Source organism: Numenius arquata, chromosome 3 (assembly GCF_964106895.1).
Source record: "Numenius arquata chromosome 3, bNumArq3.hap1.1, whole genome shotgun sequence".
Taxonomy (NCBI): domain Eukaryota; kingdom Metazoa; phylum Chordata; class Aves; order Charadriiformes; family Scolopacidae; genus Numenius; species Numenius arquata.
This window is the reverse complement of record NC_133578.1, coordinates 67,753,978-67,875,873: the sequence shown is the minus strand read 5'-3', so window position 1 is coordinate 67,875,873 and position 121,896 is coordinate 67,753,978. Positions and strand designations below refer to the sequence as shown.

Here is a 121,896-nt window from a genome sequence, read left to right as displayed (position 1 = left end):
TCAGAGATGAAAGCATATCTGATAGCGTGAAAGTCATCTTTTCAGAGGTCACCAAAGCTTGGTCCCTTATCCCAAAGCCTCCATTTTCCCTAGACACTAGTATTGCAAGTGGTGAATTTAGGTTCCAGTGCCATGAGAGGATGTACCAGTTAATACAAAGAACTTTAGAAATTGCCCTTCCTTTCTCTGATGTCACTTTAATCCCTGGAGTGTACAGAGATTAAAAGATATTTGATGAACGTACTAAACATTCATTGCACATTTCTCTTCCAGTATCCAGCTGACCCCAGATCCTGAATGAAAAGAATCTGCATTTGTTTCTAAAAGTGTCTCATTTTGTGAATCAAAATGCCAACACATTTGAAAATGGTCCTACATGAGACGTTTCTATCTCTTGGAGTTTAAATTGCTGGATCAATTTCCCATTAATGCTAAGGGTGTTTAAAGGACAAATTCTCTGCCTACTGCAGTGAAAATTTACCCCGAGGTATGACATTTCACCTGCCACTGAGTGTAAGATTGTTGAATATAATGGACTGGAATCGCTAGATTTGCACATGCTGGTAACAAAAGCAGGTGAGCAGTGGATCCCATTACAGAAAACCTTTCCTCTTTTTTTATTTTTCCATCCTCCTTTTTCAGCCAAACTTGCACGCTCTTTGCAATTTATATTACTGCGTTATTCAGAAGGTCGTGCCTGAATTTGGGCACAGTTTAATCATGCACTATATGAGTGGATAAAGAGAGCGCTGAAGAGCTTCCACTCAAAAGGGCGTGAAGAAATGGGAGCACCGGGGTACATCCAAGGTCTCGTAGCTGAGCAGCAGCCGCAAAGCCTGGTTTCAGCTTCACCGGTTCCTGCGCTGGACCACAGAGCTATAAGCCCCATCACGTGCTCTTCTGGTTCCAACTATGCCGACTGACAGGGCTCTGCCACAGCTTGTCTCTGCTCCTCAGCGTGGCTTTGTCCTGAGTTAGAAGAAAAGGAGGAGGACAGTTGGCCAGCCTCAACCCCCTCCTCCCCAGATGAAATATGGGGGCAACAGGACCGAGCTATCAGCACACTAAAGCGGACAGTATAGCTGCAAATAATTTGAACCCAGGGGCATGGTGAACATGAGCCTGTGCTAAGGCGTGTTTACCCGAGGAAGTGCCAACATAACCTATGAGAACATACCATAAAATTGCACCATACCGTCCCTCCCTTGCGCTATCACGGAAACCAGATGCCAGGATGGAAAAGCACCGGGAGCTGAATAAAAAAGCTTCAAGTGTCAGAGAGTCCTGCTCAGCCCTACCTTCTGCTGCAGGCCATCTCTGCTTCCCGGCATTCCCTGGTCTCTTGCCAATTCCCATCAACAGCTGTGGTTTGTGGTTGTAATGCTCAGCATTTGTCTCCTCTTTCTCCTAGCAGACCTGCATCAGAGCTAGATGTGCAGCATGTAGTAGTTTGGGAATCCCAGGACTCCCAGAACTGGCCTCTGAGTACGAAATCAAATCCCTCTTTACTCCTTTATCTTCCCCAAGGTCTGAGACACCGCAAATGTGGGTTTGTAAGTCTTCTGGGCCCTTCTGATGGAGCTTGTGAGGAAAGGTTATAACAAAGTGCTTTGTCATACATCATTTTGTTTCTTTTAAAGAACAAGTGCCAGTAGTAAATCTAAAGCTGGATTGCCAGCCCAGAAGCAGCCTGCTCTGCTTTTAGCAGGTAAAATGTTCTTCACTCTGCCGTGCTTATTCCCCGTTTCTGTGTCTATGTATTACTGTGGAGACTGCAGTCTGAGCAGGAGCGGCTCCAAGATGTAAGTAAGTGTCTGTTAGGAGTCCCGCTCCTTGTTTCAAGAGGCCCCAGAAGTTCATTAGATGTTTAATAGCTTCCAGTCACTGCCGTGCTGGATGGACCTGAACTGGTGACCGAGAGGGGAAAGGTTCTCTCGCACATTTACAAACCCTGAGGCATCTGTTCCCCAGACACAGATTTGTCTAATTTCCCTAAACCACTGATGACCTGCCCTGAAATGATACTCTTATTCCCTTAGGAAATCTCTTGGGTTGATATCAAGTAGATAGTTATTTTTGGGCTCTTTCCCAGAGAGAGTGCACTGTATTGCTCTGAACCCTACACACCAAATAAATACATCATCGGACTGTAGTAAAGGTCCAAAAAGCTTTATTGAAGGGGAAACAGATTATTAATAATTAAGGGCAGTTCACTGTATTGTTTTTGAGCCAAGTAAAGCTAACAGAGCTTTTTTATAGCAGAGATAAAAGTGTAGAATATCGAGACTGAATTGATTGCAACATTTAATGGCAACATAAAAGTCAATTAATGAATTGCAATGGTTAACTCTGCATTAAAGTGAAGCATGCAGCTCACAAGCAATGTATTAAGCCTTTTTAAAGACTACAAAAAGCAAAGAGACAAAAAAAAACCCAACCGAAAACCCTTATTGACTAGTAAATGCCTATATTATTTTTTCCTGAGAAACTCTTATGACCATATTTTTAATTCATTTATCCTAAAGCTCTGAGTGCATGTATGTGTGTGTGTGCTTTTCCCTTAGAACCTGTCAGAATTAAATAAAGCCTTTACATGAAGTTGATCAGTGATTAATTCTAACAAAATTCTCTCAGGGCTGCCTGCGATTTCTCGTGGCAGGGAGGATGGTAGCGCAGAGAGAACAGGCTTGGACAGATGCCTTTACAAAGGTTCTAAAGGAGGAGAGTTCCAAACTGCTCCGTGTTTGAACTGCCCCAGGTTGTTTATTATCTACCGAATTACAATTTCCTAATTTAAAAGTATATTTTCTAGTTCTCTGCAATAACAGAAGAACATAACCTTGAAAGGAGAAGACGGAATCATTGGGTGGAATAGCTGTACTTCTGGAGGATGAGAAAGGTTTTAAAATGTTTGGCGCTGAACAAATTAAAGGTTTATTGCAGAATAAACCTTCCTTCTCACCAACGGTCATTATATTGTAATTTCGTCCCGTTGCAGCCTTTCCAAAACCATCCATTTCTTCCGAAACCTTTGTCCAAGCCTCAGTCTGACACGAGGTCTTTTCCTGCGCTCTGGTCTCCCACTCTGCCTTATTTCATGGTAGCCATTCAGTCCTCCAGTGGGGACACATGCCCCCGCTTTGCCATCTGGCCACATTTAGGTCCTCCGAGCGCAATCCCCTCTGCGCTAACCCCAAGCTTGTCACGCTCATCTGCAAAACCTTTCACGAGCTCAGGGCCAGAGTCTGTCATCCGAACGGTAGTACGTTATGCCTTAGGACAGAAGTGACCCCATTAAAACCATTTAGAAGCGCGCACACTTAGGACTGTCTCGCTGCCCTTATGTTTCTCTCTGCTCCCGCGTGGTTCCCCAGGCCCTTCCACATCCCTGCTTAAGCTGGTCTTCTTTGAGCAAATCACAGAAATGTTATATTCACTACATCTGCCCCTACCATCCTTTTAAAGTAAAATTCAACAGATAAAAAATTAAGATTAAACCAATAATAGGAACGTAAGAAGAGTATGAAGCAGGTACCATTTGCCTTTTCTTGGAAGAGAAGAAGATATAATTGAAAAATAAAGAGTCCTGTGAACAGTATAATTAATGAATCCTAAATTTTCTCCTGATTTGGGTTCTGGGCGCCTTGCATTTCCCACTGGAGCCTTCTCAGTGCAAAACCTCCAGACTCCTCCCTGTTCCCAGCTCTCCTCTCCCCTGCTGTGCTCCCAGTGCCTCTGCTGCAGTCCCCCCACTTTCTCTCTTTCATCTTCCCAGCTGGGCAAGAGATGCCACGTGCAGGTTGACTGGGCACTGAACACATGCTGGTTAGAGTCCAGCAGCATAAACCAGATTTCCAGGGGAAAGCAGGCTCTGTGTCCTGGGACAGGGAGAATTGCTATCTGCCACAGGCCAAGGGCTCACAGCAAGCTGGAGCCAGCTCTGAACGATCAGCCTCACTGGGGAGCACGTAGTAGAGACGCTGAACTGCTCTGGCTTTTCTACTCAGGTTGGCTGGCTTGGGACTGGCTTGGTGACTGCTGCTGGACATTGTAGTTTGCCATGTGGAGACACCTCGCCGCAGTGGGAGAAAACCAATGTGTACAACTGATACCAGTATTTGTGTTTTCCTCTTGGCTTGGACTTGGACTGCGAGCTGCTTGGAGCAGGAATTGCACCAGTGTTTCTGTGAAGTGCCATACAAATCTTTCCAACTTAGTTTTTTACATATGAAGTTACTGAAGTTTAACAGTATGACTTCAGGCACTTAGAATATCAGGTTGGGAGGTACCACTGACAGGCTACCTTGTCTTCTCCCTTAGCATCATAAAAGAAGTCCAAGGCTAGAAACATGGCCTAAGCTTCCCTGAGGTACAGCCTAGTACCTCACAAGAGAACACTATTTTGCTTCTTTCCACTTTTTAGCTTGTTCACAGCCTGAGACAGGAATCATTTAGAATATGGAGTAGTATTATTATTAAGGAGTATATGACCATGTGTTTAAAAAAAAAAACACTGGTTTGTGATGCATTCCTGTAGAGGCAGCTGGTCACGGTAGGAAGCTGGTTGTTCTAGTCTGATCATTAATATAATATGCACCTGAGCTCTGACCCCAGGAACCCAGATGTCTCAGATGGGATTGTATCCATGTTGGTATAAATAAACACAGAATGTTCCCCAGCTTATGTATGGGCTTTATCAGCCGGACATAAAAAATGCTGTCTTTTCAGCAGTTGGGTGAGCTCAGAATAAGTTTTAATTGCAATGTGTAATGTCAGCTTTGCTCCTTTTTTTTTTGCTAACTGAATATTAAACAGCTGCATCTGGTGCTAGATTTAGTCCTAGGTGCCACATTCATGCTCAGGAAAAAGGAAGAGAAAGACGTCTGGCGAGCAGTGTTTTTGGTTGCTCCGTAGAGGAAATATTTAAGCGCATGCCTAAATGCTCTGGTTTATGGCAGCCTTCATCTGCACCCAGTCTGTCCCTCACCGATTACAGCACGGGGAAAAGGCCCGGCTTTCCATTTCCTCTGCTAGAAAACTCTTCTCCGCAGTTAGAGATGTTTGCTTATGTGAACAGTGAGGACTCTGTTTCTGCCCTTGTAGCTACCCAGGCTTCTTAAAGAAGCCAAAGTCACTCCCAAAGACTTCACTTTGGAAACCAAATACACCTACCATGCGGGTGATGGGTGACTGGGAATTTCTTATCCCGCAGAAAAAGAGTGCTACATACACACTTCATAAGAGGTCACTGGATGGTTTACAAGCAAATGTGTGTGCTGATGGGGAAGGGTTTCTTCAAAGTTCTTGGCAACTGGGTGCACTAAAATTATTGTAATGTCTGCTGCTCTTTGGAGCATATTGATGGAACTGCATGAAGGTAACAGTATAATGGGGTACAGCAGATGACTGAATCATAACAGTGTCATTTTAAAGAGGTAGATATAGTTGGTGAGCCAATAACTAAATCATAGTCTTTTTTCTCTCATTATTCAGTAGCCTCGTACTCAACATCCCTTAGATCACAAACGAAGATGAATTTGGTTTATAGTAGTTCAAGTGAATGTTGCAAAACCACTCCAGGTTTTGATCAGCTAAATTAAATTCTGGTTTTCAGATGAGAACAAACAGCCATGTCCTTTCAAACCAGACTAGTGGCGCAAGGACAGAACAGTGGCACCAGTGACCCTGCAGCCCTGTGGGGTGCTGAGCACCCTCAGCTTGCAGTTGTCCCACCGGAGATTGAGGAACACATCCCATGGGATGCAGCCCCAGGGCTCAGCTCATCCTTTCTTGTCTCCCGCCCGGTGATGTCTAACACTGTTGTTTTGTGAAGTCCGTGTGTGTTCACTGAATTTTGAAACTGGCCCCTGAGATAGACACTCTCCAGAGCCCTTCCCTGAGGTGCTTAAATTGACTTACCTATTTCCCCAGTGAAAGATTGCAATATCCCCTGTGATCCGAAGAGGAAACTAAGTACCGCCATAGCACAGGAAACAGCTGAGACAAAAAGTGAAATGATCTCTTGACAATGTCCCTTGGCAACACCTAGACACAGCCCAAAAATCACTTATGAGCCCAATGCTATTCTGAGGGGGTCTAATAACAAATGAATTAAGCACTTGGGGAAAAAAAAAGGAAAAAAAAAAAGCAATAAACAAAAAAACTCCAATGACTGTATCACTACAAATGATGTGATCAAAGTAAAATACCAGTCTCATGCTCCTGAGGTAGGCAGAATTCTCAATGCAATCGATGAATATTTGTTTCCATCAAGGCAGCACAATTGTGTTTGCTTGAAGAAAAACAAACCCAAAACAAACAAAAAAAAATTGGGTTCTCTTCCAGGGAGTAATGAAACAGTCTAGCTCTCTTAAATATTGCCTGCCCTGTTCTCTGAAACATTGATTCTGTCCATTAACTGGAATACTACTGCGCTGCTGATTGATCTGAAACTTTTTTAGTGGGGTGAGGAGGGGGGAAGAGGCTTGTGAGCAAGTTCCAGTTCAGATCTATGGTTTGTATGGATGTATGGTTTATTTCTTACCATGGTCCTGGTGGTTGGTTCTAGAAACTGGCCTGGCTGAGGGCTAATGGGAGGTGAAGTGGAACGCCTGCTGCTCTACATTGCCCCCTGATTCAGCAGCCTCCCCTGCCTTAGTGAAACCCTTACTTAAACGCACTAGCTGCTACCCGGAGTGAGTAAACCCAGTGACACTGAGGAGCTCCGGTGAAGAAAGGCGCCTTTCATAGGAGCAGAGGTGGAGACCCAGCACCTGCTGAAGTGATGGCAGCTTTTCCACTACACTGAGCAAACCTCTGCCGAAGAATGGGTGGATCTCGGGTTTTTCCTCACCTGAGTGCCATAAATTGGGAAGCGCAGTTTGTGGCCATGACCTCCTGAACTTGGTAATGCTGGATTATCTTGTTTGCTTAGCAGGCAGCTCCCCTGTTTGTTGGCAGCATAGGTTTTACCACTGCAGTTGCTCAAAGTACTTCTCAGTGCTGTGGTGTCCACGCGGTGGTCGCTGAAGAAATTCTTCTGTATTTCACAAACTTTACTAAGCAGCTTAAAGATCTCGGTGTCTAATACCATGTTCTGCTCTGTTCTGTAACAGGTCTACTACTCTAATTTATCTTTCTGTTTTCCAGTAGAGATAAAATATGATTAAAATAGCCACAGTTCCTCTTTCCGCCTTCCCTTATGATTACTGGTCTACAGTCTTCTTTCTAATGCAGGCTTAACACCTGCCATTTTCTCTTTATTCCTCTTTTTGCTTCCCCATCTCATACGGACGAGCTGTACTGTTGAGGAAAGGCAACAAAATGTGAAAACAAAAGAGCTGTATATTGTAAAACCACTATTATCTTCGATCACGCTCCAACACTGAACCTTCCTGCATCATTTGACTTGAAGAAGTGTTCCTTAATGGAGAGGGGGCTGCATCTATCAGCTGCGGCTCCCTGTGCCAAGGGGCCGCACTGGTCGTTTGCGGGGAGCAATTGCACCAACAGATGAGCGAACTCGAAAATAATCTCAGACTTTGTAGTGGCAGAAAAGAGGAGATGACTAATGTAATTAGTCACGTGAAGTGACTGGGGCACAGCACGAGGAGACGGCAGACTTTCCCCAGGTCTCTCAGAGTAAAAGAATGAACTTCTGGTTGCCCCACTCGCCACCTAAATATCAAAATGACCCTTTTTTTGGGGGGGGGGGGGGGGGGAGGGCAAAGGCATTTTGCGATTACGAGCGCCTGTCTCCATGCAAGTATAAAACATTGTAATTGTTTGGCATTACAGTATCTGGAAGCACTTCAGGCATCCTTGTAAGCATCCAACGATTTGACCTTGGCTTTTTGTTTTGTCTGCGCTTCTCAAAATTTATGTAGATCGTTCCTATTTTGTTGCAACTGTTTATATTTCTGAAGAGGTTCATTTATATCAGAGGATTTGTACTATCAAAAATGAAAGCCCTAAAGGGCACTGTAGTGTGAATGTGGCTGCCTCTGCAAACCCTCGCCTCCGAGCCGTGCTCTGGAGAAGGTGGAGAGAACTGGAAGGGGGAGGGCAAAACCTGCCTTTAGCTTTATCTGAACTGAAAGGTGCTGTGAACCACAGCAGTGTAGCAAGGGATCTCCACAAAGCTGCCTCTCTCTTCCGTCCATGAAATTTTGCTGTAAGAAATCTCCTCTCTAAAAATGTAAAAGAAAATAGTAACTCTTTGGATGCGTACTTTCTGTTTTCATCCCTGTAATGGAAAAGTTAGTGTGTGTGTCCGCCCCCCCCCAAGACAAACCAGGCTGTTGTCAGTGGACAGTGCACCCCATTGTCCCCACTGAGTACAAATGGGAGAGGATGAGGATGACTCCCTTTTCTGCTTTTGACTTTCTCCCGGGCTACCATTAAGCTTTAAAGTAGCCCAAGTATTCTAACTGTGTATGGCACCTAAGGGCGGGTTTGCTTCTGCGGTTTTATTTACCTCTCTGGCCATCTATATATAAAATAAGGTCATCTTTTGTCACTGGTATATACGCAGATGTATACAGTATACATACATCCAAAAATACATTTGGAGCTTAATGATCTTTGCTCTATGAAAATGCTCTGACCTGTTTTCTTTCCTTAGTGTCAGCTCTACCTACCTGGCAGCAATACTCCTACTAATAGCACAATCCACAGGCATTTAGCAGCCTAAGAGCAGTTCTGTTCTGTTACCACTCCTTTATTTTATGGCACTAGCTGAAAAATATAATCTCTAATTTTGTTTTCTACATTTATCGCAGTAATAATCTGGTAAAATAATTTCCTATTCAGAAGAAGCAATTAAGAAATTAAAAGTGAAGGCAGAACTAATAGAAAATTGGTGGGTTTTTTAGTCATGCAACATTTCCCAGAGCGTTCCATAATTTTTTATGCTTCAGTTATTATGTGGGATGGGGATGTCTTAGTACGCAGCTGCTGTGAAAGCACCAGTGATGCTCTGGGTCTGGGCATTCTTACTTGTACTTCTGAAAGATGAGAGATCCAAATCACGGGTACCTTACAATTTTGGAGAGCCCTAGAGAGAAATTTTTATTATAAGCCTGCTTATGGTTTCAGTAGGAATTTTTCCTTGTCTCACCCCAAGCAGTTTCTAATGTTATGAACATCAAAGATCGTTCATCCCCGAGGCTGGCTGTGTGGTTTCCTTAGCTCTGCGTAACAGGACCAAGTTCTGTAGGATGGAGAGTGTGAGAGCCCTCAGGTTTGTGTTAAGCCCACACGAGTCCAACATAAACTCAGAGCGTGATTCTGCTTCCCTTGAATTCAGTTCAGTGGGACCTGGATGTCTTCCTGCCTGGCACGCGGACTTCCAAAGGTCTGCAACTCCAGAGAATCTGGAGATGTGGTAGTGACCTGCTGTCATTTCAGGTTCATCAATCTGCAGTTCAAGATTTGTATCTGCTTGTTGCAAAAAATCCTTTCCGTAGCAGAAGTGAGAAGTCAATGGCAAGCACTTGGTTTAGCCAACTCACTTACACAAATCAAGCACAAGCAGAACTGGGACTTCTTTTCTTCTCCCATTCTGCCCAAGATGCTTCTGTGAAGACCTCATTTCGTATCTTCTTTGAGGTCTCCCCTATTTTCACCAATCTACGCAAACCTCTGGGAGCCTCCCAGGCTTGCCTGAGCACCCCCCTTCCCTCCTGAGGTGAGGGCAGCAGACGGGTGGGTACATGATGTTCCAGCCCTGCTCTTGCCTGGATGCCACCCAAGGACCAAAACTCAAGCGCAGTGATTTCCTTTGAGTTGATTGAGCTGGTTTTGCAGCTGAACTATACTCACAACTGGCTTCTTTTTGTATCCCAAGATACTCTTTTATCAAGAATAAAGTTATTAGTGAATTCATGTATCTTGAAGCCTACCACATAACGAGAGAAACTAAGTTTATCAGTTTAAGTTAACACATACACAGGTATGAAAATAAAAAGAAAATAAATATGTTGACATATAAATAAAACTGAGGTCCTTTCCATTTTCGTTCTTTCTCAAAGTGGCTTTGGGGGAACTTGGTATTCACTAATATTTGGCAGGTATTGCGCTAGTGTTTGGCTTCTGAAGAGAAAGCAGTAGAAGTGGTGAGACTTTCAGGTGGTTGCTTTCCCTCTTTCAGATTGAATAATCACCTCTGCCAATGATAACGCTCAGCTGCTTGAGGCTGTGAGTTTTGGCTTGGCTGTATCCCTATGGTCCTGCCCAGCTACTGTCCCGCTCGGTCTGTGAGCCCTCCTGGGGCAGCCTCCCCCCTGTGGAGTGCTGGCCACCCCTTGGCCACAGAAGAACCATTCCACGTGAGGGCCAGGCGAGACTTCATGGCCAAACGTAGAAAATTGTCGCTTTGAGTCCAGGTTACTTTAAGAAAAAAACAAGTGGAACTCTTTGTTTTCCTTTCTCTGTGTGTATATGGGTAATTTTGCTGAAGACACCAGCCCCAGAAGAGGGTATTTGTGCTGTCCCTCTGCTTTGGCCAGTTTCTCCGTTCCAGGAGTTCAGGGTGTGCGATGGGCCAGCGGCACCACACCAGTATCTGGAGTTACGATACAGGCAAGGAGGAGTTGAAACCATCATCAAATAGGATTTGCACGGAGAGGGAGGTACATAATAAACTCCATGAAATGCCCTTAAAATATACTTTTGTGTTTCTTAACACATTCTGCGTGTCTCGTACGTGTTAGGGGAGATGGAGAGCGGCACCGGCCATGAGAGCAGTGGGATGTTCTTCCCACCGGGGCTCTAGCAGTGCAGGGCTCATACGGGGATGTAACTTCCCTCTTTTGTTATTTTGCTTAGATCTTACAACATGATCCACCTGGGAAGAAATTTATGGGTGACTTCAAGCCAGCCAGAAGGAGCCTCATTTTCTTTCCCGTGGCGGCTTTGCCAACAGCAAACATTTAAACCCCCTGAGATGGGCCTTAAAAAAAGATATAGAAATCACACAACTAGCTTAAGAAGCGATCCCTAACGTGATGTTGGTGGCTTTGATAAGTTGCTAGCGGAGGCTGGGGAGGCGGCGGGAAGATGGCCGCTCCTCCCCGGCCGCCCCTTTAAGCAGTCTGACCCTACTCGCCATCTCGCTCGCCCGCCCGCCCGCCTCTGTTTCGCTCCCCCGCCCCTGCCGGAGACACTGGGAGTCGAAGCAGGTGCATGCGCAGTGCGCTGGCAGCCTGGCGCGCTTGCGCAGTCACCTGCTGGCTGCCCCCCCTCCCCTTCCCCGCCGGTACATCCGGGTCACCGCACGCCCGCCCGCACGGCCGGTTCCCCCACCTCCCCCCTCCCCCGGCGCGGGCGGCTCCGGCGCTGTCGCCATCCGCGCCCTCCCCTGCCGGGGTCCGGCCGCGCTGCTGCTGTCCCTGCCTCCGGCCCAGCGGGGGGAGCCGGCCGGCGGCTCCGGCTCCCGCTCCCGTCCGCATCGCCCTCCCCGGGGCGGCTCGGTGAGTGTCAGCGGTGGGAACGGCGGGGGGGGCCGGGCGGGGTCCTCTCAGCCCCGGCGGCGCGACCCCCTCCCTCCCCCGCCCCGTTCCCGCTGGGGCCCGGCCTGCCCCTGAGGGGACGGGGCTCCGGCGCCCCGGCTTCCATCTGTTGCTCTCCCCGGGCCGAACCTCCCCTCAGCCCTCCGCAACTTCTCCGCCCTTCCCGTCCTCCCTCAGCGCCGTCCCCGCTCTGCCCGGAGAGCCCGGCGGGGCGAGGAGGGGGCTGCCCGCCGGGGCTCGCCGCCTCGGGGCGCGGGGAGAAGCGGCGGCCGCTGCCTCCCTCGCCTGGGCGAACCACGCCACTTGCCAGGGACCTGCCCTCTGCGAAACACGCTCCTCTGGGTGCCCCCCGCTTCCCCTCACCGCGGCGGGCTGGAGGCGCAGGATCCGGCTTGCTGCCCCGCTGCAAGTGCAGGCGACTGCCCCGGCCGCCGCGGCTCCGCCGGCTTGTGGGGGGTGGCCCGAGGAGCGCGTCCCCCCGGCGCCGGGCTGCAGCCGGGCTCCCGTGGGGCAGCCCTGAGCCCCCAGCCCCGGCGGGAGGCGGGTGGTGCTTGGGGACGGATGGAGTGACAGTGTTAATGGTTAACCGGGTGGAGGAAATCTCCCGAAGGGACATCTGCGGTCCTTCAGGCTGCAGCTACAACATGCAGCGAGTTAAGCAGAATACGGAGATCGCCGCAAATTTGGCGTAGTTAGGGTGTATCCTGCAGTTTTGTGAGCTGTAGCTGTGATGCTGGGACTGTAATTCCAGGTGGGGTTCAGCAGCTGTAGCAGGAGGGTGTTGTTTCTAACCTATTCATTTAAATAGCTGATAAAAATCAAATTTTAATTGGATTTTAATTCTCTCCTGTGCAATTCAAGAATAGGGACATGTGCAAGTCAGTTCTATTTTGTTGCTTTTTAATCTGGTATCATATCTTACGTGGTAATAAAATACAAGAAGTTTCTTCACAGAAACATTTCAGATATCAAAGAAAAGAGACTGTGTGTTATGAAGCTTCTTGAAGGGTTTTTCTATTTTCCTGTTCCATTGCATCAGCATCCTGGATCCAAATGTCAGTGGCAGTATGACAGCTGTCTTTCTGCTGTGATAGTGGAGTCTTACTAACGTTTAGAATCTGTCATTCTGAATTTCTGATAACGCAGTGTGGAAATACAGGTATTGATTAGCATGTATGTTAATCCTCAAACCAGTAAAACATTTTCTATATTGATCGAAGAACCTGTGTTCTCCCCTATTGCTGTTTCTATTGTTATAAACTACGAAGTCTACTTTGTTCAAAGTTTTTTTTCTTCCTATTTACACAGACAGTTTTCTTTCTCTGTGCTCTGACTGCTCGGACTTTAAATATACTTGTAAATCAACGATCAGTTTGTATAGTAGATTCTGGCAGATAGGGGTATTGGACAGCAGACATTTAGTAATAAACCTGGTGCTACTACTGTCAAGGTTGGAATGTGAATCCGGGTGCAGAAGGCTCCACCTGACAAATGTCTTCATTTAGCAAGGTACGTTGTTAGACTTCGCAAATCATACCTTCAGTTCTGTGTGGCAAGTTCAACAGTAAAAACCTAAACTGTGTGAATAAGGTGCTGCTCTTTGAAATAAGAATGTTTTTTGTTTGGTGTACGGAGGGTATTCCATTGTTGAAACACAAGTAGAGGAGTAGATAGCTTTTTATTCAAGTCCAACTGTCAGCTTTCTTCTTGCACACATTACCTGTCAGAGAGTAGGGGCCGTAGAAAGAGGTGATACCAGAATCTGTTTTAAAATATCCCTGTCGAGAAGTCCCATGGTTGTATGAAAGTAAGGAACGAATTTGTTCCTGTCTGTTACACAACTTCCATTTGTCGTCAGGTGCTCTAGATTTTCTTCATTGCTTGCAGTTCAGCTGGGGCCACCTGAGGTGACAGATTATTGAAGAGATTGTCTTTGAAATTCTCTGCCTCTTCATATGAAACCTTCCCTGTGGCAACCTTGCTGACTGTAGAAACATGATGTTAGCTGGTTCTGTTCTTGCATACATAACTGTCCTGACCCCTTATCTGAGTTTAGAGGGAGTCTTAGTGTCTGGATAAAGAGAAGAAGGAAATTATTTTTTATTGTATCTTAGCAGAATGATTAATTTTGAAATTAATTGAATGCAGTAGCTAAAACGGTTTAGGAACAGTTACGTGGGGATCTTAATTCAAGGTGTCTGTCACCAGAATTCTAATGGTGCTTACTAGACACCTGGAAAGAGACAGAAGGATGGGGAATATTTGTGTTGCTAACTGCTGAATTAGTGAGTAATGCAGCAACAGAAATTGGCCCTGTCATTTGGAAAAGCATATGTGGGGGCTACTTTGGATTTCTGTAGCTGCTTAAGCATGGTAAATGTACATGCGGTTTTTTTCCCTCGCTGTGTATCTAGGAGAATACAGATACACAAACAGCCTGAAGTACTTTCTTCTTTTTTTTCTTTTTGTTACTGCCTGCCAACTGGGGGCATAGATGGAACTAATGCATACCCTGTAGTAGAGACAGGCAAAATTAAGGCTTATGTGCAAGAAGTCAGATTTGTTTTTTAAGCAGTCAAATGTGTGTGTTGTGTTGTTTTGGTTTTAAAGAAATAGTGGTGCTAGTGTAAGTCAAGGTTATCATCTTTGCCTGTTTTTACTAAAAGCTTGCTCTTTTATAACTACACCGAGAGTTTTATTCTTTGACGTAGATGGGCTTAAGTCGAGAAGAATGACTCCTGTCTCCTAAGGTAATGTTAACTACCCTAAAGTATATTATAAATCAATTTTATGAGACTTATTCATCGTAAAAATGTTTGAAAATGTATCTTCAAAGCTGAAATAATTTGAGTGTTGTCAAATTGCATCTCTTGGACTATCAGCTGTCAAGCAAATGTGCTACAGGCGAGGTACGCCGCCCAAGTGAATATGTGCTGAATCCACACAGGGTTTGCATGTTAGTGCTTAGTACCAGGATGCAGAGAGTCATCCTAGCCATCATTTTGGTCCAGCTGAATCCCTCCAAGTGTATTAGTGAGGCTTCAAAGGTGATGAGAGCGAGAGGACTGCAGATATGGAGGGAGCTGTGCTTGGATTGGAAAGAACTAGGTGCTGGGGAACCCGAAGCCGTGGCACTGCTTACTAGCTCTGGCACCTGAAATACATGCATTCATTAGGCAGGGTAAGATTTATTTCAAATAATTTTCCAGCTGTAAATGATGGCCAGTTGTATGCACCTTTTTTGACATCTTTCCTACTCCAGTTCATTTGCATGTATTAAGAGCACTTTTAAACAAATGGATGGTCCTCTTGCATACCTCATAAGTCTTCCTTTAATATTAATCTATGGACGTACAACCTTAAGTGTATTAGTATTTTCTTCCTTGTGATTGTGGAAGATTTAACACCAATGTGGAGAAGTCTTCTTTTCATGTGTATGAAGACAGAGGCTTATTTGATTGGCTTTAATTTCAGGATCTCTTATAAATTCACTGTTTTCCCCCCTTCTGTGATTCAGGAATGTTCGCTCTAGTGCCACAAGTTGGCTGCTGCAGCTGGCAGAGCGTTTCAAACTGTCTAAAATTTGCTGAGAGTAATAGGCTCTGTTATATAGGCACTGTTTGACATTTGCAATTCCAGTGCTTACTGGAGGTATGTGCATTGCAATTATGTAAACAGCAGAGCTTAACAGGAACCAACAACAAACAATGATCGGTTTTAGAATTGACTAGGTAAAGCTGAAAGTATTTTTAGTTACAGTGCTTTCTCCTGTGTTCCCCATCTCCTGTGGTTTTAATTACATTCTCCTTTTTAGAAATGGCATTTTTGTCTTCTCTGTCATGTGAAAGCCTGATGCACAGAAAATACCTTCGCTGTGGAAAGAGCGAAACTAGTTACAGACAGCGTATTGAAAGGTGCAAGTAAAATGGTGCGGTTTTTTGGCCTTTCGCTCATGATAATTTGAATTTCAAGGTAGTTGTAAGACAGTCGTAGATGTGACTTAAAGGCTGACAATGTCCTGGTGTGTGTGAATGTAGCTTACTAACTTTCATCTGTTGTTACAGCCTTTGTCATCTGGTTGTGCTACTGTCTTCAGGTGAAATGTTTAGTAATTTATTTCTGGTTAACTCTAGAAATGTTAAATATTGGCCATGAAATGCATTTGCGAAAGGACTTTTGGTACCAGACTTATTATTTTTGAGTGTTCTTTTATGCTTCTTTTTCAACATCTAGAAAAAGAATGTTTACATTTCTAGTACCTAGAGAAGTATTGGCTAATTTGTGTCTATGAGCAAAGATTGTTGTTTGCCTTATTTGTACAAACCTAAAGTTTTAGTATTTCATTTGGGGAATGATGTACAACTGACCAAACCAAGTATTTTTTTTTCTACTACACAGAATCGTTGTATGACTGTAGGAATAATTGGAGACTAAATATCTCTGAAACAAAGAGATTGTACTTATGTACAATCTTATGTGTATAAAAATAGTTTCCTCAAATAATGTTTGAATGGGAGGGTTTATTTTTATTCTTTTACTCCCGTTCAGTGGAAAAGCTCTATGGTTTGTGGTCTTGTTTACTAAGTGTTTGGCTGATTCTGTGGTTTATATTTACAGCACTTGGGATTCCCAGGTGGTCCCCGTGCAAATAGTGTAATTGGGTCTGGGACAGCTTAGCTTGGGAGATTGAGCGTGTTCAGTTTGGTGTGGCTGCAGCTACAAAAATAGCGTGCCTTGCAAAACAGGCCTTCCGTCTGCCACCCACACCAAAACCTAAAGCTTGATCCTGTAGGCAGTTAATAGACCTGTCTGGAAGGCTGATTCCCATCAGCAAGTGCTTTACCTGAATCGGTGACCACCAGGCAAAAAAAAAAAAAAGTTTTGTGTGGGTAATCACTTTATATGTAAGAAAGCACAGCGGAACACTGTCCTAGATACATTTTTAAAAGCACTTTTTACTTCAGGCTGTGGGGCTTAACCGTTCCCGGTGTCAGGAGGCTGTTCTGTGAGCAAATTCTATTTAACTGGCACAGTTCAAAAGACTCTTAAATTCAGCCATGAGGCAATTCTGGTTCTCCTTCAGTACCAGATGATTAAATTAAATGGAGTGTTAGCATGAGTAACTTTTTCTGGTGTACTATACAAGGTAATAGATGAGTTCCTAGGAACCCTAGTTGTAAATTAGCTGACTGGAAAGCCCTGTTTCTGTGACTAGTGGCTCTAGCTGTTGTATAACTTCAAAAGTTAGATCTAATTGCGTATGTTTCCAGTCAGGTGTGGCACTGGGTGATGGCTGGTTCTCCTTTTTATTATAGCAGTCTCGAGGGTAACATCCTCACATGGGAAGGAAATTCATGTCTTTTTGTCTTGGACAACAAAGGTGTTTGTTTCAGCTTCTGATGTACAAATCAGTTTGACCTTTCTACTGCAAAAAAAGTATGTAGTTTTCTGAATTTTAGCACTGCTAGTCTGGAAGAAAGAGACTGTAAGAATAAGAAATTTATTCATAGCTCTTGTTTTCTTAAAAATAAAACCTTCCTGTTTAGCGTTTCTGAAAGTGAAACTTCTCGGGCAAAGTGCATTCTGGACATGAAAAGGCAATTCATTTCTTTTTGTTATATTTGCACCTTTTATGTGCTGAGACATACGGTTATTTGAAACTGTTCCTTCTTAATGTGGAAGTGAAATATGTGACCACCAGACTCCATGAGGTTTCTTCTCAAAGATAAAATTGCTGACCTTTTATATCAATGAAGATCATACGGACAAGGCAGAGCGTTATGTAAGGGTTGCTTATGGATAGCAGTTAATTGATTTAGAGTCGAGATTTCCTGCTTGTGTGTAAAAGTCTTGTGTGGAGAGATGCGGATTTGTCAACCGAACAGGCAATTGAATTGTAATGATAGTTTTGAATGTTTTTGCTCTGGGTACTTCCTGTAGAAATCACTTGCTGCTTGTTCCCATGTGCAACTGGCTCGTCATGCTCTCCTGAATGCTAAAACAGCACTTTGCGTGCTTTAACTGTTCCTACCTTCACATCTCGGAGTCCAGAGCTGAATTCATTTCTTAGCAGTAGAAACAGAATAACATGACCTAGTTGATATCTCCTAGCTTGATGTTCAGGGGATGATCTTACAAGAGCTTTTAACTAGCCTAACAAAAGCCAGGTTGTTGTCTTATCTTTTCTGAAGTTTCTGGTTTTAGCCACGTTCAAACTTGTTACGAAGAAAGTCTCCATTGTTCTGCAGCTGGGGCTTCTTAATAAAAAATGGGTAGAACCGTGTCCCCTGTAGGGAACTTACTGTAGGTGGGACCAGCAGTAAAGTCTGGTAAATGGCAGTGTAAGAGACTATTGGTTAAGACCTAATACTTTGAGCAAATAATGTTATATAATATTGACGTTAATATTGTGTCAGGTTTTCAAAGGAATTTCAGTCAAACTACTTCAGTAGCTGCCAAAAGTGAGGCTTGGGAACAGATGTTGTAACTGTAGTCTTAAAATTTTTTGACAGCTCTTCAAATAGCTCTGGTGTGTATCGGCTTTGCAGCAGAGTGTTTTCACAGGGCTGATGCCTCTTGCTTTGCTTCTCTCAGTGTCCCTAGTCCAGAACAGGCCTTAGTTTGACCCCATTTCAGTCCTACGAAAACTCATGCTCTAATAAACATGTATCCAGCCAGGCAGCATGGGAGAAAAAACAGGTTTGGATGGAAATGACAGCTGAGGTGAGGAGTGATGGCAGTTAACGAGGAGGAGGAGCAGCTTACTTCGAGCTGAAAGCAGGGAAGAATATTAATTAGAATCTGGGACTGAGTTCAGGACAAATTGCTCAAAAATTAGCAGAGAAGTTGGGTTGGGAGCTCGTTGGCTGCGTGGAGGGTATCGGTCAGGTACCGAGGGAGCGTGTGGGAATGGTGCTGCCTGTTACCCAGCATCCTGGGGACATCAAGGGAAATGGGGACTTACTGGGCAAAGAAAATATGGAAGAGAGAGCTGGTGAGGGAGAAGGCTGGGCAGGAGAATTAAGAGTAGAAGCTGGGATTTTGTAAAGAAGGCAGATAGGGCTGTTGGACAAGGAAGTCGGGATGGTAAAAGTAGACTCAGTAAAACTGTAAGGAAGGGACTACAGTGAAATAAAACGTACTGAGTTTTGTCCATTGCCATTAGTAGCCTTCATGTCTTCAACAGTTTAGCTTAATGTGTATCTCTAAGTGGTAGAAATTGGTGTCCTGAGTAAATGGTTCTGATTCTGGTGATGTGCCACGTAGCTACAAGGATGAATTGTCCAGACTCATCTCCTAGTTAAGAGTTTGTGCTTGGTCGTTTCTGGCGGGCTGTGAGGCGTTGCTCAAAAGTAAAGAAACCGCAGAAAGCAAGCAGCCCTGAATACTTAATTGTATGCCATTGCTTCCATTAGCACCCTTGCTTTATCCCTGGGAAGAAGTGGCAGGTGCTAGTTTAGTGAACAGGTGCTCAAAAGTTTGTCTTTGTTGCTTAATACTTTACCGTGCTCTTGCTAGGTTGCTCCAGAGGTGCAATTAATTTCCTCTTGGATAGTCTGGTACCACTTTCTGTAGAGTTGTTATCAGAATGGTGGAGTGAGATGAGGAAGTGGTTCGCTTCCTATTTTACACATGAGGAGCAAAGTCATGAAGAAGAGAAGTTCAGCTGGTTTTGCATGGTTAGAAATGACTGGAACCCGAGTCTTTTTAGACTAGTTTACATATTGCAGCCACATCCCCATTGAACTTGCTGCTTTTCTCTTGCTGTGATTCCGTTTTAATACTGTGTTCTAACTTCACAGTTGTTTCCTCTGCGGGTTTGCTGTCTCTTTGGACGTGTAGCTGCTATAACCGAGTTGGGGAACATGGCCACGCTTGAGGTCATTCTGTTTATTGCAGCATTTCATTTTTGTCAAAAAGGCAAAGTTATTTCTAGTTTCTTCGTGTATAAATATGTTGCTTGTTCAGAGAAATGAGGAAGGATTAATTCTGGCATTGTGCGACTCCCAAGAACTCATACTCTGGTATTAGTAACTCCCACAAACTTTTGGTATTGATGCAGATGGTGGTGTTCCATGCATTCCTTAGCTGGGCTGCGTTCACACAGCTTCAGGGCCAAATTTAAAGGACCAAACTGCTACGTGTTCTAAAAAGACACCTATTTTTAGTGTTTAAATGTTATGGATAAGTCGAAGTGGTGGTGCAGTTCTATTAACAGAATTGTGGTCAATGAATTCATTCTTCCTTTATGGTGAAGGAAGGAGGAATGAGCCGACTTTTATTTTTCAGTTAGGACTCTCGAGCATCCACATTGCTCTGCTTAACTGTTTCATTTGAAAGATAGTTCTGTCCTACCGTAGCCACTGGAAGGGAGGAACCATAAGTTCTTTCTGTTTTGTAGAGCCTTGTGGCTTCTCAAGTTTCTCTTTAGAAGAGAAACCATTTCAACCACTATAAGAAGTATAAAGCTGCTGTTTCTGCTGTCATTAGAAGGAAGGGTAAAAAGCCTTTGCTACTCTGTTGGGCTTTTTTGAGGGTTTCTTTTTAATCCTTTTGCTAGCTCATCACTCAAAGTTTTTCTTGGGAGCTTCTGTTCAAGAGATACTATGAATGAGGCTTATGCTGGTTAGAAAACTGTACAGTATTTAAAAAAAGAAGTGTTTACTCCTGGGTAAAGAAAAGAACAGCAGCCTCTGCTGATGGAGCTGTGTTTTTTTTGCCTTTTTCTTGCCAGGCCTACTGTGTTGGCTTATGTTCAGTTAATATTTGGCTGATCAGCTCTGCAGCTAGAAGGACTAGGAACACTTTTGCTGTAGATTAAATTTGGTGGAAACTTGATTTCTCTTGAAAGCTTTGCCTTCATTGGTAGCAAATCTCTTTTCAGGTCTTAAGGTAGAGATTTTTCTCCCCTGCTAGGGAGGGGAATGATCACAGGAGTGCTTTTGATCTGCAAAGTCCATTTGTACTCTGGGTTTGTCAGAAGCACAGCTGGCTTCTGATGTGATGTGGGGTATGTGACAAACATTACTGTTCAAGCTTGAGGAACTTTCATGTGGAAGAGGACGCAAACATTTTAAACATTGAGAGCCTCAGGTGCTGTTTTCTTGGCTCATGTAGGCTTTTTGTGTGTTTAGTTATGTGATCTGTCAGCTCTGCCCACCTTTACCTCTGTGGGTGGATTTATGCAGTTAAAGTAACTTCAGTTCGAGTAAGAATTGTAGTGACACTTTGTAAAAGAACATAAAGTGCAACATGCTGAAGCATAGCTACGTGTGGGTGAGTCAGGAGTAGCAGCACTAAAAAAGAAAAGGAAGTACAGTCATGATAAAACTTTGTTTAAAAAGGAAAAAAAAAAAGAAAACAACCAGCAAACCAACAACCATCTGTCTCCAGAAGATGGGAATGCAATACAGTGATATAGTTCATATCTTAAATTACTCTCTGTGTGTATAGATTTCTATATGCATGTGTGTGTATAAAAACACGTGTGCACCCATGTACTTGCATGTGTGTCCATGTACTGTTCAGTGCAGTTGGCTATATCATATCTCAATACAGTACTCATGTCAGGCAGTTTGTATCTCAAGCAAACTTGAGCTGATGTAGAACCCACATGTATTCTTAGGAAACTAATATTTTAATTGCTGGCCAAAATACTTAAGTGATTTTCAAGCCCCTATTTTGGTATGCCAGCAATACAGGCTTCGCTTATGCTCTTGTTCCATCTGTTGAGGGCAGATCCCCTCTGCCAGGGGACGAGCGTGTGTGCACTCACTCATCAGGGCACACTATGTGCTGCTGACAGTTGTCAGGAAATAAAAAATACCCAGTACAATATAGTTCAATTTTCACAACATGTTGGCTTTACAGCACTGCCAAAATGATTCAGTGCTGCTTTATTTTGTGTTGTTGATGTATATGCAATAGCTTCAGAAGAAGAATTAAAAATCTCACTTACTAACTTCAAGTAATTTGTGTTTAGGTCCACAATTATAAAGCTTTAACTTCCTCAGAGAACATGTTGGCTTTGGTCTTAGTGTTTTTGCATGTTAAAAAAAAATTGCAAGCCAAATAATTTCTTTAAAATGAAAAGCACAATTGTTGTGCTTAGAATTGGTCTGTTTCCTGGTTCTGAATCAGAGTGTTAGAAAAAAACAACTAAGTGTATTTACTGTAGTCCTGGTAAAATGCTGTTCTTGGCAAAAGGATTGCATGTTTCATTTTTATCATGTGTTGTAAACGACCACAGATTTGATTGAATAGGTCAAGATATTTCTTAATAACATAATAATAAGAAAAGTAAGAAAATGTTATGTTGGTACTTAAGCGTATCTTTTTCCAAGGACAGCGTGCAGTCTTAATTTGAGCTAGTGTTACAGCTCATCTTTTGGAAGTTCAGAGAAATTAAAAAAAAAAAAGTGAGTGAAGGCCTAGTTAGGTCTGTGAGAATAGTCATCTTAGTATTTTAGAAATACCCTAATTCTTTAAACTATTTGTACTCTTGGGTAGTTTTTCTGTTAGAGCTAAAGCTGGTTTAGTCAAGGTATTTTCCCCTTGCCTTAGGAGCTCCAAGAGTACAGATTTTTATACTTCATCTGCTGCCCTTCACTGCAGGAGGGCACCTCATAAAAGTAATTCTTCTCTTATCAACCAGTTATTGTGTGTAACATCATCTCTTCCTCACCACTGTCAGCTGTGCTCTGCTTCCTAAATTGCTGAGGCCGCTGTTACAGGGGAGGCTGCAACGGAAACGCAAAGGCTGTGTCCTGCCTGCGAGTGCTGTAACAGAAGTCACTGGAAGGTAGGGTCCATGCTTTTGTTTTACTTCTGATCACATAGTTTCACTCTTACTGCTCTGTCCTTTCTAATCCTTTTTTATTTGGCATTTATGTAGAAAGCTCTTCTTGTTCATACTTCAGGAAATATCTAGCATAGGTAACATTCTTTGTGTTTTCTTTTGCTTTGAACAACCATACTTTTCTCTGCTTTATTCTCACCTAAATACTGGTAAAAACAAAATGTTTAGAGTAACTGCTACTAGTAGCATCTAATTCAGTAGTACAATATCTCTGGTTGTTATCCTAGTGTTTCTTTCATTTAACATCATTAATACTTGTAATCATCTCTGCAAAGTTGAGGCTAGAACTGCCTGAAAAGGAAATTGTTTGAATTTTGTCTTTGAACTTTCCTTTTTTTCTTTTTTCCTCCCCCTGACACCTCCTCCTAACGGAGCAGGTTGAGAGATCCTGGAAGCATGCTCCTTAGGGGCTGGTTTTCAGCTCTGAATGCTGGGCCAGTCAGGCCAGAAGTGCAGACAGGTTTCATTTGAACTGTGCTTTGGAATGGAGGATGGCTTGTTGAACAGGACCTGGTGCTTTTTTTTTTTTTTTTTTCCTCCTTTATGTTGTGGTTCTCAGGGTTTCTCAGTACTTGTAATTGGACCAGACTGTGCCTGTAATAGTCTGGTTTTCTGACAGATACTCCTTTTGGGTCCGAGTAAAGTTTACAGTGCAGAAGCAAACTTTGTATTCTTTGTGAGAGCCTTGAGCATTACCCTTATCCTTTTCAAAACCGTGCTTCCAGAAAAAAAGGATAAAAATCCCACTTTTTCAGTGAAACAGATCTTCAAGGTCAATACTTTAAGATTTTTTACCATCATTTGAGCAGAAGTAGTAAATTCAAAAGCTTCTCTTTTGTTTTGTTAACTGGAATGAGTAGTGTCTATCATAGGCTGCAGCTAATGCCTGTTGAAAGATGCAGCTCTCATTTGTCAGTGTCTGTTACTGTCTGAGACTTCGTAATGACACGCGTTTCTTAGTTATATGAGAGTAATTCTGAAAGTCTGACTGGGCTTTTGTAGTTTGTCTTGTTCAAGTTTGAAAAAGGTGATCTTCTTTTCTTAGACAGGTGGGTTCCCCTCTTCCTCTCCCTCCCCTCCAAATTTTTTTATAGGTTAATTATGAGAAGAAAACCTTTTCGGGAAGTTCCGCTGACACAGTAGCCATGTCCTCAGTGCAGAAACTTAATGATTAGTTCCTCCTTTGCTCTAGCACCTGTGCCAAATAGTTAACTCTATGTACCATGCAAAATGGTGCCGATTTAATCTTTAAATATAAATAGTATGGTCATGGTCTTTATAGATGATGCATTTTTATTTGAATAGTTAGCTAGACCTCAAAGAAATTATTTTGAAAAATATTTCTGAAAGCTACAGCCCCGGAACTGTCCCACGCTTGATGAGACTTGCACCTTTTATGATTAACTTAAAGTGTATTAGTTTTATCTAAACCTGTGCTTATATAAAACTGCAGTACATATCAAGATTGAAACAGTATATCAGGGCCTTTAGCCTGTCCAGAGCAGAAGGGGTGGAAGTGTGTTGTCTACTCTATTTGCCTGGTAAAAGGGGATCAGTTCTGTCTGCTTATCATAAGAGAATCACTAGATTTGCATTTGTCTCATTGCCCAGCTTCTGGCTCTCTGGAGGGCACAGATAGTAATACATAATCTAATCTGTAATAGATATAAACATACTATTTATAATTTATCAATATAAAAATATATATTTAAACACTCAATATTAAATACTATGTACTACGTGAGTTGTTCATTTCAGAACCTGATAGATGGAATATGCAGTTACAAGTTGCACTGACAAAAAACTGTACCAGCAGATCTGGGATGTTATTTCATGCACACATACAAGTGTGTAATTTAGGTGATTTGAAGAGGTCTGTCCATTTCAGTGTGGTGAAATGAGCTGTAGTAGTACGTTGCATAAGTAGAAGGAACTATCTAAAACTTGGACTTAAGTTTTGCTTGTCCCAGTCTGTGTACTGGTTGGGCTGTGCAAAACAGACTTAGGAAACAGGTCCAGATTTCAAACAACTTGTGGGGTTATAGTAGTTTTAACCAGGGAATTTACCCACATTAACCCAGTTAGTACAGCACAGGAAATAAGGCAAGAACTGTTTCTTCTGCTGACAGTCATGGTTCAAAATATAATAGGATAAAAGCTTAATTTTATTTAAAGTGTTAGACCAAAGCAAACAAATACAGATCTTAATTTTATACCTTACTTGCTCTTTAGAAAGACGTTGTCTTTAAAGGTAGTTGAACTTCTTGCTTTCTCCCATATGTGAGGGTTTGTTTTTTTTAATACAGTAATTTCAAGGATTTGCTTGGACTTATTCACTCCTCATAAATGTTAAAGCCTTTAATTTATCTCTGAAATCCTTTGACAAAGTTGTCTGGCTGTGAAGAGCTCCAGATTTTGCTTCTAACAGGGAAAAAGGTGTGCCGTTCTCTTCTCTGTCACTGCAGAAAATGAGCCAAAAAATTGAACTGTGGCCTGTGTCAGTGCTGTATGTTCTCTTGAATGCAAGACTTCTCCGTTAAAGATGTGGTGTGTGTTTTGTTTTTTTTTTTTTTTTCCCCTCTTTTAACATGGTTTGTTAGCTTTCTAAAAGGAGACTTAAGGATGTGACTCAACCTTGCACAAGGAAGGAAACATGAAATGTAGGCTGTTCTCCTGTTCTGAACTTAGAGCAAACCTTTGTGGAGCGCTTATATTGTTGTTAAGTAAATGTAGAACCACTGTACTGTGCGCAGAAAACAGAGAAAGCATAGCTATGTGTGAGTGCTCTTGGCTTTATGAAAAAGGCATTGCTGTTAATGACATCTTGCATGTAAGTAAAACAAAAAAGCAACCTCCCTCCTAATTTAAATAACTTAAATCCAAAGGAGTGTAAAGTCCCATTCTTCCCTCCGCCCACCCCTTTCTTAGGATGTGGGAGCAAAGTGCTGTGTTATCCTTGTTGGTAATGAGGTGGGAGTTTGAGGTGGTGGATTCAGGTTTGCTGAAGCTGGTGTGCAAACAAGTGAAGTGGACAGGAGGACCGTAATACCACTAGTTCTCCATTTTTATAGATACTTGAATCATTTTGTCATTTATAGGTCTGAATATCATGATTCCTATCATTTCTTGATGCAAAATGAATTTGTGCTCAGTACAAATTTAGAAGTTGAAGAGGTGAGCATCAATATTAAACTTCTTGTTTTATGGTAGTCTTTTTTTGTCTAAAAGTAGTGTGCTAGCTAAGGAATAGAAGACGAAGCAGCCAAACATTTTTTGTCTTTTATTCTATTTATTATACTGTTACTGCTAAATGGACTTCCTATATTCATATAAAGATATCTTCTTAATCATAATATAATAAGGGTGAGGTATTTTCCCCAAACTGGGGTATAGACAGTGTAATGAAGTACAATTTTATAACAAGTAAAAGCCAAAAAGCAATAATCCTAACAAACCCCAAAACCAACACCCACCCCACAACACACAACTAACTACACAACTTAAAACTAACTGGTGGTCCCTCTGAGCAGGGGAGAGGCTGGCACAACCATAGAAACAGTTCTCCTGGCGTTCATTGCAGCTGAGGAGTGTGGAAAGTCCCAGTGCTTTGGAGGTAGGAAGGAAAGGTTGAGACACGTGTTGGATGGCTGATCCACAACTTCTGCGTTGCATGCTTACTCTTCATCTATTGTGCTGCTTGATGCATCTACAGTTTGAGTCATAGGGTAAGTGAAGAAGGAGAGACCTTCAGGAGAGCAGATGTGGGAGGGGAACAGGTGGCAGAAGATGGACTTTGTTAAAGGTGCAGCCTTGTTGGCTTGGTATCAGATTAATGATCTGTTCAGATGCCACTCTCAGACTACAATCATCCAGGGCACTAAACTTTAGCAAATGTTTAAAGAAAAAACACGAAGCTTTTGAAGAACAACCTTGCTCTAATAAAGGCTGAAGAGTTAAAATGGAACAGACAAAACCCTATCATGCCGTCATTGCCTTTTTCTGCTTGTTTGCAGAGACTGAATCTGCATGGATTTCAGGAAAATGGTTGACCTAGTTTCTTGGCTAGTAAATTAATATACATGCCTGCTTTCTGTAAAATCTGGTCATAGACCAAACTAAAGTTTAAGGTGATTGAAAAATCTTAGAATGTAAAGATAGGATACTAACTTAAACATCCTGGGCCTTGATTTTAAGCAAATTGAGAGGTGGTGTGATAAAGGTATATGAAATAAGTAATACAGCACAGGCTGACAGGGAATGAGTAACTTTCCTTTACGGCACCTGAAGTTGGCACCCAGTTGTCAATCAATAAGTGTAAAATAAATGAGGCACTTTCTTTTTTTCCCCTCGCACAGTACATAATTGGACTGTGTCACTTGCTGTCGCTATTGGTCGAAGGGGCTGAAGATGCGCATTGCTATCAAATGTGCAGACTTAACTACTAGTTTGGGTGGCCTCTGCACTGCCTTTGCAGTGGGATGTTTCCCTAAGTACTTGCTGTTGGACTAAGTGAGCATTTGGTGTGAATCATTTTAGCTCTTCATTCCTTGCCAAAAAACACCCATCTGCATTCAGTAAATCTGAGGGTAATAAGTCAATGTTCAGTGTCAAGACCCTTTAACTTTTAAGGAGAAAGTTCAGGGCTTTTGTTTGTCCTTGTATTTTTAGCAAGTATAAAGGTGAAGAAAAAGACTTCTGTTACAAAGAGGATATTCAGATTTAAGTAACCCTTGAGTTTGTAATGTCTGTAAAAATAGAAACATGTATGTACCTATTCTTGTATCAGTGCTGAAAATCAATGTATTTAAAGTTAGTAGTAGTACTGGCTGTGATATTAATCGTGAGATTTTTTTGACAGCAAAAAATAGACGGTGAGGAAAGCTAGTCTCCTTATCTTGATAAAGGCCACTAGACATGAAATCCTGTACCTTGAGAGCTGTTTCTGAAGAGTCCTAAATGAGGATCTAATGTCCTTCCGGTGGTGGTCTTTGTTATTAAAGACGCTGAATGATTATTCATTCATCACTCTTCTGGGTGCAAGGTGACTTTGTAAAGCTGCTGATGTGGGGCTCTTAATCAACCCCCCCATCACATGCATACTTGTGTCAGTCTACTACTTAGCATCTCTTGCTCTGTAAATCCAAATTTTGTGACTGAGTTAAGCTTCAGTTAGAGTCTTTTCTGCTACTATGTGCAGCAGGAGAAACAGGTTAACCTGCCGAATGGAAAGGAAACAAGTCCTCCCTCCTTTTGTCTGTGTGAAGCTAACAGTGCTAGGAGCAGGGAAGAGCAGGGCAGGAAGAATATTTTGCTGATTAACAGCTACTGTAGTTTTCAAACAGACACTGCACGTAATGTTATTCAGTGTTAGACAGTCTTGTTCAGTATGGAATTGTGCAGTTCTGCATAAAGATAATGCTGTACTTATTGTGTGGTTACTATTCCATGCCCTTCTTCCCTTTATGAGAATACTATAAAAACTGGAGTGTTGATACTGGTCTGCATGAAACTGATTTTTTTTTTTTTCTGTTAGCAGGTGTAGTTCAGATTGGTTTTTAGTGATTCCTATTTGTATTAAAACGTTGTGTAAAATGACTTTTTGTAGCTATTTTGGTGGCTTCACTTTTCCTGAAGTTAAGAGCCTATGTGTAGTTCAGCACGCTATGTGAAAAAACAAGAGTAAAGGTGCCATGAAAGCTGTTAGAACACCACCAACACTTCCTACCATACCCCCTCCCATCTCCATCTCCCCTCTGCTGTGGGTTTAATCCCATTTTCCCACCCTAGTGCAAATTGCAAGGGCCCTGCGCTTGCTGGGTGGGTCTGGAAAGGTGCTTTTCCGTTTTTCCCCCCGCTTTTCGGGCCTGCCAAGCTGGGACGATGGTAAGTTGGTCCCTGCATCCCACCACGGCTCCTGGGGCCCCATCCCGATGGTGCTGACTTGCTCGAGGCTCAGGACTGAGTCGGAGGCCTCAGGGATGCTGTAGTCAGAGGTGAGCAGCTCTGCTGGCAGTGAGAGCGAGCCAATGTTGTAGCAGGAGATGGCTTTGCTGGTGCCACCAGGGTACGCAGGCATGGGGACCCTGCTGGGACCATCCTGGCTGACCAAGGAGCGATCCGCTAGCATCTCCTTGGGCAGTAGAAGGTCACCTGCTAGGTCTCCAATGGCTTGGATGTGTGGGTCAGCACAGTGGCTGAGGACATCACTGCTGCCTGTGGTGGTGGTTGTGTCGGAGAGGCTGAGCTGAGCAAACCGCCTCTCCATATCCTGGTACCCGGGAAAGCACGGTGGCAGCACTGGTGGGGCTGGGACCACTGCTCTCCCCTGAAGGTTGAAAGATGTGAAGTGTTGTGGTTGGTCCTGGGAGGTCCCAGGAGCTGTCCCTGCTGGGGGGTTCCTGCAGCCCTGGGATCTCCTTGGGGCAGCGCCCAGCAGAGACGCAGCACCGTGGTTGAGTGTGGTGGTGGCCGCCGGTGGAGGCAAGTTGGTGGTCATCCTCTGGATATGGAAGAAGTTGGGGTCGAAGCGGCAGCCACATGGAGCCATCTGCAGACCTGCGTGGGTGAGTGGGAGTCATGCTGGGCCAGGGTGACCCTCCAGAGGAAACTGCCGAGGTGGCCCTGATCACCGACATCCCCCAGCTCTATGCCAGACACTTCCTGTGGGATGAGCCACTGTACCAGCAGATGGGTAGGAGACTCACTCACAGGAGGTGAAACGGGACAGATGGCCCCAGGTATTTGGGACATTCTCTGTAAATTGTGTTTGCTGGGCACACATCACCCAGGGGCAGGACACAGACGTTAGCACAGGATTGCTGAACCCTTGTGCCAAAAATGCTGGGGGTGCTGAAGGTGCCATACCTTTTGGGGGTGCCTGGGGTGCCACCCCTGCCTGGGGTGCCCAGGGTGTGGGGAAGGGTTGCTCCTGCCTGGACAGTTGGCACAGGTTCGCTGAGCCTGAGAGAGAGATAGGAACGATCGCTGGTGGTTGCCTCTGCTCTTGTCCCCAAGAGTGTCCCCAGGCTGCAGGGGTTGGGGTTATCCCTTACCTTGAGGGTAGAAGGTTTGGGGACGGACAAAAGGCTGAAGCAGCCGGGGCATAGGTGGGACTCGGGGGCTGCACAACGGGAGCCGTGGTGCTGGCTGCTCCATGGTCCGTTACGTCTGGTGACTGCTAAGGACTAGGGTTGCTGGCTGTGGCCTTTTGTTTGGGGGTCTCCTAGGAGAGGCTCCCTGTGTTCCACCCCGCCCCCAACAGCCTCCCCAGTGCCTCATGGGAAGGGAAAGGGTTAAAGGGGCTAGGGTGTCCCCTGCCCCTACAGACAGCTATTGGGTGTTGTGGTTGCAAATGGCCTTCGTCAGTTCGGTATCACTGGTGTTTATGAGACTTGGTGGAATGAGTCCCACAGCCAGAATACCGGGATGGAGGGCTGCGGGCTTTTCAGGAGGGATAGGCAGGGCAGGAGAAGTGGAGGTGTCGCACTGCATGTAAAGGAGTGGTCTGGTTGCACAGCCCTTACAGTTAGTGATGATGTGGTTGGGAGCCTCTGGGTGAGGATTAGGGGGATGGAAAGCAAAGGAGATGTTTTAAAGGGTGTCTATTACTGATCGCCCAGCCAGGATGCTAACACTGAGGAGTTACTCTGTAGGCAGTTGGAAGAAATCTCTGGATCGGTAGCTCTTGTCCTTATGGGAGATCTCAACTTCCCAGACATCAGCTGAGAATACCATACTGCTGTGACAAGCAGGTCAGGGAAATACTTGAAGTTTGTGGATGATAATTTCTTGTCACAAGTACTCAGCCAATGAGGAAAGATGCCCTCCTAGACTTCCTGTTTGTGAACGGAGGAGGACTCCATGGTCCCCCACAACAGCATTCCCTCTGGAGAGGGATATGGAGAGATATGGATTTGATGGGTGGATTATTTGGTGGATAAGGAATCGTCTGCATGATTGCATCCTGAGAATAGTGGTCAGTGGCTCAATGTCTGGATGGAGATCAGTGACAACTGTTGTCTCTCAGGGGTCTGTATTGGGACCAGTACTGTTTAATTGACATAGACAGTGGGATTGAGTGCACCCTCAGCAAGTTTGTGGATGACATCAAGCTGAGTGGTGTGGTTGACATGCTTGAGAAGTGGGCCCGGGTGAATCTCATGAGGCTCAACAAGGCCAAGTGCAGGGTCCTGCACCTGGGTTGGGGCAATTCTTGGTATCAATACAGGCTGGGGGATGAAAGTATTGAGAGCAACCCTGCCTAGAAGGACTTGGGGATACTGGTGGATGAAAAGCTGGACATGAGCTAGCTTTTGTGTGCTTGCAGCCCAGAAAGCCAACCGTATCCTGGGCTGCATCACAAGAAGTGTGGCCAGCAGGGTGAGGGAGGTGATTCTGTGCCTCTACTTCGCTCTCGTGAGACCACCACTGCTTCCAGCTCTGGAGCCCTCAGCACAGGAAAGACTTGGACCCGTTGGAATGGATCTAGAGGGAGGCCACAAAAATGATCAGAGGGCTGGGGATCCTCTCCTGTGAAGACGGGCTGAGAGAGTTGGGGTTATTCAGCCTGGAGAAGAGATGGCTCTGGGGAGACCTTATGCAGCCTCCCAGTACTTAAAGGGACCTTATAAGGAAAATGGGGACAGACTTTTTAGCAGGGCCTGTTGCGATAGAATGAGGAGCAATGGTTTTAAACTATTAAAAAAAAAAAAAAAGGTAGATTCAGACTAGATATAAGAAAGAAATATTTTACACTGATGGTGGTGAAACCCTGGCCCAGGTTGCCCAGAAAGCAGTAGATGCCCCATCCTTGGAAACATTCAAGGTCAGGTTGGACAGGGCTCTGAGCAACCTGGTCTAGTGGGGGAGGTGTCCCTGCTCATTGCAGGGGAGTTGGACTAGGTGACCTTTGAAGATCCCTTCCAAACCATTCGATGGTTGTGTGTTTCTCAGCAGTAAGTGATGGGTTGGGAAAACCGGTTTTCAGATGTTTCTCTGATCTGGTGACTTGCATTGACTTTGTGTTAAGCATTTATGGTCTGAATTGCATGTTTCCATCTTGCTCTGTTAAGGATGAGTAGGTCGTCAGAATCGGAACAATAGCTTACAGCAGTGAGGTACAGGTTAATTTTTGGACTTGTGAGTGTTTTAATCTCTTATGCAGCTTCTAGCTTCCTTTAGTGTTAGTAAAGAAGGAGCAGTTTCACAAACACAGTTGAACCTGCTCAAACAGCAAAATTGAAACAAACTCTTAACTTTTTTCCTAGATGAGAACTCTGAGTTTGTCCTCATCTGAAGGTCATCAAAAGGCAGTCAATAACATGCTGTTGAGGAAAGCTAGATTTTTAACTCGCCCTCAGATACTAATTATGCTTGCTATTTTTTTATGACAGTATGCTGCTAGTGAAAGTAGCCTGGGAAACTGTAGGCAGAGGTAGTGCTGACAGTGGAATATCCTAAAGATTCAAAATTTTACTGATTTGCATTTCATGCTAAATATAAGCCCTACCAAGAAGTTTAACAGCACATTCTTTCAGGTTCAGATTTGTTTCAAACTAATGTTGCACTTCTGATCCTTTCAGAAATCTGTTCCAAATGTGACTTTTTTCTGCATTGTGGTCATTATTTAAGACCTTGTTTTATTAACCTGTTGTCTCAAACCAAACTTGAGATAAGTACTAACCTCCCCAAGGATTTCTGACAAACTGTTTTGTTTAAAAAATAATTGGGAGGCTTATCTTTGTAGTGGCTTCATATTCACAAAGAAACCCAAACCAAAACTCTAAACTTTATCTTAGTATAAAAACTGACATAAATTGTGTATGTAAGTGAAACAGTAATTTGGCAAAAGAAGTATTTGTTAATGACTTTTTTTTTTTACAACTTACAAGAATTTTGGTTGCTGAGCAGCAGCTTTTTGTGCATGTGTGTAAAGATGAGCAGGAAAGGATTGCTATTCCAACTGTACGGCGGATTATTGTGCTAGCTACTGTTAAAATAACTGGCATCGTGCTACAAATCGTATCTGGGGAAATGAAAAAAATTATACATATTCCAGCAAATTCTTTTTGCTGTTACCTGTGTTGTAGACTCAAAGCTTTTTTTTTTATATATATATCAGTATTCATTAAGCATCATTTGATTAGATCTAACTTTAGATGGCTACATTTAAAATTATCTCATGAGAGTGGACAGTATTTTTCTTCCCATGATATAGCTGGAAGCTATGTTAAGTAGGAGGACTAGGCTCAGCTGTATGAAAGATATGGCGGAAGGTTTTTAAAAAAAAATAAAAAATTAAAAAGAAGCAAACCAAAACTCACTGATAATCAATCTCTGGTCTGTAAATTCAGAAGATAAGGTGGTCTTACTGCATGAACATAGCGTTCCTGGTGGCAGAACTGAGTTTTCTGGGGAACTTCTGAGTACTTAGCAATCTTGGTGCTGTTACAGTCTTTAAAGGATAAGGCAAATGGGAGATAAATCTTTGTTTATTCCTAAGAGTTGGGAGCGTTTGTGTTGAATAAGCACATGAAGTCAAATTGGAATCTGTGTGAGTACATGACAGTACTGTGTTGACTGACTGTCAGGTGTTTGAAGTTGAGGACTCTGTATTCTTGGGATTGGAGTTACTCTGGAGCGTGGTTATTTGCAAGAATGGTAAAACCTTTAGAATAAGAGAAGGTTGATGAAAGTCGCAGTTCTGACTTGAATATGCCAACAAGAAAGTTGCGATTATTTTTAATCGTTAGATGGAGAAAAGGTGTAAGCATATACAGATATTAAATCCTGCAAGTGCTTGGCAACGAGAACTCCTCTGTCAGAACACAGACGTTGATGGAAGTTTTAGTCCAGTAAAAAGTAAAAGTAAAGAAGTATAAAGACAGGCTGATACCTAAGCCATAACTACAGCTGCTTTATTGGAACCAGTTACAATTCTCATTTATAGTGTGGCTCTGTGTTTCTGGCACAACAGCCTTTCCCTCCCCCCCAGTTTTTATAATGTGTTTTTTTTTTATTTCCTTCTTTCTTGAAGCTAACCTTTTTGTGTTCTACAGCAATAAAAGATGTGTCTTCCTGTCTCCCCCAGGGAGATAATGGGGACAGGTGATAAAGTGGTTAATATTACCTCCTACCACTACCCCTGTCTAGTAGCTCCTTCTAAGCTTAAATAAATTTGTAGCAGTTCTTGTCAACGTTTATAGTTCATTATGTTCACTTTCAGTTTCATGTTTTTAAGTGTGTATCTCAAGGCTTTTCTTCTGAGGGTATGAGACTTGTGAAGAAGCAGCAATAATTCTTACTAATCCAACTTCGATAAACTGCTGTCACTGACAAGTTACTCATGCGGGACCTGAAAGTGTTATGTCTGTTCCTGTCTCATGGAATTCCAGCATCCTTCCTGCTTTTAGATGGTTTCTAAGGAAAAAAAGCTGGTAATTCATGCCAAGTGATCTATCTTTTGTGGCGAGGGGAAACAGGCATTTTCAGGTCTGATAATGGAACAGATCTTCAAGCTAGGAACCACTTACTGTCTTGCAAATACCTTTTAAAAGATGTTCTCCCATCAAAGTTGTGAGGGCAAATGCTTTAAATAAAAGTTTGGAGATAAATATAATCCTGTGATATTTGTCAAAAGCAATCTGCGCTGTCTTTATGAATTCAGAAGTCACGGGATTGATTGCCTTGATGCCTGCATTTGAATTCTGTGCATTTGTGCCAGTTTAATATTAATTTTGTATTTACTTTAAGATATAATGGGACACCCTCCTTGCCTACAAGGAGGTATTTCATTCACCCTTTTTCTTTGCAGCTGCTTGTTCGTGTGTGTGTGTGTGTGTGTATATATATATATATATATATATACACACAAAAAACAAAATTGCTGTTACAGTTCGTATGCTGTCTCGTCAACGAAAGCATCCAGGAATGGCATTCCTTGATTTTTATCTCCTTTCTGCCATGGAAAGGAAGAAACTGCCAAGAACTCTTTGCCAATAAAGAATACTTTTCTGCATTTCTTTGAGGGTAGCTATACAGAAACAGTGTAAATTAAAGAATGCTTTAAAACCAGAAGTGCGTTATGCTAAACTGATAGTGCAGACACTAGGTCTTGCTTAACTTCCCCTTTTAGGCTGAAAGCCTGCCTGCACTTAACCTTAATGCCATACAGCTATATAAATGAATGTTTTGAATAGTTCTGAGTTAAGAGATTTATAAAAACAAAGGTGGTAGCTGCAGGTACCTCTTCATTCTCCCTAGCACCTCAGGTAAGTTCAAAGTTGACTTCATATTTGAATAATTTGCCCATGAAGCTTTGGACAAGGACTTGCTTCCATGTGGAGAGACTTATCCCAGGATTCTATTATTTTGGCCTTGTCACTTTTCCTTGAATAATTGTAGGATGGTTTTTCATGTCTTTCCTAACTAAACCGAGCATCTGGAACTGCTTACTCTCTGCCTTCAGAAATGGAAAAAAATCCCAAACCTATGCATGTGGACAGGTTTTGGTTTCTTTAACTTAAAGTGTCTATTTTAGTCTGAGTATCTATTTTGTAAATAGGGAAAAGTAGACTCGGTTAGAATTTTAGAAAGCGGAAATGAAGTCTTAAAGGTCAGTCACTTCAGAAGTGCTCATTTTTCCTTAAAATACCCCATTCTGCATTTTTAAAGAGTAAACAGGCCAGAAGTAAGTTTTTTATTCTTCAACACAGGACTACAGGCTGAGGAAAAGACTGAAAGCTACAAATTTGCTTTCTGGGATTGGTGTTTATAGTAGTGACTTTGAACTGTGTCGCAACCCTTCTGAGTGCTTTAGTGGTTTGACTATTTCTGATAACAATGCTGGCACATCAGAGAAGCCTGCTGAGGGTAAATGTGCAACTTGATAGCAGGTGAGAGTTGCTGTTGACATATTCAGAATTATGAACAGTGACACAATATAACATTAAAATCACTCTTAATTCTAAAGCATTCAAAACATTTTATTAAAAAAAAATCTGGGGAGCTCTGGTGATAAAATGCAGTGATAAGTTCCAATTAAAGCACTAAACTATTAAGATGTTCTCTTGTAGAACTGTCAGCTCATGAAGGGTACTGATGTGGCTGAGCGAAATTTAGATTAATTTCGTGTGAAGAGAAATGGAGTTGTTCAGGGTTCTTTACTTCACTGTGTTTTTTTCCTTGGCAATATCTAAAATGATGTGAAATGCACGTGCCATATTTAGGCATTTTATTTACTTACACAACAACTATAACATACAACTGAACTTTGCACATAAAATTAATAGCATGAAGTATTAATTTATTTTAAACCAGAAATTTTAGAGCTTGTGTGTGTGAGACAGCAGCTTTGTGGGATTCCAGGGTAATCTAGAGTATGGTGACTATGCTGAAAACCTTTTCATCAATAGAAGCGTTCAGAAGAGTTGAATAGGTCAGGCAGATTCATCAGGGGACTGGTGTCTCTCTCTTTTTTTTTTTTGGGGTGTGTGTGTGTCCCTATCTGGACTTCAGTACACTTCTCCTTTTCACCTGTGTGCGTTTTGAACTTCTATGTCATTCTGTGTAAAGATGACTTAATTCTACTTGAGTTTGGGTGCTGAGGAATGATCCCGTTTGCCATTCACTCGCTCTTACCAGTGACACAGATCTGGAAGAAAGTGAAGTTGTAGTATTCTGCCTTTGGCCTTAGGAGCGTGGGCTTATGACAAAGTAGAAATAGCTGCAGTTGGAAGGAGGCTGAGAACCACTGCCTTTAGGTAGTAGCTTTTATTGCTAGTAGAAAGGTTATAACTCTGTTTTCTGAAATAAATCTGTTTCAGTGTCTTGGCACTACCCCGACGTACTTTTTTGGAACAGTGATCTTAACAGAAGTGAGGGCTGAAGCAGCTCTTTCCTATTATGGGCAGAGTGCTCAATGGCAGAAACTAAATGTCTGTAAAATACTGTTTCATAATTCCTTATGATAATCAAAATTTGATAGTGTATGTACAGAGGTTTATGGTAATGAAGAAATGCTTCTTTGTAGTTCAATTTCTTACTGTACATTGCTTTTGTAGTGCTGTGTATGTGCAAAGGCAGTGAATGAGGCTTGAGAAATTGCCTTACAAATACAAGGTTTCTCAAAACTAGTATGAATTAGTTCTTGTCAGTGTCATCTGTGTTTGGTGCACGTGTGATATCATCTAGGGAAACTCCTGTATGCCTAAAGTTAGGAGTTTTGAAGCCACTTCTTCTGGGAATGAACATTTTATTTGCAGGTTTCAAAGCTGGCAAAGAAAGCACAGCTGCTGATGGCCTCTGCTATTCATTAGGAATGTGACATAGAACCCAGAGTTAGAGAGAGACCACCTTTCTGAACTAGCCTTGTTTCCCTACCTAGGGTCTTGAGAAACGTGTTCTTCCATGTTTTAATGAATTGCTCAGTAGCTGTTACTGTACGTGCTCTCAGTTGTGTCACAAGCTTGGTGTTTGTGATCTCACAGAGTACTCCGGCTGACCAACAAACCAAGAAGCTGGTTGTACTTTTCCAGGGGTGTTTTATTCCTCAGACTCTTGGTATATGACAGGATAGAATTTATGGATCCCGTTAATGGCTTGAGTCTAGCTCTACATCGTCATCAAGACCGCAAATTTATCTTTATATCTAAGGCGTCACACGAGAGCAGTCTTTTTCTATAAATTTTATTTAAGTACACCTAGTAGAATGAAAATTGTACTCTTACACTCATTTTTCATCTTAGAAGGTAGTCCTAATGTAAGTTCCCTGTTATTTTTAATGTGTACATAACAAGAGTATGTCTTACAAGGCTCCTCTGTAATAATCCAACATTAACCACTGTTGCAGTTAGTTGACCTGGATGAAATTTGTTCTTTTTCTCTTCAAGCGTGTTGTGTTTAACGTGCATCTTTTCCTTTTTAATTATGTTTATTTGTAATCTTTGTGAAAGGATGACTTGATCAGCAATTTGGGACACCTGTATAATATTTTTTTCATTCAAAATAGTCCTAATAAAGGACTTTATGGGTAGAATTACAATCCAGATATTGCAGTGAAGTTACTGTTTGTAATGTCCAGGATTAGACCAAACTATCCCAAATGATTAGTTAATGTAAGGCCTATCTGTAAGGCCTAAGAAGCTTAAGTTTTCAGCAGCAAAACAATAACATCCATTATTTTTCAGGTTGAGGCGGCATGAGTTTAACGTGGATATCTTTGCTAGATAGGAATAATGTATCTGGTTTTTGCAGTCTGCACTGCTTCAGCAACTTCTGTTTGTAATGTGAAGTAGCGCAGGTGTTTCAGAGCCGTTCCGCGTGTGTGCTTCCCCCAGTGTATCCTCACCCACTGCCTGGAGGGTCTCTAAATAGCCTCAACGATGCTTGTCTCCTTCAAGACTGGTCCAATGCTACACTCATCAACTCTCGCTGAAGCAGAATTCAAAGACTACACACCTGGCTAAAGTCCTGCCACGCTTAGTGGTGTATGTTTTGTCTCATTACAGATAAACTGAGGTACAGCAATGTTAATTGTCTGGAAGCAAATAGGAAGCCTGTAATTAAAAACAGGGATCAAATGTGTGTTTCTTCAGTTAATACAACATCAGACTGAGTTTCTGTGGTTGCGTAACTCCTAATAAAACATGGTTATAAGATAGGAGCAAGGTTAGTAATTCCCTGTGAAACTCCTTTAGTTTCTCTGCAATGATACAGTGACTGAAAGTGTATCCAAGTGAAAACCTGCCATTCTTTCAGATCTGGTAGACCTCAGTCATCATTGTATTTTTTTTAATACTATTTTTGCTGATATCTGTATTTTTAAGCAAATAACTGATTTTCCACAAAAATATGGAAGGTGGACACTCAAAGGCCAACATCCATTTCTAATTTGGGTGATAAGACGTTGCGTAGGTTAATGTTTGTCTTGTTATTAAATCTTTGAAAGCCAGATTAATTTTTACTGAAAGACAAAAAAGAGCTACTGGAAGCCTCTTGATCAGCCAGAGGGGTTTTGCATTGCTCTTTATGAAGTTGTCTTGCCTGTCTTAGTACACTTTCTGGGATACTCATGACAGTACCATAAGGCAAAAGTAATTTTCTGGTTTAGCCCACAGTGACAAGCGTATCTTTATTAATGAGATTTATCATTACGTAAGTCGTCTCACTTCCTCTGTCTTGTTTTTTGTCGTATTCCAATATTCGGAGATCGCTGGCAAATGTCTGCTGCGATGAAAAGTTCCTGCTATAGGAGGTTCTGCTATAAGAATACTCATAAATCATCCAGTTCTTTGGCAGTGTCTTTGCTACATGAGATGTCGCTGATAAATTGCAGGAGTTCACGAATGGCAATGCAAATAACTCCATAGTAGGTAATGTTTGTTCTAGCCCCTGCTAGGCATGAAGAGCCTCAAACTAACCCTGTCTGTCGTGGAAGTTAACTACCTTCGCTTACTCCGAGACTCCTCACAACGGAGATGATACAGAAGATTTCTGTAGTTGCACTGGGTGAATCTGAGGCCAAGAAGGCTTTAATCGATCCTGTTGTAGCAGATGATTTAACATCTCTGAGTGATCTTAATTGTGTGTGTGTATGGCCTTTTCCTGTCAGCAGCCAGATACGTATGTGGCATACATTTAATCTGTGCATCTGTACCGAATCCAACACGCCCTGTAGGCACTGAATCATAGCCCTTGTACAGCTCTGTAGGCTCTGAATCATCGTCCTTGAACAGATGAGTACTACGGCACCACGTGAGAGATCCAGCTTCTTCCTAGAAGGCAGGTGTCTATGGTGCATGTGCTTTCCTTTACACCTCTTGCCAAGCTGGAGCTTGCTTCTGGACTCCTGTGATGCAATTCATGTAACACTTTTCCAGATACTGTGTTTCTGAAGAGCTCAGGAGTCTCTGCCTTTCATTTTGTTGAGCCGCCCAGGTGGCAGTGCCTGTGCTCTGGGTGCAAGATGTGGTGAGGGCCCTGTGGGTTTCTCATGAAGGAGCAGCCTAAAGCATGCTCCACCTGTAGAGCAACTTTCTTGTCACATGGTTTGAAAGCACTTTGCTGATGGAGTCCCTGATCTAAATTTGGAGATTGCAGTAGCCAGGCACCTTAATTTCAAGTCTGGTTACACTTATTAGTACTATTTATGCCAGTTACTCTATTACTGTTGAATATTGCTCCACAGGGCTGGAGCACCTCTCCTGTGAAGACAGGCTGAGAGAGTTGGGGTTGTTCAGCCTGGAGAAGAGAAGGCTCTGGGGAGACCTTATTGCAGCCTTCCAGTACCTAAAGAGGGCCTACAGGAAAGATGGAGTGTAGCGATAGGAAGTAGGGAGTGTAGTGATAGGATGAGGGGTAATGGTTTTAAACTAAAAGAGAGCAGATTTAGATTAGATATTAGGAAGAAATTCTTTACTGTGAGGGTGGTGAGACACTGGGACCCAGAGAAGTCATGGATGCCCCATCCCTGGAGGTGTTCAAGGCCAGGCTGGATGGGGCTTTGAGCAACCTGGTCTAGTGGGAGGTGTCCCTGGCCATGGCAGTGGGGGTGGAACGACATGATCTTTAAGGTCCTTTCCAACCCAAACCATTCCATGATATGTGGTCCTAGGACTTTGTCTCAGTGCCTGCAGGTATGTGCAGTGCTCGTACTGATGATACTCTTATTGCGTGTGCTTCCATGCCCTTGCAAACTTAATGGTGAGTGGATGAAGCGGAGCTGCTGTGTACGCATGTCTCTTTTTGGAGTTTTACTTACGTACCACGACTGTGTCTACTGGAATTATTTTGGACATGACTCTACAATGTGAGTTTTATATTGTTATGTGAATTGTATGTAATACAGTGCTTTGTGTGTATTTAACTTCAGTTTTGTGGTTGCATTTCTTCATGAAAAATAGTACTGCAGAATCTGTTAGTCTTCCAAGTCAGTCTTTCTACCCTTAGAGTAGCAACAAAGCTTTGCAGTGTGACAAGTCTGTAAATAAAAGTAGGGTTTTTTCCTACTTGACTGCTGTTCCAGGGTAAAGTTTGATTTGTAAAGGATGAACTGACTCCCTTGTTGCAGTCTCTACAATGTGTATGTGACTATTTGAATGTTGGTATTTGTTATTTCACTGCAGCAGAAAAAATGTAGGACTTGTTCTTAAATGCTTCCTTTGTTACTCCAAATACAGGGTAATATAGAAAAATTGTTGCGCTCCTATTTTGACTGAGGTTGTAATATGCACATTAAATGTAGGAAAAATGCCTCTGGAGATGATGGCATCTACAAGTACACTTTGAACAAAGATTTTGTGCTTTCTCAATGCAGACCTAAATGGGAGGATGTGGGACTGTAAGAATGGCTTAAAGTTCATCAGATTTCCTGTGCAGAAATAGGAGTCCAGTTGCCTTTAATGTCTCTCTAGTGAGAAGCAGATGTAAAAGCTGAGATAGTCCACAAACGACCTTCTGGGGGTGAGACTTCCTACTGAAGGTCTCAAACATAAGCTCTGCAGTATCTTTTTTTTTTAAAAAAAAAGTAAATATTGGATCCTAAAAAGATCATTCAGACTGTTTAAGAGCTTAAACTATTTACACATCAGATAGAGAAAGTTAGGTACTGTAAACATGGCTAAGAGCTGGAAGTAATGCCTGCTCCTCTGTGGACTAGATAACAAGCTTGTCTAAATCCAGCTGATTAGGAAACAGGAAAAAAAAAAAAATAATCTATTGACCAACTATGCAGATCCAGGGCTTCTATCTCCCCCCTCCTTCAGAGTTGTTAAATGGCAGACTCTTTGGCATAATAACCTTCTCATTGTAGCATAAGGGAAACCTAATTCTAATCTCTATTTGAGAAGTCTTGAATTCAGCATCTGCTTGTGAGCCAGGCTGGTGCCTCGCTCAGCTGAAGCCAGGACACTTAATGAATTGGGGTTTACGGGGTGGATCCAGGAAGGACTAAGCACAGGAGAACCTGGTGAGAAGGAATTTTTATGGAGTGGGAAAGCCTTTGGGTTTAGCTTTTGCTTACAGTAGATCTTTGTCCAGTCAAAATCCTAAACTGTTCTTGGAGTTGGGATATGCAACTTCTACCCTCTCGTTACAAGCCTTAACTTGTTGAAGAGTTCATATAGATTGCTTATGCCCTTAGCCATTAAAGTAGGCTCTTCGAAAACAGTCCTGCTGGGTCTGATCACACAGGGACTTTATTTTCTTGTGCCTCTGTAGACAGTAGAGAAATTAGGTCTGTTCCGATGTTCATTCCATGGGCTAATTCGTGGTTTCTGCAACAAAACTTGGTCCCTTGGTCAGGTGTTGTGTATCCAATGAGCCAACCTATATATTTACAGAGATCTAGGAGCTAAAGGTAATGTGGAGTCTGTACTTCAGAATGAAGAAATCTTTCAAGTTGTGCCAGGTTCTCTATATGGCTAAAAGTTTACAAGGCAAAGCGTACGCATATCAATAACTTGCTCAGGACATCCGATGGCCAGAGTTGTCACAGCTTTCGCAAGAACTGTGCATTTCTGACCAATTTTTTTCTAAGTTAGGCGGTCTAAACTTAATTGCCCTCCTTTGTATTGTGTCGAGAACATCCTTTCACCAGGAGTAGGAAAAGATGACTCCTACTTGAGTCTCTGTTTAGCTGTATGTACCTGCCCTTTTCACCCTGCTATGGAAACCTGTACCATAACTGATCTGGAGAACGTCATCTGTGTCCTGCCTCTTCATCGCCGAGTTGAGTCACTCTGAGGACTTGAGTCACTCTCTAAGGAGTAGCTCTATTGTAAAGGGGAAATGAATAAAGTATTGGTTATGTTTGTTCAAGTCCTGCCTCAAATATGTTCTTGACTGCCCATAGTTAAAGTCTGTCTTGTATTAGAGTATTCAAATGATTGGCATCATTTCAGTTCCACGTTTGTCTTTGAAAGAGAGGAATGTGCTTGTTTGTATGGTTAAATGGAATAGGTATTGAGCAGTTTCAGGTTTTTTTGTTTTATACAAGAGCTACATTTCTTCCTACTGCTGCATTTACAGGAAATACAGGCATAGGTTCCTGAGCTCTGAGAAGCTGGATGAATGAGGGCTTGAAGGTAAGAAATAGTCAGAACTCCTAAAGTGTGAGCAAGCTCTCCTGGAGCTAGAGCACACACTATTCCCAGTTGTAATTAATAAATAATAATGATAAATAAAAAGCTGATAAGGGTAGTTATTTTCTGAGATTCAGTTTTTCTGTAATACATAGAGTTATTTTGTAAACTTGTATTTTTAATGGAAATTGCATGGTTTATCAACGCTTCTGAGCCTAAAATATCAAGTCCAGTTTTTGAAAGCTGAGGTACGGTACTAACAGGAGAAAGTATTGACAGTTGGAAGTCCTTTCTATGACATTGTAGTAACTAAGAGAGGAAAAGCTGCTCAGCGTTCTGTTAGAGAAATTACACTTCAATTAATGCATTGTGTTGGACTGCTAATACTTGAAACTGGTACCCAATGTTTGCTGTGGGAACAAGGGAAGGTTATGAGTGAGTCTTCTCCATCTTTGTCTTTGCAGCTCTTAACTGGACAATCTTCATTTACATACAAAATTAGCTTCTAGTACATGAATGTGTTTCGATGTTTTCCAGCTCCAACCTGTAAGGAATATCATACTTAAGTCCCGTAACTGGTGTTATTCTGGTGAATGAAGAAAAGGAGTAATTTGACATTGCAAATGGTCAGGGTGTCTCCTGAGTGCTGTGTTGTTACATGGAAGCAGAGCTGGGCCAGTCTTCTGGAATCAAATATTTTTAACATTGTAATATGTCATAGCATCGTTATTAACTGTATGATGTGCAGTTGAAGCTCGAACTGTTGAGTTTTAATATCATTATTTTGATATTAAACACTAGTTTTCATTACTGTTCTGAAAACAAAGGAGTGAGAACGGACTTCTTCAGCTGTGTGGAAGTAAACTTCTGGGGATTTTTTAATAGTTCTCTGACCACCAATTCCTCAAATCACGGGAGAATTTCTTCTTCCAACTGAAAATTATAGTTTTGGCAATATATATTGGTAAGGGGGGGAAAAAAAGTAGTAGGTACTATTTCAGTGATAATAAAATTCTCAAACAGGTTTTGTTTGCCATGGAGCTATCTGTGAATTCTAGTATTTATAGGTTTTCCTGGTTTTGTAGGACACTGGATGTTCTGCTTTCTGCCTTTTTTTTTTTTTTTTTTTTTTTTAAATGGCTGCCTTACTATGAAGAATAGCCTGGCAGAAGTTCTGCAGGGATTACATTGACTGCTCAATTTGTGTGCTTTCTTATGCTTGGCAACAGAACTCTCTATAAGCTGCCATAAGCCCTCTGACAGTTAGCTTTATGATTCCTTTTTTTTTTTTCCACTTGTTTTGTATACTCTGCTTCTCAGATCTGTCTTAACCTGTTGATGAGCTGTTGTCGCTAGCAGCCTGGTGTGATCTGTGTTGGGGAGAAAACATCACCTTAAATCCCTGTTGCTGTTTCTTCTGTGCTTTCTGTGTTTTGGGCTAAGCAAAGTCAAGCACAGGCGGAGATGACGTCTGTAATGTGATTTTTCAGCTGCGGTTCCTATCTGTGCACAGTGTTGGGTATACATGCTAGGTGGAGTTACTCCTGGAGGTACTTTAGACAAAGCTTTTGACTTGAAATAATCTGCATATTAAGTTGTGAAGTCTACATTTCTCTGGGCTTCGAAGAAGCTGTGTGAGTTACCAGTCACAGAGGAAATGAAGTGGCATCTCAGGCCATCCCAGATGGTCACTTCAGTGGTGTCCTTGGGAGGCAAGTGTCCGACTGGAGAAAGGCAGAGAACTGGAGTGCAGGTTATTGGGTCGGCAGAGGAAGGTTTGTACAGAATTTAAGGAAATGCTTTGGCCTGTGTTTCCCTCTGCATCTCAGCTGGGATTCACGCCTGTTACCTGCTGGTGAAGACTTGCAGCCGATTCCAACCCAGGGCTTACCTGGGCTGTGACTGTCTTTAATGGTGGGAAAGGCTGGAAAATTATTTCAGGTAACTTGAAGCCCCTACCTACAAACTTCTGTATCTGACAGTAAGTAGCTGTTTTTCCCCAGTGTTTCAGCAAACCGTCCTGCATGGAGTATGCTTCATCTCTCAGTAAAACCCATGAACCTCCCTGTCACTGGCTTTACCATTCTCTCCTGAGAACGGAGCCGTTAATAAATTTCTCAGAAGCGTTCTTCCTTGTAGATCAAATGAGTGCAAAACTTGGAGGCTTTGGAAGCAGTGACTGGGACTCTACCTGTTGAAACATGTACAGTAGAGGAAAAATTAACACTGTGCAATTCACAGAAGGCTCTTTGCATCTTTATGGTTAATATTTTTCTTGAGTGTGAATTTTGTATGAAGAACCAGATTTAATCAGGTGCCGTACTTCAGAGCTTAATTCCACCTTCCCCTTAAGTGACAAAACTAATGAAGTAAGGGATGGTTGCTTAAATGAACAGGTAGAGTCTCCCTAATTTACCAGGAGCAAGTAGGTTTATTGACTGCTTCCTTCTTTTGAACTTGTCCTACAAAGCTATCCCAACACAGGCTGTGGAGGGCAAGCAAGGATATCTTCTGGGAATGAGCTTACTCTTCTGTTGTTTACCTGCTATTCTTATTAGCCTGTCAAAGAAACAGTGTTAATTTACTCCACAAAGGCCTATTGAAGTAAAGAAAAATAATATTTGAACAAATATTGACTGAAAACTAAGATGGCCACTACTTAGTTTTTCTCAGCTGTGTTATTTATACCGTAGGTTACAGTTTGGGGATCTGTTATTTAAAAAGAAAAAAAAAAAAGGGAAAAAAAGTTCTCTTGACAGGTTTTATCAGCTGAACGAGGTTAATCTAGATCTATAATGATGTTTATCACCCCTGTCCTCTCAATGTCTAGTGCTGCCCAGTTGCTCCTGGCCAGGGCCTCTGCAGCAGCCCCTTTCCTCTCCAGTTCCTCCTGTCGCACCAGACTTTATTCTTTGCCCAGCACTGGCAGATCACACAGTTCCTCTGCCTGCAGGTGTTCCCACCCATCCCTCCAGCTCACTGTACCTACTGCTGTTCTGCCACACTGACTTTTCCCATCCGGAATTGCTGCGCAGCTGGAGCTGGTGGCACTTGTGTCCCTCTCTCACTTGAAGACCATTCTGCAGATATGGGGTGTCAGGCAGGAGCTACAGCGTGGGAGATGCTGAGGAGCCAGGAGAGGGAGCAGTTCAGGGCAGGGAGGGGCAGAAGGGTCTCCAGCAGGCTTAGGTACTGCTTTCAGTAAAACAAAATGAGGAGATTTAACCATTTGAATTTGGCAACATGATGATATATGAGTTGGTCCAGTGGAAGTGTGACCCAAGTTTTTTGTTTAATGAAATGATCAATCTTGCTTGAAAAAAATTTAATCTATGCTCTGGTATGGAATAGGAAGCTTTTCACACTGCAGTGTAGCAGGGTAGAAAGAAGTATTTTCGTTGAGTGTGTTGGAGGAAATTGCACATGTTGCAATTGCATAAGTGGTCACTCGGGCTGCAGAACTTTCAAATCCTGTTACCAGGCTGCAGACAGTGACGGTGCCACCACTCAGCGGGTCACCAAGCGGCGTGTGAGTGTAAGACTTCATGGCTTCCATTCAGAGTGTTTTAACTGAATTGTTAACTTAATACAGTTGCTTGGCAAGAGGATCGTGAATGCCAGGGACTGAAATAGCGGAATGGAACAATTGTTAAAACAAAGCCTAGGCTTTGTCAGAGTGAATAAGGTGCCTTGGATGTTTTTTAGATTTCCCTTTTTGTAAGAGGGAGAGGTAGTGCTTCATACAATGACATACACAGGGAAAAAAAAAAAATCTTTAATTTTCCAGGTACCTGCTTATCTTAGATGCTGCCTTGAAACAGATTGGCAAAAGTTATCATTGACTTTATATTCTTTTTTTTTTTTAAACTGTCTGTTGCAACTGTTCAGCATAGCTGCAAATAGGATCCCTTGGTTTTATTTTATTGATTTTTATCATTTTATCAATTTTTATGGATCTCTTTCAACTTGAGTTCTATATTCAATTTTTCAATCAAATTTTGCATAAGAACTTGTAGTCCTTGTGTTCTCCACTCATAATGTGCTCTTCAGGTCGCAAGGTTCTCTTTTTTTTTTTTTTTTTTTTTCTTTGTGGTGGGAGGGCAGGGAGAAAGGATGGGGAGAGTGGGTGGTATCTGCTCATGATACTTTTCACTGTGACTAAAATCACCCCCCAACCTTGATACTGCATAGCTCTTCCCCTTCCCTCCACCTTTCCTGAGCTGGGGCAAATCAGTAACAGTATGGTCTCTGTGATTAGAAATTTCACTGCAGAGCAGCATATTTTTGTTAAATGCTTGTTAATCAGGATTATCTGATGTAAGAGGAGCTGCTGATAGCTGATTAAATGCAAATTAACACTGAATATTTCATGCCTGTAGCTGGATCTGCAAACATCCTTAACATGAGAAGGTTTTTATATCTCTAAAACAAGTTTTTGCTAAAAACAGATGCGCTGCAGAATGCACTTGACTTTACTGTAGAAGCCGAAAGAGAATTGTAGTACAAAATGGGAAGATCGCTCTTTAAAAGAACCCTTGAGATGTTACATGTTGACAGGGTGGATCCTGGTACCAGGAACAATACCTGAAGTAGGAACAACACTGGTTTTACTGGAGACAGGCTGTGACAACACTCAAGTGTTTAAATTAGCTGAAATCCCTGAAACAGAAGCCGCCTACAAAACCCCAAGTGGAAAAGGCTTATGAACCTTTCACCACAACAGAAGAGTGCCAGTTTTGGCCAGTTCATCATCCTATTCCTATACTAAAAAGAGCTTTCTATATAAACCTGCTCCAAATGAGCTCTAAACCCCATTGGAATGCTTGCAGTAGATCTTGGTGCCACATTTCCATAGGAAATGCTGTTCTGTCTGACCATACAAATACTGATTTTCTAAACCAGAAACCTAGCTTTGAAGCAGGAAATCTAAGTAATCCTTGAGTAAGTTAAAAGTAAAAACTGCCATTGGCCAAATTTCTCTTTAACTGATGAAAACTGCAGCAATGAAGCATTTTTCCCTGTGCGCAATGTATATGATACTGTAAATAAAACTTGGACCGAGACCTACTTTTCTGCTGCAACTGTGTGTAACTTGGCTTGGTAACGCAGAGATGTAATGCTCTATTTTTTTTTTTTTTTTTTTTTGGTGCTGTAACTGTGTAACTTAACTCAGTAGTGCTGAGACGCAATGCTCTATTTCTGCTGCTTGTGATCATGGAGAGCAAATGGCTTTACTGACTCACAGGAGAGTTTGTAAGGATGCCTCTCTGTTTGCTTGTAATGTCACTTCCATAAAATCACAAGTGTTTTTGAAATCAGCATGTTTTATTTGCATTCCTAAACAATTATGTAGGTTCCTCGGCACTGCAGGACTGACTTTGACTTACCCTTGGTACTGGCTTAGGTAATTGAAATACTGTGTATTGTTTATGTTTAATGGGATTCTTCTGTTTGTTAAGGTGCTGAAGACGAGCTGCTGCATCGACAACCTGAGGAAGGGAGTTCTCTGTTAAGACTGCAAGAAGATACTACCGACTGGTAAACACTTCCTTACATGTCTTTGCTTGTAGAATATTTCATTGTTTTCCATAATATTTTAGGCCAAGGAGTACAAACTATTTTGATCTATTGAAAGCAGTAGTAGTTCATGCAATTTATTTTTTTTTTTTTGTAATTAACTGTAGCTTACCAGACAAAAGGCTCGGTAGCAGGGGGTAACATGTGGGTATTTAAATTGGAATACAAAGTGATTAAATTCCTGCTCTCGTGTAGGAGAGAAAGGACTCTCTTCTGTAGTGGGACTTTAAACATTGTCTGTTTGCCTTTTCCACTGAGACTAATACAATGTGTCTGTACCCCTTACTATATAAAGACTATTTGAAGTGTGATAGTGCAAATGCTAAAACTTCAAATCTGATGCTTCAGGGCCTGGAGAGAGAGAATGAAGGAAACTAATGAAATCTAGTTTAAAAGTTGAACATGGCTGAACATGCTAATTTGAGTATCCAGGAGCTTTGGAAGAAGCCATTTATGCTTTTAATTATTCTATGAGTGTTTTGAGGCATAATTTTCACTGAAAATAATACATGACGCTAAAACTAAGGTTGTATGGTAATTTACAGGCATTTGAAGTCATCTGTAGGTTGCCTGTAGGTTCAGAATGATAAAACCATCATCAGTGAAGAGCTGTGACCACTTAGTACCAGTTTATCAGCCCATAAGTTAAGACATTGAGCTACATGATTACAAGGCAGTCAGAAGGAAACAGGAGAATTTAAAACATCTGAATATGTCTTGGCATAGCTAAATCACGTGCACAGTGATAGTAGGTACCGAATTTACAGCTCACTTCTCAAATACCTAATGTTGTAAGTGAAGTAGCAGTGTTCGGTACGGGGCAAGCCATCCACAAAGTTGTAAACTAAATATGCATTCAGTTTTCCTCTGTGATTATACCTTGCTTATATATCTTCTATAAAGCGTGAATCCTACCCTTCTGTTTGCTGCTATCATTTGAGATACAGGGCTAAGTAAACTTGTGTCGGGAGAGGGTTTTTAGCCCGGAATGGGGTGATGCAGCTGGATCCAAGGATTGTAATTATCACAATTATAACACTGTAATTACCTGATAGTAATTTTTACGTTAATCCTTTGGATTATTCTGATCATATATGGTGTGAATAAGTAATGTATGTCTGTCACTAAACTTGAGTGTGCAGCTTTCCTCATACAGAAAACTGAAAAGCTCGTTAGCCCAGCAGTGAGGCATGTTCCATCCATTTAGCTGTTTCAGCGTCCCTTCCCACCCCATCATCCCCCATCTCTCTCCAGGAGTTTATCAGGATGGCCATGCTGAGTGGAACTGGGTAATTCTAGAAAGTAGTTCTTTGTCCACAACTGCAGTAAAGTGTCTTAATTCAGCATTTCCTTTAGGACCAAGCAGTGCTTCTTAGCTCAGGGGTAGTGCTGCACAAACTTGTTTCCAGCATTAACTTTGGTCTGGGAAGACATTAGCTGGGAGCCCACTGAGCTCTACCACACTTTAGACCTGACCCAGGTCTCAGCTCAGGCCCCAGACTCTGGGAATATGCTGAAAAGAGAATGAAAGACATGGACATCCCTCAGGGCAAAGCGTGTCCGGGTCTTGTCGAGGTAGAAGCTGGACCTCGGTGTAGTGCAGACTAAGCCCGAATGGCTGTATAAGACACGTGTGCCTGTTTTATCTGGGTGGTATTTCTTTTGGTTAAGATGTTTCAGCTGTCCATTATCACAGATACTGAAGAACTTAGAACATTTTAGTTTGCACTATTTTTCATGTATAAGCTTTTCTTTTTCGTTATGTTAACTTACTTATATGGGATTATTTTTCCTGAGTATCAGTCATTCAGAAAAGGTCTTGATAATTATCTCCTGGTTTGGTGTATAATCTCTGATAATTATTCATTCTTATTTTATATCTTTATCTCTCATATGCAGCTTGCACTTGGCTGCATGCTTGAAGATTTAAAAATCTTTCCATGCAGCTTAGAATTGTTCCCCTGTAATGATGATGGGGAGAGGTTTTGAGCAAACTAATTAACATGTTATGGAGTCCCTGTTCCAGCACTGGTGTTGCAGTGTTTGTGGATTAACAGGTTTTGCATTTTGCGCATATTTTAATAAATATGAAAACACCTTCGCTATTATGTTTGCAAAGTGGAAGCAAATGCATACCTGTCATTTTCTTATTAATTTTGAGAACTCTTTGTTGTGGCTTGTATAGCTCTTATAAGAGCTTATGAGAGTTATTTGTCTGGCTGACACATCTTTAAATGTTCTCCTTCCTTGTGAGAAGAATCTTTAAAATCTCTTCAGTAATGATTTCAGTCTTTTCAGTGCAAATACCTTAATATGTGCTAAACTTAAAAAGAGCAAGAAAGTTTGTTTCTAGTTGGCCTTGTAGCTGTCTGCCTACAAAAGGTTAGAAGCGAAGAATTCGGAAGAGTTCCTGTGCGGAGTAAGGCCATATTGCCTGTGTTACCAACTTCTCTATGGCTTTGACTGTCTGGGAAGTTTATATAAAGCTTATATAAAGTTTATATATGCTGCAAGAAATATGAAGCAATGTTCTATTTTGTTTTGCTTAATGCTAAATGTTTCCTCTATTAAATGAGGAAATAGGTGTTAAAAATGTGCAGCTTTTAATGTGTGTTTTCAGAAGGATTTTTTTTTTTTTTCATTTGGGGAAACCTATGTAACCAATGTAGAAAGTGGTGAAGTTACAAATGCTTCTTAGCAACCTGAAAAGCTTTCACCATCAAGCCTACCAGAATACCACCAGTAGGGTCATGTGGGAGCCACCAGAGTAAAAGAATAATCTGTCACAATGAGTTTATATACTGTAAATAAATGAAGAAAAATGAGTGTCTTTCTGTCAACTGAAACCACTTTTACTTCCCATTTGTGCCACAAATTAAAAACAATCTCTTTTGGTAGTGTCTCTCTAAATGTATTGCTGTAGGTTTGCCTATAAATTATATTCGCGCTTCCGCAGAGCTTCTTGAATTGATTTGTCATCCATGTGAAAGTGGGTTTGTTGAAATGGTTCTTAGTATATGGAGGTTAAGTATTTTTTGTGTTTTTTGACGCTGACTATAAAATATTTTGATAGAAATTCTGATCGTGTTGCTGGTGTTCCACCAGCATGCATTTATTTTGTATTAATGTTGGTATCTAAGGCAAGAAAGAGGAAGAGCTGACAGGTTTTTTAGGCCAAACTGAGCTGTCTCTTATTATATATTTTATCTTGGGGCTTGTTTAATGTGGCTGGCTGTGATAGCATGGGAATAGATTGAGGGGCTAAAAGCTTTTGTACAATCCTGTGTTTTTTAAAGTCTAATAGTACGTATTAAAAAGGAATGTAAATAATCTGCCTGTGCTGACACAATGTAATGTGGTATCTTTTCTCTCACAGCAGACAAAGTTACGTAAAACCTTGAATGGAGATGGTAATAATCTGCAAACGATCAGTGACATGGGTTTTTTTCCTGTGATCAAGCAGAACTCAGTGTAGAGCTCTTCCAAAATAGCCTTCCTTTATATGCAGTAGTGCTACTGCAACGCTTCATAGAGTAAGTTTAAAAAGAAGTGATTTTGAATCTGGTTTAATGGCTCATTTACTAACCTCTTTGGCGTGAGACTCTGGCCATGCAGATTTGTTTATGAAGGTAAAGCTGCTGGTTTTTTCCACCTGTAAATAGTTGCTCAGGACAACATGAACTGTTTAATTCCGTTTGTCCAATGAGCCTTTAAATCAAAGACATTCATTTAAGGTTTGTTTTGACTTTTTGAAAAGTCACTTTTAAACAGACCAGCAAAATATGTAAACTTTTCTCATCAGAAAAACATTTGACCTGAAAAGCTGTGCTTGTTGAGACAGGTGACTGGACTTTCGTATGATGTTCTATGTGCTCTGTTCTAGTAGGTTGATGTCAGATGTTGTGTGTTTCACTTCCTGACTTACAGAAGGTCTCTTGAATGCTTGTTAAAGGACCCTTCTAGGTTTTGTTGGAGTTTTTTCTTGTTGGTTTGTTTTAACTCTGTAGGTATTTGAACTACTAACATGTACTCCTTCAGATCTGGTTAATATTCAGCTTACTGCTTGACCAGATAACTGCAGTTTTATTTAGAATCATAGAATATCTCAAGTTGAAAGGGACTTATCAGGATCATCGAGTCCAAATCCCTGCTCCTCAAAGGGCTACCTGTAACTGAACCGTATGACTGAGAGCATTGTTCAGACACTGCTTGAATTCTGACAGGCTTGCTGCCTTGACCCACTTCCCTGAGGAGCCTGTTCCAGTGACCAACCACCCTCTTGGTGAAGAACCTTTTCCTAATGTCCCATCTGAACTTCCCCAAATGCAGCTTGCTTCCTTTTAGCTCATTGTGAAATTAATTTTGGAAATTATTGAGCAGAAATAGTGTTGAGCTGTTGAGAAAGTATCATTAAATTACAGTGCAGGAATTAAGACCTTGTTGTATGGCTCCAGTTTTGTTTTTTATTTTTTTCCTGCCTGTTGGAGAAAGCTGTTGAATACACACAGTGGTCCCTAGGAGCTGGGCCCAGGCATTCCCGTGTTATGTCTCTTATGTTTATTACCCTGTATTCTGTAAACTTTGTGCATGCTTCCATCATAGATGCTACCTAATAAACATTTGAGGTTACAGGTTAAATTAATATGATTAGATTCTTCTGGACAGCTAGTGATTGATATAACTGGTTTGAGTATTCTTGTTTATCATTTTTTACTGGCATCTAATCACGCATGTTTTCCTTCGTATTAGAATAAACTCAAACTTCTATTACTATGTAGCTGATCTGAAAAGCTGCTCTTTTTTTCTTCTCCTCCTGCCTCTTTTATTTTTTTTTAATTATTTTTTTTTTTTAATTTTAGCTGAAACAGTTATTACAGGTTCTTCTGCATAGGTGGAGCTCAAGGCACTCCTGGGCAAGCTGGAGGTGCTTTCAAGAGTCTCGGTGCTATCCGATGGTTGCTCTGGTCAGAGCAGAGTCCCTCTGATCCCTCTTGGCTTGTCCCAAGGCTGTGTCATGGTCACTCCTGCGCAGCGTTTCCTCCGGCAATGGAGGAGCTGCCTCTGCTGAGACCGGCTGAGTGGGGCAGCCCTAGGGACCTTGTGGGGAAGGAGTTAAAGCAAACTGCTTGGGCATCCCCTCTAGCCTGCTCAGCCCTTGGGTCATGAGAAACATGTGGCAAAACTTACTGCTGTTTTTCCCAAGAAGAGGCTTTTCAGGCTCTTTAAAAGCTAGTCTGTGTTCTTGGAAAACTGGAATAAACAAATCCATTGCCTCTGAGCAGCAGAGATGCTGTCTGTGAAGCTGCTGTAGCTCCAGCCTAATCAGCTTAGGTCTAGATTCACCTTACAGTTTTACCTGTTAAAGCATTAACTATGGCTTCAGTGCTCAATTTCTGATACTGTTGTTGGACTAGATGATCTTTATGGTCCCTTCCAACTCTAAAAAAAATTCAGTGAAATTCAGTTGGAGAAGCAGTTAATGATTAGAACTCACTAAAACAAGTAAAAAGGTCTTTTAGGTGGCAAGTTACTCACTCCTCTGGTTGGGCTTCCTTTCATGATAGAAGTTCCTTTCTGTTCATGTGACCTAGTATAGTCCAGAGGAAAGTGGTTTACCCTGAGCTTAGAAATCTAGATTGTAAGAAATAAGGACTCCTCTGTTTGTGTTACTGAATAGGGTTACGGGTCCTGGGTTTGCTCAGAGCTGATAATACACTACTACTAATGTTGAATGGGAAAGCCCTTTTGACCTTGTCTTGTCTTACTGTTTTTATTACGCAAGTGGGTGAGTATTGCTGCAAACTTCCTGGGACAGGGTATGGTTTCACTTCTGTTATGCTGAGACTGAGTCGGGATTCTTAGTCTTAAACTTTGCCATATACCTAAGAAATTATATCATTTGTATAGCTTAGATAAAAAGCTGTTGAATCACTTGGTTGGTATTTGGGAACCCTTCACGACTGGGTGTTAACAGCATAACATCAAAGGAAGCATCAACTGTTGAAAAATGTCAATGCTAAGTAGTCATGGGGAAGTTAAACATGCAATAGATGTAATATATAAATTATATTGCTAATGTTGTAAAGGTATCCAGTATCCCTTCCTACCTTAGGTAAACTAAAGTACTTTACTTTTTTGAGGAGTGAAAACCTGAATACTATATAGAATCATAGAATGGTTAGAGTTGGAAGGGACCTTAAAGATCATCAAATTCTGACACCCCTGCCATGGGCAGGGACACCTCCCACTAGACCAGGTTGCTCAAAGCCCCATCCAGCCTGGCCTTGAACACTTCCAGGGATGGGGCATCCATAACTTCCCTGGGCAACCTGTTCCAGTGCCTCACCACCCTCACAGTAAAGAATTTCTTTCTGGTATCTAGTCTAAATCTCCCCTCTTCCAATTTAAAACCATTACCCCTTGTCCTGTCACTACATTTCCTGACAAAGAGTCCCTCTCCGGTTCTCCTGTAGGCTCCCTTCAGATATTGGTAGGCTGCTGTGAGGTCTCCCCGGAGCCTTCTCTTGTCCAGGCTGAACAACCCCAGCTCTCTCATCCTGTCTTCATAGGGGAGGTGCTCCATCCCTCTGATCATCTTCGTGGCCCTTCAAAATTCTGTTTGTGTAATGTACCCGGTGCTAAATCACTTCAGGATTTAGATTTATGAAAGTTCAAAAGAAGTACAGGAGATAATATGCTATCAGAAATAGCAGGTTCAGTTGTTTGAATAATTGACTATTAGACACAGGACTTTGTTTTGATAATTCTTGCAAGCTCTTATTTTTTTTTCTCCAGTAAAACAGGAAGTTGAGTAGCCTGGACTAAAATATCACAGTTCTAGCTCCCACCGCCAAAAAACCAACCACCAAAACAAAAAAAACCCACCCCAAATGAAACAACCCAAAGAAGTCTCATCTCTGTTTTCCTAAAAGTCCTTATTTGTCTTCAGGTAACCTTCAATATTCTCACTCACTTTTAGAAGTGGAAGAGATTATTTGGAAATATTTAACTTTCTGATTCAATATCTAAAAAAAAAAAAAAAAAAAAAAAACAACCCTTGTATTTGGTCTTCAACTTGCAGCTTTTTTTTTTTCTATGTAAAGCTTTGATAAGATGCAAAAATGAGGATTATGATAGTTCGTTTTAGTGTTTCCACTAAGCCAAGGTAAGGGTTTGTTATGGAAAACATAACCTGTAAGTGGATGAAATACAGATTTTCACACTGAGTATTAGTCTTGTATATCTATGCCATACAAGCTTCTCAATTATTTGTGCTTCCCCCCCTTTTTTTTTTTTTTGGTAAAAGGGGTATGTGATTATAACGTTGTCCCCTTTTTGTTAATCTGTAGTGCAGCATCTAAGCTTCCTTGAAATATTTCCTTCAAAGCAAATCTGATGGCTCTTTGCTACATTCCTTTTGAAGCCAAATCTTCAGACTAAACTTCAGAGAAGCTGAAACAGCTTTGTGGACCTCGCTTGGAATATGCCGAGTAATTAGTTGCGCTCTGAATTTCACACATGGAATTAAACATGTAGCACCACTAGATGTTTGGATGCACAGTATGAAGAGCTGTATGCCAATATAGCTCTGAAGAATATGGGTTATAGTGACATAAATGAATTTTAATCTGCAAATGAAGGACAAAGCATAACATGCTTTTGGCAGGTGTCTAACACAAATTGAGAACTTCCAAGAAAGCTTTTCGTGTCAGATCACCCTTTCTATCATTAACTTAGAAACCTAAACCACGGGTTTGAGTGTAGCAAGTAATACAAGATATGGCAAGACAACATTGAGAAATTGTATAGGATAGGGAAAGGCTTAATATAACAATAGACTTGAGATACAATTTAGCTTCAGAACAATAAATAAAAAGTAATGGAGAAGAAAGTTTTGAGCTGAACCTTTCTATAGCCAGAAGCCAAAAAGGTGATTTTATAGCTGGCAACCAGTAGACTTGCTTTCCTATGAAGAACCGAGGACGCTTTGCAGTAGTGATAGACTTCCTCTGCATAGACTTAATCTAATGCTTGATTGCCATACGGATAGAGCAGGATCTTATTTTAGAATCACTGATGTTAATGTTGGAGTTCACATCCATTTAGCATTGTATCGTGGGTTCATCTGCAGATGCCCTGGAACTTCCTTTGAAACGTGATCTTAGCTACGATTTATTTTTATAGCTTAGCCATCTGTCACTGTTACTAAAGTAAAAATCAAGTTTTATTACTAAACTTTTCTTAGTGTTCTTTTTTTATTACCCACAAGATGTGGGATGTATTTAGCTTGCGGTTCTGTTTTGGACTGGGCTTGCTTTTTATGTTTTAATGTGTGCTTCTAAGAGTAACCAATTTTTGGAGTGGTTTCCTCAAACTTAATTTCTAGCCTGTTGCTGAAATAAGAGCAGGAGCGTCTAAAAACTGCCAGAGCGGTGTAGTCTTTGAGCTGGGCCCCGTTCTGTTCAGCAACGCGCAAAGGGCAGTTAATGTTCATGGACCGAGAACATCTTGTGCCGTAGCCTACCTTTGGCTCACACAGGGTTCAAGTTGGCGATGCTTCACCAAGGGAGATCCTAGTGCAAGCTTCAACTTCTAGCGAGCAATTTAAGCATTTGCTCTGTGAAAGCAAGAGAGCAGGTTGTGTTTTGAAGGCAACTAGTAAAGCCTGGGTGCCTCATACCTCACATGGAGTAATAGATAAACGTGCAAGCTTTCTTTAACGAGTGTTGTAAGCCTTATGAAGTAACTTTTTTCAAACCCAGTACACAAAGTAATTTAGATTCGCTTTGCAAAGTTGTTACCAGTTCTTTCTTACTACTCAATGTTTCCATTTCTTAATGGGCAGAAAAGCCTGGGTGTTGGAAAGCTGCAAAATCACCAGTCTTGTAGCAAATCTTGACTGACAGTTGCTGACGACTCTATGCTTGTGTGTAGGGGTTTCTTAATTGGTTCAGTCAGGGCTGGGTGGAAAACACTGGTTTCATACTGGAAGTTAATGGTTAGCTTTTCTCTTCCGAAATCTGTTTTCATGTACTGCTAAGTTAAGCAGCATCAGCTCAATATGAGGTGGATGCCTAAAACAGAGCTTATTCAGTGGTTAGCCAGTTACTAATTTTTGTCAAGTTTCGTTATCCACAATGATGCCAAGTTTACTTTGTGCATCTTTTATATTTGGGTACCATTTGACTTGTGTCAACTACAGGCTTTTCCTCTGACAAACTGTACGATGCTTGGGTTTTTTTTCTTCTGAAAATGAATAGCTGCATTTTTGGATGATTTGCTGGCCCTCTCTAATGGCTGTAGACGTTTTTCGCCATTTGTTTTCCAACTGTCGTGACAGTTCTTTAAATTGCAGTTGTAGTTGGCCTGAGATGTTGGTGTGTGCTTTGGCCTTGTTCTGCTGTGGTGAAGTTAGGCTGTGGGTGAAGGGAGGGGGCGTGTGTGTAATAGAGACTCCTAGGATGGGACACATTAATCTTTCTGCTGTTGGGCTCCATAAAATGGTACAAAAAAAAAAAAAAAGCTAAACAAAATCTGTGAGCTGTTAACCCATTGAATAGAAGGTAAATTTCCTGCCCAGAGCTGCTTCTCTCTGTGATATAATGTTAAGTACTTGGCTGCCTCGGAATCACAAACAATTGAAACAATGCTTGGTTCTGTATTATTCAATTTTTGCTACCCATTAAATTATATAGTATACATATCTCGTGCCTTTTGGTATTCTTTCTATATTAATCTGCAGATCCAAACCTTGAGAATCGGTCAGAAGGAAACTCAGATGTTTTGCAGCTCCTCTGCACTAACTGAGAGAACCCAAGTAACGCGCTCTGAACTTGACAATAGGCGATTGTTCATTTAGGTACTCTTAGGTCTGAATTAAGGTGCAACCAGAAGTGCAAAAATTATATAAAGAATCCATCACTCTATTAACTTCATGTCTGACAATTTTAATGGGTGTGCACTGATTATTCCTTATCAACTGCTAGAGATCTGTAAGTCAATGTCTTATCAATTTAGACAGTGCTTTATTATATTGTATAGTGCTAACCTCTCAATTTAAAATAGTGCTGTGTAAAATCAAATATCTCTTAGCTTGCCAGCATAAACCAAATTGATAGTACCAGACGTGCTCAGTCTGATCTGTTTTGCATGAGAACGTACTCATTGGTACTAAAAGATAGGAATCCTTTTTGTTTATAGCTCAGTGAATTAAGTTGGACTCTCACCCAAAATCATCTTAACCAGAGCTCTTGACTACCCAAAAAAAAAAAAAAAAATATTTTAGGTAGATTTTTTTTTTCTAGTGTTCTTAAATGTTTTGTCCTATTTAATTTTTCTTTCACTTTTTTCAGGAAATCAGCTTCTTGAAGTAATGTTGAGTCGAACTTTGGTTTCGGTTTCTCTGTTCCCAGTAGCGGTTATGTACATCCCCGCCCTGCAGGGGACCGATGCTTTCCAGTCAGCGTTTAATTTTTATTGCTTTGTCTCAAAGCACAAATTGAGCAGTCTGTAGTCATGAGGAGGGGGGAAAAATATTTAAAATACGCCTAGTGAGGATGGGTGAGTTTTAGGGAAGTTGCAGCAGTTCTTACAAAGATAGTGCTGTTAACCATCTTTTTGTCCTGTGAGGTAGTTGTCCTGAAGCTGTTGCTTACTGCCGAGAGGGTAAAGGGAATCTGAGATCAACTGGCAAAGGAAAAAGCAGATGAAAGAAATCCTAGTCAAGGGAGAAACCTCTTTGAGAGAGATGCATACAATGGAAAGAATGAAGAAATAAATTTCTGCAGTCGTAACAGTGTCTGGCAGTCGTCCTTTTGCTTATGTTCAGTTCTGTGGGCTGTGAAGAGTCGTTCTCAGGAGGGTCTCCACTCTGCTTCTTGCCTGTGGTGCTGTAGATCTTCAGAGCCTTCCCAAGCTAATATTACACCACTATTTCCTGTGAAGCTTTATGAGATACTGTAGTACTCCATGTCTTCTCCTTTAAACTGTACTGTTAACCTAATTATTTCACCAGCCTTAAGATGGTGGTTAATAACGTGTGTAGCAAACTGAGGCTGTTAAATAATGTTAGTTTACTTCATTAAGCAAATGGTTTCCAGTGGTGACTTGAAAGTGCCTTCTCTGGAGGTCAGCATGCAAGCCATGAATTTTTTCAGGAGCTAATTTGTGTGGTTGAATTAAGAGTCTTGTGTTATTCTCTTACTTTTTAAAGTTTGTGTCTGCAGAGTGACATGCAAGTGGAACAACTTCCCCACTGGTATTTTATTGCAGCTTTGACTTTTTAGTAATTAAATTTATTACGGGATACGTGTTCTTACGGATTATCTACCAGCAGCAGCCTTTTTCCCTAGAAACACATTTGTTGCCAAATAATTGTGTTCCCTATTTATTTATATGCCTAGAGATAAAATACAGTTCTGCATTTTATTTTTTAACATATTTTTTCAAAAGTTACTGTGGTGTGTAGATCCAGAGCTACGTTTATGAAGTAGATTCAGAAAAATAGTACAGTGCCTGGAACAGATGCTAGTTTGCTTTTACAAGGTCATGTAGCATTACAGTTAAGAATTTTGGTGCAAAAGAATGAATTTTCATAATCTCTTTTTCTTTTAAAACAGCCTGGAGGCCAAGAACAGAGTGCAGCACTGGCTGTAGGTAAGAATTGAAACTTAACCTGTTTGAAAACTCTCCTGAAATAGAAGAAAAAAATATATAATATGTTAAAGGGCAGAAAATGGGAGTGTGCTGAACATTAGCAATTTTCTCTTCCAAGAGCTCCTTTTTCCCCATTTGCTTCTACAACTTCTGAAGTTTCTATTGTTCACTAGGAAGTCTTGCTCTGTAACCTAATTTATTCTTCTCTGTGGTTGAAGATGCTAAACCAGGTTGCAAGTGTTTGGTTTGTTTCTTGCACGGTACCTCAGCACACAGCCGGGTTATATTTTTGAAAACACTTCCCTGTACTGATGTGAAGAAGTCTCATTGTTTCAATAAAGGCATTTTTCGTGTGCACATACTATAGTAGTTGGGCCACATTTAAGAACTTATCCTGGAAGATTGTGCTTAAACTTCTTGGAAGATTTGAATTAAGACATAATGTTTTGGTGATTTATTTTTTTTTTTTCTTTCTCAGTCTTTTTGCTAAAAAGTCACAGTGTAACTTCAAACCTTTTCCAAACCAGATGCTTTATGCCAGAAAACAGTACTCTGAACCGGCTTGAAAGACTGACGAGGTAGCATATGTTCATGGGTTTAGTTTTGAGTTTTATAACCTGTTACTAGTCATCTAAGCTACTGCATAGAGTGTGTGAGTTAAACTTCATGTTTATTGTGCTGTGTCAGCACGGCCAGCTGTCTTCTGTCAGATTGGGAAGGTAACGCTACCAAATGTGGGGTAGAATTTATTTTTCTTACGTTTCTGATGAGTCATTAAAAAGCTCTTTGAATTCTGGGGAGTTGATTAAATTGATTTATCATCAGTTTTGTTGACAAGAGTAGAAAACAATCCCAAGTGCTGTGTCCAAAACTATTTGAATACTCCATTCAGGAGTTAACACATATATAATTCTATAGATTCTTACTAAAGTAATTGTCCCATGGGGCAAACTTAACTAGAGGTTACTTTCTGAATAAGGTTAGGACTTGAAAAAAGCTTAATATCCAATAAAGCATGAACCTTCAAATGTGAGCAAATTCCTAGGGAAGAGCGGGAACAGGGAGAGCATATATTGGTGGTTCTTCCAGGACATAAATATTTTCAGGTCAAGTATTTTTCTGACCCAGATGTGATTATGGAATGTATTCAGTATTCTTTAATGGCTTTCTGTTCTGCATATTCTGTACCTGTTTTTTCCCCAAGAAATGCTGCGAACTCCTTGTGAGATGAGATGAACTTGTGGAGTTCAGAGATGGACTGGTGCAGGAAATCATAAGTCTGCATGTTATTCTGCACACTTGCTACTGATCTTAATGAATTTTAGGATGTATAATATCACTGGAGAATAGCAAATGTTCATCCATATTTCCAATAAGTTGGTGCAAATAAATTGGCTTATGATATCTTACACTTATGGGACACCTTTAGTTGGATTTCAAGATTACAAGAAAACTTGAGGTGTGTTGGGAGGGATGGAAAATGAGATAGATGATCAAGCTGAGCACAGCTAGGGGAGTCTGGACTGATGTGGTCTGGGGGTTTTGTGTATTTTACACTTGCTTTCTAACAAGAAAAACTATCTGGACTCAATAAAAGTAGTTGCTACTATGCCTCATGAGGCTATCTGAAGAAGTAACTGGAGATAACAAAGATGGTCTTGTAAGAAATCTCTTGTGAAACTTTAAAGCAGCAGACAACCATGTAGACACCAATTTTATCCCCTCTGCCCTGCTTAGTGCCTGTCTGGTTTGTTGCTGTTCCTGGTAACAGATGGGATGGGCAGGAGTATCACTCTGCTAGTCATCTTCTGTTGTACCATCAGTAACTTGATGTGCTCCATTAGCCTTCTGTAGTCTGCAAACATACTTTGTCTGATTGGTGTCTCAGAAAAAGGAAACTTCACAGAACAATCAGAATAATCTGCTGTTCCAGCTATGTGCTTTGGAAGCCTTTGGGACTTCCCTCCCACCTTGGTAGTTCACAGCTGGTGTGTCACTGAACTGAATTTGCAGATGGGCAATCAGTGTCAGGTTCATACACATTGCGGTTTAGTCCTGTGACATTCCAAAGAAAACCCTTGAGATAGAATATGTCAATGAATATTTATATCCATCAGCTTGATGACTAGATAATTTGTCATAGTACTGTTAGTGTAGGATTTGCAAGCCAAGGCACTGAAAGGGTGCAATAGTTCGGAGCCAAACTAAAAGAAAACATTTTATTTGCATATTAAAGAGCAATGAGGATGCTTGTACTCCTTGTCCTGGCACATTAGATGGCAGCATTGCTGAAGCTGTTTGTCAGAGCTTCAGTGTGACTTCACCCAACTGGGGTACTGAAATGGATGGGCGTCTGGTTCTTATAGATGGGATACCAGCTAGTTTGAAAGAAAACACATTTTCAAATAAAACTAGTCTTGAAGAGGAGCTCTCTTCCCCAAGTAAGCACAAGTCTTACGAAGAGAGGCTGAGGGAGCTGGGGTTGTTCAGTCTGGGGAAGAGGAGACTGAGGGGAGACCTTATTGCTCTCTACAAGTACCTGAAAGGAGGCTGTAGAGAGGCGGGGGTCGGTCTCTTCTCCCAAGTTACAGATGATAGGACAAGAGGCAATGGCCTCAAGTTACGCCAGGGGAAGTTCAGGTTAGATATTAGGAAATATTTCTTTACTGAAAGGGTTGTCAGGCATTGGAATGGGCTGCCCAGGGAGGTGGTTGAGGCACCATCCCTGGAGGTATTCAAGAGAGGAGTTGACATAGTGCTTGGGAATATGGATTAGTGTTGGGTGGTGTGGTGGTGTGTGTGTGGGTTGCGTGTGTGGTGGTTTTTGTTTTTGTTTTTGTTTTGTTTTTTTTTTTTTGTTTTTTTTTGTTTTTTCATTGGTTGGACTAGATGATCTTAAAAGGTCCCTTCCAACCTCTGTGATTCTGTGATTCTGTAAAATACCAGCTAAAAGGAGGCATATCAGCTGGACTAGACACTACAGGGAAGTTAAAGATTGAGAAGATTTTTATTTTTTTTCTAGCAGTTAGATAAAACTTGCAGGTTTGGGGGTTTTGTAGTTGGTTTTGGTTTTATTCTTTACACTAAGATGAAAACCTGGCAGGAGGAGGACTTACCATACAAGTTAATGTTATTGTTGGGTTGTTCGGGGTTTTTTTTGGAGATGGGAGTTTGACAGGTGTTAAATTCCAGGCTGAAATTGTTGAAATATGAAACTTTCTTGATAACATGGTAGTGTAGAACAGTTTTAATAGTCATACCATCTTTTGTAGACTAAGAAGCTGTAAAACAAAAAAAGCAATCTGTAATTCTACCGCATCTCTTATTAAATGCTTTTTTGCATCTTTGTGTATCTGACAAAAATAGAATGTTCTCAGCTTACTTTGAAAAAAGACAGACTTCAAGATCAGCCACTGTTTCCATGTTAATGTCACAATATCGTGGACTAAATGCAGTGTTTGGTCTGGAAGGAAATCGCTGGCTGTCAGAGTTGTAAGGCACTAGGATGGTATGAACACATTTGTTACAAGCTTCCCTTTCTCTTGAAGATCAAATTGTAAGGTAGTGACCTCTGTTGGAGGATTTACAGAACTGCAAAAGGCTTTTAAGATTTCAAACTTTGAAGGAGAAAGCAAAATGGAAAATGTATTTGGATGTAAATGTCCTTGAAGTAAAAAAAAAAAAAAAGTATGTTTTTTTTTCTGGTGGTTGCAATATAATTGAATTAAAAAGAGCATTATGCAAAATTAAGCTAGAAAGCATGTTGAACTTGAATCATTTTGAAAGAGGAAAGCATATCTAACTATTTTCTAGCCTTGGAAGAATAGTGCAGTTACTCATTGAAGGGTAAATCAGGGCAGATTTTTGGAGCACAGTCTCTCCTCTTTTCAATACAAGCTCTGTTTTAAAAATAAGAGTAATCCTTCCACACAAATGGGTTTTATTCCAGACTTGTGTGGGCACACTTAGTTATTTTATTGTAGCTCCTGTCAAATAAGTTATTCAGTGTCAGCTGTGCCACTAAAATATTCCCGAATTAACAAGGCTTTAAGACTGCCTCTTCTAAAGGCACTGTGGATTCTTCAGTGCCTTTCCCTTGATTTCCTCTAAGTGGAAAAATGGACTGAATGAACACTGACCTGACCGTACTTTACAATTCTGGTTTTGAGGAATGTGAAGCCTTTTTTCACTAGACTATTTTCCCTGGCAGGCCTCCATTTTCCTGATATGACCAGTTTTGAATTCAGTTTTGTTCAGAAAGGAGACTTTATTGATGATGTGTGATCTCAAAAAAAATACCTTCAGTTTCAACTGAAACAGTTTATTTGTACCAAAGTCAGTTTAACCAAAAGAACTGACATCAGAGGCAGCTTTAAACAGCTTTTAAGTAGCCTGAATACTTACTTTCTGATACAAAACCATTTTCTATCTGGCAGTGTAAATTGTTTTCCTACTATTCAGATAAGATATTGATGATTGAAGCCTCAGGAATTCAGCGGAATTTTTTTTTTTTTTTGGCTTGCATGTCTTTTATGGTTGGTTTGTAGTTAGTGGCTTGTGGAAGAAAAACCACTAGGTGTCAGGAGTGGAAAGCTGTGCATCCGTCTTTGCATAGGTTTAGACTGTGAAGTATGTTGTAAAAGTGTATATGAAAACTGGTGAAATCTTATGTTTGCTAAACAAATTGTCTGGCAATGAATGAAATTGTGTGTTTTATGCAGAACTGGTGACTGGTGTAGTACTTCGTGTGTGTGTTCAATTCAGCAGTTAGATGTCAGAATCTGAACTGATCCCTTTGATATTAACAACAATAATGTTGCTATGAAGAGTCCTGAAAATGAGACCAGCTTATCTAAAATTTAGCTTATTTTAAGTAAATAGCACCAAGCTTCTCCTTCCTAAATCAGAAGCTGATAGTTTCCATGTGTTGGCCTCTATTCCAGACCGAGTGATAACTACAATTTTTTTGCTGTTACCCCAATAATTATTTCTTGCCTGGACAACCCATTTTATTACTTTGGGATTTTGTTTAATGAAAGATCTTTATTACTTTAAAGTAATATTACTAATTACTTTAGTAAATTAGGTATTACTAAAGTAATATCCACTAATATGAGTAGTAGGACTGAGAATGTGTCAGAGAGATCCGCGCTTTTCCAGCACTATTCAGAAGAGAAATAAACGTGCATTAGACTGGGAAAAACATGTATTTTCCTTGGATCCGAACAACTTTTGGAAAAGTGATTCCCGCAATGTAGTTTACAAGGCTGTGTCCATCTGCAGCACTCTCTGGCTTTTAAGGTTGAGGGCAGATACGTCCTCGCTGCTCAGGAAGCCGAATGGCTTCGTCAGGAGAGAAAAGGACACTGGATCCAATCGGCTGTTGCTCTGTGATGCTGTGTGTTGCTAAGGGCTGCCGTGGATTCAGCTGATGTGGGCAGCCACCCATTCACTGTTGTTTTTGTGTTTTGGGGTTTTTTTTTTCTTTTTTCTCTTCCCTGTTCATGGCTAGATACTATAGGCAGAAAATGTTCAGTAAGCCTTGAAACAATTGCCAGGCTGACAGGATTATTATCTAGAAAAACAGCAAAGGGAGACATTCAGCTTGGTTTTTGTTTATGTAGTAACACTAAGTATTGTAACGCTGTATTGCTATACTATAATGTTAGGCTTTTAACGCTATAAGTGTTTTTCACATACTATTTTACCCAAATACCTCTGAATCAGGTTTATGCCACACGTGACCAACTGAAAATTTAAAACTCAATCCCTGGAAGAAAACATTTGCTCTTTTGTTAGGTTGTGCTTTCCATATAATGCTGTGCTTAACTTCCTTCTCCAGGCTCCAGAGCGTGGATATGAGGGTTTTGTGGAGGGCAGTTTTCATACTCTGAATATTCCTGTTTGGTGTTAAGCTTCATTAAAAGTAATCCTAGGAATAGTGTGTGCTTTTCCAAAAGGTGAGCTGATGTTTTCTTGAAGTGGGAGTTCTTCAATAGTCACAAAGACTTTTTTTTTAATCTATTTAACTGTGGTTTTCAGGTTAGTTTGAAAGTGTGCTATTCTTCTCATAGAACAAAGCTGAATTAAAAATGTCACTTAGTCATCTTTGTAGTATTTTACCTTTAACAAGAGTAAGTTTTCCAGCCGCTCACCAGTTGCAAGCAAAATCCTTGTTAATGTACAGTTTTGCTTTCAGGTGCGAGAGGGGAAAATTTCTTTGGTGCTTGGCTGAATTTAGTTGCATCGTGTATTTCTGTTAAATTTCCCCTGGGCTTAGCTTAGGAAGAAAACATATATTGAAATGTGTCAGGGATATTTTCAGCACGAAGGGCGTGCGTGCAAGACTTGTTTTGAAAATATGCCTTTGCCTTCCGCTTGTCTGATCATGACACTACACGCAACATCATACAACCCCATAAGGCTGTAATGGGCCAAATCACTGTAATGCAATGTGGCATTCCGTATGTCTTCCTCCACAAGTAGGTCAAGTTCAACCCATGTTCTTGGCTTGCGCTCTGATTTCCCATAACCTGCTCCACGTGGCTCATGTATTGTGCTGGAGCACAGAGCATGCCAGGAGGGATTCTGGGCAGCTTCACAGGGACAGGCAGTTTTTGGACAGAGACTAGTGGGGTTGGTTTTTTTTCCAACTCTGATTTTATGACGTTGGATTCATGGCAAGAGAAAACTTCGGTGGTCTAAAGTGTGCTTCTACTGAATCTTACACTGTTGGTTTACCTAATGAGTTACCTTTGGACACTGCAGTATAAAAATCTTAAAATCATTAAGATCCCTTGGGGGGAAAAAACAGCTTGTAAGTTTTGATATATTCTGAATGAGAATACTGAATAAAATTAGAGGTTGACAGTCTGAAGCTGTGTAAGAACAAATAGATGGTGACCTAAACTGTACTTAAAGTTGGGCATGTGAATGTTTTGATGTTGGTGGCTGCAATATGCCAAATTCTTCTTGGTAAGCTTTACAGCTTCAGTGTAGTTTTTGTTCCAGTTGTACTGGCACAGGTGTGGGTCACAAGGTGTGTTACCACCCACAAAAGTCACCTCCAGTCAATGATCAGAGTCGTTATTTGGCTGTGGGTCAAAGTCCAGCTGCAGGATATAAAACTCGGTCAGTAGCAGTGCTTGCTCTTGGCCTTAGTCTTTGTGCAGGCTCAAATCTTTCCTGACTGAGGGCTGACTGATGTGATGAGCTCAAGGAGGATGCAGTCAGTGCTAGAAGATGGCCTTGTCTAGGCAGTGATCACTCAGCATCAGGGCTCGTTAACTGCAGCCACATCTGACTTTCTAAAACAATAATTCTACTTACTTTAGCTGAAGCTGTGGACTTTCAAGGAAGTTGAAAGAGCGCTTGGTAAATTGGCATGCTGCTATGGTGGTTAATTACCAAGATAAGTCTTCATAGAACTACCAAAATCTTCTATGCTAATAATGCTTTTAAAGGGCATCAAATAGCAGATGAGGTCCCTGGAGAGAACTGTGATGGCTAGTTCTGCAGCCTGTTTCTTTTACACGCAGATTGTCATCATCTTTACATTAGAGCCAGTAGTGGACCCTCTTTCATATGTTTCAGGCCCAGCAGACATGCAAGTGACGAGCCATCTTGAACAAAACAAGAATCCCTAGTAAATCTGGACCTTTCAGAAGTGTGAGGCACCCGTGAGCTCGGTTCCTTTACTCTAGATGGATGCAGGTATCCTGCTGACATAGCAGCCTCTCAGCCCAGTTTTCAAATTCCCCTCTATAGGGTTCCCCCTTGAGTGCAACAGGAAAGCTCTTCCTGCTGCTTAGCTATACCTGTTGAAGGAAAATAATGTACAGAAGTGTAGAGTCTCCAACCTGAGCCATGGCACATTGACATGCAGCTGCTTCCATGCATCTGGGAAGTTCCACACTGACACCATGGTCTTGTTCCAAGCTGGAAAAAAATGGTGCTTAGCTTTGCCGGAAGAGTAAATTCCTGTCTGTTGGGTCTTAGATTCATCACCTTAAATGCTAAGAAGGGAGAAAGTGTCCTCCCAGGAAATGCTAGATTAATTATATTTTCTCAACTTTTCTCTAAACTGAGTTTTCAAGCTCTTTTTCTAGCTGCTTAAAATCTTTTTGGATTACAACTTGGAGGAATGATCGTTTTCCCAGTTCATTTTCACCAAATCTTCCAGCATTAAGGAATACTTGAGATCCTTGAGTAACTGTTAAAATCTATCTTGATACAAGTTTTAAAAAAAAAAAAATAAAATACTGTCCTTGTCCAGCTTCTGCTAGGTTTCCATTCACTCCGTAACAACTGAATGTATGGTGAATGTTTTGCTGCTAAGAAAGCAGATGTGATTGTGTCTTGTATGCAAAACTGGGACATGACTAAAGTGTATCAAGTTTTTTTTCAATATGCCGAATGCACGAGGGAACAGGTCTGTTATGAACTTTATTATGAACAAGCGTTCATGGAGCTTTGTATTCATGTAAATTGAAATGTATTCCTATATCACATGTTGTCATCTTGTTGCTGTTGTAGTTGAATTAATCCAGTCTCATCATCTTGAATTTTCTCTCCTGTTCTGAGAGGGGCTGTTCACTGAACTGTTCCTATTAGATCGGTTGCAGCTTCTGCTTGAATTTGTTTCATATCTGCTGTTCCATTGTACTGCCAAACCTTTTATTGTGCTGTTTGTTAAACTCATCCCCAGAAAAGAAACCATATATTCTTACTGGCAAACTTTTCTGAAGGATGAAGGTCTGAATGAAGGTATTTGTATTGCAAAACTGAGTCCCTGACCACTTAGTAATTTTAGGAAGTGGTAGGGATTCAATTAAACAATCTGTTCTGCAGTGCCTATGTGCTCTTCTGTAAACTTAACTTCCAAATATTTCAAGCCTATAAGCATGCCCCTACTCTGACCTTCAGAAGTAACACTATCCAGTATTTAAACTACATGCCTGACCCTGTAAACTCTTAGGAGACTGGTTAATATCAAAACAAAGGCACAACCTACAGAGAGGTGTTTATTTGAGGTATTGAAAATATTTTGGTGGAGGAGGGGATGGTGCAGCTGAAGAACTGAAGCGTGGCAGTAATTGTGGGTGTAGTTAGTTCTCTTTAGGCAGTTAACACCATTCACTGCTGTGTATTTGCATTTGCTACTTGCTTGTTAACGTTGGAATTGAGATACGTGATACAGTGCTCTGAGATTGAGGTTTGGGTTTTAAATCTGAATCTACAGACTCAGTTGCCATTAGACAGTTTGCACTTTTTGGCTTTTTATTGCCCCTGTTAAAAATACTTGTTTAAGAATGCCTCTGTATTTTGGCTTTTTTTCAGATTATGAATGTCTTTGTTCTTGGGGAGCGGTTCATGGACTAAGTGGCTCTTTCAGTCCAGTGTTAGAGAACGTGCTTGTGAGATGCAGAAAAGTAATTTCTCTGCTTTCTCATGTTACTTGTTTACACAGCATCGGTGCACGTGTAGTATTTGAAGAGTTCACTAAGCTATGGAATAGAAAGCCCCGGAAAAGCTGTCTCTTTGAAGAAACACGTTTTGATGGATTAGTTTTTAAGATAAGTGTCTAAACTGGACACCCTAATTCAAAACTTCCTTATATGCTGGGTGTTTCTCACAGGCTCAGAAATCTGATCTGACCTTCCAGAGAACCAGGTTCAAATGCTTAGGAAGAAGGACTTAGATTTTCTGGAGGTTCAGGGAGAAAGTTGAATGGAAAAAGCAAACCTACACCTAGTGATGAGGTCTGTGTGCAGAATCCACTGTGATCAGTTGGTTTACACTCAGAGTTGCTTTTCTAAAAATCTAGATTTTTAACTGTTGTTTGGTCATTCTGTAGAATTAGTTGGAGCACAGGCTAATGTAATTAGTTGTTGAAGCAAAGACTGAGTAATTTTCAACAATCTGGGATTAACTTCCTCTTCCTTCTCCAGCTTTTGTTGATTGTGAGTTATTGCTGGATCTTGTGGATCCTGAAAAATAAATCACATGGTGTTCTTAACGTGCTTTTTCCTCACACACCAGTTGCATTTTTCTTATGGAGCTCAAGAAATGTGGCAACACAGGTTCTGAAAATTTGTTTTTCCAGACAATTTGTTTTGACTTAGCATTGCTTCAGTTTTCTTGATTCCTAATAAATTAATGATTCTTACTGCCATGCTACCTTCTTCCAAGTAAACATCAGTCTTCAGTAACAGTAAGAATCCGGGGGGGAGGGGGGGGGAGGAGGAGGGATACACTGGTATAGTTACACTACTTTAAAACTTGATCTTTCAGTCTTATGCTTAAATCTGAAAGTCAGACTGTTGGCTTATTAAATAATTTGAAATCAGATTTTTGGGTAGTGTCTTGTATTTGTCTTGCAGCAGCACTCCAGTGAACTCCCGCTGTTTCAGGGCAATGGTTCTTAAGTATGTTTTCAGCCTCTAAAACATGGGATGGTCCTTGAAAAGGCTGCCTTGTTATGAAATGCAGTTTTCATAGTGCTACTCAAGGTATTGATTTCTGAGACTTATGGTAACATTTGAAACAGTTTCATTAATTTATCTGACTTCAAGTAATCTAATGACTACTTAATTTTTCTTCCACCTTTCATTTCTTTCCATTTCTTTTAGCTGGGATGTGACAGCAAACATAAGAAGAACTGTTGAAACCTGATTATCTCCTGGTTTTGGAAAAGTCTATAACTTGTGTTTAACTTGTCACTTTAAGTGATTTGACAGGAAAAACTGTTCATTGGCCACAGATGACTGCTACTAAGACGCTTTTCAAAATTTATTTTGGATTATGAAGAGATAGTAAAAAAAAGAATCAGGCTTATGATGATACCAGTTTCATTTGAGATTGTTTTTGTCCTAAGCAATAATGGCTTTGTTGGCTGTGCAATAACACAATTGCTCCATCATCATAGGTAACGTAACTCTTTAAATGTAGTAAACAAAGATGAAAAAAAAGCCAAAAATTCAGATCTTTATTTTTGTCAAAGCTATAACTCTTAATGTTTTTCAATGATCACTCCTCCCCAAGAAGAAGGGGAGCGGAAATGTGCCGTACAATGCACATTTCCTACTTCCTACCCGAAGGTGATGAATCCACAGTGTGCAAAACCCGACGGAAGCCCAGCTCCAGTGAGCCCCAGGCGTGTACTTAAAATAGGAAATGGTTATTGGAACTAAATTATTTTGCCATTTCTATTTTTAGGTTTGCTGGCATGGGTAATCTCATTAAGGTGCTAACCAGGGACATAGACCACAATGCAACACATTTTTTCTTGGATTTTGAAAGTAAGTCTCTCAGCCCTTCACAGCTGGTGCATTTCAAACGGTAACAGTAGGGTTGTTCATACCTGCTGCAGTGAGGGCTAGGGGACTCGGTTGCAAATCTGCAATTTGAAAGAGTTGCATGTGTCTTTTTTTCCATTCCTTTTTTTTTCTTTTTTTTTTTTTCTTTTTTCCCCTCCAGTAGTAGCCAAGCCACCATCATGCTACTGTGTAAATTTTCTTTCCTTGTGCTTAGTCATTTTGGGTCTCTGTGGTCAGTGATGTCCATCCATCTGCCTGCAAATCAAGTAATCATAAAAGGAAAAATTCTGTCAGTATGCCATAGTCATCTGTGCTGAGCAGTTGTTGACTGTAATCCTGTCTTATACAAGAGTGAGTACTAAATCATTCCTGGTTTGGTCATTCATGGTGCAGTTAATGTGCGTTTTTTACATCCAGAAGTCCAACTTGGAATTGTTTGAGCTTCACGGATGTTGAGGGCACCTTGTGTAAAAGATCTGTGGCATACCTGTGTTCTCATTTTCTGCACAATGAGATGATGTATCTTGATGTACTTTTCTACAGTGGCTTTCTGACAAAATTATAAGGGCTGACAAAATTAAAGCTTTTTCCTTCTATTGTCCCATCAGGTAAAAATCTGTAGCATGGCTACTATGTCAGCGCCTGTGAATGCGGTACTTAGCCCCCAGTGTGGCACTGCTGCTCAGGACACTGGTGCTAGGGTGTACCGGGACAGAATTAGTCACTGACGATGTCTTCAGGTGGGGTTCTGCCCTGTTCCTGAACGGGCAGCTGTGAAGATGTTGGTGACATAGTTGCTTCTTACAGGAAAGCTGCATTGCATCTCTGGGATCACCAGCTGTACGTCCCCGAGCTGGGGGTCTCCCTCCACCCAGCGGGGTGGCAGCCTGAAGGATGGGTTCGTGCCTGATGGAACTCTCTGGTCTTCTTTCCCCCATGGCTTGAATCAACTATATTTGGGCTGTTCCTTCTTATAAAAAGAAAATTTTCTTTTCTCTCATTCTTGTCTTGGCAGGTACCTTAACATGGGGAACCTTCTAAAAGTTTTGACATGCACAGACCTTGAGCAGGGGCCAAATTTTTTCCTTGATTTTGAAAGTGAGAAGATGATTTTATATATCTATTACTCTTTGCCTGCAGTAGACTGCATTTGTCATGTACTAAATGTATGTTTTCACTTTGCCATCCTTCTAACAGCTTTGCATGCCTGAGCTATGGATAATTGTTCAGCAAATCTTTGTAGAAAGCAATGATCTGTTTTAGAATAATCCCAATTTCTAAAATCTAAAATCTTTGTTTCAGGGAGGGCTTTCAAATTTTACAGTTGGAATCTGTTATAGTTGTTGTTTTAAACCAAAATTCTGTTGTCTTCTAATCAAAACTTTAATTTGAATTATTTGAAGACTTGCTGAAATTGCAAGGAGATACATGCACCTTAAAGGACGAAATGAGACCCGATTCTCTTCTTCACTTCCAGTGTGTCACTGACTAACGCTGTGTCTACAGATTGACTCACAACAGCTATTCATAGCTCTCCAGCATTATCACGTTAAAGGTGTATGTGTGAACCTTATTTGATTTGGCATTGAAATTTGACAGTTAACCTCGTCCCTCCTTAAAAGGAGGGCTCAGAGTGTAGAGGCAAAAGCGCTTTTGAACAGAAGAGACATATAGCTTGTCTCATCAGTGCCAAGTATTCTGGAAGGTTCACATATGGTTAGTATTTCTGCTTTTACTTTTTGTTGCATGATATAACATAGCCTAAGAATGGCAGGTAAGTGTTGTTGGCTGCTGCTCTGCATGTTTAATTACTTTCTTTTGAGAGATGCTATTGCTTTACCCAGCTGCACACCAGCAAGCATAAAAAAAGAAAACTAATGTTGAAGTGCATTTTGACCATGTAATAAAATACAATGGAATAGCATAATAAAAAATTGATGAAGTATTAAGATACGGAGAATTTGAGATTCATTTTATCTTCTTTTCTTCCCCCAAATTATTTTTCAGTTGTATTTGATGAAGCAGTAGCAATTGGTTATATTAGTACTAATGTGAAAGTGAATGCTAGGAGAAATATGTTTTTGCTTTAATGATGTTTAAAGTTACACCTTTTCTAGACTTTTTCTAGGCTGTATTGTTGATGTTATCAATTGTCTCTTCTGAATATATTGTTATTAGATGGTAGCCATACAAATTATTCATAAAAGGAAGATAACCAAGGGCTGTGTTCAAAAATCAGAAAGCAAAACTGTTGTTGAAAATCACTTCAAATCTCACATATCATGAGAATAGGTATGACAGTGAAGTAGGAAGAACTGATATGGGAGAATACTGGAGTTTTGAACTCCAGCTTTATCTGCAAATACAGACAATTTAATTGGACTAAATTAAATTCAAGTTAACTGGATACAAGAGGCATAATTCTAAAATCAATTGCAATAAAAAATGCTGCTATTTTTTTTAAAAAGCTGTCAATTTTGTTTTTAAAGTGCATGTTTTGAGCATGAACAAGATTTGGCATGAGAGTAAGCAGGTTGCTGACATGAAATGTTTACATATGCAGTCAAATTAAGTGACTTATATTATGGCTGAATTGTTAGACTGTTCTTTATTCGTTTTGGACCCTGTCCTGCGTTTGTTTCTGCTGCTGCACTGTGTGTCCGTGCTTCATTCTACTCCCTCTCAGAGAGCTTGCCTTGACAGGATCTTGGCTTTCACACAGTCAAGATCTTTCTTCAAGACTTGGCACTTAATCTTGTGATACTTAATGTTGTGTTTTTATGTGGAAGAGCAAGTAAGCTCTGTATTAAAAACAAATTTGCCAATTCTATGTTAAGCCTGGCCCAACAATACACAGTTTGAAGTCTTTCGTTCTTAAATCCATAGATATCTTTGGAGCGAGCAGGCTAGTTAAATGTTTCTTGCACAGTATCTTAAAAAGCTAAAAATCTATCACCCATAAAGCTTTTTAGGGACGCAAACTCCAAATTTAGAGAGGTTTTAAACTGGTTTCTTAGATTTTTTTTTGCAGATATTTTTCTTGGTGCTAGATTCCAGTGATTTGTGTGAATATCAGAATACATACAAAAAATGGCCCAATAATTTATATAATGGGCTGTTGGCTTTTCTTTACCTTAACGCTGGTTAAGCTTATACTTTCTTTGGTCCTTCACCTTACCTATTGGAAACAAGTAGTTGTCTTAAGTATTCTACTAAAGTCTTTGCAGGGCCACTTGAACATGAGCAGAGGAGAAAGCACATCTCTGTAAGGACGGTGTTGTTAACATAAACCAACCACCTACAACATGGGAAACAGCTCAACTTTCACGTTGGTGTCACTACTGTCGCAGTGCAAATCCTTTCCAAATTTACTGATTTCAGTAGTAGCTAAAGTGCAGAGTATTTTTTGGTTGCAGATGGTGATCTCAAGCCAGCGCTGGAAGTATTCTGCATTACCTCCAGAGAGCTTGGCTAGGTTTCAGAGGAGCCACAAAGATAGCATTCTCCATCGTAATGATAGAGATGAATAAATTATTTCATTTCCAGCAGTCTGGAATTTTTCCCTCCCTTGCTTGTGAGTTTTGTCCCAGCCAGTTTCAGATGACTTGATGTGTTCTTCCTTGGGAAAAGTCTCAGTTTAAATAGTGTTTGCTGTGCAGTATAAACTTTTAACCCCAAATTTCTCTCCCTACTAGTTCTGTAGGCTAGCCAAATACTTTTTTTAATAGTCACTAAATGTGTGTGTTCCCTGCATGCAATATGTTGTCATGCTCCCGTAGCGTTCAGTTCACATAACAGCGTTTGTATATTGTATCGAGTCTACTCTCTTGTCTTTAATACGTTATCGTGTGAGCTTTCTGAACTCTAAATGTGTATTGTATCTAGTGTAGTGACGTTCTGATTAAATTCAAAAATAATTTAAAGATGAACTCCTCATTTACTTGAGGGACCTCAGTCTTTATTTTTCTTATTGTTGGATTAAAAATGGGAAAGTTGCCCTGAATAACCAGGGGTTGGCAACAGTATCAGGTCTCGGAACATTTCAGTGAGTTCTGCTGTGCTTACTGTCTTTGTTCTTCCTACGGGAAATGTTGCCAGGTAAAGGCAAAGCCTTGTAATAAAGTTGTGGCAGGAACCTAGATCCATGGAAGGGGAAAGGGAAATCCCTGAAATTGTGTGCCTCCTTCATCTTGCTCTCTGGATCCCTGGCAGTGCTGGCTGCTCTTTCTTAGTTGACAAGACTAACTCCAGAAATACAGCTCCCTTTCCTGCTCTGTGCACTCCACATTGAGGAAAACCAATTCCACAATTAAAGATTCTCAAGTGAGAGTCCCGTATCTTGAGTCCTCAGGTACCTACTGGTATGTGGGAATGCCACCTCCATCTAGTCAAGATTCCAACAGTGCTTTAGGAGAAGGAACTTTTCCCTCCTTCTCCATCTGTGATGGACTTGCAGAATACAGCTCCTTAACCAGCTGAGAAGCAAATAAACCAGTTACCCTGAGCCAGCCAGCACTAGGCCTTGAAGATTTTCTATACTGTGCCTTTTAAATTTATCCTAATATATCCTAAATGTATTGTGGAGTGAATATAAAAGAATTTAGTTTTACTTTTTAAATGTGAGCTCTTTTCTAGATGCAAAAGAATTGCAGATGGGAGAGAAACTTAGTTGGGACAAATCAGGTTTACAACTTGCATCTACTAGAGAGGAGTAGGTGCACCGAAATGAAATACATGCCAAGAGAAATAATCCAGTGCCTACTGGATTTTAAAATGTGTGTAAGTTTGTTATAATCAAAACAAACAAGCAAAATGAAAACAAAACAAAAACCAACAAAAACACCCCAAATTAAGTATAAACCATTATTTTAGGTTTCCTGGAACATTTGAGGGAAATGAAACACAGTAGTTGGCTGATAACATCATAAGTGACACACGCTAACAGAGATATAGAAGATGTTGACTTGCATGGCCAGCTGTTCAGAGAAGACCACTTAATTTGTATCTAGAAGATGATTTTCATTTCTAAACTTGGAATGTCATAGTACTACATCTTTTCTGCTTGTCGGTGGGTTTGGAAATGAGTATTTCTCGTGGGGAACTTCTGCTGTCCCTCCGCCATGTTAAAAAAATCAACTCTCCTTACTAGAGAGGGTAAAGAAAAAAACAGCATGAAAAATTAAATAGGCAAGAGATGTGCTCAGTGTGAGACAATCCAAGTGGCAAGTCTTGATTGCATTATTTAACAACACGATCTGGAATGCTACGGAGCTTCACGTTTTAGCCTGTATTTCACTACAGCATTTCATGTTTGTGCATGAACTGCTGCCAGTCAACTGGTGCTTACCTGTCTGCTCTTTTCCCTCATTTTTTTTGTCTTCATTTCTTATAGCAGTCTTCAGCAGCTTTCAAAATTATAAATGTGACCTTTGTGATGATCTGAAAAGTACTGGCCACTTTTACTCGATGCCTAATCAACATGGTGCTCTTAAACTTTTTTTTTAAAATGAGTGACCAGCTTTTTTTCACCCGTGCTAATTCTTCATGGTTCTCAAAATATCACAGTTAAACTGTTGCAAGGTCTATATTTAGGCATATTTGCTAATAATGCCTACTCTCTCGGCATTGAACCATAAAAAAATGAAGTATTACACAAAAATTACAGCAAAATCCAGACAGGCAATGCATGTGAAACTTATTTTCTCCTAATACAGACTTCATTTTCTAATTTTTTTTTTCTAGTGTGTAACACTAGGATGTTGTGATTATGTTTTTCTTTTTAATGTAAGTATGTACCTAACTTCCATCACTGTTAGTGGGAGTTATACGTATGGATCATATAATAAGCACTTTTAAAAAAAAAAAAATTTTCCAGACTGTCTAAGCTGCACAAAACCACGTGGATGTATTGTACATACATAGTTTTTGTTTGTCCCTGTAAGAAAGATCTATTATTAATACCTTGACTTTTGGCATTGGAATTCTTGGATTAAAATATACGGATATTTATTTCATAACATATTTTGCTGATGTAAACAGAGAAGTGGAATGTTTTTTTTTTTCTGTAAGAGCTTCTGAAGCAGCTTCAGTAACTAACTAATTTTTTTTTTTTATATCACTCTAAAAGGAACTAACCTTATAGCTTCCATCAGAATTTTAAAAGAAAAATCGATCTCATATCAGGTAAACCAGGTCTGAGATATTTGTACTAGGTGATTATTTTTAGAAGTTAAATCCTTTTTTTGATTCTTCTCAAAACATACTTCTCATTGACAAACATACTTCTCATTGTCATTTCTTTAAACATGTATGTGTAGCACTTCTGAAATGAATATCAAATATACTTTTGGAAAGTCTTTAGCTAATTATAAAAAACCTATATATAGACAGTATATATCCTTAAAGAGGGGAGAGAGAAAAAAACAGAGAACAAGTTTACACTAGTTCTTTTTGTTCTTAACTCTGATTTTGCAATTAGTACAATAAAGAATATGTTTTGAGGATTAAATATATTTAGAAGTAAAAGATACAACTCCTTTCCCAACCAGTAAAAGGAGAGGCAGGGAAGGTGGAAAATAATCTGATGCAATGTTTCTTGATAACAACAGACACAAACGTCTCCTGTAATACCTGTAGTGAGAGTGTCTTCTGAGTGCTTACCTACGTCTCTTCCATTGAGCTCGTAACTGTGCTCTAAGGTGAGACTGATACGATAGTCATACAGACGGCTTGTCAGGTTTTCTTCTCCTAACTCAATTTGAAGTAAGTCAGGAAGGATGGATTCCAGGTGAATTTTTGGGATGCTAAATGAATCTAAAAGACTACTAAAATGAATGCAATTAGTTTCTTGGAGTTCCTTATATGCTGTAGTAGCTCTTCAGAGAATGAAAATTCTTGATGAGTTGCTGCATGAAGAATTTTTCCCATAGGTGATGGTGTGCCTGTTGAATTCCATATTGTTGTTAAAAATATATATATATTTAATATGTTCTACTGTTTAGATGCCCAACCTACAGAATCTGAAAAGGAAATTTATAATCAGGTGAATGTAGTGTTAAAGGATGCAGAAGGAATACTGGAAGACTTGCAGTCATATAGAGGAGCTGGCCATGAAATACGAGAGGTGAGCTAGAGCGTTGTGATTGCGCACAACCTGTGGTTGTTCATTGTCTGATCCTAACCAAATGCCGCTGGATTTTAACTTTGCTTGCAGGAGCTGTTTGGGCAGAGCATGTTATCTATTAAAATTGCTGTCTTGAATTTCTGCTCTGGAATGTTCCTTTTTAACAGTGAAACAATGTATCTTGTTTCGATAATACTAATGCACACATATAATAGCAAATGATGCTTTTCAAACTCTTTATGGAATTGCTGCTATTGATTTTTCTTTATATTCCCACATAAGCTCTTCTTGAGTTAGTGGTGAATTTAGAAAAAGCGTGGCGTGACTCCAATGCAATATTGAGTAGTGTCAACATCTTTTTTGAACGCTAATTGGAGAAGTCTGATGTGTGGTAATCCTAACACAAAAGACATCTTATTTGGAGTCCCTTTTAATTGGTTTTTATTTATTGAAGTAGATGTTTGGAATAGAAGCAAAGTTTCTTTACAGCATGTCACTCCATTTTTCGTTTACCTTTAAGAAAGGATGGAATAAATACTCTGTCGGCTCCCTTCCCCTCTTCCTCATATGCAGCAGTGGGGTTACTTTGGTCCTAAAGTGAGGAGTTACTGTAGCATACTCCTAAGAAGTCCTACTACGGAGAGGAGTCTCTGCTTGCTCGCTCTAGATGAATTTGAGATACTGAGAGCCATTCAGCTTTAGAGTGCCATGAGCTTTTTGTTTTTTCAGTCTCTGTTGAATTCCTAAGGTAGGTTTTAGGAAGGTGACTGTGTCACATAAAACCTCTTAGGAGGGGAGAGAGCTTATTGCTTCAAGGAAGGAGCATGTTCAGGTAAAGGCTGTAGGATCTGGCAGGAATGTGTCTCCGTGACGAAGCCTGCATCTCCCATGGATAAAGGAGAGGGATGCTCCTGAGGAGGAGACAAACATCACAGCAAGGACGCTTCCTAGGGACCAGAGAGGAGTGTGCTACAACTCACAGCCCAGGGCTGGCTGAAACAGATTTTGGAATCCAGGGGCTGACTGTGAAGATGCAGCAGGACAGTTATGAGCATTTCTATTTCTTTTTTCCTAGTAATTTTCAGTTGCTGAGTAGTCTAATTTCTGTCTTAAAAACATGGAGAGACTGAATTTAAGGCATTATCTATCTGGGAAGATTACTGTAAAGACAAGGTCTTTCCATATATACCTCAAAGCTCTGATATATACTATGTCTTGGTGGTGCTTTATGTTGTTGATTATTCTTAAATATTCCTGCTGTAATATTTAGCCTGAATTTCACAGCAATTTTTTTTTATTTGCAAATTCAGAAAATGTGATAGATATCAACATTAGGATAAGTCTTTGACTAAATTTTTTTTCTTGGACATACCCCAATGAAGTTCTTGATTTTAATTAACTAGGTTTGGTTATGTACATTTTCTTATTTGATTAGCTTTATTCTTAACAGTTTCTTTATACTTTCTCCAAGTTGTTTTCCTATTCAGGATACTTACTTTCAACACAAGTATCTAGAGTTTTTTGGAACAGACATGGGTTAGTACAGGCTTGTTTCTCGACCGGAAACTTCTCAGTAGGTAGAAGTTTTAATTACTAGTTCCTCAAACAACTGCCATGTGTAGATTTTTTTTTTTCAGCAGTGTATCAGTTTTTCTTAATCTAAGCATACCTTTTTCCTCTCTTTATCTAATTTAAGGCAATACAGCATCCCAATGATGAGAAGCTGCAAGAGAAGGCGTGGGGTGCAGTCGTTCCACTAGTAGGCAAGCTAAAGAAATTCTATGAATTTTCTCAAAGACTAGGTAAGTGGAATGGTATTAGCTTGGGAGTTTTTGTCTTCATTAATTAGTAAATTTGGCATGTTCAGATATGATCACATCTAGGTCAACCCTGAGTTGGTAGATAAAAGCTCATATTGCATAGATTCTTTCCGTACACTGGATTGGATCTAGTTTATGTCCATATACTACCTTCTTGCATGTGAAAGTAAACCTGCTTCAGTGGGTACCTGAGAGGGGAGAGAGAGAGAATGGGAGCCTACTCATCATCCTCTTTCTCTGCCCCTCTATTAACTCTGGAAAGCACTAAGCAGCAGATTGTTCTGAAAATTTAGTAGACTAATTCGTCAGGACTGAATTCTGTTAATGTTTCTGATATGAAGAGTAATTAAAAGTGATGATGTTATTCCCACCAAACACCAGAAATAACTTGGTCTGTGGAAATGCCTGATCTGGGTTTATGCAGGTGCAATATTTAAGATGGCACTTCATGCCTCTTACAGGATCATTCAAGTTGAGTTTGTGTCTAAGCTGATAAAACCTATTAGACTTGATTTGTTTCTTCACAGACTACCTGTTGTTACCTCACTTTCAGACAGTTGCTAGCATAGCTCATGAAGAAAAGGTATTTGTCGTTCAAAAAACAGAAGCTTTTTGCAGGCAGGTTCTGCTTTGTTAAAGATGTGAGGTATTTTTCTCAAGAAAATGAGCAGGAAGTTGGATTATAAGATTATCGTAAAAACAAACAAACCTTCTGCTGATAGATATGTACCTCTTGAATTCTGTGTTATCTTAAACACTACAGTCTGCTAATACATGTGATTGAAATGTGTTTTACACAAATGTTGCAGACAAAGCTTGAATAAAACTTTTCAAGAAGTTTTTTTCATGGCTGTCAGTGCTGATTAGTCCTGGTCTTAACAGCAGTTTGTAAGTTTATGTGATAACAGTGGCACATAGAAGCAATTCATCAAGCCCCTTTATTATTAATTACCGTGTACTTTGGCAGATGGATAATTTAGGTCTAGCATGCAGAATATCAGTCAATAGAGATACAAGAAGCAGGTGCAGTTGTACATTGCAAAATACTCTCCTCTCATTGAAGAGGCAGGATTGCGAGGTCTGTTGGGAGCCCTGACAAGCACTCCATATTCACCAACGCAGCACCTGGAGCGAGAGCAGGCTCTTGCTAAGCAGTTTGCAGAAATTCTTCACTTCACACTCCGCTTTGATGAGCTCAAGGTAAGAACTTGTAATTTTGTAAGCACGAAGGCTAGCAAAAAGAAAACAAGTCTGCTGAAGCAGTCTGGGTTGTGTTCTCTTCTAGAATAGAGCGTGTAGTAGGTAGTCAAATATCTACTATGCTCGGTTTGTTCCTAGAGCATGACCTAGAGTTAGATTAAACTAGAAAGCAGATGAAACATCATATTTGCTTTAGGCACTTGTTATGTTTCAGTTCATGTTAATCATGTTTCTTCAGCTGAATTTGGCATATCTGTTGGGCTAATGGTGCTGCTGCTTTTAGTGTGTGCACATCCATAGTGCAGCTATTTTCTTGCTAATGTGCAAAGATCTAAGCTGAAATTATATTAATTTACTGGTCTGATCCTTGGAGTCAAACTAGCAAAGCTATTTTCTTTCAACCTACTAATCTCAAACGCCTATTTAGGAGACTACTCCTTTTCTTGTTCTCATTAGATCTTGTTCTGAAAAAATCTCAGAATTTAACCAGAAAGCTTTATGTTCTACATATCACTTCTCAAAGTGCAATAGGCCTTTTTACTTCGGAAGGTTCTCAGTATTCTGTTGTATGAAAACTTGTTCTTACACTTTTCCTGAGGAGTTTATCACAACTGTTTTGCTTCCATATCTCTGCAGATGACAAATCCTGCTATACAGAATGACTTCAGCTACTATAGAAGAACTCTGAGCCGTATGAGGATTAACAATGTCCCAGTAGGTAACCCTTAGATGAAATGAAATGTAATCTTACACTACCACTGATCTTTTGTTGTCTACAGAACAATTACATGCTTTTTTTCCTTCTATTTTATAGGCAGAGGGAGAAAATGAAGTAAATAATGAGTTGGCAAACAGAATGTCTTTATTTTATGCTGAAGCAACGCCAATGTTGAAAACCTTAAGTGATGCTACAACAAAGTTTGTGTCAGAGGTAAGAATATAAATTTATGGCTTGGATAGCATAGTTCAAAGCACTGCAGGGGCAGACATCATTTTAGAGCAGAAAACTCTTCTACTAGGCTTAATCTGGAATGTAGAAATCAAACGGGTTTTTTTGTTCTGAGCTTCAAGAACTGTAAAGTATCTTAGATGCTGTGGAGGCTAGGGTAAGTTCAGGTAGCCACCTTGTGGATGTGTCGCAAACAGTTAATGGATATCATTAGAACATTGGTAATCATAACTTTCCTCAGGGAGGGAGGTGGGAGAGGTAAGCATGTTGCCTGCATTTTGGTGCTGGTGAATTGAAAGGGAAATGGCCTGATTCTCTCTGTTTGATATACGGAAGGGAATTGAAATTTGGCACTTCCTTTTCTCCTTCCCAAGACACTTCTGTTCTGCTGTGTGAAGTCAAGTATACGTAGGTTATTGCAGAAGAGAGGAGGGATCTGTATTCCAACATCTATACATATCCCTATTTATCCTTAACTAGTTAAATAAATATTAGTGATAAAATCTAGTCACTAAAAGTATTGTTTGACTTCTTATAAGTATGATGATTTTTCTTACATGCAAAGAATGTGCACTATACAAAAATAATTACTAAAAAAAATTGTACATTATGTGATTAATACAAAGAACTTTGTCTTCTAGTACTTTGTTCTTCAAGGACATAGGGTGTATCATCAGCAAGTTCGCAGATGACACCAAGCTAAGCAGGAGTGTTGATTCCCAGGAGGATAGGGAAGCTCTACAGAGAGACCTAGATAGATTGGATCATTGGGCCAAAATCAATGGCATGAGTTTCAACAAGGGCAAGTGCCAGGTTCTGCACTTGGGCCACAACAACCCCGTGCATTGCTACAGGCTTGGGGAAGTGTGGTTGGAAAGCTGCCTGGAAGAAAGAGACCTGGGGGTTCTAATTGACAAGCAGCTGAATATGAGCTGGCAGTGTGCCCAGGTGGCCAAGAAAGCCAACGGCATCCTGGCTTGTATTAGAAATAGCGTGACCAGCAGAAGTAGGGAGGTGATTGTGCCCCTGTACTCGGCACTGGTGAGGCCACACCTCGAGTATTGTGTCCAGTTTTGGGCACCTCAATACAAGAGAGATATCGAGGTGCTGGAGCGAGTGCAGAGGAGGGCAATGAAGCCGGTGAAGGGCCTGGAAAACAAATCATATGAAGAGCGGTTGAAGGAGCTGGGACTGTTTAGTATGAGGAAGAGGAGGCTGAGGGGAGACCTCATCACTCTCTACAACTACTTGAAAGGACACTGTAGAGAGGTTGGTGCTGGTCTCTTCGCACAGATAATTAATGACAGAACGAGAGGCAATGGCTTCAAGCTCCAACAGGGTAGGTTTAGACTGAACATTAGGAAAGAATTTTTCACAGAAAGAGTGGTCGGGCATTGGAACAGGCTGCCCAGGGAGGGGGTTGAGTCACCATCCCTGGATGTGTTTAAGAGCCGTTTAGATGTGGTGTTGGGGGATATGATATAGGGGAGAACTTTGTAGTGTAGGGTAGATGGTTGGACTCGATGATCCCAAGGGTCTCTTCCAACCTGGATGATTCTATGATTCTAGTATTTTTTCCTAACTTGTGCTTTACACTTGAAATGCCTTGAGAAAAATGGCCTCTTACTTGACATTTCTTTGAGATGTTTGTCTGCAACAATTTTAAGTCTTACTATTGCAGCGGATGCATGGATTTGGCTATAGAAATTTCTGTCTTGAAAGAACAGGTCAGATGATTCCTTTAAAGCTTCCAAAAATCAATAGTATCAATGGTGTGTGTTTCTTTAACTACAAAAAAGCAAGCAAAACCCATATGGTAAACTTTGCTCTGTAAGTCCCTAATCTTTATTGTGACAATTTTAAAACCCAGCGTGAGGCTACCCCACTGACCATAGTTGTGTTGATGTTTTTAATTCCTCCACATTGCCATGCCAGCAGATTGCTGATTTGATTTAGGTTTTGTAGTATAATATTTCACAATAATTGAGTTGGAAACCGTTTATCTTCTTCTGCAGAATAAGAATTTACCGATAGAGAATACTACGGATTGCCTAAGCACCATGGCCAGTGTGTGCAGGGTCATGCTGGAAACCCCGTGAGTATAAACAGTGACTGTGTGTGGATCGTCTCTCTAAGACATGACTTGTGATGCATAAGGTGAAGGAAGTGTAATTGGGGTAATTAGGAGCTGTGGTGTTTTCTTTTTACCAACGTGACTGTTTACCTTGACACGAAACCAGCTTGTCTCATTTTGCTAGCCAGGCAAATCATGCGGTCTGCTTTTCTGAACATATGAATATTTAAAAACAGAATGGCTATGAAAGCGAGACAACCTCTTGGCACTCTTTATAAATGGTTTTCTCATGCATAATTCAGGAAAATACACTACTTGAGCATGATTGCCTGGGGCCTCCTAAAAGAGGGGTTATGGGCCATGCATTGGATGGTACCTCCTTGTGAGTTGGCTTGGCCGATGGCTGTAACAAAACTACAGCACCCCTGTCTGGGGAATTGTGAGATGACTTTTGGGCATGAAGGCAGTCGGTTGTCTGCTGTAAATGTGAGAGGCACTGGGAGTATGAACAAAATTTCAAACTAAACTTTGGGGGTTTCATCTGTTTCTTCTGGGATCTAAATAGTTTCCCATTGGTAAAATTACTCAGGCACGAGATATGCCTTAGTTAACTAAGTTTCTCTCCAAGTACCGCAATACATTTGTTATTGAGCGCATCAAGAGCTCCAAACACTTATATTCTTACCGTGCTTAGGAATGGTCTGTTCCATTCAAGAACATAGCATTTTTCCTTAAGCTGGCCTTTTTTTTTTTAACCTTTTTATTTTTTATCCGAGTCAGAAGTTTGGGTTGTGTGTGCATTAGAGGGTGGCAGGGAAAAGGGAAGGAAGCGTTGAGAGCAGTTAGTATGTATTGTTTTAATTTATTTTTCTTCTACAAAAAATTAAAATACCTGAAATGCTGTAGCAGAAGGGCACTATTTTAGGTTTGAGAATCTTTGTTAATCTCTAGGTAACTCTTTCTAAGCAGTGGTTTAACTTATAGGCATGTTATTGAAAGGAAAAAGGAAAAGTCTCAGAAGTTTATGGGATTAGTGGTTTTGGGGGGTGTGTTTTTTTTCTCTGAGGATTTCTGGTAGGATTTTTCTCATTAACCTTATTTCAGGCGTTACTAGATATCTTGTGTTTGATAGATAATAATCTGGTTTTTTTGTAATTACAGTGAATATAGAAGCAGGTTTACAAATGAGGAAACAGTATCGTTCTGTCTGAGGGTAATGGTGGGTGTCATCATACTCTATGACCACGTGCATCCGGTGGGCGCTTTTGCCAAAACTTCAAAAATCGATGTAAGTTTATTGTTACTAAACAGTCTTGAGTATTTAAATTGTGTGTAGGCTCCTTTTCTGTCCTCTGGATTCTAGTAGCAGGTGTACACTTCACATCGGTGCTAAATGGATAGCGGTAACTGTTAGCAAAGCATATATGCAAGTAGTGAGAAATGCAAACAGGACCTTCAGGCACAGAAATGGTCACTGTTAGGTCATCAAAAGTCTGTTTTGCTAGAGTTCAGAGTGTGTCTTGAAATACTTGTGAACAGTGGTTGTGTTGAAAGATCCAAATTGGAATGATGGGAAATAACAACAGCATCTAGCTTGTTCCTCCCTGTCTGGTAAAGACTGAGGTTCTAGGTTCATCATCTACCAGTCTTCAACTTTCTGCCAGTGTTTGATAGTAAGTCTATGGAATACATGGTGTTACTGTATGGTGGTTTCAAATGGACTATTATCCCATTGTATTAGCTGCAGAATTTGTCATTATTTCACTGGCTGAATGTAGCCATTCTTAATGTTTTATGATAAACAAAGATTTTTTTGTTTACAATTCATTTTTTTTTAAGGCTGATGGAGCTTGATATCGAAGTTGCCATGTCTAAAGATAGGCAGATTATTAAGTAGCTAAGCCATTCTGTCATAGGAAAACACAATACTGAAAGCTTAATTCCTTTCTAATATCAAGAAAATGTCTTTGCACTGCTTCAATTCTTAAATATTTTCTTTTTCTGATAAACTGAGTATGAAATACTTATGTAAACTTAGAAGGTATTAGCATGAAAAAACTCTGTATATTTTTTTTTTAACTCCTAGATGAAAGGATGCATCAAAGTTCTTAAAGACCAGCCTCCTAACAGTGTAGAAGGCCTTCTAAATGCTCTCAGGTACTCTTACTCTTTTATTTGAAATACTTTTATGTGACTTCTCCCAAATTGTCTAGGTCATTTCCTTCAGCGGCAGGGTATTCGGTTAGCAGTACAGGTGAGAGGTGAATATGGTTATTGCAAGCTTCTTTTCCAATGTCTCTTGAGACAAGGACGTGTGAAGAAGCTCCTGTGTTTTAAAAGCTGGGTTGGAAACTTGCAGTTGTTCATTCCAAGATAACTTTCTGCATGCAGGTTAAGAATGGGTCTGTAGAGGTAAGCGTGACAGAGTAGACATCTTACCTGAAGTTAAAACTCATGACAAAAGTGTAATATGTACTAAAAGCTAACTAGAAGTTAACTGTGATCACATCTACTGATGGAACTAGCAAACGAGCAGCTGCAGCACGTGCGCTGGCTTGTGCTGACTTACCAAAGACATGGCTGGATTAGTTTGCACTGGCCGTATCCTCATCTGTGTGTGGTTTGACCATGACTTGATGATTTTATTTATTAGTAGTAGAATATAAGAGTAGTTTCTTGTGATTTTTGTTTCACAGATAATTTCAGACATGTAAGGCAGATAGGGTTTTCTTGGTATGTAACTAGAAATTGTTCCTCTTCCACAAAGTATTTATAGGGAGGTACTTAAGAGTCTCAATGTTTTTGCTGTACAATAGATAAGATGTTGCCACATTAATCGGAGAGGTAAAGAAAAATTAATAATTCCGTATAGAAACCTAAAACCTGCTAATTTGGGTCATAAGCTGTATCTGTAATCAGTAATATGTTCTGCATGTGGGTGTCCAGCATCAGAGGAGTGGCAAGAAGTGCCAAAATGCGATGGGCTGATGAAGGCTTCATTCTTGCCCTTACTGGAAAGTATCATATTACTTTGGTAACAGTAAACTGTAGCTGGGTATCGTCATTCATGCACGCACTTTGAGATGTGGAAACTTTAGTTTGTCTTGCCTGAAAGAGTGCAGTTGTACTTTCTTATCTGTAGTGAAACTGTTTTAATTTCATTTGCCCTCTTTTTTTTGTGTTAAGATGTGGTAAAAAGTGAAAATTGTGATATTATAAGTGGTTTCACTTGCAAAGTTTTTTCAGATTATTAGCTAAAGAAAAAAAAATAAATCTGGGCTTAATGTGAGACTTCATGGGAGTATTTCTATGCCTAAATCACTGTTATTCATCTCTGAACCTCCTGTACGTGATCAGTCTTGAGACGTTGATCAGTAAAAATACAAGCTTCCAGAGGGAAAATGCTGTACTAGCATTTATTTTCTGATTAATTTATTGTGATTGCAGCTGCAAATGAACACCAATCTTTACTGGTGCCCCATTTTTCCCCATTGTGGTTGACACTTAGTAAAGTGCATGGGAAGTATAGTTCAGGTTCTCCCTCTGTTGTGCGTTATTCTGTGGTTAGTAATGTAAACTCAGTCTGTGCTGTCATGCTGTAGCCTTCCACCACACCAAACCTCTTCATGCCCACGTACTTTTAACAGTTCTGCTTTCATACATTCAATTACTCATTTAGGTAGGATAGCTAAATCTTTTTAAAATCACATTTGGAATTTTTAGGAAGAGATGCAGAGGTGAGCTGCTGTGTGTGTCCGCCGTGAAAGCAGATTCAAGATGATGTCATGAGAAATTGATGTCATGAGAAATTAAGTCCAAATCTTAAGTCTTTGATTCTGAAGGGCTGTTAGAAGTTATAATGTTTTCTCTAGAGAGAGTTAATGTGCCTTAAAAGCAAATGGAAGGTGGTATGGATTTTGGAGGGAGATCAGCTGTTCATAATTTGAATTTCATAAAATATTGTAATCATTTTCAGCTTTTTCACATGGGAAGAATACCAAGTGCAATAACTTTTCAGGATTTTAGAAAACCTTAAGCCTCTTGTTTGTGGAACATATAAATTACCAAAATGTGCTGATGTCTATATTGATACTAATTTCCAAAACAAAAAGTCATTGTATAGATTTCAAGTGAACAACTAAAATATCACTGCAGTTGTGGGTAACAAAGAAAGTGTTAGTTTAACATGTTAAATTTAAATTGCAGGATAAGTTTTTCCTTGCTTTTAGATTACAGTCAGGGAAGGAAAATCAGGGAAATTAATCATACAAAGAAGCCAGCATTGAGGATTTACAGTACTTTCTTCTAAAATAAGAGATGACTAAGTTTTTTGTAGTAATTTAAAAATGTGCTAATGTTCTAGAGAATTTTGAAGGGACAAGGTGGGAAATAAACACACACGTGCATGTACTCTGTAGTTGTAGCAACACAGTTACTTAACTAAACAGGAGATTAGGCTGAAAAGTGATTAAATCCATTCTCATTGAGGGATCTTAGAAAATTTTGGTCACTGGAAGTTCTGAAGAAATGTTTCTGAAGCTGTGGTTTATTTGAAGATGTTTCTTATGGACAGAGATCTCAGAGTTAGTCTTACTGATAATTACGTATCACAAGTGGTAACAAGAGTTTACTGTCAAATGGCCTGTGAGCATGAAAGCCAACATCCAGCTGAGGCTTATTTTTAACACCCCTTGGTGCAAGACTCGGGTTATAGCTCTGATTGATAATAGCATTTTCTGATCAGAATGTCTGACTTATGTAGTTGGTGGCTGTGGCGTGGGTGATGATCGGTGGCTGAGGGTTTTACCTCAGTACAGTCAGGTTGAGCCATAAACAAGGAAATTGTTTAGCCAAAGCAAAATAGCTTCTATGCTCTTCTCAATTTGATTTTTATTTTCCATGTTTAGGTACACAACAAAGCATTTGAATGATGAGACTACCTCCAAGCAAATTAAATCCATGTTGCAATAACAATTACCTGGAATTCAAACCTGCTGTAGACAGACAGTATTCTGCAATGACTGAGATGCACAGATTTTTTTTTTTTTTTTAGTGATTGCAACTACTATCTCGTTCATTCTTGCTTTTTATTTTCTCTCTTCCTGTTTACCCTGTTTTTTTAATCACTTTCTTGTTCTTAAGTAAGCTCAGACTTCTTTTCTGTGCCAAATCAATGAAAATTATCAATTCTGGAAAGTATTTCTACTTTTCAGAATAGCCATCCTAAGTGGCAGCTAATTATGCGTTGCATTTGGATTTCTCTGTACTGGGGAAAGATTTGTGACTTGAACTAAATATTTTTAAACTTGTGGTTTTTTTCTTTTTTTGAAAAACTAATATTTAATATTGCTTCTTCTGCATGGCAAGACTGCCTACTTCTGCTATTTAAAAATCCCTTGATGACTTCATTTTCTATTGCAGCTTATTTTCATGTGCAACCATGAGGAAACGAAAAGCAGATTTGTTTAAATTAACTGTGTTTGTACAAAATGGTACCCAACACAAAGGTTTTTTTAAATGAGTAAAAACTGTTTTGTTTAAAAGTTACGTTTGCATTTTGACTCTTTTTTGTAAGGATGTATGTTGTATGTTTAACCTTTAATAACTAACATTAAACTGTGGTGTGTGCGTAGCAAAATTACGTATGCATGTTCATGTCAAATGATTGGCTGTGGATAAGATAATAAAATCAGCTTTCATTTTTCTAAGTGTGGTTTGATTTACCAGTATTTTGAGTGAGATGTCTTCGTGCTCTTTGGATTTTTACAAAAAAATAAATTTATAAATTTTATATAGTGAAAACTCTGCTGTTTCATTACCAGTAAGCACTAGTCTAATCCAGTGATTTAAACCTAGCGTGTTTCAGGGTTCCTGCTCTATGCTGCTTCCCTGTCCCCAGAAATGTTACTCATACAAGATTTGAGGGGAGGAACTTTGTCCAATCCATATAGATCCCAGTGGACGTTGCTGAAGAACCTGCATCTTGGTTACCCATGTTGAAATCTCAGCACATTCATCGGAAACGATGCTCCAGACTAGGCTGCCTGTTTGTCTCTTTCCGTACCAATGGTGGGCAGGGAGATTAACTTCCCTCTCTATATACTGATTTATGCTCTTGTGGATTTAGCTGTTTTGAACTGCGTAAAATCTGAATAATCTTAGCATACTAAATAATGTTTGTTTGGCTAGCATTTTATTGCAGTAAGTGTTAAGCTTTGCTAGATTGGTGAAGAAAATAAAGCTTTCTGGAGAGAAAGGGCAAAAAACAAGGGGAAGGAGAAAACAAGAATCAAGAATTACTGGGAGATCTCTGGGGTTACGTGTTTTGCATCAATGGGTAAACATTAATGTGCTTCGTGTATGTGGTGCTGTTGTGATTATGGAAAGGAGATTGAAAATCTGCAGATTTTAACACCCTCAGCTTTGTTTGCTGGACAAATAATATTTCATAACTGTATGACACTGGCTTAAAATATAACGTACTGGTGTGACCAAGCTGGATTTCTTGTGGATAGCCTACACCATAAGGAAGGATTCACCTTTTTATCTTTTCTTTTGTTTGTTTTCAGAAATAAGGAATCTGCAACATTTTAAATCACAGCACTTGAGGAAGAGTTGGAAGGAGGTAGAAGCGTGTATGGCTGGTACTTGTGCTGCCGCCTTCTCTGTTTGGCAGGATAATACATTCTCTTTCTTGCCAAAGATGCTTAGCAGAGGTCCCTGTTAAAGAAAGCAAACCATGTGCTGTGCTGGCTATAGGAATTAAAATACTATTACTCTCGGCACTGGTGAGGCCCCACCTTGATTACTGTGTCCAGTTTTGGGCCCCTTACCACAAAAAAGACATTGAGGTGCTAGAGTGGGTCCAGAGAAGGGCAAAGGAGCTGGTGAGGGGTCTGGAGAATAAGTCTTATGAGGAGCGGCTGAGGGAGCTGGAGTTATTCAGCCTGGAGAAAAGGAGACTGAGGGGAGACTTTATTGCTTTCTACAACTGCCTGAAAGGAGGCTGCAGAGAGGTGGGGGTCGGTCTCTTCTCCCAAGTCACAGGTGATAGGACAAGAAGAAATGTCCTCAAGTTGAGCCAGGGGAGGTTCAGATTGGATATTAGGAAAAAATTTTGCACTGAAAGGATTATCAAGCATTGGAATGGGCTGCCCAGGGAAGTGGTTGAGGCACCATCCCTGGAGGTATTTAAAGGATGAGTAGACGTAGTAGACATGGTTTAGTGATGTTTTTTTTTATCAGTGTTAGGTTGATGGTTGGACTAGATGATCTTAAATATTCCAACTCATTCTATGATTCTGTGGTACTGCTCTCTAGTCCTTTTGGCAACATCACAGTTGAATCCAGCTGAGAAAGGACAAAACTTTATTATAATTTTTTTTTTAAGGAAAAAAAGTCTCTCCAAGAATTGTATGAATGTTACGAACTGTATGCAACCGACCATTCTGCATGTACCTGAAAGAGTAACTGTCCCCATGAGTTCATTACCCTGGGGGGAAAAAACAATTTCATTTCAGCCTTATTACTGTGAATACAAGTTATTGACTAATAATCACAGGAGGGGCAAATCATACTCCTGTCCAGTGTTATATTTTGAAAGTCAAGCTTTCTAAAGGAAATCTAATTTACAGAGAATAGGTTTTAAGCACAACTTGGCCATTTGACAGTTGTGATTTCTGATCTTACTGGAAAACACTTGAAACAGTAAATCCAGCCTGGGTGCCACTATGGAAGAACTAGCCATATAGTACTTTTCTTTTGCCTGCTTCAATGGCTACTGGCTAAAACAACATAGAACTTCTTCAGTCGACTGTTTTGGACAGCTCTGCCTTCCTCCTGCCCTGCCAATAGCTTTGCTTTTAAACATCCTTGTTCTTGTGGTCTGAGAATAATTGGAGCTTTCCTTTTTTTTTTTTTTTTTTTTATTTTTTTCTCTGGCATTTGTGTTCTGCAGTTGCTCTGTGTGCGCAGCTGGGAGAGGAGATTAGAGCTGGCGTGCCTCTGAGTTGGCTGCCCCACAACTCCGCAAGCTTCCCTGCGTGTGAGCTTTCCAAGAGAAGAAAACAGACCTTCCAGTGCATCAGGCATCAGCTGTTCGCATTTTTGAACTGGAACCACTGCGTATTCGCTGCTCAGGCTTTGGTGCTTGTTTCTTGCAAACCCACTCTTTAACCTTCTACCTCTCTCTGTTTTAATTCTTCTGTTCTCAGTGGTGGATGGAAGAGCAGCTGGCAGGCTCAGCACCAAGTATTGGCCGCTAAACAGCTTTTATATATGTTTTGGGGGGAAATTACTCACTTTGGGTGGCACAACCCTGGTGTAAGTGATAGCCTAGAGCCTTGGGGTCTGGGCTGGGCTGGATGGTACTGCTGGGCTGGATGGTACTGCTGGGCTGGATGGTACTGCTGGGCTGGATGGTACCCGATTGTTTAAATAAATGCTGTGCTCAAATGAACCAGCCTTCCTCTGCTGTGAGCTGGAGTAACCACCCTGTAGCTGTCGTGGGTGGAAGGTCTTCTCCTCGTGGTGCTGTGTCTCTGAGTGTAAACGCTATTGCTGCTTTCTTCCAGGCCTTGAATTCTGGGCACAGATGGGTCTCTGGAGGAAAAGGGTCCACAGTGGCTTGTGTGATGCGTGTCACCACTCACAGACAGTAAAGTGGCTGCATGGCTAATCGCGTGTGCCACCCCATGAGCCCTGGAGCTTTTTCTATGCTGCTTTAGTACCAGCCTGCTTATATGATACTGATTTGGTTCTTAAAATTGCTTCTTAATTGATTCTTAAAATGATGGAAATGTTTCTCCTAAAAAAAGTATCCACATCAGCATTTCACTTTGCCAGAAATGCTGCCTGTTTCCTCATAGTGTCGGTATGGCTGGAGCAGATCTGGAGGAGACGGAGATCCTGAAATGGCTTGTTGCAGGTGGACTTGAAGCGTTACCAGGCAAACATCTCATTCTGGTTGCACTGTCCTCTGGCTGCTTTCTCCTGGCTCACAAAGCCGATGCCAGTGTGTCTTCTCCAGCAGTGACTCTTCAGACTGTTGCTTCACTAGAAGGATGCTCATCCTCCTTTTCTTCAGGTTTTCGAACCTTAGTGTTGTCTTTCTGTCCCTGAAAAGACTTAGACTTCTGAAATAAATGTAAATAATTCACAAGGAGTAGTTAATGCAATCGCAGTGAGCTTATAGTCGTGGCTATATTTCAGAAGCGTGTCTGTGTGTAACCACTGCGATGTTTCCTGGGTGCTGCAGACACGGGTGCCAACGAGCCCTGCTTGAGGCAGGAGCCAGCCTTGGGGGTACTGTTCCGGGCCGCGGTGATGGGGTTATTTGTTTCTCAAAGCTTTGAGAAACACCTCTGTGAAGCAGCAGCTTTTCTCAAAATCGAGAACTAGCCCTGAATTACCAGACTCTTTGCTCTTGCTTGCTCTTTTGGTCTTTTTATAGGTCTAAGCAAAGTTCTTTTCACTCCTTTTCCCAGTGTGTCATTGTGCTGGCTGATCGGTAGTAGCAGCTCTCCATCTGGGCACGGTGAAGCAAGGACTAAAGCAACCCTGGTATAAAGTTCATGCTATCAATTTGCATATGAATTTTGTAATGAATTGCTATCACGTGGGATGTTTGAAAACTGGGTGATGGCATCCAGCTCGGTGCCCTGGACCTGGGGCAGTGCTTCGCTTCCCCCCCCACTTCGGTACTGGTGGTACTTTCAGGTTGTTCTTGTTATGTTTTGTTATTGTGGTGATACACCAGTGCCCGGACACGCTTATTGCTTCTGTTGAAGTTAACGACACAAGAAGGGCTGTGCCTGGTCAGCACATCTAGCCAGGTATCATCTCACCCTGTCTCTTGATCAGAGCATGTTCTGGTCCCTTCTTGTCACAGCTGTAGTAGTGTGAAGCGGCTGTTTGTGGAGTTGTATGGGACAGAGGTGAAGTCATAGAATGGTTTAGGTTGGAAGGGACCTTAAAGATCATGTAGGTCCCACCTCCCTGCCATGGGCAGGAACACCTCCTGCTAGGCCAAATAGTCATCTAGTTACCGTGAGGATACTCTACAAGACTTGGGCAAGCAGAGGATAAAGCTTTCAAAGTGCTGTAATTGTTTCACCTGCAAATGCTTGAGTGTGTGGTAGGCTGGTAGTGAGTTATATGGATTTGGTGTGTTATGAACATATTTACTGAGGTTTTCCTTCTGCATGAATGGTCCTAGAGCTCCTGAAACCACACTCACCTGCAGCCTTCCCATGGTTTCCCTGCTTAGTTATGTCTGTGTGTCTCAGTTACAGCTACAGCTTCACTCAAGACTCTTCATTTTCCTTTTGGTAAAGGCTGGAAAAGCATTAATCTGGTATACATGGGAATGCTTTGGCACTCTGTTATCTTCAATGCGCTGCTGTGAATCTTAGAATCCTTTAGGCTGGAAAGGACCTTTAAGATCATTGAGTCCAACTGTAAACCAACAACTGCTAAGTCCACCACTAAACCATGTCCCAAAGCCCCACATCTACATCTCTTCTAAATAGCCACTTCCCTGGGCAGCCTGTTCCGATGCTTGATAACCCTTTCGGTGAATAAATTTTTCCTAATATCCAATCTAAACCTCCCCTGGCACAACTTGAGGCTGTTTCCTCTTGTCCTATCCCTTGTTATCTGGGAGAAGAGACTGACCCTCACCTGGCTACATCCTCCTTTCAGGTAGCTGTAGAGAGCCATAAGGTATCCCCTCAGCCTCCTTTTCTCCAGCTCCCTCAGCCATTCCTCATAAGACTTGTTCTCCAGACCCCTCACCATCTTCATTGCCCTTCTCTGGACACGCTCCAACACCTCAATGTCTTCACTGTAGTGAGGGGCCAGAAACTGAACACAGTACTTCAGGTGGGGCCTCCTTGATGCCGAGTGTAGAGGGATGATCACTTCGCTGGTCCTGCTCACCACACTATTTCTGATACAAGCCAGGATGCTGGTGGCCTTTTTGAATGGCACCTGGAACCTCAGTTTGTGCAACAGGAGTAGGAGAAATTCAGAAGATGTATTTGTCTTCTCTCCTGTAGCGGTCTGCTGTGAACTACAGCAGTCTGCAGGCTCCTGCCCTGGGGACCTATGTTCTCTGCTCATGCTTGAGCTTCATCCAGAAGCCAATGAATTGCTGCAGCGGTCAGAAGCATCAGATAAATGAGGTGAGGAGTTACAAGTAGCTGGTGCATGGTGATGATGGAGTGGGACACTGGGGAGCTGTGCCACCTTCTGGTGCCTGCCATGCGGTTCCCTGTTAGTGAAGGGTAATCCCTTTTGATTGCAAAGTCTCCCGAGGTGTCTCCCTGTGTGCTTCTCCCCTTTCTCACTATTCAGGATGTGTCGCTAATGACCCCGTCTACAGAAACATGGAGAGCTCCTGCTGCAGGTCACATCTATGGTATGTCCTTCATGGCTTTGTTTCTTGCTGGTAACCATGTACTCTATGAACTGACTGAGGCAGAGGTGACCTCTGTAGTCATGGGAGTGTAAGAGAGCTCCGAGTCAGAGCTGGCCTGGCAAAAGCCTGTGTCCGGCCTGATCTGTGGCCCATCTTTTCCCTGTATACGGGCAAGGAAGAAACCGAGCTGCTTATTTTATCCTGGCTCCCCATCATCCCGCATCGCGTGATTCCACTTGTGCCCATTGTGTCAAAGTGATGATGGAACGTTGGCCAAACCACGGGCCGGTGTCCAGGCTTGGGAAAGGAGTACGTGCGCGTGTCCAGCTCGCCCCACGTGGCTGGAAACGCACCCATCGTGTGAAGGGGCATGCGAGACGCGTCTGATTGCGGGGTGGAGGGAGATGTTGCAGTATAAAGCTGATGTCCCCATAACCAGTTGTGTGACCCCTGATCAGCGTTGGTGTAATTAAAAGCAGTACGGGAGTGTGTTTGCTGAAAGGCTTGAGCTTAAGTAATGTGGAAGTCTCGACTGTGCTATTTCCTCGCTTTTAAGCAATTGCCTTTCTCATCTTTAGCATCCGTACTGTTGTTTTTAAGGTGGTGTGCTCTGTATTGAGCACTGGGTGCCTGTGAAGCGGCTTGTAGTGCCTGAGAGTGAAATGCCGCTTTGAGACCAGGGCTAGAGGTGCTTTCTGTGTTTACCAGCTGATTGACTGCGTTCTGGCTGGAAAAATGGTGATTGAATGCCACGGGAAGGAAAGTTGGCTGATGTCACGAGGAGTTTCCTAACACATCTCTTACGCTAACATAAACCTCTTGCAAGAGAAGTGGAAGAGGATGGCTCCTTGGAGATATTTAAGCCAGAGTGAATAAAGGGCGAGAGGCGGCCGTTAGGAAATGTTGCTCTGAGATGGACCTGAATGACCAGTCATTTCCATCTTAAACTGAAGCTTGCGCTGGAAATTCTGCTGATGAAACGTTCCTGCGCAGGCAGGTTGGGGTGTCAGAACTCAGAAGCTGGGAGGCATTGGACCAAACCATCATCCGCAGAGCGTCAGTAATAACTAAAAATATAACTTTGGCTGGAGTTGCAGAAAATGCTCTCTTTTGTATTGCATAAACCAAAAAATGCTCCTGGGAAAGCTGCTGCATGGCAGGGAAGGGAAGCCGGCTCTCCTGAAGGTGGCAGTGATGCTCTTCTCAAGCGAGCCCTATTTTCTGGCTGAATGCCACGGTTCTTTGAGAGCGACTGTCCCACCCACCAACTCTCCCTTCTGTAAATTACTGCAATATTACTTTTCCCTTCAAAGACCCGGTGATCCATCGCTCTCTTTATTTCTCCCCTCATTTCGACACATTAACACAACTTGCTTCATGCTCTGGCTTTGCAAATGAGGAACAATTGATACCGTGGCGTAATTGCGTGTCTGCTCTAAAGGAGGGAACTCGTTTAGAAAACGAACGGCCCCAGACCCCAAAGTTGTGCCTCTGCTGATCTGCAGGTCTCTAAAGAATTTTGAAATATGCTGTTAATTAGAAGCTAATTAAACATTTTAATTAGCTTTTGCATGGTGGGTTTGGGTATGGAAGGCACTGTCTGGGTGTATCCGACATGGGAAGCTCTTGCTTGGGGAAGCGGAGCAGGTAGAGCAAAGCAGTAGGGTTTCAATCAGTTGCTTTGATGAAAGACCTTCAGCCTCGAAGGCACCATCATCTTCAGCATCTGTCCCCCTTCACCTGTAGCAGAGAGAGCACTGCCTCCTCAGCAGGGCTTTGGGGGTGATACTGTTTGCAGGGGCGGCACCAGCTGCTTTCATCCAGCCCAACAGCAAACCCATGGCCCCTTCCCACGCTTTGGACTCGTGTTCCCTCTCCGGGTCTGAGCCCTGGGGCTCTGCAGCCTCGAGCAGCTCCCCGGCACGGAGCTGCCTCATCTGAGGCTCGGATCTGGAAACCCTTAAAAGACAGATCCGATGGGAGAGCAAGCCCACCCCATCCACACTGGGGATAGGTTTCTTCTGGAGACTGGGGGAGCTGGAGATCAGACCATGGGAAATTTCTGTGGTCTGAACCTCGATCAGCATTTAAAGCTATTGCTGTGAGTGCTCTGTGTGGCTGTGTGTGTAGATATTATATATCTCTTAAATAGCCTACTGTGTCACTACTGTAAACACTGTAATTTTACAATAAAGCCTCTGTTGCAGGTAAGGGAGGAGCTGATGTTGTGCACTGCAGTGATTTCTTCGGTCTGCAGCATCTCCCGCCCCCCGCCCCGGGCTGGGACTTTGGCTGCATTCTTTTTCCCAAAACTGTTTTGTTTTTCTTTTTTTTTTTGTTGTTTTTCTTTTTTAATAATGTCAAAAACAACAGATGCCGGTTGAGACTGCATCCAATGCAAAGAAGTTTCTGGGGTCCAATTAGCCTGAGGTTAGGAATATCCCACACTCGAATTCTCTTGTAAAGGAAGAGTTTGGCTCCTCTGAATCCTCCCCGCGTTTTCGGGTCTGAGCAAGCAGCCGAGGGCTGCTCCGAGCCTCCCGGGGAGCGGCTCTGAGGGGCTGTGTAAGGGGATCGGAATTTGGTCAGTCTGCACCGCTTCCTCTTCAGAAAGGCGTTGGAGATGGAGGAGGGCTGCCCGGAGCCGAGCGCTGGGCTGGTTTCTGGGGCCGTGCTGGAGGAGTGGCAGCGGGTGGCAGGGACGCTGGGCACCGCTTCAGGTGCAGCCTGATGCTTTGATAAAACAGGCAATGTGTGAGCATCAAGGAGTGGAGCCTCTGCAGCCCAAATGACTTTTGTCTGACCAAGTCACTGATGAGGTTTGGGGCAGCTTTTTTAAGGTGATTTTTGTGCAAGGGTAATGTGTATGCTGACAAGCACAGGATGGGCTGTAAATGGGGAAAGCAGACAAACTTGCATTGCAGAAGATTCTGGGGATGCTAATCAAATTGCATCCGGAGGCAGAATCTTCCTTTTCTTCTTCAGGAGTGATTCAGCCACTCGGCAGCCCTATCACCTCTTCTAACCAACAGCCCTGTGCCAAAAATGCCCATTCCTCAGCAGGCAAACTGCATCAGCTCTCACTGAACCTCTGGTTTCAAACATGGGCTTTGGATTCAGGCCAGGGTAAAGGGCTGGTAACTCTTTAGTAGCACCACTGGAAGATCATCACCTACTAGGACTCGGACCATACGCTGCTTCCCCTCCCATCAAGGTCACCGTTAGGTGCCATCTTACTGAAGAGGAGTATTGGAGGAAAACACACCAAAATCACTTGAATTTTTCATAGAGGGCTTCACACAGTGAACAGACAGCCCAGGATTGGTGCTGCTTAACTTGCCAAGTCCCGCAGGAATCAACCTCCTCCCACTTATTTCTTTTGATGTCTGCGGGCAACCACCAGAGAAACTCGTCGGGTGGGCTCGGTCTACGTGCGGGCGCTGCAGTGATGGCAAATCACATTGCATGCAACCTACCGAAGACAGACCATCCCTCCCATCATACCAGCTCACGAGTGCCTGTGCACAGCCTCAACTGGCTGACAGCCCTGGTTTGGAGACAGTGGGACTTGATGGTGACATCATCAGTGTTGTCCAGTGCTGCCATTGCATCCCCTCCTCTGTTGGTCGTGGCACTGACTGGTCTGGCTTGGAGCGCTTGTGCTTTCCGTTGCTTCGATTGACAACAGATCCCAGAGAAACCCACCCACTTCTGTTTTCCTCCAGTTCAGTCACGGTTCAGCAGGGCCCCAAAAGGAGCCCAGAAAGGCCTATTGACTGGGCATCTCTGGTGAGGCTCGCCTGCTCCCTGTATCAGCGCTCACTGACCTAGATGGCTGGGGTGTTTCTGCATCTCCTCTTTGCAAAAAGAACGGATTCACCCTTGGTGAGACAGTGGCTGTATCTGGCACAGCCTCCAGCACATAGGTGGTTCTCACTGGTACAAAACACTGCCGCGTGTCACTGGGCCAGCACCAGTTGCCCCAGCACATCTGTCTCCTGCCCTATATGCTGCTTCCCTGTGTCATTCCTCATCTTACACATTCTCCAGAGGATTGGTGGGCCCAGGCTCATAACATTCAAAATATCACCAGATGTTGGGGACAAAAGTTTGAGGTTGATCATTTAATCCTGTCTTGATGTGCTACAGCAAAAGCAAACGCATTTGGGTGGGAGGTGAAATATTCTTGTGTTGAGGTTGTGGATCTGAGCACCACCATTAACCTTTCCAGCTGTAAGAAGCATCTTTTGGCCCAACCCAGCTGCTTCCACAACAAACCACTCCACACATTCCTGCCTCGGCAGACTGAAAGCAGAAGGGATGGTAACCTGGGTACATGTAGCTATGTATGTTGTGAGACATTTGTATTAAAGGACCCAGTTGAGGTCGGAGAACGATTGCTTTAGTCATTGCAAAGTGGGTGGTGAAAATAACTTTGGAGCTGTTGGAGCGGGTCCAGAGGAGAGCCATGAAGATGATCAGAGGGCTGGAGCACCTCTGCTATGAGGACAGGCTGAGAGAGTTGGGGTTGTTCAACCTGGAGAGGAGAAGGCTCTGGGGAGACCTTATTGCAGTCTTCAGTACTTAAAATGGGCCTACAGGAAAGATGGGGACAAAGTTTTTAGCAGGGCCTGTTGCAATAGAACAAGGGATAATGTGTTTAAGCTAAAAGAGGGAAGATTTAGTTTGGATATAAAGAAGAAATTTTTAACACTGCTGGTGGTGAAACATTGGCCCAGGTTGCCCAGAGAGGTGGTAGATGCCCAATCCCTGGAAACACTCAAGGTCATGTTGGATGGGGCTCTGAGCACCCTGATCTAGTTGAAGATGTCTCTGCTTATTGCGGGGGGTGTTGGACTAGATGATCTTTAAAGGTCCCTTCTAACCCAGTGTTCGATGATTGTATGATTCTTGATTTCCCCCAGATTTAGAATGAAATAATGAATGGATCCAACACTATGTGGAGGAAAGAGAGGTAAATCAGGCTCTGTATAATAATCAAAAGTTTCTTTGAATTGAACAGTTCATATTGTAAATCAGTAAGTACTATGGTCTTTACTTATTTTCTTTATAGTTTATCTGTAAAGGTGTTTGAGCTTGTTTCTCCTGTGGTGGGAAGCTGTTTTTTCATTCTAGCTTTCTCATATGCTAGAAAAGCACTTTAACAAATAGTTTGCAGCCTCTAATTTCTGTGTGTGTGTTTACATGTATATAATGTATATATTATATAAATAAAAACCAGATGTTTATAATGGGAAAACTATTAATTGCAGCTCCTGGGGAAAAAAACCCAACAAACTAGCTATGGTAATGGTTTGCCTGTAACAAAACATCTGATTTTATATAATAATATATTTCTATAATTTGTGTAGAAAATCAAACGTTTGTAGCAAGCAAAGTATAAGTTACAACTGCTTTTCTGGGAATTTAGGAGCTGCTAAGCTCACTCGGACCTGCGAGCCTTCTAGCCCAGGAGTTTGACAATGACCAGAACGGGGCAGACCGAGGGTGTTCCAAGAAACCCTGCAAGAAGCAGTTAGGTTATCCCTTATCTCAGAAAAGTTTCCATTCCTCCCTTTCCCTCTGTAATTAGAGCTTAGCTAATGCCTCAAATCATGAGAGTTTACATCTTTCCTGAGACTTCATTTCAAAAATAACTTTAAATATTTACTGCTGTAACTCTGGTCGTGCTCGTTACTCATTGAAATGTCTAATCATGGTTGGAGTCTTGCCAAGGTTTTTGTTATCTTTCAGCTTCATCCCATTTTCCTGCTGCACGATGAGCTAAGGATGAGTGAGGGCAGTGACTTCTACAATGACCAAATAAAGATCGGTAAGAGTTTGGGGAAATTACTGGAAACTGATGAAGTTTTCCTATATATAGTTTTTCCGTTTCGTGTTACTTACGGGAGCAAAAGAAAGCACAACCACAGGCTTTGACACCACACTTGGGGATGGTTTTCCACCCTGATAACTCCATGTTGGTGGCAATCCTGAAGCGTGCTGCACGGACCTGGCCCCTCCCGACGGGAGCTGAGACGTGCTGCTGGCTGAGAGCCATCGCAGGTGTGGGGGTCCAAGACCTCGGCTGGACCAGCCCCTTCCCCATTGCCTTCCCTCTCTGTTTCATGCACTAAGGGTAGTTCTCAAGAGCAGAGCTGCAAGTACTGCCCCACAGGGAGCAGAGAAGAGGACCACTGACAGTCCAGGCACAGAGATGCTCAGGATGTGGGATTTTGGAGAGCCTGGGCACAGCGCGCTGGGGAACTTGTGCTGAGGCAGGTAAGTCGTGCTAGCACAGAGGCAGAGGTGGCCCTGGTGGGTGACATTTGGCACAGAGGTGAAGCAGAGTCAGATAAGGAGGTCAACATCGTGGAGATGCACAGTGGGCTGGATGCGTCCGATGTGCCTGGGGACGTGGGATTCATCTGTGTGCATTCAGCAGTTGCTTTTCTGGTAACTCAGTAGCCAAGTGATACACGGCACCAAACAAGCCCATGGCCATGTCTGTTTTCCCTGTGAGGTGTAGTCTGTGACCCTACATAAGAGGTATCTCAGAGCAGCCTCATTAAGGGGTCAAGGCATGAAGTGATGGTGGTACATGTGCAAAAGGAAAAATCACAGAGCTTTTCTGAGACACCTTGGTCCCTCTGGGATTAGCCTGGTGGGGTCCAGAACGGTCTCTCTGCCAGGCACGCTATTACTTGGATGAAAGCAAGGCACTGGGGAAATGAAATAGGGTTCTGGTGGGATGATAACCTCATCACAGACTCCCCGTTTGGAGTTAGTGATGGATGAGATCCTGCTGATAAACTGTCTGCTGTGATATTATCAGGATGGATCTCAGTGTTAAAAGCTGGTTTGATGTAGTGGAGTTTGGTTTCCTTCTCACTATCGCAGTGATTAGGCAGTGATGTTTAGCTGGGATAAATACTCTGCTGTATTCCACAGCATGGCTCCCCCCCCACACACACCTTTGTACTAATAGCAGGCATTATTATTAGTATATTATCGTGTTCAGGAGGGAATTGTGAAATTGGCAGTTGAGGGCCCCTCTTGCAAGAGGGAGATGGCTTCTTCTCAGGCTGAGTGAGTATTTAATCCTGGATCCATCCTTTCCCATGTCTCCCTCCATGGCCAAAGCTGCTGAATAGAAGGGGAAAGAAATTTAAGCTGACTTTGAAAGTTCAGTGAATATTCAGTAAATAATTTGTTCACTATGGGGGAGGCCTTGCATTTACTCAAAAAAATCATAGGCGCTTTCCAGTGTTGATCCAGGGTGGATCTTCAGAAAGCAAAGCAGACGGCATCTTTTTAAAAATCCAGTAACAATATCGGTGTATTTATTTCTATAAAAGTAAATCAAGGTATTTCAGGACTTCTGATTTAAAGATCAAGCCCTCATAGTGGTAGGAGCTGTAGAAAGAAATAGGAGAGTTGCTGCTCTGGTGGTCAGATCAACATGATTAGTGGTTTAACGTTGGGATGCAATGTGGGATGTAAGAGACAAATTAACTGGACTAATCATACAATGAAGGAAGATTTTTCAGAGAAGAAAATATCCTAATTCACCTAGCTGTTGCCTCCTGGGCATGACTTAGTGGTCCTGGGGGTGAAATAGGCATTGTGGCATGATTTAAAGCAGGGCAATGTGGCCATGTAGCAAATTTTGATGGGAAGTTTGCCAAGTGGGAAAAAGCTGCGTGACTCAGAAAAGTTGAGTCTCGCAGCTCCCGAAGGTGAGGAATGATTTCCCAGATGCCTTGTGACCTCCTAGGCTGCCTCCCCAAAGACCTTGAAGGTAACAGCAGACACCTCAGGCCAGCGCTGGAGAGGATGCTCAAGAGTGACGCTGAGACTATTCAGGGTGGCTTTTTTTATCCCATTTTAACTATTGCTTAAAATCACGCTTGTTCTTCAGGCTTCAGTTATTGCTCTAGCAGGCAATTTGTTCGAATGAGCAAATAGCGGCACGCTCTTTTCCTTCAGCTACAGCTGATTCAGATCCTGTTAGTGTCTCTGACTACTTGAAATCGCTCTTTGCGGGATGCATTGCCTGGTGCTTTCCTGCGCGCCCGCAATAGGGGCTGATGCGGTTGAAGTAGGAGACTTTGGCCTCCGTCCCCAGTGCTCCTGACAGAGAGGCTGAGGTAGCACATAAACCCGTCCTCATGCATTTAGATGTCTTCATCAGCAGAGAGCACCATTTGGGAAAGAGACATTTAAAAATCTCTTTGTTGGGTTTATAGGTTCTTTAAAGCCACTTAGTCATTTGATAGCAGGTTAAAATTAGTCCATACAAGATGAGGCATCAACACAGTCTTTTCCCAAAGCTCCTTATTAGCATTGATTTTTCAGTCAGGAGAGGAGTCGAGTAGTGGAAGATTAAATTAACGATACTGCGGTCTCTACGGTTTGCCTGGAAATGCCTGGCATCTTGTGCAGGGACCTTATCACGTGGTTTTCCACGATAGAAAAACTTGAAGATTCAGCAACAAGAACACAAAAAGGTCATTCCTGTTTTTAGGGTGTCATTTTCACTGGGATGAAAACTGTTTTTCTGCTCTATCATTTCATTAATAGACAGTGGTTGACATGACATGACCCTCGTTATTCAGAACTTCATTTCGATAATCTCCTGATGATTGTGGTCTTTGAATTATGACTTTGAGATAATAGGTTGATTCTCTCAGAAAAATCCAGTAAGGGAAAAAAAAAGATAATTCTTTTTTTTTTTTTTTTTTCCCAAAGCTGTGTGTGAGGGAATGCTCTGCAAAACGGTGTGCTGGAAGGATGGGATGCATTCCTAGTCCTTGTGTCTCCACTGTTTGGCTGTTGCAGACAAAAGGGCTGATGCGACATCTGTTGAAATTAATGGGATGTTTTCCCCTGGCATTGGTGGGCAGGGGAATACCAGTCAAATACCTGTTGAATACTGAAATAAGTGAAAAGTTGATAAGTGAAAAATCCTTTTTCAGTTTTTTTGCTTTTCCTTGAAGCATTTCACAGACCTTTTCCAGTTCCTTGCAGCCCATCTCTTGTTGGCTCATACCTTACAGGGTGCAAACCACAGGTTTAGCAGATATTTGGGAATTGGACCTGTGCATCCCTTGGGAGGAGAATCTCAGAGCCTATGGAAGAACTGAGGTCACTTCTTTGAAGGAGCAGGCCTGAAGGTGACCATGGAAGGACCACAGTAAGGAGCCAACTCTGTTTATTAACTGTCAGTGGGGTGATGGTGTGCTGAGCCCAAAGCGGGTGGTGGCCTCTCCAGAGAGTTAAAAGGAAGGAGGGACTGGAAATAATGACTACATCTCTCCTTTTACTTATTTATTTTTGCCTCCAGGCTCTCCCTTAGAGGGATTATGCAAGTTTCTAAGCCCAAATTTTGCATTGTTGAAAAAAAAAAAAAAAGTTTTCCAAATGTTGTTTCATGGGATCCTAACGTGCCAGGCTGGAGTCCTTGAGGAAGATGTGACCCCCTGTCTCTGTGCTTCATTAGTTCTCCTTCTGCCTCTCTCCAAAACCATGTGTTCAAGCACTGCAGGAACATCATGTCATCGATGCTGTAGCAGCCGGTTACTTTAGTCTATTTGATGCCATCGTTTCATAAATCAGATCTGAAGACGACACTGGGTCATTCTGTCCTGACTGAAGTGATTAAGTAGATCTGTGCTATTAACTGCAGTTATCTTCTGAAAATGTCAGACTGCCTGCCAAGATCTTGCCAAGAATTAAATAAGCATCTGCTGGCTGAGGATGCAGACTCTGGAGTGGAGGCGATTGTTCATAGCTGCAAAATGAAAACCCACGGATGGAGCAGCTGCCTTGGACCACCAGATCCTGCATCTCGCTCCCCCACGGTGTTGTGGTTCTGCACAGCAAACTCACGAGCCCAGCAGTTTTGTCCCAGCTCTGTGGGTTTTTTCCAGCTGAGATACCATGTAGCTGATAGTTGTTCTTTGCGGGGGGAAGTAGGGTGGGGGGGGTGGGGGGGGGAAGTTCTGAAGAAATTAAATATTATTTTACATTTTCCTGTGTATTCACTGTATTAATTCAGTGGCTCCTCCAGACATCTGGCAAGTATTGTGGCTGTGTCTGAGAGATTTTGGAGAAGGAGCCTTGGCACAGACATTAAATGCAGTACAAGAAAATCAAGAGGAGAAGAAATTGCTGCTTTAAGGAGGGAGAACGTTTGCAGCATCGCAAAATGGCACGGGGAGCTTTTACTGCAGGCTGAGATTGGATTAACACCCCTGCAGCGGTGTTTTGAACTCCCTCCTGGTTGTCTGGAGGTCATTGAGGACCTGCCGCCCCCCCGCCGCGGCACTGCCGGCCCTTAGCGTTCTTCATCCACAAATGGATGCTGGCTCACATGCCGTCCCTTTAATGGTTCCCTTTAGGATCTGAGGACGTAAAGCATTAGGAGTGTTGTAATAAAAGGCACTGGGGATGCTTGGTAAGACAAAGTATTAGAGGTTTCCTTCTGCATAAGTAGCGTATGTGTGTATATTTTTATATACACACACACACATATACATATATACACACATTTGCTTCAGGTTAGTGCATAGACAGAAAGTCAGGGTTTACCACCCTTTCCTAGGTTAGGAAAAGACCATCGATGTTTCTAACACATGAAAACATAACTGGTGATGAATTTTGTGTTATTAGTTTTTATTGGTTTCTTAGGATTGTTGGCAGCCTTATGAGGATGCTGCAGAAGTGTAAAGGAAGAGTCTTTGCAACAGAAATGCCTTTTACATTGACGGGGGGAAGGCAGGAAAGACTCCCAGGTTTTCTCTCTCTTGGGCTTTTAAATGTTATCTCGGCTATTGCACTAAACTTCTCCAGAACTCCAGTTAACTTTGTCGGTACAGTGGGAACCGGTGCTGCGAGGCTGCAGGAAGCAGACCAGACTGGTGGGACAGTAGGAGAAGGACAACTTTGTGTTCTTTGGCCAGTGCTCACATCCTAACCTGTCACTGTCCCAGGATGTTTGCTATATTTAGCTTTGCTTTCAGTGGAAGGATTCAAAACCGTGGGTATTTGGGAGAGTGTGTCTTTAACAGGCGGTTAAAGAGATGGCATAAGGTCATTGTCGCTGAATTCCTGAACGTGATTTAATGGCAAGGTTCAGCTTGGTCTGCTAGATTCAATTTCTCATTTATAAGGGTGTCTGCCTCAGCAAAAAGAGAATATCTCTAAGAGCATCACAGCAAGAGCATCTCAGCTTTAGAGGGAGTAGTGGCCATGGGACCTGGGAAGGACAGGGACAGTAGCTCTCCCAGCCCATGTTATCTTATTGGGGGTGTCCCCCACGAGCCCTACAGGATAAACCCATCTCTCCAGGTGAGGACTTTTCCCATTTGTGAAGGTAACAGCCTCAAGCTGTGCAGGACACCTTTCTTTCCTGCTACTTCAGTGCTGTGCTGGGAGAATTGGCCCCTTGTGGGCTGGTGTTGGTGGCTACAGGCATTTCCCCTCTCAGCATGCTGCGGCCATATGGACCGAGGACACACGCCGCTTTCACAGCTGGTGCTTTGGCTGCAGCTGACTTTTTTTCCCTTTAAAGTTTTGATTGCCTGAGATAATGCTCAAACTCAGAAGCAGCGTGGCAGCGATGTTCCCTTGGCTTGTTGGCCGTAAGAATTTATTTGCTTGTTTATCACCCACCCTTGTAATACCTTAAGCGCAAGGTCAGGTGAACGAAGTATGAAAAAGCCTATTTTATAAGCTCATGTGAATAGCAGTGCCATCAGCAGCGTTACCCCAGCAGGTTGTTAGACCCCAAATTATTCTATGGAATTTTAAAATAATTTCCCATAATAGGAGATTGTTCAAAATCAGTTAATTTTCAAATGCATTTTATTGAATTTTGCATAACTTTGTCAACATTCACAAGGAGTGAAAACAGTTGTGTCACATCCTCAGCTGCTGCAAACTGGCACGATGACACTGAAGCCAAAGGGGGAAGGATAATTGCCATCAATTGAGGTTTTTGGCACTGTAAGGTGGTGAAGAAGGGACACGTAGTTTCCCCACATGCCCCATAGTGAGTGACCCACTGTGTCCAGCTTCTGCATGGCAGGTTTATAATTTTTTTTCTGCTGCTTGGCAGTTTCAGTCTAACCCCTTCTCCCCACTTCTTCCTGCCAAAAGCGAAATACAAGAAGTGAGTCAGGTCTCCCTCCCTCTGGATGCATCTCAAAATCCCTTGGAAATAATGCCACTGCATTCCAGTAATAGTTGGCATGGATTTTTCCATCCGTGGTGTATGGCTACTAATTATGGCCCTGCTTTTCAGGCAGTTGCAGAGGGCTGCTGGAGTCAAGAGCACTGAACGTCTTAAAGAATGTAATTAATCTCCCTCACAATTTTGGGTGACAGATGTTGTTTTGTGAAATATTACAAAGGGCCGGTAAGTCCATTGGGAGAGCAGGGTACCCATCTTGCATTTGGAGTTTTAACAAAGAAACACATATATAAGTATATATATCTGGTGGGATTTTTTTCCAAATTTTTTTCTTTCTCTGGTTTATCATTTATTTATTGTCTTCCCTAAAGTTCCTGGAAAAACTTATTTCTTGACCATGAAATTACTTTTAACCATATATTTATTTCCTTAAAGACATCCACCCACCAATTATTTTTTGCTGCTTCCTCCCCTCAATTTCTTTGCTCGCCACAGACTCATTCCCAACCTCTTAATATTAGTGATATCCAAGGATAAGTCTGAGGCTGCTGCAAATTTGCCAGATTTTTACTAATTTCTCTGTGTAGAAGGAAGGGAGAACATTACGTGTGAGCTGTGAGTCTCCTTTAGCCTCTGGTATGAGTAAAGGAGCTTTATGTGAGCCCAGGCACCGTGGTGATGGAGCACAGATGGGCTTGGACATGTAGGTTCAGAGCAGGGAGCGATCAGGGCTCAGATACCAGGACTCTGTGCTTTACCTACAAAGCTGTATTGCACTTCTCCTCAGTGACAAGTTCTCACCTCTTTTATACCAAAGCGTGTCCCGTTAATGGGAAGAGCAAAGCAGCATTGGCTTCTCACAAGCTACCAGTGTCCCACATGTGGAACCTCCTGAGGTTGGGCAGATGGTGGGAAAAGAAGATGCCTTCAATGAGGTCAGATAGAGGGTGAGGCCAAGGGAAATCATCTTTACTTTGTCGTCTCTCACCTGGTTGATCTGAGCCACCTGTATTTCAACTGTTTGAGAGTTTGCGACACAAGGAAATGTTGTGTGAGAACTGAACGCCCACCAGGTATCTCTGGCAAGGAGAAGCTGCAGTGGTTGCATCTCCAAGCTTGGGTTGACTTGGGAATCCACCAGAGTTCCAGACATGCTCAGCTTGCTTTGCATGAACTGATGAGCTATTTTGCTGCATTCAAATCATGTGTACACCGTATGCTGTGGGTGAAGAGAAGGCAAGTCGTAGTGGGTTGAAGTACAGCCTTTTCACATGCTTTCTGTCTTTCCCCAAACTGGGAGCCTTTTTCACTCTCCTAGCCTTAACTTGAGCTTGGTAGGACACCAGCTAAGGGAACATACTCACTTTGTATGGTGAATTAATGAGTTCAAATGGTCACCTTGCACAGCAGAGATGTGTGGGAAAGAAAATCTGTGTCAATGTGAAACATGTGTGTGCCTGTCCAGAGGACGAGGCATCTGATTCATAAATCAGTGGCAGGGAGGTAAGGAGAGATGTGTGGGTTTGGTAACAACTGTTGGACTTAAATGGTGCATTTTACTCTTTTTCATCTTTGGTCTCCCAAGAAGATCGTATTTTTGACTTATATATTTTCTCTCTGGTGCTGACCAGAGTTTAAAGCATCCAGAAGGTCAGCATGTTCCCGTTTCATGTTGTCTTGTGATTCCTGGTGATGCTCTGTGCACGAATGCTATCAGGATCTGCAGGGTACGTGTTTGGGGGAATGAAGGCAGACCGTAAAAGCTGTCTGAGCTGTGTCTCGCCTGTCTCTTTGGGCTGGTTGGCTCCTTGGAGTGCGTTAATGCTGCAGTGAGTAAGACATGAGGAAATTCAAAACTGCTTATCCACGCTGGAAACATTTCCAGCAAAGATGTGCGAATGGGTCTTTAGGGGAAGGAAAAGGGAATATATTGTCCTGCTTATATCAATTGCACCTTTAAAAAAGGCTAAGACTGAACCTGTAGTAGCTCTACACATCAGGCAGGGAGTTGTGCCATCACAGTGAAATGTGCAGCCTCCCAAGAATGCCTGCGTGCCTAGGTGCAGGCAGTTTTCATGGATAGGTTAATGTGGGTCTGAGGTTCAAAAACAGCTTTGTGAGCCTTTAGTTTGCAGGATCTCCTCTTCCCTAGCATGTTTTTAGGCGAGTTATTGTAGTTGTAGCAGGTGTGGAGGTTGAGGTGAGCCCCGGAGCTGGGGTGCTGGCCTTGCCCATGGAAGCAGGCTAAGCTGGGAAGAGCTGGTCAAGGCCAGAGAAAAAATAGGTGGAAAGAAACCTGCCTATTTTGCCAGAAGATGGCAATTCCATCTCACATTTTAGAAATACCTCCCTTTTTACCCCTGAGCTATCTGCATTAGCAGTCTCTGAGCGTTGCCTTCTGGGTTGAGGGAGCGGAAGACTGTGCTAAAGCAAACTGCACTGTTCCTTCTCCCGCACCACAAAGATCAAGCAGGTCCTGCCGAGTATCTGCAGTTCCTGTTTACGCCATACATGACGTTCCCCATCCCTTCAGCACTCGTGGAAGTTTCTGCGGCTCTTCCTCCATAACTAGCTCCAACTGGCACAGTTGAGACATCAGCGAGATGAATCCTTGGAGAGCAGCCAACCCTTGCTTTTATTTTGCACTTGTGTTGTTGATGTCAAGCCTTTGAACAAGGCCTCAGGCCCCCGTTACAGCACGGGGCAGACAAACACAAAGAGGGGGTTCTTGTCTTGTGGGTATGACAAGAGTCACAGGATCTCCAACGGGATGCCAGACTACAAGTGTTTGTTGTGGTCCAAGCCACTGCTTATTTCCTCCAGTTGACGCAAACTTGTGTCAGTCCTCCTCGGTGGTTGAGCGCGTGCGAAGGGAGAGGCAAACCTCCCCGGCATTTCTCCGCTTGTACGTGCGCACGTGTTTGCGCAAACCCAGACGTGACAGGCTCAATTCAAAGAGGACTGGGTGGGGTTGTTTGGTCTGTGGACAGCCGGAGGTCTGAACCAGGCGCTGTCAGGCTGGAAATCTCTGGATGAAGATCTGGAAGGAGTGTGGGGTGTGTAGCACCTCACGTCGCTGAGACCAGCAGAGGCTGGATCTTAAACTTCTCAAGCTGCAAGCAAGAGCTTCCTGGCAAGAGCTGAACGTTTGCCATAGACATCTGTAACAGATGTGGGAAAGAAATAGCATACTCTTAACTAGCCTATGATAATAATCACAGCCTTGGAGATAAATACCCTCCTGCCAGTGGTTTCCAACGCAATCATCTATGAGCCGGTCAAAGCAGAGATTAGGCTTCATGACTGCATGACGTTGAATTTGCCTCCCACTCTGGAAGGAGAAAACTCTTCACATTGAGTGGTGCCTACAGCTTTAGGACCTATAGGGTATCTGCTTGCTTGTTAAGATGAATGATTTAGTCCTCAGTACCTCAGCAGCCTCTCTCCCATTTAATAGCAACACTCCTCTCTGATCTCTGGTTTTGATGTAGTTTGTTGTATGTTTTTGAGGGTTGCAGCCAGGGCCGGGAACATGTGCGAGAGCAGCAGCGTAATGGTCGTTGTCGTTGACTTGCACCACCTCACTGAATATTTATAATTGAAAATGCACCTGCATTGCATATGCAAAGGGATTTATCATTTTCAGAATATTCTGTAGAACTCATTATTTTCCAGGTGACGCTGACCTGTCCCTTCCCGTCCCTGACATTATACAACTCCTTAAAAGCACCACCCTCTTCCTGTAAATAAAAGCAATTCCCACTGATTTGACTGGTGCAGGAGTAACAACAGAAAACATTTCTGGTTTGGAATGAAAAAGTCCTTTTTTTCTCTGTGGAAACAGAATATTTAGTACATGTAAGTTCTTCCAAATGAAGCTGATTTATTTTGTAATTTTTTACTCTCTTTCCGTATAATTGAAACTTACCCAATGTGTTCCTGGCCTATGATAAGGTTTTCTAGATGCTACAGCAGTAATGAGATTTCCCTGGTTTTGTTATGTTCTACACAGGCAGGTGCACACAAACTGAAGTTCTTAGTTGGCATCCTCAGCAAGACATGGGACAACTTTAAAAATTTGTACATAAGCTAAAATATTTGGCTGAGGTTTTTGGCGCTGCCACCTGCAGCTGTGGAGCTCCTGTGCAGAAGGTCTCCATGATGGTGAAGCGGATGTGGCTGTGCCTCAAATGGCTTTTCCAATAGGAACCTTTGCTCTTACATTTGGGAGAGAACGTTTCTACAGGGCTAAAGTACCATGTGCTTTGATTTGCCCTGATGTGAGGTGGAAAATACGAGTGAAATTACTGTAAACATTTTCTTGCCTGATAGATTTTTTTTTTTTTCTTTTTCCTCCCACTTTAAAATATTGTCTTTTTATTTCTTTGAGTCTCAGATCTAATGCTTGAAATAAGTGGGGTGTTCTTTTGTCTGATTCCCAGAGGGCATAAAAAAAATAGATTCTCTGCTATTATAAATTAATTAAATTACAGATCAGACTGGAGCATTACTACAGGTGCAGAAAGCTTTCCTCTGTCATCCTAACTTCTCCAATCTTATTATCTGGCATGACAAATTCCCTACAATTGACCTACCAGCTTTCCAGCAGCTAAGTATATGGTCAGTCATTCTTCTTAGCGAAAATCAGCCGATCCTTTTTTAACAGGAAATTAATGAAGTGATGAAAATTTATATCAGCAAAGGATTTATCACAGTATTTTACACAAAGCGTTACTACTGAATTAAAGACATTGAATAGTTCTATAAATACCAAGTATTGTTGATAATCCAGGACTTGAAGTCTTAATTCTGACACTTTATGGTTAAGCTGATAGAGAATAAGTATAAAAGAGTTATATTTCCCCCTCCCCTTTAGTTCAAAGTATGCTTATTTTATTGCTTCAAGTAAATAGAAATGATTACTTGCAGCAAAAATTATGATCATGCTAATTGGTGATCTAAGAAATCTATTTTTTTTTAGGCAGAAGGCTTACACTGAATGCAATTAAAAGATCTTCTGGTATCCCTAAAGCTTTCCTCCTTTATTTTTGCATTTACCATACGGAGGAGTCAAGTGTCAAACGCCAATATACATATGGCCAAATGGGCAAATGAATCCTCCTCTTGTCTTCTTCACTGACCCTGAAGTCTTTATTTCACTTTAATGAGTTGAAGCTGGAGGTAATTCATGTGGCCTGACACCTGGCTGATCATCTATATCTTAAATGAGATCTTAAAGAACACGAGTGTCCAGAATGAAAGAACCTGTGTGGTCATTGTGAACCTACTCAGGAGAACTTGATAGCCCCAAAAATAGTATTCATAAAATATATACTCAGCAACTATTCATTTTTTCAGTCGGATGGGTGGGTGCTGTGGGGTGTTGCTATTGCCCACTATTCCCAATTCTTTCCTAGTGTGTTTAAAAAAAAAGCCCCGCACCTTGTTTTGTGCTCTTACAATTGTATGTAGGCAGTTTCTGGGTAAAGTAATCACTGGAAAAGAGTGAGAGCGCACAGATGAGGGTACTACCTGGGTTCTAGTTAAGCCAGATCAGGAGACACTGAGTGCTTCTGCACTAATAACAAAGCCAAATCCCAAATGTCATGATTTAACTCTTTCTTCTTGCCTTCTGCCAAGCAGAGAGGGCATATCCAAACAGTCCTGAGAAAATACTGTTCCCTGAACCGTGCCCAAATGACGCCTGGGAGGAAGATGATTGACACCGGTGAAGCCATGTAAGGGAGCCCACCAGCACTTCCATGGTGAGGGCAATCATGGTTCAGTGCTCAAGCCTCTTCCCTGACTGGGGTTCATTTGCCAGTATGGATGTAACGTTGCTAACCATGAATACTGATTCTGGGCAGAAGGCAGGACTGTTGGGCATTGCAGTCATTCAGAATTGGTGCATGTGTTCATGGGCTTCCTTAAGAACATACTTGGATTTTACAGCATGCATTTCTGTGTCCTGGGAAGTCTTCAGTCAAGGTCCAGATATGGACCATTTCTTGGTTCCAGAATGATGCGGATATAGTGTCCAAATGTGCTATACCAAAAAAGACCAAGTCTTTAATATTCAGAACAACTGAAGGATTTGAGCTTTTTCTTCTTGTTTTGGGTTAGTGGTTTAAAAGACAGAGGGACTGAGAATTGACGTCCTCTGCCTTGGTGTAAAATCAGCCCATTCACCTCTGTATCAGGCTCTTCATCTCTGAAACAGACACGAAAACCGCTTCTACTTCAACAGGTAACTGGAAGGGAAATGGAGGAGAAGCTGCTTATTGCAGGCTCCTTCCCAAACCCCCATCCTGGCTCCTGAATTTGTAGACTCACTTTCTGTTGGCAAGTCACTATTCATCATGATTTCATAGGAAAAAAACGGGAAATGTGTTTTCATGTGTTTTTTATCTTCCCGACTACCTAGGAGCAATCAAAAGTAGGACATACATATCTATTCAAAAAGGCTGCTGTTAACTTCCCTTGGAGAAGCACTCCCCACACTGGGCTTTTGCTATGTGCGTGTGCAAATCCCGCACTGTAAACGGTAGAAAGGATAGATTTGGGACAAGAACAACTCGATCTCTCATAAAAGTGGGTGTTGACTGCTGGGTTCAGCCCAAAGCCACATCCTTTTGGTGCTCCTCTGTTCTCTTAGCACCTAGATCTGACCTTGATTTGAACTTAGCATAACTGCCCTGTGATAAGAACTGCCTTCCTGGGCCCCTGGTGTCAGCACAAGATATTTCCATAGAACGGTGATAGCTACATGCAATTGTGTAATCTTTCCAAGCCAACAGGGTTGTCCACCTTGTGTTGTTAATGACTGTCATACTCTTAAAAACAAAAAAGTGTGCTGCAGACAAACTCTGAATGGAAAGATCCATCACATCTGCTGCTGGCCCCACGCAGACTGGCAGCTGAGTGTAAACAGGGCTTACGTGAAGAGGATTTCAAGACCACTTGTTGCTAGTAATACTCTGAAGTGGTGGATTAAGGCCTTGGGAGGAGTCTTCCTGGGCACATTGTCAAGAGAAGCCTGCACTGGATTTACTGAGCTCGCTTATAATGTCACAAAACAGTAATGCTGAATCACAGAATGGTAGGGGTTGGAACGGACCTTTGGAGATCATCTAGTCCAACCCCCCTGCCAAAGCAGGTTCACCTAGAGCAGGCTGGACAGGAACGCATCTGGGTGGGTTTTGAATATCTCCAGAGAAGGAGACTCCACAGCTTCTCTGGGCAGCCTGTTCCACCCTCGAAGTAAAGACTGTTGATGACTTGGGACGCAAGGAACAAGGGTTAGCTCACGAAGGACCACTTTGGGGGTTTGCAAAGGAGAGGTGTGAGCATAGATTCAGCCCTTTGCAGGGCATGAAGAGACACCTGCACACTTGTATGACCTGGTGCTGCAGGGGAGAGTCCCAGGGAGGAGAGGCTGTGGCTGCTGGAGCAATAAGTTTGAAGTAACAGGCTTTGACGTGCTCTGAATCTAGTAGGATTGCTGGGGGAGCAGGCTAGAGAATTTTTTGCCTTGGCCTTGGGGCAAGCCTGGCTTGTGCCTTGAGATTGGTGACACCACCAATAGGTGGTGTCACCACTGGGTATAGCTGCAGTTCTGCATCCATGTTTTGCTGTTAGTTGCCTGTCTGAGCCTGAAGGGGGGACATGCGCAAGGTAAGACAGTGTACCCTGTCATTTGACAGCAGTCGTATTACTGGGCTTTCTCCAGAGAAGGTTCAAGGTTCAGACCCTTGGATTCAGGGATTCACAGAACAAATCCCAGATCGCAGCTCACCCTCCACAGTGAAGCAGCTGCAGTCGCATGGACTCTTTTGAAGGCTTTCTTGGTCTCTATAAATGTTGCTGTTCTTTAATTTTATTTTTGTGCTGCCCTGAAATAACTCAAAACTAAGTATATTATTTGCTTTCCTTTACCTTGAATTCCCCAGCATTCTCAACCATGCCTCAGCCCTGTTTGGCTCACACGGGTCTCCTCAGTCCATTTTGGTGGTTGTAATGCTTGGTGGTGTGGTGCAGTGGTTTGTATTGGTGGTGATCAGGCTCTGAGGCAGACGTGGTGAAGGCACTGGAGTTAATTCACACGACCAGCACTTGCAGCAGAGTGTGTCCCTTGAAACACACTCACTTTGCAATGACATCCACAGAAAGTACCCACCTGCCCTCTCTCCATACCGCTAAGAAACTAGAAGCTTCTCCTTTGCAACGGTGAGAAACCCCTCCTGGCACCTAAGAGACCAAAATGAACAAGATGGAGTTTGTTGAATCAGATAGGGATGAGTGCCGCCTTGACTGCCATCAACAGAGCCTGGGAGGGCCTGGCAAGAAATTCCCCTTCTCCCTTGTTCCTCAGTGGAGGAAAGACAGACATGAGCAAGTGCCTGGATCTGGAGCCCAGCTTGGGCCAAATCAGGACAAGGGTTGAGCTCAAATCCAAATTGCTCTTGCTAGGGTTTGGCTGCCAATGGTGGATATCTCCCAAGATCCGATGGCTGCACGAGCCTTTTCCAATCTTGGCTGGAGATCTAGTGGAGATTGTTCAGCTTCGTGCAGGTGAAACAGGCCCTTTTCTGAAGCCAGTGTATGGAAAGAATTTTTGGAAGTGTAGACGCAGGTTTGGATGAGTAAGGCAAGAGAACATTTTAATTCAGGGTTCAGTCTGGAGTAGTAACACATGGTGCAAATAGTCCAAGAAAAAGCTTAGGCTGGAAATGAAAATGTTTGTTTCTATCAGAAAAAGCTGCTCTAGAAGAGGTTCCTAGAGAAGCGATGAGCTCATGGGCAGATTTTCCCAGAGGTGGTTGTGGCTCCCCTGCTATTACTGCCTTCTGCTGCTTTTTTAAGCAAAAACTTTTGTAAAAGTGATATGCCAGAGCAGACAGCTGTGACAGCAGTGGATGGTTACCGTGACCCAGCAGAGATACAGCCATGTTGGGATGGAGTCTAGGCAATCAGGTAGGACCATGCAAATGTGAGAGATCCTCCACCAAAGTCACCAGCAGTAACATCAAAAATGGGGTAGTCTTTTGAAAAGGGACAGCATTGGCTGTGTCCATTTGCTCTGTGCTGAGGGAGAGGCCAGTGCTCAAACTCAGATTTCCCCAAGTGTGTTGCTGGGCTAAATTGTGTTGGTTTTTCTGTGTAGTCCAAGACCTATGCAATTTGCTGAGTTTTGTCCCTCAGAGGTATCCTTTTTTTTCTCATCCTCGCTTCATTTTCCTTTGGTTTATTTGCCTTTGCCTTATTCAGTACTGCACGATGGTACATAGCTCTCACCTCATTTCTTCAAATGCATCAGAAACAAACAAAAGCTGTTGACATTTCTGTTGACATGGTAAAGCTCTGATGACTCGGGACAATGAGATTGGTGTGGGTTGGGTTCATTTCATGCTGTAGGTATCCGTGACATGTAAATCCCACCATCTCTAATATAGACTCTCCTGTTTGGTGTTACATTTCTTCAGCATCACTTGGGGTTAGCTATGGTTGCGTGTACCTGGTGGATATGGTCTCCTCAGCTGTCTGCCTTGTTTCATCTGTGTGCTAAATGCATTGCCCTGCCATCTTTGCAGGGCTTTCATGACAAGTTCTCCAAAATTTTCGCATGGTGCAAACACTGAAAAGACTTGTTCATGAGGTTGGGATCTGAAGCCCCTTTGAGTGGACAAGGACTTTCATGTGAAGAGATTTCCTGGCTCTATGACTAACTGTGCTTTTTTCAAAATTCTTTTTGTCAGGTTAGTGCAGTCCTATGATGTGATCAAGTGGTTGAAATGTGCCAGTCTTGAGCTGTGTTCGAATGCTGTAGGGTGTGCTGGGAATCTCAGGGCATAGAGATGTAGAGATACAGTTTCTTTTCATCCCCTGTTTGCCTTGATGCCCAGATTAAATTGGCAATGCTCATCCAGGAAAAAGGAAGGGAAGAGGAAAGAGGAAAAATGGGGAAAGAAAAGGAAAATGGAAAGGAGAAAAGAGAAAGGGAAGAGGAAAGGAGAGGAGGAAAGAGGAAATGAAAAAAGTTTAAAAAAGAAGGGATGGTTTTCACTGAAAACAGAAATTTGGCTGACTTCTTATTTACTGTCTGAACATGCCAGCAGCTTTGCTAATCTCATCCAGATACTTTTATAGTGTGTACTATTAAAGTGCATGCATTTGATTTTAAAAGGACTATCACTTATTATGTAAAAATTAACCTTACAGTAGGATTAATTTTCTAAGTCTGCCATTTATGCCTATCCTTATTGAGGGACAGGAACACATCTCTCAGTACAGGGGCACCAGGCTTGTCTCTGCGTGGATGCTATTACTGCAGAGCTGATGTCCAGCCTCCAGTTCAATCCTGAGGAGTCCTCTGAAGGACTGTCCTTCTGAGTCCAGGTAGGGTGATATTTGCTGCCACCCTGGGAAACATGGAAACCTACTGAGAAAGTCCTTTCTGTAGCAGTTAATATTTGTTGTTATTTTTATGTCGGGGTGGTGCTGTGACAAGATGTTGCTGGGTACTGAGGGAAGGAAAGATGGTGTGGGAATGCACCCATTTGCAACGTTAAGTAATTTGGAGTACTGGGGGGGGTGTGTGTGTGCCTGATGTTGACTGTGCAGGGTCTCATGCAAGTTCCCACTGCCTCAGTTTCTCCTTGTTCCTCAAATAACAGCAATCATTCTGCCTACGAATGCATGGGAGTAGAGGTACTTAGCAGCATTAATTCATGGTCTTTGTGAGAGCTCCTTCCTTCTTCGCCCCACCTCAGAGTAGTTAAACCTTCTCTCTGCCAAAATATAATAAATTGCAGGTCTGGCCCCTAACGATTCCTCGTCCGGGAAGCTGGGGATGCGGACAATTTATCTCCTAATGATTAAACCTGCAGACAAAAAAGGGCGAATTGTCTGAGCTAAATTACTGCCCATGCATTATTCAGCCGATGGTGGGGAGCTCTGTGGGGGGGACAGGCGGAGGCCAGCAATCACCATGGCCCTCGGCTGGGTTCCCATGGGGTGCTGGTCCCCATTGACAGTCTCCATCACCATCCTGTCCCCCCCCAGGGAGTGGTGGGGCTGTAGATGGCAGCAAAGGCTGCGGGATGGGAAGGCTCAGTCGAGGCTGGTTTCATCAGCTCCGGAAGGCAGTGGGTGTGCAGATGATGGCCCCAGCTTTGCAAGGCAGTGGGAAGAGGGAAGGTGTTCACCCCACTGTTTGGGCCAAGAGGAAGACATTGGAGAGGATGACAGGAGGGGAGAGGACTCTGCAGTTGTGTTTGTTTAACCCTAGGTTTGACTGGAAAGATCACTGCCCTGTCTGGATTATCCAAATCCCATCTGTGCTTTTACTGCTGTCGGCCCCTTTTTTGGCCCATGTGCGGGGCTTGTGCTGCATGGAGTGGCCCAGAAGTCTTTGCCTCCTCCCCAGGTGCGCCGGACCTGTCTGCTGCTCAGGGATAGGAGGAGACAATGAAGGGAGGTGCAGCAAATTATCTCTCCTGCTGCTCTGTTTTGATGGTTGCTAAATGTTTTTTTTTTTTTTCCCCAGCTTTGATTATAGTGCCCAAAAGGATATGTAGATGTTAAGCTTTTGGTTTTAGATGTAAGTTCTGGGGTGTCCCCTGATCTGCATCTGCAGGCTTCCAGCCTCTGTGTCTGTTTGACCCTTGTCTCCTCCATCAGACAAAGAGTCAATGTGTGGGACATGGTGCTCTGTGATGAACTCCCTCATATTTGCTCCTAGAAGTGATGGGGAACCTAATTGAGCTGGGGCTAATGATCAGTGTGTCACATCTGGCACATGAGGCTGCACAAGACTTCAGGAGCATGGCTAATGCCCATCCTGGTTTAGGGATGAGCTCTGCTGACCCTCCTGACTGATGGGGCAGCTCTTGTGCATTAACACCATACCACCCTTTTCCCTCCAGGGTAACCAAGCTGGGAGCCATCTTACCCTTTAAACTCACAGGGCTGAGAGATGCAGGTACAGGTACACCCAGATAAATGCTCTTCAGATGTTGGCCTTTCATCCCAACCATGGTGTCCCGGGAACTGCTGCTGGAGAGCAGAGGGAATTTACCCACTTGGCTGCTCCTTTCCTAACTCCTCCCTGAGGTTTCGGTTGCAATGCCCTGGAAAACTGATCAGGGGCCAGCAAGTGTATATGATAACATGAAAAGCTGTTATTTTCCTCTTGGATAACTCAATGAAAGATCCACATTCAGTCTTTGGCAAAATCACCTTAAATCTTTTCCTTTTGGCTCCTTCTAGCTTTGCATGATGTAAGACTAGGGCAGGGGGTATGTACAGCCGCTAAGGAGCGAGTGCTGCAATGCTGTTTGCTGAAATAATGTTACTTGGCAGGCTGAAAATCTGAGTGCAAGCCACCTTTAAACTGTGCCAACTGGCTATTTTGAGTCTGGGAAATAGGCAGTACCTCTAGGGTGCTAAAAGTTCAGGAATTCTCTTTGTTTTGATTGCACATGCATAATAGAGAAACCAGTGCCCTCTGCTCCAGCAAGACATAAGCAAGAGTTCAAAAGTAACGGGGTCCTGGCTGATGTCTCTCCACAGTGAAATGCATCTTCTACCTCCCAGTCTCAAAGTATGGGAAGGGGTTTTGGCCAGTGATCAGGATCAGAAAGAGTTTTTCATCCCAGAGCAGTGAGGAAAACTGCCTGGCTGTGGGTGAATGTGCAACAGCAGTGCTGTAGGATGCCGAGCAGCATCTCTGTGCCAGGGATGGATGACTATCCCAAATGGCTGCTCCAGCGCAACACGCAGCCTCATCCCCTATGAGTCAGACCTGCCTCATACCCGAATGACTTCTTTCCTTTGGGCAACCCTTATGTGGCATATCATGTCACTGAGTTTCATGCAGTTACAAAACCCAGCCCAGCTGAAAATGGGCAAGAAGCACTTTGGGGGTCTGTCATCACAACTCTTCCAAAGCAGAATGACAGGGTCTGGTGGTCTCACTTACATCAGTGTCTGTCCAGACTTACTGGAACTGGTTGACCTGAGGGTAATGTGAGGGCTGGTGAAACTGTATGGATGCAATTGTAATGTGAGAACAAAAAGAAATGGCATTGCACCCATCAGCTTTGGTCCATGAATAATAGAAATTCCTTGTTTGCAGGTTGTGGGGCAATTGTTTAATTATCTCAGCGCTTGCTGGGATTATTTTTGCTTTTCATAGAGTTGCAGAATCTCTTTTGTCACTTATTTTAAAGCAGCATGTTTAAATACAATGTTGCAGGAGATGAAGTAAGTCCGCAGAACCCTCATGCCCCCTCCTGGGGTATGGGCCTCCACCAACAGTGACCCCCAAGAGCCATTCCCCAGGGAGATCACCCTTCCCATCTCCATGGCCCAAAGGCGCCGTGGGATTTGTGTGCTTCTACTCGAAGGGCCTTTGAAGGAGACGGAGAGCTAACAAACGATCCCTCCTGCTCCTCCTTGCCCTCCCGGCAGCCTGGGGGCTGCATGACTTTAATTAATCAGTCGGCTCACGCAGCGGCGCTGACACAAATGGCACCTGCTGTCGGCCTCTCCCACGTAAGTGCCGGTGATAAATGGCATGGGGTGTGCTGGCCAGTGATTCCAGTTGGCCGAGCAGAGACGGATGCTTATATCCCTCTCTGTGATGGAGGAGTTAATCATAATGAAGAGTGAACATGGAGGGCAAGCAGGTCCAGCCTGCTCTTCCAAGGAGGGTACTGTGGGCCAGTCTGCAGAGGACTGTTTCCAGTGGCTCTGAAAGGCACAGAAGGGACTCTTGTCTGGTTTGATGCAGGTTAGTCGCATTTCAGAGGATGTTTTGTGTACCTGTGTATGGGAGGCTGGTAGCTGCTGCTCATCCTTAGCGCTTCCCAGATGCAATTTACTATGAGTTCATCTCCCTCAGCAGAAATGTCCTGGGTGGTACAACTAGGAGAGCAGCTCTGCTCCAGGCTGTGGGAGGTGGTGACATGGCTTCTGCCATGCCAGTGTCTGCCAGGCAGGGCTTCAATATGTGTCTAAGTTCCCCAGGAGAAATGGGCACTTGGTATATCTTCAGATCCTGCTCACCCAGAGGATTTTTCATGATCCTTTTGGTACATCCAGAAGGAAGAGTCTGGGT

General features: G+C 42.0%; 1 protein-coding gene across 1 annotated transcript; it reads left to right on the top strand.

The window, feature by feature from the left end:
• The first annotated feature begins 11,184 nt into the window (after positions 1 to 11,184).
• CYRIB (CYFIP related Rac1 interactor B) lies at positions 11,185 to 89,960 on the top strand. The gene is given in 16 exon segments (XM_074144915.1): positions 11,185 to 11,246; positions 11,248 to 11,286; positions 11,288 to 11,442; positions 23,980 to 24,006; positions 26,602 to 26,629; positions 47,945 to 47,984; positions 59,642 to 59,678; positions 77,998 to 78,119; positions 79,816 to 79,921; positions 81,003 to 81,139; positions 81,776 to 81,853; positions 81,954 to 82,070; positions 84,104 to 84,183; positions 85,324 to 85,450; positions 86,249 to 86,319; positions 89,070 to 89,960. Coding segments are annotated over 16 exon segments (1,290 nt in total). The 3' UTR covers positions 89,134 to 89,960.
• Positions 89,961 to 121,896: the final 31,936 nt, after the last annotated feature.